The sequence below is a fragment of the Schistocerca nitens genome, chromosome 9 (genome assembly GCF_023898315.1).
Source record: "Schistocerca nitens isolate TAMUIC-IGC-003100 chromosome 9, iqSchNite1.1, whole genome shotgun sequence".
NCBI classification, from domain to species: Eukaryota; Metazoa; Arthropoda; class Insecta; order Orthoptera; family Acrididae; genus Schistocerca; species Schistocerca nitens.
Window position 1 is genome coordinate 136,907,849 of NC_064622.1, and position 144,179 is coordinate 137,052,027.

Sequence of the window (144,179 nt, forward strand, 5' to 3'; positions counted from 1 at the left end):
GGAGACGGTTGCGAATGGTCCTCGCCGATACCCCAGGAGCAACAGTGTCCCTAATTTGCTGGGAAGTGGCAGTGCGGTCCCCTACGGCACTGCGTAGGATCCTACGGTCTTGGCGTGCATCCGTGCGTCGCTGCGGTCCGGTCCCAGGTCGACGGGCACGTGCACCTTCCGCCGACCACTGGCGACAACATCGATGTACTGTGGAGACCTCACGCCCCACGTGTTGAGCAATTCGGCGGTACGTCCACACGGCCTCCCGCATGCCCACTATACGCCCTCGCTCAAAGTCCGTCAACTGCACATACGGTTCACGTCCACTCTGTCGCGGCATGCTACCAATGTTAAAGACTGCGATGGAGCTCCGTATGCCACGGCAAACTGGCTGACACTGACGGCGGCGGTGCACAAATGCTGCGCAGCTAGCGCCATTCGACGGCCAACACCGCGGTTCCTGGTGTGTCCGCTGTGCCGTGCGTGTGATCATTGCTTGTACAGCCCTCTCGCAGTGTCCGGAGCAAGTATGGTGGGTCTGACACACCGGTGTCAATGTGTTCTTTTTTCCATTTCCAGGAGTGTACATAGATCAGAAAGAAACAATAAGCGTTCCTGAGAATTATATAGATGTTTCGAACCTCTAAGTCTAAAAGTTCCTGATGCACGAGAAGCGTTTGACAAGTCCGTGCAAAAATAAAAACTATTTACGTGTTTGGGGTAAACCGTTTTTATTTTTCGACATAGTCTCCGTTTAGATTTATACACTTCGTCTAGTGCTGTTCTAATTTGTTGATCCCTTCCGAATAATAGGAATTGTCCAAGTATGCAAAACAGCTATTAGTTGCTATTGCTGCAATCACCTCCTCATTTGAATAAAATCTTTCTCGCGTCAGCCATTTCTTCAAATTGGGGAACAAATAGTAGTCTGAGGGAGCCAAGTCTGGAGAATAGGGGGGGGGGGTTGTGAAACGAATTGGAATCCTATTTCCATTAATTTTGTGACCACAACTGCTGAGGTGCGTGCTGGTGCATTGTCGTGATGGAAAATGACTTTTTTGCGGCCCAATCGACGGCGTTTTTCTTGCAGCTCGGTTTTCAAACGGTCCAATAACGATGAATAATATTCACCTGTAATAGTTTTACCCTTTCCCAGATAGTCGATGAGGATTATCCCTTACCAATTCCAAAAGCACTATAACCGTTCCGGCCGAAGGAATTGTCTTCGCCTTTTTCGGTGCAGATTCTACCTTGGTAACCCATTGTTTAGATTGTTGCTTGGTCTCAGGAGTATAGTAATGTATCCATGTTTCATTTTCATCCACAGTGACGAAACGAAGCTTAAAGTCCTGGGGATTCTACCTGAACAGCTGTAAACCATCCTTGCAACATTTCACATGATTCCGTTTTTGCTCAAGCATGAGCAATCGCAGAACCCATCTTGCGGAAAGCTTTCTCATGTCCAAATGTTTATGCAAAATATTATGTACCCCTTCATTCGAGATGCCCACAGCACTAGCAATCTAACACACCTTAACTCTTCCGTCATCCATCACCGTATCATGGATTTTATCAACGATTTCTGGAGTTGTAACCTCCACAGGGCGTCCAGAACGTTCAGCATCACTTGTGCCCATATGGCCACTCCGAAAATTTTGAAACCACTTATAAACTGTTCTAATCGAAGGTGCAGAGTCACCGTAATGTTTATCATGCTTCTCTTTAGTCTCCTGAGGCGTTTTTGACAATCACTCGACTTCCTTGATTCACACGAATGTCAAACACAAAGAAATAGACCAATATGGCTGAAATTTGGTGTGCGTTCTTTCCAAAGATGCTACTAACTAAACATGACCTCGATACGCGCCGGTGGTGCCATCTCTCGGAGTTTGCACGGACTTTTCAAACGCCCCTCGTAATGGGTTAGGAGTGCTGTATTTTTCATTCCCCTTAAGCTCTTGTTACGTGGAGCAAGTTTCTCTCCATATTTCCTGGATGGCGCGGATGACTGTCTACAACGCAGCGGGGACGATCAGCTTGCCTGTCAAAGCTGTCTCACTGCGTGAGATCCGTGTTTCACGTCCTAGCATTCAAAAGAAATTAGCCGTGTTAAACACTGTTGTTGAACGATGAGCAGACGGAGGCTAACGAGCAAAGGAAAAGGATCAAATCATGTTGGAGAACTTGTGAGTTAAACCCTGCACCAATGCAGATATCAATGAATATACCTGCGGATATCAGCAATAATAATTACTTTGTGGTTATAAGTTTAAGGACAATCCAGTTTTACGATTTTCGTTGTAATGTGTGATAGATAACAATAACTGTTACTGATTTTACTCATTGTTGTTACCTATTTCGCAACACAGAACCACTAAATTGACTTCAATGCACAGTGTCCTGGAGGGCATTGATGCGTTGTTCACATCCGCAAAGGCTATAGTAGGCGTTATGTCCTTCTTCGTGGTTATCCGTACAATTACACGTGCATCATTGGTTCTCGTCCCAGCAGTTGCCTTACGTCTGCGTCATTGCAGTTTCGCCATTTTTTATGTATTTCGACGATCCTTAATTGCTGCTATATTTTTGGAAGTGTGGTCTATCTACGCAAGTAACTGACAGTCTTTCTGCATTGTGCTATACACGTTTGACTTCTTTTTATTCATGAAGTGGCCTTAGCACATCTTTGTATGAATGAACATTAATAAAACAGACAAACGGCAGGGACGGATTCTGACTGGAACTGAAGCAAAAAACGTACTATTAATTTGTCCGAAAAAGCTTCGTTGCCACGTTAGATGGCGCTGACAAATGATAGTTCTTTTGATCACGTGTCGTGTGTTCCTTGTGTGTTACAAGCTGTGTAGTTGACGCAGCATACTGTAAGCGGCATAACGGTCCCGTAATCATGTCGGGAACAAGCCGAGATGGTGTTTATGAATGACCAAGCAGGTGGAAACGGTGGAGAGGCAGCACGGCTACACCAAAACAAGTTCCCTCTTAGACGCCGACCAAATCACACAACATTTGAAGCCCTTTCATGGCGTTTGTGTGACAATAGGTGCTTTCAGACAGACGAACGTGCTGAGAGGCGGCGGAAGGTGCGTACACCAGATTTGGAGGACCGAGTTCTACAGGATATTGAGACGAACCCTAGTACAACTCTTGGTAAGCCGAAGTATGTTTCCTGCACGACACTGCATCCTTTTTTTTCTTTTTTTTCCACTTTTCATTCTCTGCTCTGTGGGGGCAGAGCGGGCTGTTTTAGGGCTTGCTATTTGCCCTTTCCAGCCATAGGTTTTAACAATTTTATTTTTAACATTTATTACATTTTTCTTGCTACATAGAGCAAGTTTTCTTTAGATCGTTAACAATTAACAATGATATTTTTAGGTAATATTACAATACAGTTTGTTCTTTTTAACTAATTTTACAATGTAATTTGTTCTTTACCATTGATAGTTCATATTTATACATAGTTTAACAATACAGGTAATATCTTAATGTTACTATACATACATTTTACAGACTTAATTATTACATAGGAAGCTAGGTGGGGAACATAACATAGGAAACTGGGGTCATCAAGAGGAATAGTAAGAACAATAATAGTAATAAGAAAATTTTCTTCATTGTTGTTAATTAGAGTGCAGAGCGAGGGAGGGGGAGTGGAAGGGAGTCGGGATTTTATTTGGTATGTCTTGGTGGTTCCTTTTTGTGGGCCATGTTCTTGTGTGTATGGTAGTGTTTGTGTTACTCGTGTGTTCTTTCGTCTAGGTGCGGGAGGATGGTGGTATTTGTTGTGAGTGGTGACAGGATGGGAGCGAGATCGGGGTATGTCTTTGCTGTGTTGTGTGGGATTGTGTTGGAGGGTGTTGTGTATTTAAATTTAGGTTTTCTGTGTGTTTTTGGTTGACTGTGACAATATCTCCCATGTCTGATCTTTCGTTTAGGATATGATTTCCGTACCTGGCACTCAGTGTGGCTAGTCTGATGTGTAGTGGCTCCATTCTGGTTGCATCATAGACTTCGTTGCTGGGTGTTATATATGGTAGCCTTGCGATACTGCGTAGGAGTCTGCGTTCTGTGCTAAACAGTCTTTTCGCGATCGGTGCATGTATGCCTCCCAGGGGGGCTGCTGCATACTCTAAAACTGGACGAATGAACGTTTTGTACACTCCTGGAAATGGAAAAAAGAACACATTGACACCGGTGTGTCAGACCCACCATACTTGCTCCGGACACTGCGAGAGGGCTGTACAAGCAATGATCACACGCACGGCACAGCGGACACACCAGGACCCGCGGTGTTGGCCGTCGAATGGCGCTAGCTGCGCAGCATTTGTGCACCGCCGCCGTCAGTGTCAGCCAGTTTGCCGTGGCATACGGAGCTCCATCGCAGTCTTTAACACTGCGTGGACGTGAACCTTATGTGCAGTTGACGGACTTTGAGCGAGGGCGTATAGTGGGCATGCGGGAGGCCGTGTGGACGTACCGCCGAATTGCTCAACACGTGGGGCGTGAGGTCTCCACAGTACATCGATGTTGTCGCCAGTGGTCGGCGGAAGGTGCACGTGCCCGTCGACCTGGGACCGGACCGCAGCGACGCACGGATGCACGCCAAGACCGTAGGATCCTACGCAGTGCCGTAGGGGACCGCACCGCCACTTCCCAGCAAATTAGGGACACTGTTGCTCCTGGGGTATCGGCGAGGACCATTCGCAACCGTCTCCATGAAGCTGGGCTACGGTCCCGCACACCGTTAGGCCGTCTTCCGCTCACGCCCCAACATCGTGCAGCCCGCCTCCAGTGGTGTCGCGACAGGCGTGAATGGAGGGACGAATGGAGACGTGTCGTCTTCAGCGATGACAGTCGCTTCTGCCTTGGTGCCAATGATGGTCGTATGCGTGTTTGGCGCCGTGCAGGTGAGCGCCACAATCAGGACTGCATACGACCGAGGCACACAGGGCCAACACCCGGCATCATGGTGTGGGGAGCGATCTCCTACACTGGCCGTACACCACTGGTGATCGTCGAGGGGACACTGAATAGTGCACGGTACATCCAAACCGTCATCGAACCCATCGTTCTACCATTCCTAGACCGGCAAGGGAACTTGCTGTTCCAACAGGACAATGCACGTCCGCATGTATCCCGTGCCACCCAACGTGCTCTAGAAGGTGTAAGTCAACTACTCTGGCCAGCAAGATCTCCGGATCTGTCCCCCATTGAGCATGTTTGGGACTGGATGAAGCGTCGTCTCACGCGGTCTGCACGTCCAGCACGAACGCTGGTCCAACTGAGGCGCCAGGTGGAAATGGCATGGCAAGCCGTTCCACAGGACTACATCCAGCATCTCTACGATCGTCTCCATGGGAGAATAGCAGCCTGCATTGCTGCGAAAGGTGGATATACACTGTACTAGTGCCGACATTGTGCATGCTCTGTTGCCTGTGTCTATGTGCCTGTGGTTCTGTCAGTGTGATCATGTGATGTATCTGACCCCAGGAATGTGTCAATAAAGTTTCCCCTTCCTGGGACAATGAATTCACGGTGTTCTTATTTCAATTTCCAGGAGTGTATGTGTGTAGTGCGGTTTGAGTGTTGCCGCCATGGAAGCGTCCCGGCACCCGTCGTATTAGGTTTTGTCTGAGTCGGATTTTGTTAAGGAGGTGCGTCAGGGTGAAGGCCACTTTGGACATCTGTTGTGACGTGAATGCGATGCAGCTCTGTATTGTGTTCCAGTAAGATTTGTTGTAGTTGCACCCACACTGTCCATTTCCAGACACATGTCCATATGACTTTTTTCCTCCATTTACCGTCAGGATTCCGTCCCCACAGTCTGTCAGTTTTAGTAACGTTCACCTTGTATATAAAGGGCACTGAAATGAAAACGAGGCAGACTGAAAAACAGTAAGTAAACTGTTTATGATTTAAAAAGTAATGTCCATAGCAGTTACTACACTTACCCTACAGTAAGACAAGACGGTCAGTGCCTTCCTAGAAAACTGTTTGCGGTTGCCTGCGGAACCATGATTGTACCGAGGCGAGCAGCTCTTAGTCCGAAGCAAAAGGACGGCCACGAATGTCTTTCTTTAGGACTCCAAAAACATGGAAATCGCGTGGGGAGAGATCCAGATTGTATGGAGGACGCGTAAAGGATTTCCAGCGAAACTTCTGTAGCTTAGTGGAAATAACAGGCAAGCCCTGGGAATGTCATGATGACCTTTTTCTTCGACTGTAAAGGCCCGCTACTCATTGACGTTCTTGATCACGGAGCCACAATTAGCGCACAGCGGTACGGGGTTCTTTGCAAAACTGTAAGTGCGCCATCAATTCCAAACGCCCAGGAATGTTGACGGACGGCATCGTTCTGTTGCAGGATAATCCTCGTGCACACATGTTGCCAGGGTTGTTTCGACTACGCTGCACAAGTTTCGCTTGGAAGCCGTTACACATCCTCTATACAGTTCCGATCTCTCCCTATGCGTTTCCCATATTTTTGGATCACCGAAGAAAGACATTCACGTGCGTCGCTTTGCTTCAGGTGAAGAGGTGCACGCTTGGTTACGATCATAGTTCCAAAGACAACCACAAACATGAAACATCCAGGCAGATTAAAACCGTGTGCAGGACCGAGACTCGAACTCGGGACCTTTGCCTTTCACGGGCAAGTGCTCTACCATCTGAGCTACCCAAGCACGACTCACGCTCTGTCCTCACAGCTTTACTTCTGCCAGTACCTCGTCTCCTACCATATCAGCACACACTCCGCTGCACAGTGAAAATCTCATTCTGGAAACATCCCCCAAGACTGTGTCTAAGCCATGTCTCCGCAATAGCCTTTCTTTCAGGAGTACTAGTTCTGCAAGGTTAGCAGGAGAGCTTCTGTAAAGTTTTCAAAGTAGGAGACGAGGTACTGGCAGAAGTAAAGCTGTGAGGACGGGGCGTGAGTCGTGCTTCGGTAGCTCAGATGGATGCCGGCACGGTAGCTCAGCGTGTTCGCTGCTCTCTGTAATAAAAAAAAAATGAGTTAATCGATCAACAACGAACTAAAACGGATGTCTTACGACGTCCGCCCCGAGCAGATGCACCGAACAAAATCGAACAAAATGACATAAAAAAAAGATGGTAGAGCACTTGCCCGCGAAAGGCAAAGGTCTCGAGTTCGAGTCTCGGTCCGGGACACAGTTTTAATCTGCCATGAAGTTTCATATCAGCGCACACTCCGCTGCAGAGTGAAAATCTCATTCTGGAACCGCAAACATTTTCCCATGAAGCCATTCACCGTCTTGTCTCAGAGTGGGCTAAATGTATGTTATGGCAATTACTTCTGAAATAACTAATAGTTTACTTATTTTTTCCATCTGCCTCGTTTCCATTTGACTGCCTCTTATGAAAATTGCGCTATATTTTGATTCCAGATAAGTTACAATATTTTTCTTTCATTATTCTCCTAGTGTTAAGAAGAAAACAACTTTCTGGAGCCCCAGTTTCATAATGTTCAATCACTACACTGAAGTGCCAAAGAAACTGGTATGTTTCTTGTGGTCTTCAGTCCTGAGACTGGTTTGATGCAGCTCTCCATGCTACTCTATCCTGTGCAAGCTTCTTCACCTCCCAGTACCTACTGCAACCTACATCCTTCTGAATCTGCTTAGTGTATTGATCTCTTGATCTCCCTCTACGATTTTTACCCTCCACACTGCCCTCCAATGCTAAATTTGTGATCCCTTGATGCCTCAAAACATGTCCTACCAACCGATCCCTTCTTCTAGTCAAGTTGTGCCACAAACTTCTCTTCTCCCCAATCCTATTCAATACCTCCTCATTAGTTACGTGATCTACCCACCTTATCTTCAGCATTCTTCTGTAGCAACACATTTCGAAAGCTTCTATTCTCTTCTTGTCCAAACTGGTTATCGTCCATGTTTCACTTCCATACATGGCTACACTCCATACAAATACTTTCAGAAACGACGTCCTGACACTTAAATCTATACTCGATGTTAACAAATTTCTCTTCTTCAGAAACGCTTTCCTTGCCATTGCCAGTCTACATTTTATATCCTCTCTACTTCGACCATCATCAGTTATTTTACTCCCTAAATAGCAAAACTCCTTTACTACTTTAAGTGTCTCATTTCCTAATCTAATCCCCTCAGCATCACCCGATTTAATTTGACTACATTCCATTATCCTCGTTTTGCTTTTGTTGATGTTCATCTTATATCCTCCTTTCAAGACACTGTCCATTCCGTTCAACTGCTCTTCCAAGTCCTTTGCTGTCTCTGACAGAATTACAATGTCATCGGCGAACCTCAAAGTTTTTACTTCTTCTCCATGAATTTTAATACCTACTCCGAATTTTTCTTTTGTTTCCTTTACTGCTTGCTCAATATACAGATTGAATAACATCGGGGAGAGGCTACAACACTGTCTCACTCCTTTCCCAACCACTGCTTCCCTTTCAAGCCCCTCGACTCTTATAACTGCCATCTGGTTTCTGTACAAATTGTAAATAGCCTTTCGCTCCCTGTATTTTACCCCTGCCACCTTCAGAATTTGAAAGAGAGTATTCCAGTTAACGTTGTCAAAAGCTTTCTCTAAGTCTACAAATGCTAGAAACGTAGGTTTGCCTTTTCTTAATCTTTCTTCTAAGATAAGTCGTAAGGTTAGTATTGCCTCACGTGTTCCAACATTTCTACGGAATCCAAACTGATCTTCCCCGAGGTCCGCTTCTACCAGTTTTTCCATTCGTCTGTAAAGAATTCGCGTTAGTATTTTGCAGCTGTGACTTATTAAACTGATAGTTCGGTAATTTTCACATCTGTCAACACCTGCTTTCTTTGGGATTGGAATTATTATATTCTTCTTGAAGTCTGTGGGTATTTCGCCTGTCTCATACATCTTGCTCACCAGATGGTAGAGTTTTGTCATGACTAGCTCTCCCAAGGCCATCAGTAGTTCTAATGGAATGTTGTCTACTCCCGGGGCCTTGTTTCGACTCAGGTCTTTCAGTGCTCTGTCAAACTCTTCACGCAGTATCATATCTCCCATTTCATCTTCATCTACATCCTCTTCCATTTCCATAATACTGTCCTCAAGTACATCGCCGTTGTATAAACCCTCTATATACTCCTTCCACCTTTCTGCCTTCCCTTCTTTGCTTAGAACTGGGTTGCCATCTGAGCTCTTGATATTCATACAAGTGGTTCTCTTCTCTCCAAAGGTCTCTTTAATTTTCCTGTAGGCAGTATCTATCTTACCCCTAGCGAGACAAGCCTCTACATCCTTACATTTGTCCTCTAGCCATCCCTGCTTAGCCATTTTGCACTTTCTGTCGATCTCATTTTTGAGACGTTTGTATTCCCTTTTGCCTGCTTCATTTACTGCATTTTTATATTTTCTCCTTTCATCAATTAAATTCAATATTTCTTCTGTTACCCAAGGATTTCTATTAGCCCTCGTCTTTTTACCTACTTGATCCTCTGCTGCCTTCACTACTTCATCCCTCAGAGCTACCCATTCTTCTTCTACTGTATTTCTTTCCCCCATTCCTGTCAATTGTTTCCTTATGCTCTCCCTGAAACTCTCTACAACCTCTGGTTCTTTCAGTTTATCCAGGTCCCATCTCCTTAAATTCCCACCTTTTTGCAGTTTCTTCAGTTTCAATCTGCAATTCATAACCAATAGATTGTGGTCAGAATCCACATCTGCCCCTGGAAATGTCTTACAATTTAAAACCTGGTTCCTAAATCTCTGTCTTACCATTATATAATCTATCTGATACCTATTAGTATCTCCAGGATTCTTCCAGGTATACAACCTTCTTTTATGATTCTTGAACCAAGTGTTAGCTATGATTAAGTTATGCTCTGTGCAAAATTCTACAAGGCGGCTTCCTCTTTCATTTCTTCCCCCCAATCCATATTCACCTACTATGTTTCCTTCTCTCCCTTTTCCTACTGACGAATTCCAGTCACCCATGACTATTAAATTTTCGTCTCCCTTCACTACCTGAATAATTTCTTTTATCTCGTCATACATTTCATCAATTTCTTCATCATCTGCAGAGCTAGTTGGCATATAAACTTGTACTACTGTAGTAGGCATGGGCTTTGTGTCTATCTTGGCCACAATAATGCGTTCACTATGCTGTTTGTAGTAGCTTACCCGCACTCCTATTTTTTTATTCATTATTAAACCTACTCCTGCATTACCCCTATTTGATTTTGTATTTATAACCCTGTAATCACCTAACCAAAAGTCTTGTTCCTCCTGCCACCGAACTTCACTAATTCCCACTATATCTAACTTTAACCTATCCATTTCCCTTTTTAAATTTTCTAACCTACCTGCCCGATTAAGGGATCTGACATTCCACGCTCCGATCCGTAGAATGTCAGTTTTCTTTCTCCTGATAACGACGTCCTCTTGAGTAGTCCCCGCCCGGAGATCCGAATGGGGGACTATTTTACCTCCGGAATATTTTACCCAAGAGGACGCCATCATCATTTAATCATACAGTAAAGCTGCATGTCCTCGGGAAAAATTACGGCTGTAGTTTCCCCTTGCTTTCAGCCGTTCGCAGTACCAGCACAGCAAGGCCGTTTTGGTTAATGTTACAAGGCCAGATCAGTCAATCATCCAGACTGTTGCCCCTGCAACTACTGAAAAGGCTGCTGCCCCTCTTCAGGAACCACATGTTTGTCTGGCCTCTCAACAGATACCCCTCCGTTGTGGTTGCACCTACGGTACGGCCATCTGTATCGCTGAGGCACGCAAGCCTCCCCACCAACGGCAAGGTCCATGGTTCATGGGGGAAGGAAACTGGTATAGGCATGCATATTCAAATACAGAGATATGTAAACAGGCAGTATAGGGCACTTTCGTCGACAACACGTATATAAAATAACAAGTGTATGGCGCAGTTGTTAGATCGGTTACTGCTGCTACAATAGCAGGTTATCAAGATTTAAGTGAGTTTCAGCGCGGTATTATAGTCGGCGGACGAGCGATGGGAGACAGCCTCTCCAAGGTAGCGATGAAATAGGGATTTTCCCGTACAGCCATTTCACGAGTGTACCGTGAATATCAGGAATCCGGTAAAACATCAGATCTCCAACATTGTTGTCGCCGGAGAAATTCCTGCAAGAACGGGAACAACGACGACTGAAGAGAATCGTTCAACGGGACGGAAGTGCAATCCTTCCGCAATTTACTGCGGATTTCAGTGCTGGGCCATCAACACGTGTTAACGTGCGAATCATTCGACGAATCATCATCGATATGGGCTTTCGGAGCCGAAAGCCCACTCTTGTACCCTTGATGACCGCGCGGCACCATGCTTTACGTCTCGCCTGGGCCCGTCAACACCGACATTGCGCTGTTGATGACTGGAAACGTGTTGCCTGGTCGGATGAGTCTCGTTTCAAATTTTATCGAGCGCATGGACGTGTGCGGGTATGGAGACAACCTTACGAATCCATGGACTCTACATGTCAGCAGGGAATTGTTGAAGCTGGTGGAGGCTTTGTAGTGGTGTGGGGCGTGTGCAGTTGGAGTGATATGGGGCAATCTCCATGATCCCGTGCCCACAGGAACCGCAACTGACGATGTCATTGGGTCAGCATTAGAACACGTAAGGTTCGTCTCTGTGGAGGCCTCTGTTCAACAATTTTCACTGAACGGTGTGCTCCGAAATACTTGTGCCTCCACCACCATTGTATTTTGTCATCAGATCTGCCACAGACCGCCTAGTCTGCCTTACAAAGGAAGCAAGCCTCCGATGTCCGTGTTCTCTGAGTATCCAACACACTGAATCATGCTCGAGATTTTACTATCCTTCAGTCGCTTTGCATACACGTTCAGGACAGTAGAATGCGAACAGCCTATCAGCTTTACCACTTCCGAGATGCTAATTTTTATACGCCAAGCCATAACAATCTACCCTTTGTAAAAGTCGGTTATGTCAATGGATTTTCCCAATTTATGCTCTGTACCGTCACTAGGATAGTTCCTCATTCATTTCTGCTTCGCGTACACACTTTCCTTACCGTGTCGTACGTCTGCAACGTCATCAAGTGGCAGGCAGTCTCGCGGTGGGCAGTGGTCGTGGTGTTTTGGTTCATCCGTGTAGTTCTGAGGCCTAGAGCCGCATTAGAGGCTCCCAATACAAGGAACGTGAATATCTATCCAATGACCGCGACGCCTCAGCGGAAGTAAATCCACATCAACGTCGCAGTGCACGTGAGGACGTGACACTCGACCACAACGTCAGAATTCACCAAAGGAAGAACCATTGACTAGATGCATATGCAGAAAGCCAGTCTTTCCTGAAACAGCAGCTCGCTGCCTTGCGAAGAGGTTGAGCAATGCCTTGTGGTTAGAGTACCGCTCTACGAAGGCTATGGTTTGGTAATTTTGGTACAGTAAGTAAATGAAGTAGTAAATGGTACTATTACCGATAACACTGGTAGCATTTATAGGGAAAGAAAAATAACAATGTGTTAGAGGGAAACTCGGAGCCATCGACATCTCTTTGTTGTATTGCTTGTTTTGCATATAATTAGAACCGCACATCGTTCATTGTTAGCCCATTCGTATTATATTTTCTTAACTGTGCTGTGTCTACTATCGCCAGAACGAATACTCTTGAAGAAAATTGGTTCTGGTGTCGTGACGGTGAAATTAATCACTTGGTATCCGGACACATCTATCCATCAATCGGCAACAGCATTTGAGCATTCAATCTCATTTATGACAACAGTGTGAACACGTTGATATTTAGCATTGAACAACGTGGTACCCTTAGCATGGTGGTTAGAAGGCTCTTAGCCAGCGTCCGCAGCTGGTGGTTTTGCGATCGCGTTCTCGCTTCCCGAGCACGGGGTCCCGGGTTCGCTTCCTGGCGGGGTCAGGGATTTTCACCTGCCTCGAAATGACGGGGCGTTTGTGTTCTACTCAACATTTCATCATCATTCATGTAAGTGGCGCGATTGGACTGAGCAAAGGTTGGGAATTTGTACGGGCGCTGATAACCGTGCAGTTGAGCGCCCAACAAACCAAAAATTATCATCATCATCTTAGCCAGGACAAAATAAATGAAAAGCTCTCCACCAGTACTGGGGCGCTGCCACCAATAACAAGGCTCTTGAACATAAACCGATCTACTGACGACTATCAGAAATTGTTGAAAGAGTACCTGATGAAACTGATGATATTGCGGCAGAGAGACTATATTACTCATTAGGTGAGGTGGCAGACACTTTAGACTTCGACGTCTCATTAGTTATTCCAGAAGTGGCGCCGGCCGCTGTGGCCGAGCGGTTCTAGGCGCTTCAGCCCGCAACCGCGCTGCTGCTACAGGCGCTGGTTCGAATCCTGCCTCAGGCATGGATGTGTGTGATGTCCTTAGGTTAGTTAGCTTTAAGTAGTTCTAATTCTAGGGGACTGATGACCTCAGATGTTAAGTCCCATAGTGCTTAGAGCCATTTGAAGCAGAAGCGGTCCTCGAAAGTTTTCCTGAACTATGTAAAGGTCGGTGAGCCACACGTTTGATAGATTCTGGGCAGCATCTACTCTTCTGGAGGTTATCTAATAGGCAGTTAGCCACTCGATCATGATATACAAATGGTTTCACAGCACTCACAAGTGGCTTCTGTCTTCTTTCGATGGTCCTTGTGCTATAAAATTCCCAAACGATGATGCATGCTGAAGAATATTGGTCGCTTACTAATATTTCACATGTTTCGTGGCCGTTCACATATCCTCACTCAGTTTCTAGACCAATGTTTCCCAGCCGTTCTTAGACCATTACCTCTGAGTGCAATCAGACTTAAGCTAGTACTTCCGCCCTCCCACTCTCCCCTCTGCCATCTGTTGCCCTCCTTCCTCCACATTATCACGAACTTAAGCATCTAACTAGAACAATTTTATTTTTAAAATGATGAAAGATGAATGATATTTAGGTTGTGTGTGTGTGTGTGTGTGTGTGTGTGTTAGAATGAATGATGTAAGAATTCATGGTACATCAAAAGTGCTAACCACAACTCCTCCTCAGAAAAGAAAGTTAACTATCCACAGTGAGGGTACACACTTGTTACAAAACATGCTAATCCTGAATCACTCCTCTACATTGTGACACTTCCTTGACCTGCACACTAGAACGTCATTTAAAATGCAACAAGTTCAGATGTGTGCACTCCACTCACTTGATTGCTTCACTCCTTACTGGCAGAAATTGGAAGCTCTCAGGCTGTTCATGATTTGTGTCTGACCACAACCACTAACAGAAATAATAATAATAATAATAATAATACTGTGTATGGCACTACCGTAGCCCAAAATTGTTAAGGCTTTCGTGGCCACTTGTTGACAAACTGCCTATTGGCTTCTGTCTCGGGTTCTTCGGCCGACGTTCATCTAATGATTTTTCTGACGTTTCGCCAGCACGAGTGGCTGGCACTGTCAAAGCTTCACCACCGGCAATGGAGGGTGAAGCTTTGACAATGCCAGCCACTCGTGCTGGCGAAACGTCAGAAAAATCATTAGATGAACGTCGGCCGAAGAACCCGAGACAGAAGCCAATAGGCAGTTTGACTACCGTAGCCCTTACATAGTTACTGCTGTGTTGTGCTATCCATTTAATTCATTTATCTGTTTCGAAGCGAGTAATGAAATAATTTATGGATTACTGCAGGTACCGTCAGCTATGAGTCAAAGGCGATTCCAGCACAATTTGTTGGTGCGAGGTGCTTACATTCAGGGGAAAACCTATTGTTCTCTTTTGATTGACAGTTCCTCAACCTATAGTTCTGCTAAGTGGATTATGACGGCCCCCCCCCCCCCCCCCAGGTATAATGTGTCCTTTTGATTGACAGAGCTTATTGTTCGATTAAATGGTTTTTCCAAGAAACCCCCACCTATACTCTTGCCCACCCTCTTCCCCCATCCCTCTGGGAACTCACCTCCCTGATACAAGCATGCATTTGATGTCCATCTATACTCTTGCCCACCCTCTTCCCCCATCCCTCTGGGAACTCACCTCCCTGATACAAGCATGCATTTGATGTCAATTTGATTGACTGATTAATCAAATCGATCAATTAATTTTCCCCTCCCCCTCTGCGAAATCTCCAGTCCTTCCCTTCACCACCCCCACCTGGAAATTGGCGGGAGAAAGAGTTGATTGCCCATTTGGCGGGAAATCGATTGCAGTGGATGGAATATTGTTTAAAGAATTTAGACAATGTTTGGAATATCGTTTATTTAAATAATTTATTTGATACAAGGTGGATTTGGCGCATAGTTTATTTATTTAGTTAAGAGAATTTGTCAGGAAATTGACTGCAGTGTATGGAATAATGTTTATTTAAACAATTTGTCAGGGAGTCGATTGCAGTATGGAATATTTAAACAACTGTGGCGCTATTTTATTCTGATCGCTCATGGAAAAGCTGAGCAGGGTTAGTTTATCCTGGAGTCAGGGATGTTAAGGTTCTTATTTTTTACTTTCCCTACCTTTCGAAGCACACTGCTGTTTAAGCACAAATGGGAAAACCAGAATAATTACATATCTAAAAGTGCATGACATATTTCGAAACCCAACGCCACTTTCTGCAGATAGACGAATTACTAGAATCGCAGCAGAAAACTATTTTGTACAGATTGAGAAACATATTGCACCGAAAGTTAAACCCTGTAAAAGGGGTCTACAGATCAAGAATGGAATTAAGTGCCACCGTTTGGGGTCTCCCGTGCGTGTGTCTATCGTCAGGGCACCAGCACGAAGGACAAAACCCCATCCACAATGTCCTGACTACAGATCACATTACTAAATTCCACCGACCGCATACTGGCCTCCTCTGATCTCGCGGACCCCAAACAAAGCATTCTGTTGATCGGGAAATTCCAGACTTGCTTCCTGTCTCTGTCTGTCTCAAGAGGCCACTCGCTGTTTCTGTGTGAACAAACATCCCGAAACGAGCAGACAGGGGTTTACATCTATTCTCAGAATACAGTGTTCCTATTGGCTAATGTTGGAAACAAAGGGAGAGCTGACGCCATTTCTATATCAAAGTAGAGTGAAATAAGCCATTTGCACTACCATATCAGGTTAATTGTTCAACAATTTACAGGAGTCTTATAGATTGCTTAGAACACTTACCTGCGCCTTAGGATGCTGCTTCTTAATAAAACATTTCTTCGACGTTTGAGTGTCACACATAAACATTATTCAAAGCAAGTAATGAAATTTGGACCACAAATAGATCGCAGTGCTAAATATATCCGACGTCTTGTAAGCACCAACGTTTTATAGCACAAATACCATCCTCCACCACAACGTTCCACAAAACATATCTCGTGACAAAAAATCTTACCGATCACACAAACTAACAATCGCGAGACGCCTGCCTGTATCGAATGCATGCGTCCACACAATATAACTATTGGAAACAATAAATTGATCAATCGGGAATTTGACTCCGCGACTCAGTTTTTAAAAGCTTCTGTATGCTACATTCGGAAGGAAGGGGAGGAGGAAGGTCCTACTATGTGATACAATAGAGACAACAGCAAATACCACTCAAGACAGAGTCCACTGCGATGTACTGAGAAGCACTGAACATGACACAGTTAAACGATGATACAGTCTGTAGCCGTAGTTGTCATGGCTAGATGTCGGAGATTGCTGAAACACTCTAACATCCCGTGCGCTCATGTCCCGAGGTCCATTGCAGTTCGTTAATCATCTCATACGCCACCAGCGTCAACACTCAGACGTCAACAAAAACTGCCGCTGCGATTGTAGAAGTCGTGAGTGCATGTGTATGCCAGAGTACACCATCCCCGGCCATGGCGGGCATCCGTGTATGATTGGAGTGGTAGGAACTCCAATGTTATCAATACGTCCAGTGCAAACATCTCCTCTCATGCAACACACGCATGTCTGCTTCTGTGGCGTTCACCCAGCACACTGGTCACTTCGGGAGGTCGGCGCACTCTTTGTACACCTCACACCTCACACCTCACAAGCTAAGCTAATCCGTTACTTCCGGTTGCCGTCTCCTAGTGACCCCCTCTGCAGCCAGTCACAGTGCATTGCAAAACAAGCAGCTGCAGCTTGTATGTATGTAGTAGTTCTAATCAATTCCGCTCCATCAGACCCCGCAGTTTAAAAAATCCACTTTACCCAATCCAAGGCAGCAAAGTTGTTGATCATACAGCTCGAATTTCTCACGTGAAATGTAGATTTCCCCCTTTTATAAAAGTCATTTTCGACGACAGAAAAAATCGAGGCATACACGCTTTATCACATCGCTGAAGTATCAGTACTTGTGAAAATTATGTAACAGTATGGTATAGGCTACATTTCCTCTACATATTTTCTCATCAGTTAGGAACAAAAAATTTCTTATCTGTCACGTCACGCATCACAGGACTAGAATATTAAACTCATTTTTGGCTCATTACGTAGTGCTAAAACTACCACTGTCTCTGGACGTATCCTCACTTTCGGTCTCTCTCTTAAGGTAATCAAATGTCTTGTAACATAGAAAGTCTCTAAGGTAACAGCACAGAGGAGCTGTAAATGTAAGGTCTATTCTACGTATCACTTTATAAATTCGGTAATAGATCTGATTTTACTACGATGGTCGTCTCTTCCTGTGTAGCTGAGAGATTCAAATATCGTTAAAACATATTGCTGTGACGAAAAAAAAAAAAAGACAAGTCAAGAATCATATCCTTGGTGCCCTAGCTATCGCCTCCCCCCGCCAGGCGAAATGTCACTGATATTAAATTGATAGGCTAATTAATGGAATTGATCGTGATGTGTCACTTTCATGGCAAATAATTTTTCTTTTTCAGTCGTATGAGATTCACCAGGTAGTTCAAATGGGAATCCCCGGAGGGATGACGTTCTTTTCGAGGAACTGACATTTAAAGATGGCCACAGAAGGATTCTATCGTCAGCAACATACATTTCACATAAGGACCACGCTATTCAAAACATGATCACAACGACTATGTTACCATCACCTTGCTTAAAAAGCAGTCTTGGTTCTACAGGCACACACAAGAGTCACTAATAGCGTTACACTTTCTCGTAGAAATGCTGTCTGCGATTTGTAATCAAGTCTCTGCATTTAACCACATACTAGCTTCAGATCCTATGGAAAAGTCTTTTAATCATTACAGCCACTGGTGAATCATATTCGTGCCACACTCGTATCTCGAAACGTGTCACCTCTTTAGAACCTGTCTGCTACTGCTAAACTCCAATGTCGCTTTAGACAGTCCATCTGCAACTGTTCTTCAGTCTCTGTCCCGCCCTCCCTGCAGCTTCCTCCATGTGATCATCCCAATTTAAGTCGGAACTGAACACAAGACGGATAGTGCTATATCTACCACCTTCTGTACTCTGTGGAGAAACAGGTTGAGCTGAGTTAATGCGACAGGACCGTCTCTTTTGACCACTGGTGTAAATGGGGACATTTTTTCATAGCTCTGCCAACTCTGAGCGATGTGTAAGGCCGGTGCCAAAATGAAGCTCTCTCCTGCAACACGAGGTAGTACAAAAGACACTAGGAACAGAAAGAAGAAAAAGGATTTTGCTACTGCATTCTGTGTATCACCAAACTACTTGCAGGTACTACAGTCCGAAGGAGATCTGTGTATCTCAGAGTGCCATCACACCTGTCACCCAAACATTCTCTCTACCATCGTTATTTTGTACTATCCAACAGAGAAAAACTATGAACAATAAAAGCTCCACTAACTTCATCTGATAGAGAACTTGATAAGATTTTACCACTTCTGTCTTTGCCAATATATCAAAAACAAATAATGTCTGTGTGCTGCCAATGAGCATATCTGGTGATCCTATTAAATATACAGGTATAGATTCATTGGAGCAGGTGGCTACTGATCACAGTCGCTTACACAGACCAGAGTAAAATTCCATCACCTGTACTGCAGGTGGACTAGATCATACAGACTATCAGTCGCAAAAGACAGTCCTGTTTTGTTGGCTCATTTATTGTTCTTTTGCTGTAACACGTCCAACCGGTGTATTACTACACCTTTGTACACCGCCATACATTTTGTTTTTTCCACCATAACTTCGAGGTCTGTGTCAGGTTCTAAACTGACATTAACATGTTTCGATCCATTGGCTCTGACTGAAAGCTGGACATCACATGGTGTAAATCATGTTGCTGCTGCTCCCACAAAACACAGACAGAATGATTTTAAATAAAAAACAGTAATAACGTACGGAAGCTACCAAGCAAGGTGGCACAGTGGTTAGCACAATGGACCCGCATTTCGGAGGACGACGGTTCAATCCCGCGTCCGGCAATCCTGATTTAGGTTTTCCGTGATTTCCCTAAATCGCTCCAGGCAAATGCCGGGATGGTTCCTTTGAAAGGGCATGGCCGACTTCCTTCCCCATCCTTCCCAAATCTGATGAGACCGATAGCCTCGCTGTTTGATCTCCTTCCCCAAACAACTCAAGCCGTAAGGATACTGGAAGAGATTTGTGGCATTGTGGAGTGTTTCCAAACACCTTTTCAAAGGTGAATGAGAGCCTCTACATTTAAACTCATCTTTCACAGAGAAGGGTAGCAGATGGCTTGGTGTAACAGTTCGATTGATCCCTCATATTTTAATCATGCACGCGATCACTGTTTCGGTGCTGGCCATCCCCGGGAGTTGTTGCCTCTCCACCAAGATTCTTTCTCCACCTTAAACAAGTGATGTCAGTCAGTCATTACTGTTAATCTACAGTGTACTAGTGTACGGATGTGGTGGAAAAGACACCGTCAATGTACTGTAATAAGCACCACAGTTGATAGTGCAATCAGTTTTACCAAGCGATGACACGGCAGCATGCTTCCCAATTCCTGTATCATCGATAAACTGCCCCTCCACTACTTTGCGAGTACCATATACTACATTGCGAATGTAGATAGATGATTGTGCAGTACATCCATTCATTGTTGATGCTCGAACATGTACACCGAAGTATACCAGTCAGTGATCTACATATTATAGCACTTTGATCATTGGGCGTAATTTAAGATGGGCACTCGTAAGTGCCCATCTTACCCTATTTGGGTGGGAGTCACAGAGGACTCTTGCATACTTAAGATAAAGTTACGGATTGAAAGGTCTCCTAGCATTGTCTTTTACCAACGATTAATGCAACGCTGTAGCCAATTTAATTTGCAGCTGACCAGAAGCAGACCGTTACATTCCATGTCTCGTGAAGGAACACAGTGAGTTCAGTCCATAACTGCCCTTCAGCGAAAATTGTTTCGCACCAACCTTACTCATGGCACCGATCAAAGTGCACATGATCTCTCCAGATGCGTACATGTCGAGGTGGTTGCCAGTGTATAGTAGACATGACAGTGTTGTGGCGATGTAGCAGACGGTTATGAGGAAGAAACGTGTGGTTTATGCATGATGGAACTACAGACGGACGTAATTTGAAGCATATAACGTAAATCACCTGTGCTATCAATTCAGATGTATTCTTCTAGTGTCTGTGGTCAGTGCCACGAACGTACTGGCGACAGAAAAATGATATTCGAACATAATCAAATGCATTCCCAAGGCTACGCGGTTCTGCGTTTAAAACACGATATAACTAGAGCGGTGCGGCTTCCAACCTATTATTAACTTGGAATGCAACGCTGTTAATATTCCAATGTAAGAAATATATCCTCAGGGCATGACATACACTCTTCATGCAACTTTATGTACTGTAAACTATGGTGACAAACTGTAAAGTAATAAAAACTACTACCTTGCACATCAAAGAAAACATCAATTCTATGTGACACAAACACTGCATAGGGTTCCAGAGGTGTATGGCACCTGCTGTTAATGAAGTTTGTGCCCGATTACCGTTTGGAAATAATATTATGCTCACAACACCCCTATAAAACGATCGTCGATAGCCGAAAATGCATATGAAGAAACAGTGATCTTACAACGACGATCAGTAGCCAGAGGAGATGTAACAATTTTACCGCAGTTTACCACCGATGCTGGTAACTTTCCTCTTGCACACAGAAGTCATGGTCCTATGTTAGGCTGTTTTGCTCATGTATCCTCTCTCCACTATTAAGGTGTGTATATGTAGCATTAGTCTACTCCACTCCTCTAATTTTGTGCATTCTCAGTCAGTTTCTGTAATTTTACTAGGTTTTCGCGATTTTACAGATTTCATGCTATATCTGTCAGTTTTTACGTATCCGTCATTATTTTTCGTGGTTGCACCAGGTTTTCGTCTACTTTTACCCATCTTCCGTATGTTTTCCACAGTTTTTCATATGTATAAGGTCATGTTGCTGACATACCCATGTGCTGTTTGATTTTCTACAGGAATATCTGCGCTTCTTACACACCAACCTACTAAAAAATCCTAAGACTTGCCCTCTCCCCGAGGATCCACTTGGCCGGCCGGAGTGGCCGTGCGGTCCTAGGCGCTACAGTCTGGAGCCGAGGGACCGCTACGGTCGCAGGTTCGAATCCTGCCTCGGGCATGGATGTGTGTGATGTCCTTAGGTCAGTTAGGTTTAATTCGTTCTAAGTTCTAGGCGACTGATCACCTCAGAAGTTAAGTCGCATAGTGCTCAGAGCCATTTGAACCATTTGAGGATCCACTTGCATGCATGTACGATAGAATGAACATGAAAAGTATAGTAACAGTCGTTTCGTACTTATATGAAAGTCTCGATTTACGTCCAAGACGTGGCAGAGAAATGGGATACTTCACATACATCTTAGTTTGTCTAGAGGAGGGTGCCGAAACAGGTTTTCCATCGATAGACATATTTCATCACACTTGAGATAGATAGTGCTCCAAGTAATTTGCTAAAAAATTTTGTGTATGTATATTATAGCAGCGTTCTCTGCTGAAGCAGACACATGAGTTGTATATATACTTTCATGTCTGCTTAACACACTGACTGCGACGAAGCCGCCGGTGAGAGCAGCAGGGCCATAAATCTTGTTAATAAACATACGCCCTGTGTGAATTGTTACATTTTGTTGACAAAACTGCTATTGGAACTGATACTTGCTTCTCGTTTTTGCGTGACATTATTAACGTTTTGTCACCTCAGAATCTTCAACTTCCTCGAGTCGTGGACCTGATGAGTAACATAAATCTCAGATTTCCACAGTGATTAGAAATACAGATTTAAAAAATTTTGTTACTGACATCCATTATGAATATAATTTTTTACAACTCTTGCATGCACCCTATAGTGATTTTCAAGGTACAGTTGTTAATACATACAAATATTTCACTAATGTTCCAAATGCCTGAACTAAGTTTCCAGCTTGTGCCACTGTGTGAAGGTATTTCTCTCTACAGTTCATACGTCTACATGTATTTTGATCTCCAAGACAGTGAAGCAACTGTTCAGCCACTAATGAAAACGGCATTCCCTGATGAAGACACTTTTTTGTTGCTGGAACGTTTGGTCACATTGCTATTAGAATTTTATAACAAAAAAATGTAATTTATGTGGCCAGTGTAAGATAATGCTATAAAAGCAATAGAGATGGATTCCACTTGTACTGCTCATACAGTGTTTTCATTGTCAAGATAAATTTTCGTATTTTTGTGCAAATGTTGTTCCCAATGGCAACATCAAGAAAGATCTGACAAGAAGCGGAAGATAGAGGTGCACTTGAAAAGGGCGTCTACTAAAGTAACTGTGGAATATGAAGTATGATTTGTGGTAACCGACTCCGGCCCGGAAACCCTACAAACACAGTTCCTTCTAAGTTTTAAAGTGTTAGTTATCATTTGGAGCTTGTCTCCCAAAATTAAATCAAACGTGAAGGCTAAGGAAGTACAGTGATGGCAGAATTCTGTTGTTAACGAACTTCACTTTCTAGGCACTTTTGCTTCCATTTCCTGATGATTTTGGCCATACTCTCAAACTGCTTGCAGAACAAAATTAATTCTGTCCAGAAACAACGCGAAATCGCTGTTTGAACATTTATTGTTTTTAATTAGTGTAATTAGCTTCATACATTTACATTGCACTACAAGATTTGCTTAAGCACACATGTATAAAAACCAAAAACAAACACCATCTGAAGAGCTATGATAGCCCAACAGGACACCGACTGCCGTGTCATCTCCAGCTATGAGGCATCACTGGATGTGGATACAGAGGTATGTGTGTTCACCACACCCATCTCACAGACACTGTCAGTTTTTGTGACCATTGTCGCTACTTCTCAATCAAGTAGCTCCTCAATTGGTCTCACAGAACTGGGTACACCCCACTTCCCAACAGCATTCGGCAGACCCATCCAAGTGCTAGACAAGCCTGACAGCATTTAACTTCAGTGATCTGATGGGAACCGGTGTTACCACTGTGGTAAGGCCACTGGTGCATGTATATAAAGCTACAACAAAATGTACTAACATGATAACAATCTATATCTTTAAATGACACGTGATAAAAAGTTTGAGATCATTTTATTGCAACTTTAATACATTACAGTCTATATCAATGTACAGATAATAACCAACATACATATAACAACATTTTCAGTCTTTTTCATCTATAAAACAATTATTTTTCATATAATTTATGAAACTCAGGAACTAAAAGCAGTGTGCAAAATGTAAATGCATAAGAATCATCATTTTAGCCAATATGGCGAAAGGATACACAATTTGAGATTTCTAGTAGCTGTTACATTTTCAAAATACACTTTCAAAAAAGATAACATAATGCATTACTAAATAAATTTTTCACTTAGTTTCATTAAAAACTCATATTTTATGCATGATCGATTTCACACTTTATCCATCCTCTGAAATTATCTGATAGAAAGTAGTCAACAGTCACCTAAAAGAGATTGGGAATTAGAACTTCAGATAGAGGGGGGGGGGGGGGGGCTGTCGCATAATTTAATAACCTATAGTAGTAAATCTTCTATTTCATAAATTGAAAATAATACTTCATAACATAGTGGAGATGAACTTCCCTGATGTGAGTGGACAGATGTAGCGGAAAATCTGATATTTGGATGAATGCAGCTCTGTGTCACTACTAAGATTGATCGTTTAACTTCATCTTCATTTCAAAGAGAAGATTGTCGATTCTGTTCATTGCAATGTCTCTGCTCCTTTCGTCCATCTTTTTTAACTTTGTTGCAATCAGTTGGCCATACAAGTCGCATTCATCTGCCTCACCAACATACCTTTCATACTGTGTGGTATATGCAGCATCGTTTCTCTCTTTGCATTCCTCTGTTTCATATTTTCTTTTCTTCGCTTGTGGTACATAGTCAGAAGTGCTAACTCGTGATGTGTACCAATGATCTGTTTAGAGAAAAACGAAATTTATTGTCAACCTTATCAGTTTTCTTACTTTAGTAGTCTCTTTCGCTCAAAACATAACCCAATTAAAACATCTTACCTCTGTTCTCATTTCCTATAAACACAGTGTTTCCTTCCTCAATGACATCATCTTCACTAACGGTTTCTTGGACACTTTCAACACTTTGCTCAGTTATAAATTCCTGAAACAAGCACAGACCAGTTCATCATAAATTAAATTCACTACCTGTTGCAGGTTCCACACAGTGGACATCACAAAAGCAGTTCAGAATTCTGGAAGTGTGTAAAATAGTCAATCAAAACATCTACCAATGGAAAAGATGTTACTACACTTCGACATCTTCCTACAAATACAGTTGGGAACTTGGACCATATGCACATAGCAGCAGTCAATTTTTCTATGTGACAAAGAGGAAATCCCTTCTTAAACAAATAATTAACAGTGTAGCACTCGCACAGACATGACTGTTCCCAAATGTTTATAAGAATGCTCTTGGAGACTGGTATGTGTTATTCCTATGTATTTTGACTTCTAACCATCCTGAGCACAATCTCTGCATCTAGTTAGGCACATCTCTGGTGTAATATACAGGCAGTACAGCACAAAGCCTATCTTGTACAAAAGCTTTTGATGAAGTTTTGCATTGAACTATCACAATTAGATGTTGGTAATTTTATTTGAAGTTTTTGGATTGGAGGCGTATTGTGTAGATAATTCACCACACCATTATGGTTTGACAACCATTCACCCATATTCAGATGGTCAACTGAAATATATGGCTAGATGTAGGCATCATCGAGTTGATCCTGAAAGCTTGAAATACTTCTTACACCAGAAAAACTTCAATAATCATTATTAATACTTTTAATTCGTTTATATTGGGGAACTGATGCATAATAGTGGCAAACATAACAGCACAATGAATTTGAAGGTGCTTGGGTTTTATGAGGCTTAGTGCAAGACATTACATTATATATATTTTGCATGAAAAAATTCCAAAGTCAGCCTGTGGGGAACTGATAAGGCTGAACAGTTAATGGATTGCAATTGATAAATAGGAAGCTGCTTTAATATAGTCATAAGAAATCAAAATTAATACTGGAAAAATTTTTGGTGTTGTTTTGTTCTCTAAATCGAGAACCCTCAGGTTCCAATTGATCATTATCTCTTCTTTGATTAATTTATATGATGCTTGTATTTTCAAAAAATCTGTGGTTGTTTCTAATTGCAAGAACAGTAATGAAGAGTAGATACTTTTTAATCACATAAATCCAAAATGATGAGACCTCCTGAATGAGGAACATTAAGAATAACGAAATATAGAATACATATTTCACAAAAGAATTAAAATACTTCAGTATCAGATTACTGTACTTAAGATGTACAAAAATCAAATATACTGAACTCAGATTATCCCTAATATTAATAATGTATGTGTTACTTAGTTATTTTAAAAATCCACTGATTTATTTCATTATCACTTTGTCACCCATAAATATTCCACTCGTTGTAATCTGTACTTTATTAGTGGATAAACTTTTACAACTTCTTGTAAGTTACAGAAAATGTGTGTTGCTGAATACGAGATGCCATTCTGAACAACTGTAAATTACTTCAAGTCCATATGTAGAAAGTCTCTATTTTATTCAGCATCAAGATGCATGTTTTGCATCCATCATGACTGACTTATTGTCGGTATACAACGAATAATTTGTTCACAGGCACCTTCAGTAACAAATTTTTATTTTCTAGTGCAGTGTATTACAAATTACGAGATCAAATCATTATCATATTCAACATAATCCATATGATAAATGAGCAGAATAACTAAAACTCATCAGTTATTACAAGCCATTGGATAGTCTTCTGTCGGACTTCTTAATTCACTCCATATGTTATCTATATTACACGCTTTTGAATCCAGACAGTGGTAGCTTAGCTTGAGATGATGTCCCAAAATATGATACAGCACAATATCACATGATAAAAGTCTTTGAAGTATGATATATTTTCTAGTTTTATTCTCTGAATGTCTGACAACATAACAACATTCAGATTTGGGAATTCAGTAGTTCTGTAGTATGCTCTTCCCATACGAATTTATTATTACTCTGTAATCTTAAGAAGCTTGTCTTCATATAAAGAAGAACGAGAAAGAAACAAACATTTACAATTTGCATAGTTTTTAAATTAGTTGATTTCTGTTATTTCACAAATGCTCTTTTCGCCAATGGCACATTTTTATGTTCATTTTTATATGTATGTATTAAGTAATTCGATAGAGGAAGACAGTATTTGAAGTATAAAAAATTTTCTCTTTAAACTTCGATAGCTAGTAGAAGCCACTAAACACTCTTAGACCTGACTGCACCAATGTCGATCAAAAGTTAATCATGGCTAAGTCAACATTTAATCCTGGTCAACGCAAAATTCGACTGCACCCGCCACAGTTAAAATTACACAAGGGAGCTGATCACAATTACAACTGACTGAGGTCAGAGGATCGTTTATCTTCAACTGATCATGGTCAGAATAAAGAAAACCCATACTGCACCAAGCTGGCGATGCGTTTTGATGTTTTAGATGGCACTGAAGTTGAAAAGTTTAATCTTGATCATATAAGTTGTCGCAGAAACTATATTGGTGGACTTGTGAAAAGGGGAAATCATTTTGAAGAATATGGGGACAGGACATTTGAATAAAGATTTTGCTGTTCAGGAGAAACAATGTGGTGATTATTAGACCAAATCAACGAGAGCTTAGAATTTCCTGCTTACCGTAATAACCCCATATCACCAATGAACAGACATCTAATGACATTACGGGCATATGCAAATGGTGCATCTAATATAGTTTTGATACAGTTTGTCATAGTTAAATATCGAACAGCGACATTTGAAGATACGGTCTTTACACAATGTGTAACAAAATGCAGATGTAACTGGTTTGTTGAAACCATACTGTAACTGAAAGCGTCGAGTGCTGGGAAGAGAGAACCAGCAGGTTTGCATCCATCTTCTTTCATTTTTGTTTCACCTTCTTCTTTCTAAAAGATTTTGAGTCTTTCTTCTTTATTTAATAGAAGCATTACACGCAATAGTCGATATTATTTATTATAAGTAATGCATTTGCTACAATTCTTGTTGCAAAGGCCATCCTCAGGAATGTTACGCCAGTGCATAGAAATCTTAACGTAGCTGTGAATCTATGTTAGAAAATAAACAATTTACAGATTAGAAGTTTTTGTTATGACACTTCGTTTAAAATGTATATCCGAATCTCTTAGGTTTAAGAACCACCTCACGTTTTTATCTTGTTAGTAAATATCTTTTTCAGTGATGATGAGGAGCTTCGAAAAAAAGTCTTCCATTCTAAATAAATTACGAAACTAATCTCGATCTAGAAATTATATGACGAAGCACGTTTCTTCAAAGTTGTGGTAGTCAATATCACATACACGAGTATTATTCATGTGCAAAATTGTATTAGTCACTATACTTTAACTATATTCAATTTAAACCCGAAAATGGGATGAAGATTCAACTAATTTAATACCAGAAATGGGATGAAGATTCAACTGAGTGAACGAGTAACTTGCACTAGTATGAACGTCAGATCTTTGTACAGCTTTATCCTCTGTTCCAGCCATCGACAAGTCCAGAATCTTCTGAACACTACACCTACCTTCTTTTGGCAATATAAAATTTTCGCCTCACAGCCGACCAACTCTAAAAGGATATCATTTTCATATTTTGAGAAATGATTCTTTAAACTTCCGAGCATGGAAATCCCATTACATGCAGCACCTGACACCAGATGGCTGGCACAAAGGTCGGCCTCAAATGTTTTACAACATCCTCAAATCATGAGGCCGTATTCCATGTGGAAGGTTTCGTCAATCGGCACAACTGCCATTACTGGGCGGCACAAGAGCCCGGAGTTACGGTGAAGATGCATTCTCATCCAAAAGTGACCGTGGAATAACGGCTACAAATATTGGCGCACATATTCTCCGTGACTCAATAAACAGGGATCGCTACCTTCAAGTGCTTCAGGATTAAGTTTGGCGAAAATGTCGACGAAATTATCTTCATGCAAGACGGTGCACCGCTTCACAATCCAAACTTCGTGTGGAACTGGTTGATTGTGAAGATTCCAGGACATTGGCTACAGAGACATGGACCTCATGAATGGCCTGAAAGATGCCCAGATCGGAAACGCTGTGACCTTTTTTATGGGGCTGAGCAAAAGAGGAGATGTACCAGACGAAAGCTCGCACAGTGAACGAATTGGAAGCACGGATTCGGGAAGTTCTTATCAACATCCAACACAACTTCCTCCAGAAACCTGCATTTCATTCCAGATCGTTTTTCGAGACTGGTCGACCAACAGGTTCCTACATCGAAATTTAATGGACTTTTAACGTATGCAGTCATATTCCCATATGAAGGGCTTATTTCAATAGTGGTACAAGTCCATTTATGCTCATTTTGAGATACAGAGTCCTAAAGTTAAATGAGCGCTGAAAAATCTGCAGTTGAGATACCAGAAATATTCAAGCATATGGCTTCTTGCTAGAGATGAACCTTTCTTTCTGTTTGTTTGGATCATTAATTTCAGAAGTATTATAGGCAGAAAAGTGGAGGTAATGGACTTGTACCACTATTGAAATAAGCCCTTCATATAACAGTGTACATACTGTATTAATTTCAAATAAATAGCTCTGCGAGGATAAAAGTTATATGTCACTTTCAATGCCTAATTACTTCCCGTCCACCCTGTATTAACAGAGACATTAAAAACAAGAAGAATCTGCAATATATGTATATCTGTCTGTTCCACGATTCAGTCCGATAGTCGTTTGAAGATATTCGTATGTAAACCTTGGTGCGGCTCCACATTTCTTCAGCAAAAACATTCTGATGTATTTTTGCGAGCGACACTAAATGTCCTCGACCAGGAAGTATATGGTGGTTTGCAGAGTGTGTGTGTTCTAAAAATTTAGGGAGAGATGTCATGATCACGTGATCAACTTATAAGCACACAGCAACCTAGAGTTCGAGCCGGCATTAACCTTTTCGCTGCTACAAATGTGCTCTCTGCATTCAGTGCTGAGGATGGCCTTTGTTATGACTGTACTGCTCGTGAAATTCTGGTGCCTTTCCTGGAAAACGGCGTCCGGCTAATACGAAATACTTATCATCCGATTTTTCGAAAAATATTGCGTGAAAAATTTTGATTTTTGCACAGCGTACAGTCTGATATCTTCACTCGATAAAGAACTGAATTTCTTTTCATTATCTGTCATACTTACCGCACACCATCAAATTAAGTAAAACATTGCATGTAATTTTAAACTGCATAAACTATTTGTATGGTTAATTTTAGCTCATACATTGCGGTGAATGAAATGTAGAGAAGATATAGAAACTTCATTTAAAATTGAGAGCAGAATGATACCTCATGTTCTCGAGCTATTGGGTTTTACACCCGACAGACTGTCGTGTCTAATATACCCATTCACGTCCTTGTCGTATTGCGAGGCATGTGGTCATAACAATTGTCATATCTTATCAACGATTCAAGATATCAAAACAAGGTTTTTTACAAATGATAACAAGCAACGAGGCACATATGCTGTATAATAAAGACTCGAAACTTTTTTATTTATCAAGATATGGAAGTAACTCATCCGCAGCAATGAGAAGTTGGCGGCGCAGGACGCATACAGACGTCCACAGTGCTGTAGGGAAACCCAAGCGGTGCGTGTACACACGTGTACAGAAGCGAAGAGTGTTTAAAAAAGTATAAAAAAAATCTGTGACGTGCGCAGAATTACCGAGCGTTTCTGTCTTGCGGAACATATGTTTAAGGTAGCTTGCGTACTAATTATATACTGTGTCTATTAATCCAACCTGGTAATGGTCTCAGGTCTCAGGCACACTAGCAAACCTCGTAACCCAATGTTTTCATGCAACACAACACCAAAATCCTAATCATTTCCTGAGACATGGTGTGTAAGCGATAAATAATTGTACATAAGATCGATCGTGATGGGGCTTTGACGCACTTCCAGGTATAATGTTATCAGCTGTTAAAGTTAGAGCAGCGACTAACACAAATTGAAAACAACATAAACCAACTAATCATGTTACGTGATTTTTTTACCCTTACAGTCAATATGTATTCTCATTTTTTGGAGTCATGACCGGAAATGACATCATGATCACATGATCAACTTATAAGCTTCTGTTACTCGCCAGCAGACAAACTGCAGAACTACATATACAGCGTGTCTCTCCTATGAGTCATCTGGTGCATTTTCTCTGGTGTTTCGGCAGATATTTTGAATTTCGTTCTTGTAACGAGTAACTGGAGTCATCCCAAACAAACACTGCTCATTATGTCTTTCATGCGATGCCCAGTGTCGACGGAAAGCGACGGTTTGTTTCCCTTTTCAAACAAAATGATTTTTAAACAGCAATTTTAGGAGCCCATTTTGATCACTTAGCCAGTGATATAAGATGTCTGACAGACGGCAAAGTAAAATTTGGTAACAAGCTGAGAAAGTTTGTCCTTGACAACTCCTCCTATTCTGTACAGGAATTTCTATTAGTGTAATAAGTAAAAGGTGGTGGGTAGGGATTACTAACTCACATCTTTATCTTCTTTCCTTTTCGTAAAAAAATGTAAGTCTTCAAAATGTAGCCGTACGTACATATTATTTTGCGATGTGAATGTAAAATGACTTGTTCCACAACATTACGATCTACCATGCAAAATGATCCATGGAAGACGTAACTAACATACTGATTTTGAAATGTAATTTGCTTAAAAAAACCGTCATCCAGATGAACAATATAGAATTCTGCCAAGATATAGTCTACAATAGAACTATCAGTAACGCTGCTTGGTAGTTTGTGTAATCGATTTCCCCACAAAATAATTAAAACTATAGACATACACAGTATAGTTTTATAACCCACAATCGGCCCTGATTAGCTGGTATGTGTGTACTTCCCATAAGTCAGCCATTCTTACTTTAGTTCTCCAGAAGATGCTAGGTTAGAATCCACGACAGTCTGTCTTTGTATATGTTTAGGACAAACAGTGGAATGCGTTTTAGCATAGGAATGTGATCAGAACAGCTACTAACAGCAAATGCCTTTGCTGGTGATTATTCGTGTCAGTAGAAAGAAAACCTCCGTGTACAGGCCACGATGATAACAAGTCAAGCCGTGTGATTCTCCGGTCATACTTTCTAAATCTGATTGGACTTGCAATATAATTACACTATTTGATGTGCTGCGACGTGGATACCCGACAACCATGGGGTAGGGTGTGAGAGTTGATCCAGCAACTACAAGCAACAAGAATTTCTTTCTTTTTTTGTGTACCGTGTGTTATTCTGGCCAACAAAAATGCATATTCCGCGATATGTATTTATTAATGTACCAAGCCCCATGCCCAAAAGACATATGACATGTCGCTCCCAAGCAAACATAACAGTCCAGCTCTGAGAACTGTATGGAAAAATGTGATAAAGTTACCCTAACATGAAGGGTTGTCATAATGAACTGATGACTTTTATATCACTTTAAGTAGAACTGAGACGTGTATATTAACAAAATAATATGGACAATCTAGACTTGAGCCTTCCAAATGCTTATACAATCTCTGTAGCAGTTAATGACAGAATACATTATTTTATATGAGTACATTAACAACACGAGTTTGTGTAATCGACTTCCACGTCATATAATTAAAACTGTAGACAGTCAGATAATAGTTTGCATTGGATCCCCATCTCTCAAAGACAGTCTAGTCATGTGCAGTAACCGCACTACAAACTGTAGAGTGTGTTATAGACGGAACCTAAAATGTGTTTAAGGAACATTTTTAATAATAATATCACACTTATTGCTAATACATCTATCGCCTACGCCAGTTATCGTCAGAATGTTTTGCTCAAAAGTCAGTACTGACGTGATTGGGCGGCAACTAGGCCGCATATGTACCGATCTTACTTTTAATTGGTAACCTATATAAATTAGTACGTAATGAGTCCCCACCAGACGAGCTATAGCAAATGAGCGAAAAGTTGGCCACTGGCCAATTACTGGTAGTTAAAAGTCGACACGATTCGAAACATTTCGTGTCGCCTATTCTCCGTTTAACGTTGCTGCCATCCTCCACAACACCTAAGTTGTGACACTGTAATTCCTTGACGAAGTGCTGCTGTCTATGTGAGCAGATGATTAACTGATTTATAACAGTAGCTGTACTTATATTTGAATGAGTTACACAATATGAGACACGATCACAAATGTTTACTAAATATTTTGAATGTCATTTTTCTTCTACTAATTGCTTCGGATTACGGCAGCCTTAATTTAATTTCATATTCCTTGCTACAAATACACTATGTGATCAAAAGTATCCGGACACCCGGCTGAAAATGACTTACAAGTTCTTCGCGTCCTCCGCCGGCAATGCTGGAATTCAGTATGGTGTTGCCCCACTCTTAGCCTTGATGACAGCTTCCACTCTCGCAGGCATACTTTCAATCAGGTGTTGGAAGGTTTCTTGAGGAATGGCAGCCCATTCTTCACGGAGTGCTGCACTGAGGAGAGGTATCGATGTCGGTCGGTGAGACCTGGCACGAAATGGGCGTTCCAAAACATCCCAAAGGTGTTCTATAGCATTCAGGTCAGGACTCTGTGCAGGCCAATCCATTACAGGAAGCTATCGTCGTGTAACTACTCCGCCACAGGCCGTACATTATGAACAGGTGCTCGATCGTGTTGAAATATGCAATCGCCATCCCCGAATTTCTCTTCAACAGTGGGAAGCAAGAAGGTGCTTAAAACATCAATGTAGGCCCGTGCTGTGATAGTGCCACGCAAAACAACAAGGAGTGCAAGCCTCCTCCATGAAAAACACGGTTCTAGGCGCTTCAGTCCGGAACCGAGCTGCTGCTACGGTCGCAGGTTCGAATGCTGCCTCGGGCATGGATGTGTATGATGTCCTTAGGTTAGTTGGGTGTAAGTAGTTCTAAGGCTAGGGGACTGATGACGTCAGATGTTAAGTCCCATAGTGTTTAGAGCCATTTTTTTTAAAAAAAGACACGACGACACCATAACACTACCGCCTCCGAATTTTATTGTTGGCACTAGACACGCTGGCAGATGACGTTCACCGGGCATTTGCCATACCCACATCCTGCCATCGGATAGCCACATTGTGTACCGTGATTCGTCACTCCATACAACGTTTTTCCCCTGTTCAATAGTCCAATGTTTACGCTCCTTACACCAAGCGAGGCGTTATTTGGCATTTACCGGCGTGACGTGTGGCTTACGAGCAGTCGCTCGACCAGGAAATCCACGTTTTCTCACATCCCGCCTAACTGTCATAGTTCGTGCATTGGATCGTGATGCAGTTTGGAATTCCTGTGTGATGGTCTGGATAGATGTCTGTCTATTACACATTGCGACCCTCTTCAACTGTCGGCGGTCTCTGTCAGTCAACACACGAGCTCGGCCTGTACGCTTTTGTGCTGTACGCGTCCCTTCACTTTTCCACTTCACATCGGAAACAGTGGACCTAGGGATGTTTAGGAGAGTGGAAATTTCGCGTACAGTCGTATGACACAAGTGACACCCAATCACCTGACCACATTCGAAGTCCGTGAGTTCCGCGGAGCGCCCCATTCTGCTCTCTCGCGATGTTTAATGACTACTGAGGTCGCTGATATGGAGTACCTGGCAGTAGGTGGCGGCACATTGCACCTAATATGAAAACGTATGTTCTTGAGGGTGTCCGGATACTTTTGAACATATAGTGTATGTACCGCCTTAGAAGATGACCGTCTCCATAATGTATTGACAAATCCATGTCACTTCTGTGCGAAAAGTATCATAGTAGCTGATCAGATGAGTCGGGCATGCCTGTGAGTTGTCAGCACTGAAAAACAAACAATAACTCATTCCCCTACTCACATCCTCTAACCTCACATTCACCACTGAACATATCCATGAGGTAAGCGGCCAACTTTACTTGGCTCACAGCCGAAATCACCAACGTCAATTAAAATTAGGAACATCTTAAAGTATTAGTGGCTCTGTATTTATGTTTGTTACTGAGCAGGAAAACTTCAGTCTTAAGAAATTCTTCACGTTAGTTGGCATCTTTGGATTCGGCTGTTAGTTGCTAGGTGGACTTTATTAGAAAAAAAGAATGAGAAGCGCGGGCTTCCGGAATACTTGATTCGGGTCACAGAGTCGCAGTATGGCGACCACTGCCTTACCAGGGTTGCTTTGTTGTCCGCCCGACTTTGAAAAACTCTTTTTAACTCAGGAACGGGTAGCCGTATGAAGTTGAAATATGTGTCGCATATTAAGGTGTATGTTTCCTGGGCTTCTAAGTCAACGCAGTTAAAAGATACGGCAATTTATATGAAGCATCTCTATAGTCGTTTCATTAACTATCAGGGCTGGTATCCACTTTTATATTTCTGAACAACACCACTTGGGTGTCGGTGCTCCTATAAATTAAAACAGAGCGCATGAGGGCTACACCTGGCAGACATGCAGCTATAGTGATATTTCAATATTAAATTACCATATCTGATTTGTATGTCATATTCAAATCATTTTAACATTAGCTAGGTACATATTAAGAGTTTAATTTGCTGTAGAAAAGCAATCGTCATAGCCTAAACAGTGTGTTTCAAAAAAATGGCTCTGAGCACTATGGGACTTAACATCTATGGTCATCAGTCCCCTAGAACTTAGAACTACTTAAACCTAACTAACCTAAGGACAGCACACTACACCCAGCCATCACGAGGCAGAGAAAATCCCTGACCCCGCCGGGAATCGAACCCGGGAACCCGGGCGTGGGAAGCGAGAACGCTACCGCACGACCACGAGATGCGGGCAGTGTGTTTCACATTTCATGTCGACTTAGTAGATCAAGTTTTACATAGGAACACATCTCTGGAAGTTCGACACATTCGTTTCGAAATCAGGGCCCCTAGCTCAAATTAATACATTTATCCGTCTCCATCATCCTAGAAAGTTTATAACATCATCACGGAATCGCCTTGTATACAGGGTGGTCCGTTGATAGTGACCGGGCCAAATATCTCATGAAATAAGACGAAACTCGTCTAGCTTGAAGGGGGAAACCAATGGCGCTATGGTTGGCCCGCTAGATAGCGCTGCCATAGCTCAAACGGATGTCAACTGCGCTTTTTAAATAGGAACCCCCTTTTTGATTACATATTCGTGTAGTACGTAAAGAAATATGAATGTTTTAGTTGGACCACTTTTTTCGCTTTGTGATAGATGGCGCTGTAATAGTTACAAACGTATAAGTACGTGCTATCACGTAACATTCCGCCAGTCCGGACGGTATTTGCTTCGTGATACATTATCCGTGTTAAAATGGACCGTTTACCAACTGGGGAAAAGGTCGATATCGTGTTGATGTATGGGTATTGTGATAAAAATGCCCAACGGGCGGGCGTGTGCTATGTATGCTGCTCGGTATCCTGGACGACATCATCCAAGTGTCCGGACCGTTCGCCGGATAGTTACGTTATTTAAGGAAACAGGAAGTGTTCAGCCACATGTAAAGCGTCAACCACGACCTGCAACAAATTATGATGCCCAAGTAGGTGTTTTAGCTTCTGTCGCGGCTAATCCGTACATCAGTAGCAGAAAAATTGCGCGAGAATCGGGAATCTCAAAAACGTCGGTGTTGAGAATGCGACATCAACATCGATTGCACCCGTACCATATTTCTATGCACCAGGAATTGCATGGCGACGACTTTGAACGTCGTGTACAGTTCCGCCACTTGGCACAAGAGAAATTACGGGACGATGACAGATTTTTTGCACTCATTTTATTTAGCGACGCGGCTTCATTCACCAACAGCGGTAACGTAAACCGGCATAGTATGCACTATCGGGCAACGGAAAATCCACGATGGCTGCGACAAGTGGAACATCAGCGACCTTGGCGGGATAATGTATAGTGCGGCATTATGGGAGGACGGATAATTGGCCCCCATTTTATCGATGACAATCTGAATGGTGCAATGTATGCTGATTTGCTACGTATTGTTTCTACGGATGCTACTACAAGATGTTTCACTGCATGACAGAATGGCGATGTACTTCCAACATGGTGGATGTCCGGCACATAGCTCGCGTGCGGTTGAAGCGGTATTGAACAGCATATATCATGACAGGTGGATTGGTCGTCGAAGCACCATACCATTGCCCGTACGTTCACCGGATCTGACGTCCCCGCAGGTTTCTTTCTGTGGGGGAAGTTGAAGGATATTTGCTATCGTGATCCACCGACAACGCCTGACAACTTGCGTCAGCGCATTGTTAATGCATGTGCGAACATTACGGAAGGCGAACTACTCGCTGTTGTGAGGGATGTCGTTACACGTATTGCCAAATGCATTGAGGTTGACGGACATCATTTTGAACATTTATTGCATTAATACGGTATTTACAGGTAATCATGCTGTAACAGCATGCGTTCTCAGAAATAAGTTCACAAAGGCACATGTATCACATTGGAACAACCGAAATAAAATGTTCAAACGTACCTACGTTCTGTATTTTAATTTAAAAAACCTACCTGTTACCAACTGTTCGTCTAAAATTGTGAGCCATGTGTTTGTGACTATTACCGCGCCATCTATCACAAAGCGAAAAAAGTGGTCCAACTAAAACATTCATATTTCTTTACGTACTACAGGAATATGTAATAAAAAATGGGGGTTCCTATTTTAAAAAAAAACGCTGTTTGTATCCGTTTGACCTATGGCAGCGCCATCTAGCGGGCCAACCATAGCGCCATCTGGTTTCCCCCTTCAAGCTAGACAAGTTTTTTCGTTTGTCGCTTATTGCGTGAGATATTTGGCCCAGTGACGATCAATTGACCGCCCTGTATACACACATTTACAGGTACCAGTGCCCGTAACTTTGACGCTCTGTAGCGTGGTTGTGTGACGTTTCCGGACATGTATTCCAACGTAGAACGTGATCTACTAAAAGTCCCCTCTACAACCTCTATCGGATCTAATAGCTATAAATATTTTGTGTTTATATTCACAGTAATGTCCCAGCCACGCGGAAGGCAGATCTGATAAAAAGAGAACTTTTGTCATATGGAGAGGAGAATCAACAAGCCACGGCCCTATATTAAATTCTCCAAGTCGCGGCACTTTCTGAAATTATGAACCAACAAACGATGACTGCGGCAACTGCAAGATCACCAAAAGGAAAATGCTTCACGTGCCCACGTTTATAAGACAGAAGAGCGGTCAATCCTTTTCCAAATACTACACATGTGAAGAAGATAGTGACACTATTTGGGAAGAGTATTCATTTAATAAGCAAATATTCTTGTGTGAATCAGTAAAATTGACAGTTAAGTTATTTGACTCCGGAAAATCCTGACATAATTCATAATATCGTATTCCATATTCTACTGAGATATATTCACAACATCATAATAAATACCTTGTCATTCATTCTGCGTCAAAAACCGCTCAAATCTATACAATATTTGATGACTAACTGACAACCTCAGCTGCCGACAGGTGTTGTTGTTATACCTCGATGTGGACAGCTGAAAATGTGTTCCCCGACCGGGACTTGAACCCGGGATCTCCTGCTTACATGGCAGACGCTCTATCCCTCTGAGCCACCGAGGACACAGATGAATAGCGCGACTGCAGGGACTTACCCCTTGCACAACAACACCTGTCGGCAGCTGAGGTTGTCAGTTAGTCATCATTTATTCCAGGGAAAAGCTGCACGGTCATCAGCAGTAACTGTTCTTTCGAGAACAAGTTACTGTCTAAAAAAAAAAAAAAAAAAAAAAAAAAAAAAAAAAAACTATACAATATTTCTTTAATACCAGCTTATAGCAGTTGTTTTGAGCCAGACGTCTCTCAGATACTTATCATCCTATGCTTGTCCAACACCTCATGCATCCATGGGCTAATTCAATTCTTAGTAGGTTCAGCTATTATAGAATAACTCGGCATACCTTGCGTAGAAAGGGATTGAGAATAATTTCGTGATTTTTGGAATTTATAGCAGTGTTTTCATGTGCTCTATAACTTTGGGATTCTGGGGCATGAGCCCACGTGGCTCTATTGCTGTGACTAGAGTCCTGAATAAATCGTGTACCTGATTACGAGCAGTGCATATGGCTTTAACAATCCGTAGTTATATTAATAAAAGGCCAGTTTGTTTTGTGCAGATTTGAGTAAGTTGTCTTTGTGCATGGTTGGTAACCGATACCATGTGCTTTGTTCGAAAGATGGTGCTTTACTAATATATGCATGCAAATGAACCAGTTTCCCTGCTTAAATAAATTCTCGTGCTTTATTGTTTGATTTCATGGTCTTTCTTGTTATGAATCTTTTTATATATTTTATCGCTTTTTCTTTGCAGTGGGTAGCCACGTGGCTACTAGTGAATTTCGGTATCTCCTAACTTTTGGAAGAACTGTTCACATTCATTGTTCCATTCATTGTTCTTCATTGCAATGCTGCATAATATTTTTATAAATAGGAAATGAATTTCTGTTAAAGTATCCGACCATCGAAGCTAGTCTCTCTCTAACAGAATATAGATCTTATTCCCTTTACTAAATTATAGAACAACTTCTTTCTCTGTGATCAATGGTTAGTCAATGTGAGCATGGATAATCCATCTCTCCCAACGCACTACCGATTTCAAAGGACCATGTTATTCTCGTATCGATTTCAGTTCATTTTACCAGCAATATTCAGTACCAACACTATAGTAGGTCAAGTTTTTTCTGTTAAATATACGTTTATTCGTGCGTTTCTATTTTTAAATATTTAACCTTGAAATAAATGTATAGTAAAACGCATTGCTAATGTTCTATAACTCACCCGCTATTTATCCAATTACCTATCGAGAGTCTTCCAAGCCATCTCAGCTCATACATGTATGAATGTTTGTGTATCTAAGAGCATTTCCCAAGCTGATTCTCGTACAGAATTAATCAAGAATTATCAAGGTACATCAAGATTACATTAAGTTGTCCTGAATTGAGGCCTATTCACGAACTTTTTTTTAAGCATATGCTCACTAGTTCCATATGCTCACTGTTAGTAAGTAGTTGATCAATTCAGGTGGCGACCCGAGATATGTTCTCTTATAAATTCCCAACTGAAATTCGCATAATAATGTACCATGCTACGTAACAGAATAATTTTCCCTTAGCCAAGCTAATTACATAATTAAACAAGTACGTTACACTCAGCGAGCCTGTGTTCAGAGAAGTAATATTCCCATTCGTTACCCGATAGCCTAGTACCTCTATTATCGTTGGAATTTTCTAGTGTAGTAGTTAGATCGTACGTTAGATCGAGAGAAAATTACTGTACAAATCCAAATCGTCCTGGCTGCACATGATTTCCGTATCGTGTTGAGCAACGGGCTTCTGTACGTTGATATTCTGCCGGTAGCTGTTGCGTGTGAAGAGTTAAGTTAATGTGTGCTTACAACTGGGCAGGGAAAGGAGATTTGTTTTTGTCTGAAATACGTTAGAAGTCGTGTCCCTTTTTCTCTCGCTCGTCTAAAAGCCTGAGATATGGATACCCGTAGTCGATCCAAAAGCGGTGCAAGAAGGAACAACAATGAGAACAGTGGAACAATAATGGACATGGCGTGTACGGAGGAAGCTATTTCAGAAAGTATGATGACGAAAGAGACCAACAATGACGGAAGCGCTCTTAGTGGAACACAATATCCGATATAAGATAACGAAAGATAACGAAACTGAGGCGCAAACAGCAACAACAGTCCCTAGTGAGGCAGCTATTTCAGAGAGTACGGTGATGAAAGAAATTTCAACATCTTCAGTATCGGAAGCGCAGATAGCGGAGTAAAATACCCGATAAATGATAACGAAACTTAGGCGCAAACGGGGATAAATGTCCCTAGTGAGACGACAAGCTCGCTAAATTTTAAATATGCTCTGCATACACCATCCACGGGAGGGTATAATTCGAGCCGAATTACACCCGCTCCACGGGCGAGTGTCGACGGGTGCACACGAGTAAGAAATGGGCAAAGCTCGACAGTAACTGAGAATCTGAACCTTTAATTCTTACAGGCTGTCCGTATGATGACAAAATACGACTCAAAGGCAAGGCAAGCAGAATTAGAAGAGAGGAGAACAGCAAGATAAGCGGAATCAGAGAGCAGGGCAAAGGCAAAAAGTAATAAAAACCGGTAACGTACAGTTAGTGAAGCAAGACTTCAAAATTTAAATAACGTAATTACATTGAAGCACCAACGAAACTGGTATAGGCATGCGTATTCAATACAGACATATGGAAACAGGCAGAATACGGCGCTGCTCTCGGCGACGGCTGCAACGGCAGGTTATCAGTATTTAAATGAGTTTGAACGTGGTGTTACGCCGCTTTCACACTATACGGTTTTGACCGTACGGCAAAAAGCCGTACGGCTGTAGGTGTGAAGAAATGTATGGCGCCTTTCACATTATACGGCGACGGCAAAATGCCGCTGCCGTGCCGTGCTGCAGCCGTGTCTTGCCACTACAACAGACGGTCGCCGTACGGCAAGTTCGACAACAGTGGCCTACGTGACTAAGTGCATGCTTTCACACTGGACGGTTTTGAGCCGTACGGCGTCGACTAGTTCGTTGTAGTGTCGTTTTATTCATTTGTGTTTATTCTTGTTTACTGAAAAGTGTAGAAGAATGGATGAAATTGATACTGAACTTTTGATAACCTTGGTGGAAGTAAGACCTGTTCTGTGGGACAAAACTCTAGATGCGTATAGAGATCGTATTGCTACAAAGAATGCTTGGCGGGAAGTTTGCGTAGCACTGAAGCAAGATTTTGATGAGATGGAAGACAAAGATAAAAATGCGTTTGGTAAGTATTTATTTAATATATTAATATTACATTTAATACGTTTTAAACAGTTTTTATTTAACGTTATAAATTTTATTCTAAAAGTAAATCGTTTGTTTATAAGTAAATTACTGCTACCAGTCACGTTTTTTTTGTTTTGTTTATATTTTGCACGACGCGTTTCGGGAAATAATTCCCATCCTTAAGTGCGTTTTTCTCTAAGTTTTCATCATGTGTGGTGTCTTTTTATGTGTCAGGTCTTGCATTCTGTTTTCTTTACTGTAATTTATAAGAGAAACACGCACAAGACCTCACAAATAAAAAAACACTACACATAATGAAAACTTAGAGAAAAAAACGCACTTGAAGATCGGAATTATTTCCCGAAACGCGTCGTACAAAATATAAACAAAACGATTAAAAACGTGAGTGGTAGCAGTAATTTATTTATAAAGAAAACTATTTACTATACAGTCGCAGGCTTTCACAAACAATCTACAAAAAGGAAAAGGCTTGTTAATTTATATCTTTGACATCTGCCATGACACGCTTCCAGCATTTGTCATAAAATATTTACAAAGAGTGTTCCTTATGGCGTTGGCTGTCAGTCCTCCTCTTATGTTGGCATCTTGGGCTAAGTCTTCCAAACCAGTGAAGGATGTGGTGTCTTCAATTATAAATCCATCTCTCTGACGTACAAAATTGTGTAAAACAATGCAAGCTTTAACCATTTTTACTGCAAAATCTGGATGAACATTTAAAGGTCGGTGAAACAACCGCCACTTATTGGTGAGGATGCCAAAAGCACATTCCACATACCTCCTTGCTCTGCACAAACGGTAATTAAATACACGTTTCTCAACTGTCAAGTTTGTTCCCCCAAAAGGCCGGAGCAAATGCGTGTGTAGGCCAAATGCTGCGTCTCCCACGAAGAAGTAGGGTACTTTTGGACCTTCCGTACCAGGCAGACATTGGACGTCTGGAAATTCCAGGGAATTACTTTCTATTGACTTCCATAAACTGGACCGTCTGAACACTGAAGAGTCACAGTCTTTGCCATAACTTCCTACGTCGACATAAATGAACCTGTAGTTGGAATCCGCTACAGCCATCAGAACCACAGAAAAGTATTCTTTGTAATTGAAGTACATTGATCCGCTATTAAATGGGGCAGTAAGACGGATATGTTTTCCATCCACCGCTCCTAAGCAGTGGGGGAAATTAGCAGTACGTTCAAATCCAGCCGCTATTGATTCCCATACCTCTTTGGTCGGTCTTTGTATACATTCTTCCCGCAGTGATGACCAAATTGCTGTGCATACATCATTAACCACTTTACTTGCTGTAGAAATCCCAATTCTGTACTGGAAATGTAAGTCAGTGAAGGAACAACCGCTTGCCAGATACCTGAACAAAACGAAAAAAAATCAGTGACATTTAGTTTGCAGTGGACATTTTTTGTTACAGTTTTGCTTTTTTCTATACAAAATTAAAATGTTTTCATACAGTTTTGTTTTCTTTTGATGTAGGTATAGAAGTAATACGGAGGTGGACCAATCTACGAGACTCCTTTGTGAAGTCAAACATAAAAATTCAAGCTGCGAAAAAAAGTGGCTCAGCAGCAAAGAAAATGAAAAAGTATGTATATTCTGATCAGCTGCAGTTTCTAAAAAAGCTGTATGATGCTCGAGAGACGGAGGACAGTTTTCAATCGGAACGCACCGCCAGACTGGAAGAAGATATAGAAACGCAGGGCTCCGTCGAAAATACTGAGAATGTTTCTGGGCCATTTGATACAGCACCCACACAACAAACATCCAAAAGCGAGTGCCATACAAACAGAAAACATAGAAAACCTGATGCAATCGAAATGAAAATATTACGAGCTCTGGAAGAAGACAAACCTTGCAGCAAAATGTCATTTTTACTTAGTCTGAAGCCTCATCTGGAAAAATTTGATGAACAGGATTATCTTCAGTTTCAGATGGGAGTCCTCAAAGTTATAGAAAATATATATGAAAGGAGAAATATATTGACAGCTCAACCTCCTCCATTTACCCATTACACACCTCCCATGCCCTATAATAATAGATTTCAAGCTTATTCTTATTCACCTATGGAAAATGCTGCTCCAATATCCTCTTACCATACGCATCAGATTCGTCCTCCTCCAGCTGCACCAAACCCAACTACTTTTCTCGAACAACCATTACAGACTTCTCAAGGTCGCAGTTCTTATCAACGAATTAATAAAGTGCCACCACCATACCCTTCGCCTTCCACAAGTAGCCATGAAGGCCCACCATCAACAACGCAGTTCTACAACGTTTTTGCAGAGAGCCTGTCGCCACAAAGTGACAGTACAGTCAGTCCTGCTACAAACTCTTTGGTTTCAACTGCTGATATTGATATTGACTTTTCTACTTCATAATCTGAGCGTAATAAAAATGTAAAACACAAATAAATAAGTAAATAAACAGAACTAGTTTTTATGTATTAAATTACCTTAACGTGATAGCCAGCATTTGAACAGGTTGGATGCAATTGCGGAATTGTGTGTTTTGTCGTTGTAACACATCCTTTAGTTTTCTATGTAATTCGTCAAACGAGGTAATAGACATTCGGAAATAGTTAAAGAATTTATTTCCGTCGTTCCTCAAATCTTCAAAGAGTGTATAAAATAAACCCACTTCGTCTCTTCTCTGGTTAATGGGGTGTACCCACAAAAGACGACCTTTTCTTTTGCGGCGACGATGAAGCAACCACAAAGCAACAACTCGTTTACGGTTCATCTTGATACACACATTAAGCAAACTGAATAGACACCAACAACTGGTCACGTCAAAAAGCCGTGTAATGTGAAAGCAACACAGGCACGGCTAAAACTCGTACGGCTTTTTGCCGTACGGTCAAAACCGTATAGTGTGAAAGCGGCCTTAGAGTCAGCTCACGAGACCAACGACGACTGAAGAGAATCGTTCAACGTGGCAGAAGTGCAACCCTTCCGCAAATTGCTGCAGATTTCAATGCTGGGCAATCAACAAGTGTCAGTGTGCGAAACATTCAACGAAATATCATCGATATGCGCTTTCGGAGCCGAAGACACCCCCCCCCCCCCGCCCCTGTATCCTTGATGACTCACTACACAAATCTTTACGCCTCGCCTGGGCCAGTCAACTAGAGATGGGTCGAACTCGTTCATTCCCGTGAACTACTTCATTCATTTCACTCTTTGCCGTGGAGCGTTCAAATGAAGTAGTTCATTCATAAAGAACGGGAGCCTAGCGAAGTTGTCCAGTTCGTCGCTCAGCCGCGGCAACGCTCGCTTCGCCTCGCTCGTACAATAAAGCTTCGTAATACTCCATAATTTTACCAACAGATGGCCGAACTATGCAGTAACGTGCAAGCAATGTTTTACGTTCTTACAGCGCCGAGTTAACTTAAATAAAGAGCATGGCCGAAGGGGACAAAGGAAAGATAAACAGAGAAGCCTGTCACACATAAAGAAGGTATTACATTTAATCTTGCTCGTCATTTTCTCATGAAGCACCCAAAAAAGTCTTTCTCTGCCAAATGAAACATTATTTGTTGTATTCATGGACTGAAAACTAGGGCTACCAACGAAATGCAGTCCAATTTTATGTTCCTTTTAAAATTTAATACAAAATAGAATAGGTATGTTTACCACTGTCACAAAGTCTATACAGCTACGTTAAGTAATTATTCAGAAGTTTTCCTGTAGATTTTATTTTTGTTGAGAATAATAACCCTCCAGATTCATAACGTAAACTGTCATTGGTACGATTTCAGGTAAAAATCCCTCTTTCAGTGTCATTAATAAACCTTTTATTTTCATGTTGGCTGTGCGTGCTCACACAGCCAGCCTCTTCGTTTGTATCTTAAAAATATTCAGTTGTCTGTAAGCGCTGCCAACGGTAGGCTACCCGTAGACGCGAAGTTTAAATGCCCAAATAGTCACGGGTAATGATGTCAGCACTGCAGGAAGCAGCTGACGCTGCCTTCCTCTCGCCCCTCACCTCCCCAACCCCTCCTAAACTTATCGTTCCCCACAAACACCGCGCGATTCGTCGACAGGCAGTAGAGGGTGGACTGAAGGGAAGGGAGAATGAGTGACGTAGCGACGATGCAGTGGGAGAGGCAGAGGGGAAGAGAGTGAGTGAACTAGAAAAAAGTGTGGAGTTTGAAGAGTTTGAAGTACCAGTTCATTGAAATTGAGTGGTTAGTTCACACTTCACTGGAGTGAAGCGTTCATTTGAACGACTCATTCACGAGCTCCCCGTCACTACAGTCAACACCGACATTGGACTGTTGACTGGAAATATGTTGCCTGGTCGGGCGAGTCTGGTTTCAAACTGTATCGAGCGGGTTGACGTGTACGGGTATGAAGATAATCTTATGAATCCATGGACCCTGCATGCCAGCAGTGGACTGATCAAGCTCGTGGAGGCTCTGTAATGGTGTGGGGCGTGTACAGTTGGAGTGATATGGGACCCCTGGTGCGTCTAGATATGACTCTGACAGGTTACACGTACGTAAGCATCCTGTCTGATCACCTGCATCCATTCGTGTCCATTGTGCATTCCAAAGGACTTGAGCAATTCCAGCAGGGCTACAGAGTGTCTCCAGAAAGTCTTCTGAGTTTAAACACTTCCTCGGGCCACAAAATTCCGCAGACATGTATTGAGCACATCTGGGACGCCTTGCAACGTGCTGTTCAGAAGAGATCTCCACCACCTCGTACTCTTACGGATTTATGGGCAGCCGTGCAGGATTCATGGTGTCAGTTCCCTACAGCACTACTTCAGACATTAGTCGAGTGCACGCCAGGTCGCGTTGCGGCACTTTGCGTGCTCGCGGGGACTATGCACGATATTAGGCAGGAGTACTATTTTCTTTGTCCCTTCATTGTAAAACTGAGGTAGATGCAGCTATTGAACAGGAGGGAGCAGGGCTAGACTGAAGACTCGATGCGCTCGAAAGAGAGCAGACGAGGATGAGTGAGGCCATTAAATTGAAAAGTGACAATCTGGAAGCGGAATTTTACGCCCTGAGGACGAAGTCTGAGGTCTCTGTGGCTCAAAATGAGTGCACAGAGTCCGTAACGGACAAGATAGACAAGAATATTGCGGCCATCCTCTAATAACAGGAAGCATGTCAAGTCTCGCAAATCGAAAACAAGAACGAAAATAAAAAACGTAAAGACGCGATAGCAACGGTCACAGAGTGTATGGAGGAATTAACGGCTCCAGCTAAAAGAAATACTGGGCGCGCACGAAAATGTGCAAGTAGAGAAAATAATGAGAGTGTCGGGTGTTACGGAAGAGAGAGGTATTAGGGCTGTTCGAAGAAATACCGACAGTAGATGGGAGTGAATCACGGAACCCTACGAGCTTGCGCCCCGCCAGGAAGTGCTTAGTTTCGATTACACTTTCAGTGCGGAAGGTCGAGGTTATCAAAAATTTGGTAAATGTGCTTCACCTGCGTGGCTGTACAGAACAGTTCCAATGTCCACTTCCATCTACTTGGTCAAATACCTACAAAATCGAATTCGTATGTGGATTTCTGGAACGCAAAACTGTAAGGTGTCAGGCAAATCCAACACCTTCCATGAAAACCCTGACATGATAGCAAATCCGACAGTATGCCACATAGTTCCAAATAAATTCTGACATTAAATTAACCAAAGTAATACGATCAACGAGTGGGCAAATGGAATACCACAGATTAACACAAGAACGCCTAAATGCATGTCATACTTTCCCACCGTGAAACAGACACAGTTCCGAGGGGAGAAACGAGAACAGAAGCCGATAGCAGAGTCGTGTAGGCTAGGAGGCCCTACGATAAGGGACAGACACCCACGTCGCCAGCCCACCGCCAAGACCACCCCCAGCCCATGTTAAAACATAGAGCCCTCCAGAAGAACAGTATAGATCTTACGATAACACTAAAAGGGCCACACCAGCTGCAACTTTTAGCGTGAGACTATACGCATCACTGTTACGTAGCAAACATTAAAAACTTTGCCCCACCATGAAAAGTATAACGTTTCTCATTGGACAGACAATTTTTGTAGGCGGAGCTTAAGGTTAACATTGAGACCCTGATTGGTCAGTTGAAAACACAGCCAGATAGCTTTTCTTAAACCAACTTCGGTAAATTGTAGTAAGGAGAAGTTAGAGAGGAGTTGCTTCCGAGACGGCGAGGTGTGTGGAGATGCGCCGCCCGCCGCCCCCTGACGCTGACTAACCACCGACAAGGTAATGAACGCACGCGATGCCGCATAAGAGCGCATAAGGCTTCACTCAGAACTGCAGAAGTCTCATATGTTACACCTCTTTTTACGTAATACTAGTGTCGATCGTCAATTAAACTTCGTGGTATTCACATTTGCTATTAGAAGTTAAAATCTGAAACACGATGATTTTTCTGTTATATAATTATTGAGAAGCCACATCAGCCACTGTAATTTACGACAAGTTAAATAAGTAATTAAAGATAATTGAGGGTCACTGTAGACCATTTTGATAGTTTTCTCTTTTATGAAACTTAAACCTAGATTATAGATGTGATATGGCATAGGTCATCCTTCGATCCGTTATAGAACTTGGAAACCCATTCAGGGAATATTCGTTCACATTTTTGTTGGACACAGTTGGTTTTTATCATCCTGTATTAAAATACTTCCTTTTATCAATAGCGCAATTTATAAACAATGTTTTGTGAGTAGAATAAAAATTCCAATGGTAAACTTAACTACTTTCTCGACGTTATTTTACCAGCTAACTAAAAATAAGAAAGCCTTGAACCCCTTCCACTAAATTTAATTAGTATTAAGATTCTCTTTTAGCCGGCCGAAGTGGCCGCGCGGTTCTGGCGCTGCAGTCTGGAACCGCGAGACCGCTACGGTCGCAGGTTCGAATCCTGCCTCGGGCATGGATGTGTGTGATGTCCTTAGGTTAGTTAGGTTTAACTAGTTCTAAGTTCTAGGGGACTAATGACCTCAGCAGTTGAGTCCCATAGTGCTCAGAGCCATTTGAACCATTTTTTTAAGATTCTTTTACAGGGAGTGCAGTGGAGTTGACGCTGAAATCATTAAGTATTTGATTATATCATCGCTAGTCTCACTGAACTCTTATGAATTCTACATGTCATGTGTGGTCTGGCGTCTCCTTACCAGCATCAGGTCCCAGGTTCAAACTAGTCAATTCCCTAAAAAACACGCTCAGAGCGTCGTTGCGCGAAAGTGGTAGGGAGACACTAGTTAGAACAAACAAACACCACGCAGAATGTTAGAAAACATTAATCCAATGAGGTCCGCGGAACGTGCGCCACAGTGCGGGAATTTCATGGCGTGTTCCTCGCGGAAGCGGCGCAAGACTCGGTAAAACATAGGATAATCAGCCTGCCTAATCTGAACCAATTATAAACCAGTGTCTTTACCACCCGTTCAGCCCCGCGGAAATGATGCGAATTTGGTTGACAAACCTGTCCACACATCTTCGTCACATGATTCTTGCTGGTCGCTGTAAGGACGACATAGATTCGCTTAAATCATTATTACAAAATGATTCAGGCGAATGTGGACAAGCCGAAGTACAGGCACCACAGAATACCAACGGAGCACAACCACGAGATTCCAGTCGCGTTAGGAGCAGAACCAGCCAAGGCAACCGCGCGAGGTGAGATGAGAGGCCCACCCTGTCAGCATAACTGGGGGAACGCAGGTCCTTGGAACGAGGGAGAAGCGAAAGGAGGAACGATGGGAACCGATCGAACTGCCAGGGGAACGAAGACAACAGATCGATTTAGCAGAGGAACGAAGGCAACAGGTCGAACTGGCAAAGCAGCAATAATGAGAACCAGAATTCGAAGGGGAACGAAAGAGATGACCGAAGTGATCGCGTAGTCATAGAGCCGCTATTGAGATTAGGTCGGCAAATCCTCGAAATAAGCAATACCATAAGCAAAAAAATATTTTTTTGCCAACCGTTAGCCGACTGCATGTCTGTTCGTCTGTTAAAACTCCTTTTTTTTTTTTTTTTCAGGAACAGCTTGACGTATCCAGCTGAAATCTATGTCACATACTAAGGTCAATGGTCCCCCACCGTTATAATGAACGTTAGCTCCTAAGTCCATGCAGTCACATGATAAGGCCATTTATATCACACATTTTGACTCTCGCAAACTCACTCATCAAAACCTGCAGGATACGTTCCGTTGATCTAGAATTATTAAATTCGTTCAACAGTCTAACGGGTCAAGAATCAAGGTTTCACAGTACAAGCAAAAGAAAAAATCCAAAATTGTTAATTTGCAATTATATCACATAAAGCGTATTTTTGTGCCGTTAGAACTTACTCTGCAATCATCATCCGTCAAAAGACTAATCGAAAAATATTGCTGCACGGAAATATAAAATATAAGTTCTAGTCAAGATTTAATACGTAAGTAACAAATATTTTATTACATCTTCTCTCTCTACTCCGCGCTCGCTTCTTTTTGTATAGAATATTAGGGCTAGTCTCAGGAACTATTATAGAGAGATTTTGGTACTGTCTTGGAATTCCCGGGACCGATGCCGCGTCAGCATCGATATCGATAACAAACAAAAATCGTCGGGTTCGCGGAGATGTATGAAGAATCTACTACATAATAAAGATTGTACAGAACCCTTAGTGCGCGAGTCCTGTTCACACTTGGCGCTTTTTTTCCCTACTAGAAACACTTTTAGTCTCATCAGTGTTCTGACCTGACATTTTGGAGAATTTATGATCAAACTGTAAAACGGCTGCGCGTTTTCGCCTGGCCTGTCGCGTCCAAGTTGCATCTGGAGCATCCCCAGAACCGTTCTGCAGGACTCTGCCAAAATAGCAGGACTCCACTTCCACACTTATCTCTCCTCCATGACGGCAATATGCTGATGATATCGCTTGCTGAAAGCAAGGGGAAACTACAGTCGTACAGTTCTAAGCAAAGAAGGGAAAGCAGAAAGGTGGAAGGAGTGTATAGAGGGTCTATACAACGGCGATGTACTTGAGGACAATATTATGGAAATGGAAGAGGATGTAGATGAAGATGAAATGGGAGATATGATACTGCGTGAAGAGTTTGACAGAGCACTGGAAGACCTGAGTCGAAACAAGGCCCCGGGAGTAGACAACATTCCATTAAAACTACTGACAGCCTCGGGAGAGCCAGTCCTGACAAAACTCTACCATCTGTTCAGCAAGATGTATGAGACAGGCGAAGTTCCCTCAGACTTCAAGAAGAATATAATAATTCCAATCCCAAAGAAAGCAGGTGTTGGCAGATGTGAAAATTACCGAACTATCAGTTTAATAAGTCACAGCTGCAAAATACTAACGCGAATTCTTTACAGACGAATGGAAAAACTGGTAGAAGCCGACCTCGGGGAAGGTCAGTTTGGATTCCGCAAAAATGTTGGAACACGTGAGGCAATACTGACCCTACGACTTATCTTAGCAAATAGATTAAGGAAAGGCAAACCTACGTTTCTAGCATTTGTAGACTTGGAGAAAGCTTTCGACAATGTTGACTGGAATACTCTCTTTCAAATTCTAAAGGTGGCAGGGGTAAAATACAGGGAGAGAAAGGCTATTCACAATTTGTACAGAAACCAGATGGCAGTTATAACAGTTGAGGGGCATAAAAGGGAAGAAGCGGTAGGGAAGGGATGGATACAGGGTTGTAGCCTCTCCCCAATGTTATTCAATCTGTATATTGGGCAAGCAGTAAAGGGAACAAAAGAAAAATTCGGAGTAGGTATTAAAACCCATGGAGAAGAAATAAAAACGTTGAGGTTCGCCGATGACATTGTAATTCTGTCAGAGACAGCAAAGGACTTGGAAGAGCAGTTGAACGGAATGGACAGTGTCTTGAAAGGAGGATATAAGATGAACATCAACAAAAGCAAAACGAGGATAATGGAATGTAGTCGAACTAAGTCGGGTGATGCTGAGGGAATTAGATTAGGAAATGAGACACTTGAAGTAGTAAAGGAGTTTTGCTATTTGGGGAGCAAAATAACTGATGATGGTCGAAGTAGAGAGGATATAAAATGTAGACTGGCAATGGCAAGGAAAGCGTTTCTGAAGAACAGAAATTTGTTAACATCGAGTATAGATTTAAGTGTCAGGAAGTCGTTTCTGAAAGTATTTGTATGGAGTGTAGCCATGTATGGAAGTGAAACGTGGACGATAAATAGTTTGGACAAGAAGAGAATAGAAGCTTTCGAAATGTGGTGCTACAGAAGAATGCTGAAGATTAGATGGGTAGATCACATAACTAATGAGGAGGTACTGAACAGAATTGGGGAGAAGAGGAGTTTGTGGCACAACTTGACAAGAAGAAGGGACTGGTTGGTAGGACATGTTCTGGGGCATCAAGGGATCACAAATTTAGCATTGGAGGGCAGCGTGGGGGGTAAAAATCGTAGAGGGAGACCAAGAGACGAATACACTAAGCAGATTCAGAAGGATGTAGGTTGTAGTAAGTACTGGGAGATGAAGAAGCTTGCACAGGATAGAGTAGCATGGAGAGCTGCATCAAACCAGTCTCAGGACTGAAGACAATAACAACAACATCGCTTGCCATGATCCATCATAAACTGTTCCGCAGTGTTCAGGGAAGAAAGCACAGGTCACACCATTTCTACGGGTAGTAGAAGTGATCCACAAAACTACCGCGCAATATCCTTGACATCAACTTCTTGCACCATACTAGAGTATATTCCAAGATCAAACGTAATGAGTTATCTTGAACAGAATGACCTCCTCGATGCCAACAGGCATGGATTCCGAGCACATAGATCACGTGAAACTCAACTTGTTCATTTCTTACAAGGCATTTAGGGTAGATGCAGTAGTTCTTGATTTCCGAAAACCATTTGACTCAGTATCACATCGTTGCTTATTATGAAATGCACGATCGTATGGTACGTCAACAGAAATTTGTGACTGGAGTGAGGATTTTTTTGGTAGAGAGGACGTAGAACGTTATCTTGCAGTGTCATCGAGAGATGTAGAAGTGACTTCGAATGTGTCGCAGGGAAATGTGTTGAGATCCTTGCTATTCATGTTATATATTATTGACGTTGCGGAAAAGATTAATAGTAACATCGGACGTTTTACAGATGATTCACCTATCTATAATGACGTACCGTCTGAAGGAAGCTGCATAAATACTCAATCAGATCTTGCTAAAATTTCAAAGTGGTACAAAGATTGGCAACTTCCATAAAATGTTCATAAATGTAAAATGGTGCACTTATCAAAACGAAACACCGTAGGATCGTATGACAATAATATAAATGAGTCATAACTGGACTTGATCAACGCATATAAATACTTGGGTATAGCACTTTGTAAGGATGTGAACTGAAATGATCACATAGTTTCAGTCGTGGGTAAATTAGGTGACAGATTTCGGTTTATTGGTAGAATAATGGAGAAGTGCAATCAGTCTATAAAAGAGGTGGCTTAAAAATCACTCGTGCGACCCATCCTAGAATTTTGCTCAAGTTTTTGGGACCCACACAACATAGAACTAACATAGAATAATGAATGTATACATAGAAAGGCGGCGCGAATAGACACAGATTTGTTCGGCCAGTGAGAGTGTGTCGTAGAGATAGATGCTGAAGAAACTTTTCTGGAAGACTCTTGAAGATAGACGTAAACTATCCCGAGGAAGACTACTTACAAAGTTTCACGAACCGGATTTAACAGATGGTTCTAGGAATATACTATAATCCCCTGCATATCGCCCCATTGGCATCGTGATGACACGATTAGAATAATTACAGCACCATGTAAACAATCATTCTTCCGGCGCACCATAGATGGAAGGGGCGGGAAAAAACCACAGTAAATGGTACAGTGGGACGTACCCTCTGCCCTGCACTTCACAGTGATTTGCAGAGTATAGATGTAGAAGTCGAGGAAATGTACTTCAGAGGCACGTTCTAGCCACGGTTTCCGTAACAAGTTTACCGAAACACTCCTTATGATGTTGTGGTCTTTTATTTTCTATTAAATTGAAACAATCGTATTTAAAGCTTTCCCAAGCGGCATTCTCATCGCCACGTAAGATTTCATCAAATTATTTGTCTGTGACAGGCTCTCTGATTATCCTCTTTGCCTTTTAATTCACTCAATTGCGCAAATTTTTATCTAAATTGCTTATAGGCCTCGCCTTTACGATTCATTTTCTTTACATATTTTTTCATGGGTTACATAAAAATCACTGTATTAACTGAAGGAAGGTGCTGAACTGGTATGATCTGATCGTTGAACATTATTTTTACCACTTTATTACATTCTTGTCATACGTAACAATTATGCGTACGTTCCGTGATGAGGACTGGGCTCACTTACTTTGAGTAATTACTGAGTAACGTCATCCCGCATATGGCTGTTAAAATATTTTATTTCGATTGCAGTTTCAACATATTGTCATTGCCAAGCATCGAGGAATGTGAAAGCCCACTCTACGGCTTTTAAGTTGTATTTCGTTAAACTCGTAACTCACGAAGTGTGATCTGCCAGACAAATTTTTGAATTCGCTCTCCAGGGTTAGTTCTGGCGCCGGCCCCTCCAATGTTGTTAGGAAGAAGCTGGAAGGCACTGCAAATGGGGCAAACAACCCACTACAAAATTATCATACTAACATCGAAAATATACATTTTTATTTTTCAGTCTCTGCCCTCCCTTCTACCAACTTGTCCTACGATGGCCTATGTCCCATTGTTACAAAGAAACATTAAAACTATTCAACAAAATATCATTTTTATCCGAAGGTACAATAGCCCTTTCGGTAACAGTCTTGCTTTTGTTTCTTTTCATAACAACACTTTGTGCTATCTTAGAATCAGGAAACGTTGTCAAAAGGTCAACTGCATTAAAATGAAGCTCTTGAGCTGCTAGGAATCCAGCAGTTTTAAGCTCGGCTTCCGTAGTTAGTTTGTTGTGCGTTGTTTCGTGTCTTTAGACAAAACTTCGCAGAAGTTGCTTATGATTTTTGATTGGTACCACACACAGCAAAGGACTTGGAAGAGCATTTGAACGAAATGGACAGTGTCGAAAGGAGGATATAAGATGTTCAATGGACAGTGTCGAAAGGAGGATATAAGATGAACATCAACAAAAGCTAAACGAGGATAATGGATTGTAGTCGAATTAAATCAGGTGATGCTGAGGGAATTAGGTTAGGTAATGAGACATTTAAAGTAGTAGATGAGTATTGCTATTTGCGAAGCACAAAAAACTCATGATGTTCGATTTAGGGAGGATATAAAATGTAGACTGGCAATGACAAGAAAAGCGTTTCTGAAGAAGAGAAATTTTTTAACATCGAGTATAGATTTAAGTGTCAGGAAGTCATTTCTGAAAGTATTTGCTTGGAGTGTAGCCATGTACGGAAGTGAAACATGGACGATCAACAGTTTGGACAAGAAGAGAATAGAAGCTTTTGAGATGTGGTCCTACAGAAGAATGCTGAAGATTAGATGGGTAGATCATGTAACTAGTGAGGAGGTACTGAACAGAATCGGGGAAAAGAGAAATTTATGATACAACCTGACTATCCCCTAGCTCACGAGGTGACTTTTTGTAACGTATACTATTAGGTGTGTTCTCTGCGACCCCTATCTTTAAACCAAGATTTAAGCTGTAAATCATTTCAAAATTTAATTTATATTGTATAACATTTATGGTTACAACTATATAAGTGTTGTTTAAATATTTTTTGTTGATTTTGTTGCACTAAATGAAGCCCACAGAATTTTATTTTTGCATCAAGCAAAAATCACTTTTGTGAAGCTTTTTCAATAGTACACAAAACGAACTGTTAGAGTACTGAATTTTACGTTCTGAAAAATTATGGTATCTCTGTAGAAAGCAAATTTTTGCACAAACCTAATTTCCGGTGTTTAAACTTGCATATAAAAACTGAACTCGATAGCCGAAAACGGAAAGGCTGAAAAATTAATATTCAGTACTGAAATCTACATGTTTCTTCACCACCACTCAGAATACATTTAATTTTAACTAACACTAAGTATTTGTTGGAGAAACAGAATGGTCCTCTTGTTTGCTAGAAGAACGGTGATCACTAGCTGTTGAAAAATAGTTGACTTCTTAGTCTACTTCTTGTTCTATATCATTGACATCATTCTCCATCCACTGACTAAAAATTTCATCGAACTTAGAGGTGTAGAATTGTCATACTGTTGCTAACACATTTTGTACTGAACTGACGAAAGCAGGTGCGTATTTCACGAAGTGTGGTCTAGGAGACCCGATCATATGTCAACGACACATGTCAGCAAAAACCAAACAAGGCGATAAAGCAACTGACAATAATAATTTGTAGGGTTTGTGATTAAAAGAGGGTAGGAGGGAGGCGTTAGGGCCGGCCGGAGTGGCCGCGCGGTCTTGGGCGCTACAGTCTGGAACCGAGCGACCGCTGCGGTCGCAGGTTCCAATCCTGCCTCGGGCATGGATGTGTGTGATGTCCTTAGGTTAGTTAGGTGTAATTAGTTCTAAGTTCTAGGCGACTGATGACCTCAGAAGTTAAGTCGCATAGTGCTCAGAGCCATTTTTGAGGCTTTAGGAAAAGTAAAGGGACGAGAGAGGCAATTCTGACGTTACGGCTAATAATGGAAGCAACGCTAAAGAAAGATCAAGACACTTTCATAGGATTTGTTGACCTGGAAAAAGCGTTCGACAATATAAAATGGTGCAAGCTGTTCGAGATTCTGAAAAAAGTAGGGGTAAGCTATAGGGAGAGACGGGTCATATACAATATGTACAAGAACCAAGAGGGAATAATAAGAGTGGACGGTCAAGAACGAAGTGCTCGTATTAAGAAGGGTGTAAGACAAGGCTGTAGCCTTTCGCCGCTACTCTTCAATCTGTACATCGAGGAAGCAATGATGGAAATAAAAGAAAGGTTCAGGAGTGGAATTAAAATACAAGGTGAAAGGGTATCAATGATACGATTCGCTGATGACATTGTTATCCTGAGTGAAAGTGAAGAGGAATTAAATGATCTGCTGAACGGAATGAACAGTCTAATGAGTACACAGTATGGTTTGAGAGTGAATCGGAGAAAGACGAAGGTAATGAGAAGTAGTAGAAATGAGAACAGCGAGAAACTTAACATCAAGATTGATGGTCACGAAGTCAATGAAGTTAAGGAATTCTGCTACCTAGGCAGTAAAATAACCAATGACGGACGGAGCAGGGAGGACATCAAAAGCAGACTCGCTATGGCAAAAAAAGCATTTCTGGCCATGAGAAGTCTACTAATATCAAATACCGGCCTTAATTTGAGGAAGAAATTTCTGAGGATGTACGTCTGGAGTACAGCATGGACTGTGGGAAAACCGGAACAGAAGAGAATCGAAGCATTTGAGATGTGGTGCTATAAACGAATGTTGAAAATTAGGTGGACTGATAAGGTAAGGAATGAGGAGGTTCTACGCAGAATCGGGGAGGAAAGGAATATGTGGAAAACACTGATAAGGAGAAGGGACAGGATGATACGACATCTGCTAAGACATGAGGGAATGACTTCCATGGTACTAGAGGGAGCTGTAGCGGGCAAAAACTGTAGAGGAAGACAGAGATTGGAATACGTCAAGCAAATAATTGAGGACGTAGGTTGCAAGTGCTACTCTGAGATGAAGAGGTTAGCACAGGAAAGGAATTCGTGGCGGGCCGCATCAAACCAGTCGGTAGACTGATGACAAAAAAAAAAAAGATTGTTTAAACAGTTCACAGCTCAGCTGCCGGTGTAACCACGTGTAATGAGAAATCCCGCACTACAGGAAGCACCAAGCCGAAATCCATTGTTAGTATTAAGCCAAACTGCAATGGTCACACAGAAGTATAATTAACTTTACTGCACAACAAGGTATCTCCGTGGCGCGTATATCGTCCTTAAAGTCAGAGTGGTTGATCGTTGTGCATGTGCTTCGTAATCCCTTCATAGTAGCCTACCCCTATAGGATGCAGAGTTGATTTGTTTCCCAACGGTTTCTCGCTCAGAATTATCATGTTTTAGCGTATAATCCTTCACTTAGGATTATACATCATACAGAACTTAAAATTAATGGTTTGCGTATGATCTTCATCACCAACCTAACAATCCTGACCCCCCACCCAATTACCTTCCAAAAATCGGCACCCCTATAATATTTTGCTGTCCGTTGCATTACAGCTTTCTTTCTTTATTGCTGACACGTGCTACTCACGCGTGTTGGTCTCCTACACCGCGCCTAATGAACTACCTATCTATTTTCTTCAGTGTTGTATAAAATGAGCTCGAAGGAACGTGTCGGTTTTAACGATCTTAAGATTGATGAAACACTTAGTCCGTGAATGGAAGATGATGTCAGGGTTATACATTAAGAAAGAGTAGAAAACTACGACGAGTTTACAATAGCCTCGTACATATCGAGGGTCAGTTTTACATGCAAGTTTAAAACCATGCGAAAATTTACTAGCTGCAGACATACTATAATTCCTCAGAATGTCAAATTCGGTTCTCCAACAGTTCTTTTTGTGTACACTTTAAAAAATTACTCAAAACGTATGATTTTATGTGATAAAAAGTAAAATTCTGCAGCGCATTTATGTAATGCAATAGAGTCAACCAGGTGTATTTAAACAACAATTAAAAAATTGTAAAGATCAATCTCATATAACTCAAATTTAAAAAAATTTCCCACGGAATTTGTTCCCACAGAACTTAACACAAATTTCCAAAAATTTCGTTTGGATGGGTTCGTCCATAAGCAAAATTGGCGCATTTGGGGACTGAGAAACCGCATTTCGTGATCGAAAAGTCTCTTCATCCTCAACGGGTGACTGTGTGTTGTGCAATGTCGTCACGGAAAATCGGTGCGATACTCCTTGATGGCATGGTGACTACCGAACGGTATGTGAAGGTTTTGGAAGATCATTTCATTCTCATTATCCAAAATGACCCCAATTTCGAGAAGATGTGGTTCGTGAAAGAAAGAGCCCCACCCCATCGAAGCAGAAGATCGTTTAATGTTCTGGAGGAACACTTTGAGGACCGCATTCTGGCTCTGGGGTACCCAGAGGCCACTGGCATGGGCCTCGATTGGCCGTCATATTCTCCGGATCTGAACGCATGCGACTCCTTTTTCTGGGGCTATATTAAAGAGAAGATGTACAACAATAACCCCAAAACCATTGCTGAGCTCAAGACAACCATTCAGGAGGTCATCAAAGGCATCGATGTTCCGACAGCTCCGCAGATCATGCAGAACTTCGCTATTCGTCTGTGCCACATCATCGCCAATGATGGTAGGCATATCGTACATGTCATAACCAAAATCTGAATATCTGTAATGACGTTTACATGTTGAATAAAGCGTATGCAGGCCGTAATTTTTAATTAATTTACGTTTTTTCATATAGTTCAATAATTGTTACCCTGTAATATAACTAACTAGCATGTAGCTTCATTAACAAACTGTTTGTACTCACTGTGTTCCGAAACACATGCAAATCTACAAATTATTATTTGCATGAGGCTCATCTCCTACATCATGTGCCTTGCCTTCGGTGGGAAGGCTTGCGTGCCTCAGCGATACAGATGGTCGTACCACAGGTTCAACCACAACGGACGGGGGGGGGGGGGGAGGTGTATCTGTTTTGAGGCCAGACTGATGAGAGGCAGCAGCCTTTTCAGTACTTGTAAGGGCAACAGTTTGGATGATTGACTGATCTTGCCTTGTAACATCAACGAAATCGGCCTTCCTGTGCTGGTACTGCGAACGGCTGAAAGCAAGGAGAAACTACAGTCGTAATTTTCCCAAGAGCATGCAGCTCTACTGTATGGTTAAATGATGACAGCATTCTCTTGCGTCAATTATTCCGGAGGTAAAATAGTCACCCATTCGGATGGATAGGTTTAAGTTATAGTGGGAATTAGTGAAGTTCGGTGGCAGGAGGAACAGGACTTCTGGTCAAGTGAATGCAGGGTTATATGTATAAAATCAAATATGGGTAATGCAGGAGTAGGTTTAACAACGAATAACTAAATAGGAACACGAGCCAGGCTACTATGAACAGAATAATGAAGGCATTATTGTAGCCAAGATGGACACGAAGCCCATACCCACCACAGTAGTATAAGTTTACATGCCATCTAGCTCCGCAGAGGCGATTCTGACATTGTGGTTGATAATGGAAGCAAAACTAAAGAAAAGTCAAGACACGTTCACAGGATTTGTCGTCATGGAAAAAGCGTTCGACAGTGTAAGATAGTGCAAGATGTTCGGAATTCTGAGAAAATAGGGTTGGATATAGAGAGAGATGGATGTATACAAAATATACAAGAGCCAAGAGGAATAATAAGAGTGGACGACTAAGAACGAAGTGCTCGGATTAAAAACGGCCGGCCGTGGTGGCCAAGCGGTTAAAGGCGCTACAGTCTGGAACCGCGCGGCCGCTACGGTCGCAGGTTCGAATCCTGCCTCGGGCATGGATGTGTGTGATGTCCTTAGGTTAGTTAGGTTTAAGTAGTTCTAAGTTCTAGGGGACTGATGACCTTAGAAGTTAAGTCCCTTAGTGCTCAGAGCCATTTTTTTGAACCATTTGATTCAAAACGGTGTAAGACGGGGATGTAGTCTTTCACCCCTAATGTGCAATCTGTATATCGAAGAAGCAATGATGGAAATAAAAGAAAGGTTCTGGAGTGAGATTAAAACTCAAGGTGAAAGGATATCAATGATACAATTCGTTAATGATGTATACTGAGCGAAAGTGAAGAAGAATTACAGGATCTACTGAATGTAATGGTCTAACGAGTACAAATACGGACTGAGAGTAAATCGAAGAAAGACGAAAGTAATCAGTAGTAGCAGAAATAAGAAGAGCGAGAAACTTAACATCAGGATTGACAGTCACAAAGTAGATGAAGCTAAGGAATTTTTCTACTTGGGCAGTAAAATAACCAATTAACGGGCGGAGTAAGGACATGAAAAGCAGACTAGCACTGGCAGAAAGGGCATTCCTGGCCAAGATAAGTCTACTAGTATCAAACATAGACCCTAATTTGAGAAAGAAACTTCTGAGAATGTACGTTTGGAACACAGCAATGTATGGTAGTGAAATGAAATATCGTGTGGCGAGGGCCTCCCAACGGGTAGACCTGATCGCCAGGTCAAGTCTTTTGAGGTGACCCCACTTCGGCGACTTGCGCGTCGGTGAAGATGAAGTCGACACAAACACCCAGTCCCTGAGCGGAGAAAACCTCCAACCCAGCCAGGAATCGAACCCGGGCCCTCCAGCATGACAAGCCGGCGCACTGTCCACTCAGCTACGGTGTCGGACTAGTGAAACATGGACTGTGGGAAAACCGGAACAGAAGAATGGCTCTGAGCACAATGGGACTTAACTGCTGAGGTCATCAGTCCCCTAGAACTTAGAACTACTTAAACCGAACTAACCTAAGGACATCACACACATCCGTGCCCGAGGCAGGATTCGAACCTGCGACCGTAGCGGTCGCGCGGTTCCAGACTGAAGCGCCTAGAACCGCTCGGCCACACCGGTCGGCCCGGAACAGAAGATCATCGAAGCATTTGAGATGCGGTGCTACAGACGAATATTGAAAATTACGTGGATTGATAAGGTAAGGAATGAGGAGCTTCTGCGCAAAATTGGGAAGGAAAGGAATATATGGGAAACACTGACAAGAAGGGACAGTGTGAGAGGACATCTGTTAAGACATCAGGGAATGACATCCAAAGTACTAGAGGGAGCTGTAGAGGGCAAAAACTGTAGAGGAAGACAGAGATTAGAATACATTCAGCAAATAATTGAGGACGCGGGTCGGAAGTGCTACGCTGAGATGAAGAGGTCGGCACAGGAGAGGAATTCGAGCCGTCAGTATCAAACCAGTCAGAAGAATGGAGGAGATTGAGGAAATGTATGATGAGAGAGATTATTGAGATAGTTAAGAGAGACAAAACTCTAATTTGTGATCAGGGAATGATAGTAGTAAAAGGAAGAGAAGGAAAAATTGTAGGTGAATATTTTGCACAGAGCCAAATTTAATCATAGCTAACACTTGTTTTAAGGATCTTGAAAGAAGGTTGTATACGTGGAAAAGACCTGGAGACAACGGAAGGTTTCTGATTGATTAGGCCTATGTAATGATAAGAAAGATTTGGGAACCAGGTTTTAAATTGTACGACATTTCCAGGGACAGATGTGGACTCCGAGCACAATTTATTAATTATGAACTGTAGATTCAAACTGAAGAAGCTGCAAAAACGCAGGAATATAAGGGGACAAACTGAAAGAACCAGAGGAATACAGTAGAAGAAGAACAGGTAGCTTTGAGACATGTAATAGTGAAGGCAGAAGAGGCCCAAGCAGGTAAAGAGACGAGGGCTAGTAGAAATCCTTGGGTAACAAAAGAGATAATGAATTTAATCGATGAAAGGAGAAAATATAAAAATGCAGTAGGTGAGGCAGGCGAAATGGAATACAAACATATAAAGAGAGATCGACAGGAAATGCAAAATGGCTGGAGGACAAATGTAAGGATACAGAAGCATAAACCACTTGTGGTAAGATAAATGCTGCCTACAGGAAAATTAAAAAGACCTCTGGAGAAGAGAGAACCACTTGTATGAATATCTAGAGCTCAGATGGAAACCCAGTTCCAAGAAAAAAAAAGGGAAGCAGAAAGGTGGAAGGAGTATATAGAGGGTCTATACAAGGGCGATGTACTTGATGGCAATATTATGGAAATGGAAGAGGATGTAGATGAAGATGAAATGGGGGATATGATACTGCGTGAAGAGTTTGACAGAGCACTGAAAGACCTAAGTGGAAACAAGGTCCTGGGAGTAGACAACATTCCATTAGAACTACTGACAGCCTTGGGAGAGCCAGTCCTGACAAAACTGTACCATCTGGTGAGCAAGATGTATGATATGGGCGAAATACCCTCAGACTTCAAGAAGAATATAATAATTCCAATCCCAAAGAAAGCAGGTGTTGACAGATGTGAAGATTACCGAACTATCAGTTTAATAAGCCATGGCTGCAACAAACTAACACGAATCGTTTAAAGAAGTATGTAAAAACTGTTAGAAGCCGACCTCGGGGAAGATCAGTTTGGATTTCGGGGAAATGTAGGAAAACGAGAAGCAATACTGAACCTACGACTTCTCATGGAAGATAGGTTAGGGAAAGGCAAACCTACGTTTATTGGATTTGTAGATTTTGAGAAAGCTTTTGACTACGTTGACGGAATATTATCTTTTAAATTCTAAAGGTGGCAGGGGTAAAATGCAGGAAACGAAAGGCTATTTACAATTTGTGCAGAAAACAGATGGCAGTTATAAGAGTCGAGGGATACGAAAGGGAAGCAGTGGTTGGGAAGGGAGTGAGACAGGGTTGTAGCCTTTCCCCGATGTTATTCAATCTGTATATTGAGCAAGCAATAACGGAAACAAAAGAAAAATTTGAAGACGGAATAGAATTCCAGGGAAAAGAAATAAAAACTTTGAAGTTTGCCGATGACATCGTAATTCTGTCAGAAACAGTAAAGGACTGGGAAGAGCGGTTGAACGGAATGGACGGTATCTTGAAACGAGGATATAAGATAAACATCAATAAAAGCAAAACGAGAATAACAGAATATAGCTGAATTAACTCAGATGATACTGAAGGAACGTGATTAGGAAATGAGACACTTAAAGTAGTAGACGTGTTTTGCTATTTGGGCACCAAAATAACTCGTGCTAGTCGAAGCACGGAGGATATAAAATGTAGACTGGCAATGACAAGAAAAGTGTTTCTGAAGAAGAGAAATTTGTTAACATCAAGTATAGATTTAAGTGTCAGGAAGCCCTTTCTGAAAGTATTTGCATGGAGTGTAGCCATGTATGGAAGTGAAACGTGGGCTTGAACAGTTAGACGAAAAGAGAATAGAAGTTTTTCAGATGTGGTGCTACGGAAGAATGCTGAAGATTAGGTGCGTAGATCATGTGAGGAACGAGGAGCTACTGAATAGAATCGGCGAGACGAGGAATTTGTGATACAACCAACTAGGAGAAGGGATCGGTTGGTAGGACACATACTGAGGCATCAAGAGATCACCAATTTAGTATTGGAGGGAAGCGTGGAGGGTAAAAGTCGTTGAGGGAGACCAAGAGATGAATAAAGTAAGCAGATTCAGAAGGATGTAGGTTGCAGTAGTTACTCGGAGATGAAGAGGTTTGCACAGGATTGAGTAGCGTGGAGAGCTGCATCAAACCAGTCTTTAGACTGAAGACCACAACAACAAAAAATTATTTATCAATCGTATTTCCACTGACTGAATGAATTGAGACCGTTGATGGGAGTTTTGTTCACACTTAAATGCCACCGTGGCGTAGCCGTAATAAAGCAACAATGGAAGTCATGCGACTGTTTTCAAGCAGTACAGTTCGAGAATACACTGGGAAGTCCGTTTAGTTCGTCGACTTTAGAAGCAAAAGATTGCAGTGTAATAAATAAAATAAATAATTAGAAAAAATTATCGTTACTTGCTGAAGTAGAGCCCAAAATTCTGTTGAAAGTAAGAATTTGCGCAAGAATGAATATAGACTGTGTATAAATTTTAGGTAATGGGTGACAACGGAGTACACAAATAGTTCATCTACTGATTGCTACCTAACAGCGCACCGTAGTGTGGCTTTCTTGGTTACTGAACTATCATTTTTCAATTAAATAAGCTTGAGTTGTTAAAGCGCCTTGAAGTCGGGATACTTGACTTCCTGCGTTAACTTAGCTGAGACATCCAAAAATCGGGACATGCGAAGAAAACAGGGACATATGGCAACATTTAGTTCCTACGGAGGTATTCGTCGTTTCCTGTATGCAGCGCAGAATACATTCTTTACTTTTTTAATGCTGGGGTAAACAGTTCCCCCCTGGAACTGATACTGAGGTAGCTGAGGAACCGAGATCCAGAAAACTTAACAGTTTTCTCGGTAGGGAGTAAGCAGCATGTTATCTTGGAGAGAAGGGCATCCAGAGATGCAGTTTCAGGTATCCGCCAGTGATATCTGTTGGGGCCCTTCCCGTTCATGGCGTATATTAATGATCTTGCAAGATAATATTAATAGTTTTAGCACATTTTTCGCAGATGATGCAGTTATAATAAACTACATAAATATATAGCCTGTGGTCTTGTTAAGATTTCGAAGTGGTGCGGAGATTGGCAACTTGTTTGCAATGTTCAGAAATGAAAAAAAGTTTTCATTTCACAAAGCGAGATCACGTAGTATCTTATAGCTACAATACCAATGGCTCACAATCCAATCGACAAACTCGTACAAATACATGGGTGTAAATTTGTAAGGATGTGAAATGGAACTATAACATGGCCTCAGTCGTAGATAAAGCAGGCGGCAGACATCTTTACGTTGGTAGAATGCTAGGGAACTGCAGTCCAATCTACGAAGGTGACTGCATACATAACAATCGTGCAGCCCATTCCGGAATATTGCTCAAGTGTGTGGGACCTGCACCAAACAGGACTTAACAATGAACAGGTGATATTGAACGTATACGAAGAAGGGTAGCACGAATGGTCACAGCTTTGTCTGGTCCATGTGAGAAAAAAAAAAAGATGACACGTGCTTTAAGACGTAGAGAAAGCTCACAAAGTGTAAAGAACAAGCGTAAGGGAAGAAACTACGAGTATACTATAACCCTACACGTATTTTCCCCGCTTGCGTCGTGAGGGAAAGATTAGATCAGCTACAACAGGCACAGATGCTTTTAAGCAATTCTTCTTTCCTTGTTGCACACGTGAATGGAACGGGAAGAGGCCCTGGTTCGATGGGAAATACCCTCTGCCATACACTTCACAGTGGTTTGCAGAGTACGTATGTTGATGTACTTTTATGCAAAACAGCCAGATTTCAATTTCTGCAGCGTGTATCAGAGGAGTGACAGTAAAACAATGTGATTCACTTCCTTTATGCGTTCACCCGCGCATAATGCCCACTCGAAACCCACCATTTTCCAAAAAACTACTTTGAAATTATCGGTTTCACGTTGTAGAAAATACATTTGCCATTTTAGCATACATCTTCTGAACCTTAAAGGTGAATGTTTTATTGCTATTAAATGTTTGTATCATAATTTTTAAAATAAAGTTTTCATCTGCCTACACGTCAAATGGATATTTGTATATCGAAGAAACTTCAGGGGGCACACTATCAATACTGAATACAACAAAAGAGGGAGATGCTCACTTTACAATAATATGGTACAGTGCACACTCCCAGCTTTTTGTTAAAAACTCATTTTGTTCGACATATATATATCCCTGTCATCTGATCTGTTCGAAAAATGTAAGACCAGCTAAGCACAGCAGTTTTCAACATTAGATACGAGGTTCTATCTGCTCGGGCAGTAAGCTCACCGCAAGCAACAATTCTGAGATTTCAGAAACGAAAACTAAAGCGATGGTAATCTATTGCAAACGTAATATACGCTCAACAATATCTTTAAATAACGTTACACCATATCTCATTTTACGTATCTCACAATGTTGCACAAGGTTGTAGAGATCTTGAAAATAAAACCAGCCAACGTTTCAAGAATGTGCGGAACAATTACACGAGCTCTGTGGCCAACACTAGTGACAAGATACAAAAATTAAATTTCGTAAAGTTGTGACGTATTCGAATTTTTTATGCAACAGAACAGATAAGAAGAAAATAAAATAAGCCAAGAGCAAATGTAGCCTCCACACGACTGAAATGAAATTTCTCATAGCAGTTCACGGATGTACCGGACTGGACTGCACAATAAACGACTCAGTCCGAGAAAGTATTTGCAGCGAATAATAAAATTGGTGACTACAGAGCATGTGGTCATTAAATGAATGGAATACAAGCCCTTGCTAAAACTGGCTCTCGTGTACCAACTAGAAATAAGCAGCAGAACGAAAATACCAAACTGGTTCAAATGGCTCTGAGCACTATGGGACTTAACATCTGAGGCCATCAGCCCTCCAGAACTTAGAACTACTTAAACCTAACTAACCTAAGGACATCACACACATCCATGCCCGAGGCAGGATTCGAACCTGTGGCCGTAGCGGTCGCGAGGTTCCAGACTGAAGGGCCTAGAACCGCTCGGCCACGGAAATACCAAGATAAAAAAAATCCACTGGAATACGCAGAAGTATCTGTGACGGAGATGGTTATAATCGTCATAATCGTCACAATCACCAAGTTTACTAACAAAGTGTTTTGATTTAAGTTAAGATATTGAAAAAGATCAACATTGTTTTACTTTCTAAATCACGTGAAGAAAAAGTCTGCTGATTTTTGTGTTGATTTCCTGACTGTCCTAGCCGTTCTCAACAAGCAGCTCTTCATTTATCTAAGCTAGACAAACAGTACAAAGTCATCTGCAAAATGATGGTGGTTCACTATGTTCCATTTACATGTATTCCTTCTGCAGCTTTGAAGTTTAGCTACCTGGAAACTCGCGCTAGGCCTGCTCAAAATAGTGTTGGCGGTAATGGGTTTTCCTTGTTTGATATATTTGTTTTATATCACTCGCTATCCAGACGAAATCTAAAGGCCACTAACAATGACGAAGATACATTCATTATAATAATTAATGCCTCTTTCCTCGCGGGCTGACTGACGAATTGTTGAAATCGTATCAAAAGCTTTCTCAGTAATATATATATATAGCTCCGTTTCTATAATTTAGTTCGCGACTTGCAAATAATTAGTTGTGTGATGCCCACAACGGCGTATTATACCCACGATTTAGCTTGGCACTTTTCGCAAGGGTTGCTGGGAGGGTAAGCACGATATCGCCGCCTAGCACGTGCACTGCAGAGGGCACGAGGGGGGGGGGGCACGTGAGGGGCAGAGCAGGGAGGGGGAGCGCAACCCTACCCCTCTCTCACTCCACCATCGCCCGGTATGCACCACAGTGGATTCTATTATTCGCGCCAACAAAATTGCCACTTGGCGCGGCGGCTGATGGGAACGACCGTAAATGGAAAGTGCCTTTATGGTCTTTCCCATCAGCCGTAGCGCTGCCTCAAGTTAGTGTACCCGTATATTACATTCCATTGACAAAATAAAAAAAAAAAAAACTGCCAAGTTACATTGCCCTGTGAATAAATACTATAACTTAAAACCCTTTACGTTACATACCTGTGACACTGATTCCTCGTAATTTGATACTGTCATTCCATGCTGCGTTTCTTCGCCATCTAGGAATTGAAGTAGATGGTAGTACCAAAGCCTGGGAATGTGCACGTCATCTTCGCCTGCGCCAGACATCATCGACTCGTTTGTTTTCCTCTTTTCCTTGCGATAAGAACTCCGGAGTGAGTTGATTTTCTTTATTACTGAATCCCTGTCTGCGCTAGGATCCATCTGCAATAGTTTATGCGGGAAACCTTGTTATTAGTACACGTCACAAGATGCATAATAATTCTTAAGTACAATAAACACCAACAATGAAACAAAAATTCCAACACTTACTAACCTCCTTCAATTTGGCAACCATTTTACGATATGCCAAGTTTTTCTTATTTCGGTCGTTGTATTCTTTCGATTTTACCTTCCAAAGGCAAGGTAGAGATTTGTACAGTTCAATAAATTCTGTTATAAATGCCTTAGGATAACAACGCACGTCCGTCATTTTTAAACATACGCAAAAAAGTCTTCCGTAACTACAATGGTAATAGAACCAACTTCGCTAACGTTATCACCTTCACATTCGAGATCTTCACCGTGCAAACTGAATTTGTGCAGTTAAGGCTTTCACCAGGCCGACGGTTCCACAAGCGACACTTATCGACCTGCGCCAGCTGGGCTATTCTCGTCGGTGCGCGCGCAGCTTTTCCGTTACAAACCGGTTTGCACAGGCTAGCACGCGGCGCAGTACGCGTCTCTCGGCGCACACTGAAGCGCGGCGAACTGCTGCGCAGGCAAGTTGGCCCGCGAGGCAACGCAGCATAGCGTGGGCAGGGGTGTACACGAGGGCAGAGGAAGCTGCCGCAGGCATCCACGTGCGGGAATCTACTCTTTTCGAGGAGGCTGTATTACAGTCCAAGGCAACGCAGCAGTGTGCAAGCTTGGGATGTACACACGGACACAGGCAGTTGAAGCAGATAGTCTTATTCTTCGTAGGAGACTCGGCCCCTGGATAAGGCCATGCATAATATGGACCGCGCGTGATGCTTCTGTATGAAACCAACATTCATGTCAGCTGATGGCTGGAATTAGTCTGCAGGCGGCTTATTAAACAAACATTAACGCACCGGCCTTATTGCGGTTTGAAGCCAGTACCTAAGTCGCGTTGCGTAGGGTTGCTAGAATTTGTTGCTAGCAAACCGGGACGTTTCTCTAAAATTAACTAACACCGGCCATTATTTGTGTATCATAAACCGGGACATTTTGGGTCACTTTTCTTAACGTTAAAAAAGTGAAATATTTGTGCAAATTACTGTTGTATTCAACTGATTTAGTAGAATAAATAAATAAATAAATGAACACTTTATACTGTAATTTAATAAAACCCAAGAGATGGCATTCAGATGGTAATAACATTTAACAATATTAGTACTGGTAACAAAAGAATTTATTTTGAAACATTAATACCAGATACAAAATTATCTACTGAAACACTGTATGTTGAAGTGAAAAGTTCACATAATTTGTTGTCTTAACGCCTCATATTTATCTGAATATTGAGCTTTGGAGGAAAGATCCTTCCGCGGCATGATGTATTCATAAAACTTAGAGCAATTCACTTGATAATTAAAAACATTTAATTATTGCTTCGACCGTTGGTAGTTGCAATTTGTTTCGTTCCTCAGTCCATTGCGCATTAATGAGAAAATATTCGCTCCACGTTTGCATTATGCCCTGGAATACTGAAGGCGAATTCACACAGATTAAGCAACTGAGAATACTGTTCTTCGCATCCAATCTGTCGAAAGAAATAGGTCCATTTCTTCTGACATGATTTGCTACCCCAGTTAATTATTGATTTCTGACTCAGTGAACTGCTTGAGTAAAGAAAACTGGTCAAACAATAAACTGCAACCTACTGACAACCCTCTACCTTCTACAAACGTTAATGTCCTTGTCACGTTGTGGGTGTTTCATGATCGTGGAAAACCGGACCGATGGCCTTTGTAGTCTGGTCCATTCAGCCCCCACAAACCAATCAAACTTATCACATTGCTCCACTCAGGTTCTGCGTCCAGCAACATCTATTTGAAAACAAAGAACTCATTGACATTTCTTAACCATTTTTCTAAATAAGCTGTACACTTTTCATAAAACTGTTCTATATCTACATGAAATTTTTGATTTTCAATAGTTAATGCGACCTCGCTGTTCCACTTTGAGTGGAACAAAACTTTCTTCTTTAAGACGTTCTATGATTCTGCTAGTAATTTCCAAAATCGCAGCTACTTCTATAACACTGCTGGCTGCTTTCTCGGGTTGAAGTATTTGTCTCTGAAACGCTCAACTGGCTATGCAGGAACCACGCAGATACGCTTCCGTTTCGATTCTGGAAAAGGGATGTCAGAAATTTAGGTCCCTTTTATTCTACGACGAAGAATGATTTAAGAGCATCATACAACTTCAGTACTCTCTCTACAGTAACAAAGATAGCCACCTTGTTTTTGTATGTGACAACAATGCATGATACTCTATGTCCGGAAACTCAAAAAACTCTTTTAGACGCTCCTTTCGTACAGTGTATATGGAGAAGTAATTGAAAAGTTTAATTATAAAGATTTCTCCGTCAACACTCATCCCGTGAGCGACTGTCTTGGCAGCAGTGTGTAGCATCTGAGCAGGGTAGCCAACTCCTAAAAGATTTTCGTTTACTTCACTTTTCATTCTAGCAAATACATTGTATCTGCTCGTCGCACTCCTCCAAAATTAGTATTAGCGCTGACACTGCAATACTCTTCCTCTTATCAATTTTATTTTCTTCTAATGCAGTAGGCGGTTTCATTTGGCAACGAAACTAATTTCAGCAATTTCACATTAATGCCATTCTGAGGTGTAAAATATTGAACAATCAATGGAAATATTTTTTTACCCTTGTGCTTACTCGCATCTGTAGCCATTGAGTAATAGCGGAGCAGTGAAAAGTCGTCGCATATTTGTTTGACAGTGTGGTAAAAATCTGCTTTCAAACTGCTGTTGTTTTGGTTCTGCCCAACGTCACACTCTTCGATTGAAGCTTAGCCTAAAAGTACATCTACAGATTTCAAAGACATTTGATGTTTAACGGTACGATAACACATCGTTAATTACGCTGAAGCTACTGACTGGCTCTGTTTTCATGACTTTGAAATAAAAAAGCTGTCAATTTTTTTAAGTGCTAGCAGAGCACATGTTTGATTTATGCTTTTGGCTGCCTAAATGATCTGTAATATCTGCCCTTCCTCCACGTAAATGGAAACATATGAATTACATATTCCACGTCAAGAAAATGTCATCCTCGATTGATGAAAAACCATTCTTCTGTACATTTGTCTCGAAAGCAACACTTTCGCTTTGGCATTTTGAGTTCACTTCCCACACACGCGAACATGAGCTAAGCACAATAAGCCTCGGACAGAGAAACGAGTAGCTGCAACGTCTTGACTGAATTGAATCCCAACACGAGAGTTAATAACAGAAAGAAGCGTTACGCGCAATAAAAGTCCTGGATAGACGCTGGCAGGTGCAACAATGAAACACGTCATTATTGTGCTTAATAGTTAAAACACAAATTCACGCCAGCATTTGGGAAGAAATAGACGGTACGAGAGTATTTCTTTAGCATCACAAAACTGGTACTAAACTGGTGTCCCCGAAAATAATTTTCGTGACGCTCATTTTTTTAATCCGAAACCAGACTGTCCAGCAAAATCGGGACGTCTGGCAACCCTAGCGCTTCGTGAGAGCTAACAGCTACAATTTTTCTCATTGTTAACTGAAACCAAACATTGATTTTTAACACCTGAATCACAAGCTGTATAGTACTCCATGCGAAGCACTACAATTAACGTAATTTCTGCGGAATTTCCAATTTTATTGCGATGTTTCCGACTGGTGATATAGTAACAAATAAAGTTTCAAACATTATATTTACATTTATCACATTATACACTTTCCATCCTGGATTTTCCGCTATTTACAGTTCTAATAGTTTTTCCTTTGCACAATTTTTACAAGCCTCGGAATTACAAGTTGCTCAGTGAACTCCGCTTTGCGCTACAATGTGTGTCATTTGGTTTACCGCTAACGTAGGACGGGGAGACAAAACGTGAGCCTCGTAGGAAGCAGATTCCTCAAATATACAAGTGAAATGTTTTTTATGCTGTTAACATGGCAGTGCATGCGCCTGAAATTTGGACGCGGCTGGTCTCACAGACCCTTACAATTTCCATCGCCTTTAATTTACATTGTTATATAAGTTATGGAGGGACGTGTTAGTAAATTAAGTAGTATCATTACTAATCACTTTAATGTTGTTGTTGTGGTCTTCAGTCCTGAGACTGGTTTGATTCAGCTCTCCATGCTACTCTATCCTGTGCAAGCTTCTTCATCTCCCAGTACGTACTGCAGCCTACATTCTTCTGATTTTTATCCTCCACGCTGTCCTCCAATACTAAATTAGTGATCCATTGATGCCTCAGAACATGTCCTACCAACCGATCCCTTCTTCTAGTCAACTTGTGCCACAAACTCCTCTTCCCCCCAATCCTATTCAATACCTCCTCATTAGTTATGTGATCTACCCATCTCATCTTCAGCATTCTTCTGCTGCACCACATTTCGAAAGCTTCTATTCTCTTCTTGTCCAAACCATTTATCGTCCATGTTTCACTTTCATGCATGGCTACACTCCATACAAATACTTTCAGAAACGACTTCCTGACACTTAACAAATTTCTCTTCTTCAGAAACGCTTTCCTTGTCATTGCCAGTCTACATTTTATATCCTCTCTACTTCGACCATCATCGATTATTTTGCTCCCCAAATAGCAAAACTCCTTTACTACTCTAAGTGTCTCATTTCCTAATCAAATTCCCTCAGCATCACCTAATTCGACTGCATTCCATTATCTTTGTTTTGCTTTTGTTGATGGTCATCTTAGCCGGCCGGTGTGGCCGTGCGGTTAAAGGCGCTTCAGCTGGAACCGCGTGACCGCTACGGTCGCAGGTTCGAATCCTGCCTCGGGCATGGATGTGTGTGATGTCCTTAGGTTAGTTAGGTTTAAGTAGTTCTAAGTTCTAGGGGACTGATGACCACAGATGTTAAGTCCCATAGTGCTCAGAGCCATTTGAACCATTTGATGGTCATCTTACATCCTCCCTTCAAGACACCGTCCGTTCAACTGCTCTTCCAAGTCCTCTGCTGTCTCTGACAGAATTACAATGTCATCGACAAACCTTGAAAGTTTTTATTTCTTCTCCATGGATTTTAATACCTACTCCGAATTTTTCTTTTGTTTCCTTTACTGCTTGCACAATATACAGATTGAATAACATGGGGGACAGGCTACAACCCTGTCTCACTCCCTTCCCAACCACTGCTTCACTTTCATGCCCCTCAACTGTTACAACTGCCATCTGGTTTCAGTACAAATTGTAAATAGCATTTCGCTCCCTGTATTTTACCCCTGCCACCTTCAGAATTTGAAAGAGAGTATTCCCGTCAACATTGTCAAAAGCTTTCTCCAAGTCTACAAATGCAAGAAACGTTGGTTTGCCTTTCCTTAATCTAGCTTCTAAGATAAGTCGTAGGGCCAGTATTGCCTCACGTGTTCCCATATTTCTACGGAATCCAAACTGATCTTCGCCTAGGTCGGCTTCTACCAGTTTTTCCATTCGTCTGCAAAGAATTCGCGTTAGTATTTTGCAGCCGTGACTTATTAAACTGATAGTTCGGTATATCTGTTTAAATTAAAATATATTTTTATCAAAAGCATTTACACAAAGTGAAGAAACAAAAAAATTGAGCTGCTATCAAAATATACATATACTGTACGGAATATTTTTGTCGATACGGTCTTGGTACACTGTGATAGAATGAGCATGGCAAATTTATGTCTCGCAGTTTTTACAAACATATCTAGTTTTTCTGGTTTTGCTTTTGCAGTTGACACGTCCTCATGCACTTGATTCCACTTCAGAGCTTTTCAGACTACAAAGCTCTCCAATTACCTCAGTTACCTTTCTTTGTCAAAGTTTTTGGCATTGCCCTTTGCTGAAGATGGTCTTGCAGAAGCGGAAAAGAAAGCAGCCTCAAGAATGCTCTTCCCAATTGCTCCTTTTTATTTGTTTTGAAAATAATAGTAGCATCTAATTTTCTCCTCTACTGCCTCGTAAGAACATTCCATGATGCTGTTACAATACTTACAAGATACTAAAATAAGGTACCAAGCAAGAAAACGTCTGTTCTAATACTAAACAAATCCAACACTGCATACATGTGCGCGGGGGAATAAAGTAAGCAGACTAACAAGAAACTGGCACTAATGCACGCGGCTGGTCCGTGGTAACCTAGAGCTAGTCGTTGAAAGCTAACCGAAAGTGTTATTGTTAACGTAGCATACTAAACGACGCGTATTATTGACACTTAAAAGGTGCTGTGAAGATAGCTGCTTGGAAGCTATTGTCTGACATAGATATAATATGAAAATACACTCCTGGAAATGGAAAAAAGAACACATTGACACCGGTGTGTCAGACCCACCATACTTGCTCCTGACACTGCGAGAGGGCTGTACAAGCAATGATCACACGCACGACACAGCGGACACACCAGGAACCGCGGTGTTGGCCGTCGAATGGCGCTAGCTGCGCAGCATTTGTGCACCGCCGCCGTCAGTGTCAGCCAGTTTGCCGTGGCATACGGAGCTCCATCGCAGTCTTTAACACTGGTAGCATGCCGCGACAGCGTGGACGTGAACCGTATGTGCAGTTGACGGACTTTGAGCGAGGGCGTATAGTGGGCATGCGGGAGGCTGGGTGGACGTACCGCCGAATTGCTCAACACGTGGGGCGTGAGGTCTCCACAGTACATCGATGTTGTCGCCAGTGGTCGGCGGAAGGTGCACGTGCCCGTCGACCTGGGACCGGACCGCAGCGACGCACGGATGCACGCCAAGACCGTAGGATCCTACGCAGTGCCGTAGGGAACTGCACCGCCACTTCCCAGCAAATTAGGGACACTGTTGCTCCTGGGGTATCGGCGAGGACCATTCGCAACCGTCTCCATGAAGCTGGGCTACGGTCCCGCACACCGTTAGGCCGTCTTCCGCTCACGCCGCAACATCGTGCAGCCCGCCTCCAGTGGTGTCGCGACAGGCGTGAATGGAGGGACGAATGGAGACGTGTCGTCTTCAGCGATGAGAGTCGCTTCTGCCTTGGTGCCAATGATGGTCGTATGCGTGTTTGGCGCCGTGCAGGTGAGCGCCACAATCAGGACTGCATACGACCGAGGCACACAGGGCCAACACCCGGCATCATGGTGTGGGGAGCGATCTCCTACACTGGCCGTACACCACTGGTGATCGTCGAGGGGACACAGAATAGTGCACGGTACTTCCAAACCGTCATCGAACCCATCGTTCTACCATTCCCAGACCGGCAAGGGAACTTGCTGTTCCAAAAGGACAATGCACGTCCGCATGTATCCCGTGCCACCCAACGTGCTCTAGAAGGTGTAAGTCAACTACCCTGGCCAGCAAGATCTCCGGATCTGTCCCCCATTGAGCATGTTTGGGACTGGATGAAGCGTCGTCTCACGCGGTCTGCACGTCCAGCACGAACGCTGGTCCAACTGAGGCGCCAGGTGGAAATGGCATGGCAAGCCGTTCCACAGGACTACATCCAGCATCTCTACGATCGTCTCCATGGGAGAATAGCAGCCTGCATTGCTGCGAAAGGTGGATATACACTGTACTAGTGCCGACATAGTGCATGCTCTGTTGCCTGTGTCTATGTGCCTGTGGTTCTGTCAGTGTGATCATGTGATGTATCTGACCCCAGGAATGTGTCAATAAAGTTTCCCCTTCCTGGGATAATGAGTTCACGGTGTTCTTATTTCAATTTCCAGGAGTGTATTCCCTGTGGCCTCACGGATCCCCTGCGTGTACTTACAGGCTAAAAGAAATGGCACACGATTTTATCCATCACCTGAAACCGATAAAAGTGCGAACAAACGCAGCTTATACTTCATTTCACGATGCAGAATGCTCTTCGAGGGTATTTCTCTGGACTAATAGTTCTCAGGTTTGTTTATTCCTCGGTTGATAGCTACAGAGAAAATATTAAAGGAAAATTTGTGGCATAACATACGGCTTAATTATCCTTCCGATATCAAATGTCTCAAATACATAATTGTCGGGCGAAATATGTTAGCTGTGAGAGTTTTTTGCTTAAAAATTCTTTCTTTTCAAGGCAAGAGTCCAAACATTCTTTCTTAATTACCAGTGTGGAAATTATCAATATTGGGGTCATATAAAATACTACAGCGAATTTCCACACATATACTTAGTAGAAACGTGTGTAAAGAATGTAGTGGTTAAGTGTGTAATGCCCTCAAATAGACTTTAGCATCTGCTCAGCAAATATCACCTTTCGCTTCAGCCTATAGGTCATTGGCTTGCTCTCTAAAAATATCCTTAAACGCCTGGGTGCGCTGTACTTAGCTTGACCTTGTTTTCGGGATTACTGCGGAAGCGATACATAAGGGCTTGTAGTACGTTCCTAGATCTATCGCTCAAAGATGGTTCGAGAAATTTTGTAAGTAGGCTTTCACGGGATAGTTTGCTTCTATTTTCAAGGGTCCGCTAGCTCAGTTAATCTTCGCTACGCTCTCCCATGGGACAAAGAAACTTGTGGCAGTTTGTGCTGTGCTTTTTTTTATCTATTCGGTAACCGTTCATAGTGCTGTTTGTTACACGCCCCGCACTCATGGGCAATATTCAACGATAGGTCACAAGAGCATTTTGTAAGCAATCTCCGTTGTAGACTGATTGCATTTCTCTAGTCATTTACCAATGAAGAGCATTCTGCCACGTGCTTCACCTACGACAGAAACTATGTGATCGTTTCATTTCACATCCCTACAAAGTATTAACACTCTGGCATTTGTATGAGTTGACTGATTTCAACTGTGACTCACTGAAATTGTGGTCATAGCATGCTACGTTTTTTCGTTTATGAAAAGTACAATTATACATTATTGAATATTTAATGCGAGTTAGCAATCTCTGTCACTTATCAAGATCTAACTGAATATCTGTGCAGCTTTTTTCAGGCAGTAAGAGCTGCATCAATCCAGTCTCAGGACTGAAGACAACAACAACAATTACGCTACTGGACAATAAAATTGCTACACCACGAAGACGACGTGCTACAGACGCGAAATTTAACCGACGGGAAGAAGATGCTGGGATATGCAAATGATTAGCTTTTCAGAGCATTCACACAAGGTTGGCACCGGTGGCGACACCTTCGACGTGCTGAAATGAGGAAAGTTTCAAACCGATTTCTCATACACAAACAGCAGTTGACCGGCGTTGCCTGGTGAAACATTGTTGTGCTGCCTCGTGTAAGGAGGAGAAATGCGTACCATCACGTTGCCGACTTTGATAAAGGTCGGATTTTAGCCTATCGCGATTGCGGTTTATCGTATCGGCCTCGTATCACTGGCAGTCGAGGCGACAGGCATCTTATCCGCTTGGCTGTAACGGATCGTGCAGCCACGTTGCGATCGCTGATTCAACAGATGGGAACGTTTGCAAGACAACAATCATCTACACGAACAGTTCGACGACGTTTGCAGCAGAATGGACTATCAGCTCGGAGACCATGGCTGCGGTTACCCTTGACGCTACATCACAGACAGGAGCGCCTGCGATGTTGTACTCAACACGATTGCGATTGGAAAATCTTCATTATTTCGGATGAATCCAGGTTCTGTTTACAGCATCGTGATGGTCGTATACGCGTTTGGCGACATCGCGGTGAACGCACATTGGAAGCGTGTATTCGTCATCGCCATACTGGCGTATCACCCGGCGTCATGGTATGGGGTGCCATTGGTTACACGTACCGGTCACCTCTTGTACGCATTGGCGGCACTTCGAACAGTGGACGTTACATTTCAGATGTGTTACAACCCGTGGCTCTACCCTTCGTTCGATCCCTGTAAAACCCTACACATCAGCAGGATAATGCACGACCGCATTTTTTAGGTCCTGTACGGGCCTTTCTGGATACAGAAAATGTTCGACTGCTGCCCTGGCCAACACATTCTCCAGATCTCTCACCAACTGAAAACGTCTGGTCAATGGTGGCCGAACAACTGGCTCGTCACAATACGCCAGTCACTGCGAATTAGCAATCTCTGTCACTTATCAAGATCTAACTGAATATCTGTGCAGCTTTTTTCAGGCAGTAAGAGCTGCATCAAACCAGTCTCAGGACTGAAGACAACAACAACAATTACGCTACTGGACAATAAAATTGCTACACCACGAAGACGACGTGCTACAGACGCGAAATTTAACCGACGGGAAGAAGATGCTGGGATATGCAAATGATTAGCTTTTCAGAGCATTCACACAAGGTTGGCACCGGTGGCGACACCTTCGACGTGCTGAAATTGAGGATCTAAGTGCCACTGTCAACATTTTGCACGAATAGCGTTTTTTCTTTGGTTTAAAAAAATGGCTCTGATCACTATGGGACGCACCTGCTGAGGTCATTAGTCCCCTAGAACTTAGAACTAGTTAAACCTAACTAACCTAAGGACATCAAAAACATCCATGCCCGAGGCAGAATTGGAACCTGCGACCGTAGCGGTCTTGCGGTTCCAGACTGCAGCGCCTTTAACCGCACGGCCACTTCGGCCGGCTTTTTCTTTGGTTAGTACTTTTAATATCCTGATTCAAAATAGGTTTGCATATTTACGTCATATTACACTGTGCTCAGTCATTAAAATATAGAAATTAACCAAGAACAGTTTTTAAAAAATGCGGAAGTCAGAACAAGTGGTCAGTCCAAAATCCACAGTACTTAACCTAAAATAGGCTGTAAGTGCCTGAGGCACTCACATCCGTTTTTACGAATGCTTCATAGGATAATACCAGATCATAGAATAAGTATTCGTTACTTATTCTTACTTATGACGATAACAAAATGAATCAGTAAATACAAAAACCTAAATTTTTTTAAGTAAAATCCAAAACTGTTAATGCAACTCTGTTGAAATACGTTAATACAATACCAGACGGTGTTGTGATTTGACAACTAATAAATCACATGTTATAAGCGATTCTGTTCTAGGTCGCTTGAAGGATAATTTGCTTTTGAAATGCTTATTCAATACCGGACAATAAACACGATAGTCACAGTGCTGTCAGGATACTGTTTCTTAATACAATCATACAACCTGTATACGTTCAAATCCTGCAGAAGATGTTCCCTCCCTGAATCCTATCTCCCATACAACCCTTGGAAATGATTGCACACGTTAACAAACAATAGCCTTGTCATCATGGGTGTATTTTCTATAAATTTTCTTGTTATCCCTGATCTATCATACACTGGGTTACCAGTCTGATTGATGAAACTTCCTGGCAGATTAAAACTTTGTGCCAGACCGAGACTCGAACTCGGGACCTTCGCCTTTCGTGGGCAAGTGCTCTACCATCTGAGCTACTCAAGCACGACTCACGACCCGTCCTTAAAGCTTCAATTCTGCCAGTATCTCGTCTCCTACATTCAAAACTTCGCAGAAGCTCTTCTGCGAATCTTGCACAATTGAACCTGTGAGGACGGGTAGTGAGTTGTGCTTGGGTAGCTCAGATGGTAGAGCACCTGCCTGCGAAAGGCAAAAGTCCCGAGTTCGAGTCTCGGTCCGGCACACAGTTTTAATCTGCCAGGAAGTTTCATATCAGCGTACACTCCGCTGTAGAGTGAAAATCCCATTCTGGAGTCTGCTTCATGTTTACTGAATGCTGACTCCTTTAACCGGAAACAGCAAAATACTGCAAAAAATATTCTTACAAACTTGTACAATTTCTGCTTAGATATTTGGAACAGTGTACATCATAGTTTAACGCCTACTTTTTGCAGCATCTCCATATATATCATGTCTATGTCTTACAACATGCTTAACGTGCGTAAAGCTCAGAAAATAGTTCTGTTGTTTACAATGGTCTGACTTACGGACATCACCAAAGAGCATTGGTGTATCCGGGCACGGGCGGGGAGGGGGGGCTGACCTAGTGCAGTCCCTCCCCCCTCCTCCACCAGAGCCGTATTTCTCGCTCTCCCCTCCTCTACCTCGGAAAAAAATAGAGAGAGAGAGAGAGAGAGGGAGAGAGAGGTGTAAACTGGCTAGGTTCTTACTGAGTCGATAGTTTTCGTGACTTCGATTGCTACCAATCAAGCAGTCGAACAGTAAAAGTATTACATCAGACTTCATTTAATTTCGTATACTGTACCAAATTACAAATTTTTCTAATCACATTGTTAAAAGCTTCAACTATGTATACTTTTATTTCAAATACCACTGTACATTTTCATTTAAAAGTCCTCAGATTTCGAAGCAACTATCGCTACTGACAACATTAGCCATCAAATGAGTTTTTATCACGGTGACAATAGGCTTAATTTAACTTCATTGCTGGAAATAAATATTAAATCTGAAAATGAACGTATTAATATTGTTCAATTCCTACCATAACAGCTGAAAGATACGTGGCGCATGAACTGGCAGCTTTGCACTATGACAAATTAACCCACACATCGGCCATGAAAGAGCATTTAAATTGTGTCTTTACTCTTCTGCTCGTCTCCTTACCCGACAGTTCGACTAGGAAAGACTGTGGTTATTCCGTTGTCGTTTTAGTGAAGTATCGAATGTATTTTGGCATTCTTTGTGATTCTTGCCGGAAGGTCAGGAAAGTGTGTACAATTTAAGCGTTGTACGTGTTTTCTTATACCGCCGCTCTTTCTTTTCAAGTTGCTGCTATGAAAACACTGAGTGGTCACACTGAACTACATAGTGTGGTATTCTACAACCGGTATGACATTTGTGTACATAATAAATACTTACTAGTGTGCAGGGTACACAGGAATGAGACACTGAAATGTTTTTGAGAATTACGAGGGGCGTTCAACGAGTAATGCAACATTTTTTTCTCGGTCGATTTCGTTCGAAAAAAATACGAAATTTTTTTGTGGGACATCATGGAGTATTTCCGCATCAGCTCCTATAGTTTCGTGAACCACGATAGCTGCGGCTCTATACATAGCCATCAAAATGGCGTCTTTAACGGAGGTGGGTTCCGAGCAGAGAGCTGTCATTGAGTTACTTTTGACGGAAAATCGGAGCATCGCTGATATTTCTGCGTGCTTGCAGAATTTCTGCGGAGACGTGTCAGTGAGCAAAAGCACGGTGGGTCGTTGGGCGAGCCGTCTGCCATCGCAACAAGGTCGCGCAGACCTGTCCGACCTTCCGCGTGCCGGCCAGCCGCACAAAACTCAGACTCCTACAGTGCTGGAACGTGCGGACACTCTCAATCGATGTGACCGACGGCTCACAATGTGTGTGTGTGTGTGTGGTTTGAGGTTTTCGGGCGCTAAACAGCACGGTCACCAGCGCCCAAACGCATAGAAACAGGGACGAAGACGGAGGACAGCGAAGAAGGAGGATGGCTAAAAGACACAGACCTGACGCAGTTCCAAATCCTCACATACAGAGGCAAAACAAGAGGAGAAGAAACGCACTAAAAAGGAAAGGAAACACAAGGAAAAGAGAACAGAAATCGAAGTGAAACAAGTAGGCAACCGTGACTGGCGGACCTCTTACCTAAAACCTGGGTGAGCCAGTCACCCAGCATCACATTAAAATCCTCTCCCTAAAATCCGAGGCAACAAATTGGACAGGACACAAAACCGTAAGACCTTAACCACAGTCGTTGCGTCCACTTGCAAAATAGAGGGCAAATCCGGTGGCAAGGAAACCACCGCCCTCTGGTCAGAGAATAAAGGACAGTCAAGTAAAATGTGGCGGACAGTAATCTGGACGCCACAAGCACTGCAGGTTGGGGGGTCCTCCCGCCGGAGTAAAAACCATGCGTTAAGGGACTGTGCCCGATGCGGAGGCGAGTGAGGAGAACCTCATCCCGCCTGCATGACTGGTAGGACGTACGCCATGGACGCGTGGTGGCCTTGATCAGACGCAGCTTATTTTCACCGACTGCCAGCCACTCCTCTTCCCACTGACGCATAACACCAAAACGCAAAAGGGAGGTAACAGCATGGAGGGGGACGGCACATTAAACAACGTGAGGGAGGGAACATGCATCTTTGGCAGCCACATCCGCCAGTTCGTTTCCCCTAATACCCACGTGCCCCGGCACCCAGCAGAAAGAAATCTCCTTCCCCTGCCGTTGCAGGTGGAGTAGGGCATCATGGATGTTCTGGACGACCGTATCCGCTGGGTACAAGTGTTGCATGGTCTGAAGGGCACTAAGGGAGTCAGAACAGATGAAAAACTTAAAGACTGCGAACACATCTCATCTGCTCCAAAGCCCGCAAGATCGGAAACAATTCGGCATCAAAGATAGTAAACGCCGCAGGAAGCCGTAACTTGACGACTCGATGAGGGAAAACAACAGCACAACCAACAGAGTCCTCCTGTTTAGAGCCATCCGTAAATACTGGTACATGATCGGCATGCTGGTTTAAAATATCGTAAAATAAGGAGGTAAAAACAAACGCAGGAGTGCAGCTCCTCTGGTACTCTGACAAGTCTAAAAGGACGCTGGGCCTCTGGAGCAACCAGGGAGGCAGGCGGGTAAAACCCTGGAGTTGGGGTGCCACACGCTCCACACCAAGGGACTCAAGCAAATGCTTGCCACGAATTCCAAATGGTCTCGTTGCCCTGAGACGACTGGAAAAGAGACGTTCCATAGGCGGTTGGGCAACGTTAGGGTACGCAGGGGAAGTAGGACAGGCAAGGAATTGACACACCCGTCGCACCAAGAGTTTCCGCCGGATGGCGAGCGGCGGTTCCCCTGCCTCAGCACACAGGCTGGGGATGGGACTGGTACGGATGGCACTAGTGTCCAGCCTGATACCCTCATGGTGTATTGCGCCAAGAATCTTCAGATACGAAGGCCTCACAATCAAACACCTCGTTGCATGACTGACCGTCTCTGTTGGTAGTGCTGACACACTTGTCCACCAGTTGGGGTACTCACAGGGCTGTGTCCGCTGGGTTCCTCACCGCCCAACAAGATCATGAAGGGTAACGAAGGACCATCTGTGCGGAATTGTTCGCGCGTTACGAGACTGGTCGTGACAATTTTTTTTATCGAACATCGTCACAGGCGATGAAACATGAATCCTTCACTTCGAAGCGGAAATAAAACGTCCATGGAATGGCGCCACACCACCTCTCCTCTGAAGAAAATGTTCAAAACCACACCTTCAGCCGGTAATGTCTTGACGACGGTCTTCTGGGACTCTGAAGGGGTTATTCTGTTTGATGTCCTCCCTCATGGCGCAACGACCAACTCTGAAGTGTATCGCGTTACCCGCACGAAAGTGAAGAAACGACCCCAGTGCATTCTACATCTACATCCATACTCCGCAAGCCACCTGACGGTGTGTGGCGGAGGTTACCCTGAGTACTGTAAGTAGGCTGTTTGGGTCTTTATGTTGGTAACGCCACGTAGTGCTCTGTATGAAAATCACTGACTGTGCTCAGTGCTGAGTGCAGTCTGTGGCTGGTTTGCTTTGTTGGAATATTTGCTATTGTAGTGTTGGGAAGTTGGATTAGAACAGTGCATAGCGTTGCGCAGTCAGATGTTTAGGACGGGTGGTAGGGACAGAGCATCGAGTGACATTATACTGAGTGCACTATCCGAAAATTACCTCGAGCAATTAAACAGAGAACCGACTCGTGGAGATAACATCTTGGACCTACTGATAACAAACAGACCCGAACTTTTCGACTCTGTATGTGCAGAACAGGGAATCAGTGATCATAAGGCCGTTGCAGCATCCCTGAATATGGAAGTTAATACGAATATAGAAAAAGGGAGGAAGGTTTATCTGTTTAGCAAGAGTAATAGAAGGCAAATTTCAGACTACCTAACAGATCAAAACGAAAATTTATGTTCCGACACTGACAATGTTGAGTGTTTATGGAAAAAGTTCAAGGCAATCGTAAAATGCGTTTTAGACAGGTACGTGCCGAGTAAAACTGTGAGGGACGGGAAAAACCCACCGTGGTACAACAACAAAGTTAGGAAACTACTGCGAAAGCAAAGAGAGCTTCACTCCAAGTTTAAACGCAGCCAAAACCTCTCAGACAAACAGAAGCTAAACGATGTCAAAGTTAGCGTAAGGAGGGCTATGCGTGAAGCGTTCAGTGAATTCGAAAGTAAAATTCTATGTACCGACTTGACAGAAAATCCTAGGAAGTTCTGGTCTTACGTTAAATCAGTAAGTGGCTCGAAACAGCATATCCAGACACTCTGGGATGATGATGGCACTGAAATAGAGGATGACACGCGTAAAGCTGAAATACTAAACACCTTTTTCCAAAGCTGTTTCACAGAGGAAGACCGCACTGCAGTTCCTTCTCTAAATCCTCGCACAAACGAAAAAATGGCTGGCATCGAAATAAGTGTCCAAAGAATAGAAAAGCAACTGGAATCACTCAAAAGAGGAAAGTCCACTGGACCTGACGGGATACCAATTCGATTCTACACAGAGTACGCGAAAGAACTTGCCCCCCTTCTAACAGCCGTGTACCGCAAGTCTCTAGAGGAACGGAGGGTTCCAAATGATGGGAAAAGAGCACAGTTAGTCCCAGTCTTCAAGAAGGGTCGTCGAACAGATGCGCAAAACTATAGACCTATATCTCTGATGTCGATCTGTTGTAGAATTTTAGAACATGTTTTTTGCTCGAGTATCATGTCGTTTTTGGAAACCCAGAATCTACTATGTAGGAATCAATATGGATTCTGGAAACAGCGATCGTGTGAGACCCAACTCGCTTTATTTGTTCATGAGACCCAGAAAATATTAGATACAGGCTCCCAGGTAGATGCTATTTTTCTTGACTTCCGGAAGGCGTTCGATACAGTTCCGCACTGTCGCATGATAAACAAAGTAAGAGCCTACGGAAAATCAGACCAGCTGTATGGCTGGATTGAAGAGTTTTTAGCAAGCAGAACACAGCATGTTGTTATCAATGGAGAGACGTCTACAGACGTTAAAGTAACCTCTGGCGTGCCACAGGGGAGTGTTATGGGATCATTGCTTTTCACAATATATATAAATGACCTAGTAGATAGTGTCGGAAGTTCCATGCGGCTTTTCGCGGATGATGCCGTAGTATACAGAGAAGTTGCTGCATTAGAAAATTGTAGCGAAATGCAGGAAGATCTGCAGCGGATAGGCACTTGGTGCAGGGAGTGGCAACTGTCCCTTAACATAGACAAATGTAATGTATTGCGAATACTTAGAAAGAAGGATCCTTTATTGTATGATTATATGATAGCGGAACAAACACTGGTAGCAGTTACTTCTGTAAAATATCTGGGAGTATGCGTGCGGAACGATTTGAAGTGGAATGATCATCTAAAATTAATTGTTGGTAAGGTGGGTACCAGGTTGAGATTCACTGGGAGAGGGCTTAGAAAATGTAGTCCATCAACAAAGGAGGTGGCTTACAAAACACTCGTTCGACCTATACTTGAATATTGCTCATCAGTGTGGGATCCGTACCAGATCGGGTTGACGGAGGAGATAGAGAAGATCCAAAGAAGAGCGGCGCGTTTCGTCACAGGGTTATTTGGTAAGCGTTATAGCGTTATGGAGATGTTTAGCAAACTCAAGTGGCAGACTCTGCAAGAGAGGCGCTCTGCATCGCGGTGTAGCTTGCTCGCCAGGTTTCGAGAGGGTGCGTTTCTGGATGAGGTATCGAATATATTGCTTCCCCCTACTTATACCTCCCGAGGAGATCACGAATGTAAAATTAGAGAGATTAGAGCGCGCACGGAGGCTTTCAGACAGTCGTTCTTCCCGCGAACCATACGCGACTGGAACAGGAAAGGGAGGTAATGACAGTGGCACGTAAAGTGCCCTCCGCCACACACCGTTGGGTGGCTTGCGGAGTATAAATGTAGATGTAGATGTAGGTGAGCCGCCAGCAGTAGGGGATGTGGGGAGAGAGATGGCAGAATTTTGAGAGCGGACGATCTGGACGTGTGTCCATCAGAAAGAGTATATATATATATATATATATATATATATATATATATATATATATATATATGACGACTTTTGAATATTATTAAGGTAAATACATTGTTTGTTCTCTACCAAAATCTTTCATTTGCTAACTATGCCTATCAGTAGTTAGTTCCTTCAGTAGCTAGAATCTTTCATTTAGCTTGCAGTATTGGCGCTCGCTCTATTGCAGTAGTTCGAGTAACGAAGATTTTTGTGAGGTAAGTGATTCGTGAAAGGTATAGGTTATTGTCAGTCAGGGCCATTCTCTTGTAGGGATGATCGAAAGGCGACAGACTATTGGCAAGTTCATTACCTGGGATACCCATATACCCATGTGGCTGGGGACCCAAAAGAAATCAATTGGACAAGTAGCATTGCCAAGATTGGAAGATTGGAGAGTAGTTAGTGGATGGCATGGACCAAGGGATTCGAGGAAATACATTGAGCGACTATCTGAGGACCACTTATTGAGTCCATATGTAACAAAAACTCTGGTCAGGGAGGACTGTTTAATAAAACAGTGGGCCCAATAGATGTCCAACAGTTCTGCAATAAACATCCCACAGGTGGCATGCAAGAGATGGTGTTCCATGCCAACAGAAGACGAGAAGGCATATCCCACATGACTTGCAAATTTAGAACCACTGGTGTAAAAAACAATAGCATCCTGAAACTCCTGTAAGAACAGGCAGAACAAACAACAGAACACTGGAGTGATGGAATCTTCTGGACCCCAGAAGAGATACATCAGAATCTTGGCCTGAGAAAATAACAATGGGGAGGGTAGGGTCAGGAGAGAACATGAGGAAGAGGACAAGGGGGGGAGATGGAAAGCATGGTGGAGAGAAGTGAGGCAGAGCCCAACTACTAAACCCTGTCGAGGGCAGGCAGGGGGTGGGTGGCATCCCAAAGCTGTGAAACGAATAGAATAAGAAGCATGAGTAGTGGAGAAGCAGATATTGATGGCATAGAAAACCAAGAGCTGAGACCGCCAAATCGAAAGGGGTGGGATCCCAGTGTCAACCAGAAGACTATTGACAGGGCTAGTGTGAAAGGCGCTGGTGGCTAAATGCATGCCAAGATGGTGAACCAGGTCCAAGAGGAGTTGCGTGGAAGGGGCAGCTGATGCATAAACTAGACAACCACAGTCCAGACCGCCTGATAGCGGTGAGAAAGAGTCGAATGGCTCACATCCCAAGAGGCATGGGCAAGGAAGCAAAGGACTAGGAGTTTACTAAAATGGCCAACATTCAGAAGGCAGGTATGGGGCAACCAAGAAAGCTTGTTGTCAAAAATTGAAATTTGAAATTTGTGGTAAGGTTCTATGGCGCTACAGTCCGGAACCGCGCGACCGCTGCGGTCGCAGGTTCGAATCCTGCCTCAGGCATGGATGTGTGTGATGTCCTTAGATTAGTTAGGTTTAAGTAGTTCTAAGTTCTAGGAGACTGATGACCTCAGAAGTTAAATCCCATAGTGCTCAGAGCCATTTTTTGCTGAGATCATCGTCCCCTAGGCTTACACACTACTTAATGTAACTATGCTAACTACTACTACTACTACTACTACACACACACACACCCACTGCATGGGGGCTTAATTAAAAAAAAAAGAATGCAAATAATTTTAATTTTTTGCTTCAGTAGCTGTCTGTCCGTTTACGCAAGTCTCGTAAACGGTTGGCCCTGACTAGTATTATTACGCAATCTGACTGCATAGAACAACAACAAAGAATGAAATGGAAATTTTCATTAACACAATTAATTAATTAAGTCCCCAGCAACTATAAAACCTACGAAACCAAAGCACAAGTGTAACTGTTCTGTGTGTGGAAGTATGACTCAACGTACGCATCTGGCACGGTTCTTCTTCAACAACACAAGAAATTTTAAATATCATTTATACTGAATTAATTAAAGAAAATAGAAATACCATAATTACTCAAGAAAACCAGAATTACACTCTAATACAAGAACACAAGCCAGATGCTTTGTTGACTGAACCTGTAATGACGCGTTATTCAGGACATTGAAATAATGAGAAAGAAAAGAAAAGTAGTTTGTTACCTTAATTTATATTGATAAAAAGCACTCTAGACATTACAATCTCTCCACACCGACTCGCTACTATCACATCTCAACAAGAACTTTTCAGTATCACATCTCAGCAAGCACTGCCTACTAGCTCATCTCAACAAACACTCCTCACTACGACATCTCAGCACTGACTACCACGAGTTCTCCCAAAGCACTGCCCACTACGAGTTCTCAATAATCACTGCCAGTGGAGGCGACGGAACAATACTCTCTAGCGCGATCTCTGGCGCTGTGGCTCAGTGTAGCCGCCTTTCATATGCCCTTCCTCCACAGGCCAGAATTTGATGGTATTTTTGCCAGCATTGGTGGTGAAAATACCACCAAATTCGTCAAAAAAAATACAGACAAAAATAAAAGATAATATTAATGCGTAAATATCATATAACTAGATAAAATTTTGGCTTTGCACTGACCTTTCAATAACCTAATATATAAAATACAGTAAGCAATACAAATTCTTTCATACATGTGACTTTACATAACAGTTTACACAAGTATTATGTGGTTAAACAGTTCAATCAATAGCGTCAGCAATGACGAATATGTGCAGGTAAGAGTCTCATAACTTTTCACAAACAGTAATACACAAAAAATCAGTTTATACAAATATTCACATAAACGCTTTCCATAGCTCAAGAATAAGCAGTTGACAGTTCCAGCAGTAGCACCCTGCAATGGTCAACAGGTGCAAAAACCAACAAGTGACATTTTTTCAGTAGAAACAGTCCATCAGTGTCACCCAGTAATGTTGAATAGGTGCAGACACCAACAAGTAACACCATTTCAGTATAAGCAGTCCCATTAGTGGCACCAGCAATGTTGAACAGGTGCAGACACCCACAAGTAACATCTTTTCAGTAGAAGCAGTCCATCAGTGGCACCCAGTAATGTTGAATAGGTGCAGACACCAACAAGTAACACCATTTCAGTATAAGCAGTTCCATTAGTGGCACCAGCAATGTTGAACAGGTGCAGATATCAACAGGTGACATCTTTTCAGTAGAAGCAGTCCATCAGTGGCACCCAGCAATGTTGAGCAGGTGCCGACCCCAACAAGTGACATCATTTCGGTAGAAGCAGTCCATCAGTGGCACCCAGTAATGTTGAATAGGTGCAGACACCAACAAGTAACACCATTTCAGTATAAGCAAGTCCATTAGTGGCACCAGCAATGTTGAACAGGTGCAGACACCAACAAGTAACACCATTCCAGTTTAAGCAGTTCCATCAGTGGCACCAGCAATGTTGAACAGGTGCAGATATCAACAGGTGACATCTTTCCAGTAGAAGCAGTCCATCAGTGGCACCCAGTAATGTAACCGAACAGACAGCTACTGAAGCAAAAAATTAAAATTATTTCATTTTTTTTATATGTAAATAAGCCCCAATGCACGTGGCGACCGCTGCTTCGGATCGTCCCTCGGAATTCTTCTGATTGTAAAAATAGTAGACAGTAGTATTGTTGAAGTAATTTGTAGTTTAGTAATTGTAGTCTATTTTGCATGTGTAGATGTGGTAATTGGCATTCTTGTAATGGTATTTTTTCAAAATTTATTTTTTTTGTTGTCTTGTCTACGGGTTTGACAATTTAGTGCAATTTTTTCAATTGTTCGATTAATCATGTTTGAGGGAAACATTTCGTGTGAATGGTATTGTTGGAGATATAGTGTCATTGTGTGTAATTTTCATATAGTGACGAGTTTTGTACGTTTTGTAAATGATTACGCGATCGATGAAAAAGGCAAAAATGATGGACAGTGAGAATGACGAAATTGTTAACATGGCGAACTCGCCAACAGAGGAAAACAGTATCATGAATAATGAAGTTGAAAACAATTTAATAAGTCGGGAAAATAGTCCGGAACCAATTCAAAACTTTTCACAATTAGAAAATTTTCAGAATTCGAGATTAACGACAGAAGATTCTGGAACAGTATCGAACACAGATAGCTTTACAGCGATGACGAAGGAACCTGGTTTTGCGGGAAATGTTAGGGGCGAAAAGAATTTCGAACAAGTTAATATGGAGCAGTTGATGAGTGCAATATTAAATTTTCGATCTGAATTTAAAACAGAGATAGGAACAATTAAAACTGAGATGGGAACAATTAAAACTGAGATGGGAACAATTAAAACTGAGATGGGAAGAATGGAAACACGGTTAGACTCACAAATAGGAACAAAACTGAGATGGGAGCAATGGAAACACGGTTAGACTCACGAATAGGGACATGTTTCAAAAATATGAAAGATGAGTTAAAGAAAGAAATCAGAGAAGAAGTACAACCGATTTTGAATTCTCACAATAATAGATTAATTGCAGTAGAGATTAGACAAAGGGAACAGGATAGAGAACAGGAAGAAAGAGATCGCGTGATAGTACAGAAATTTTCAGAGTTAAATTTACAACGTGCACACGATAAAGAAGAAATATTTGAAAGAATCGAGGAATCCGTATCAAATAACAGCATAAATAACTTAACGCAACAGTGTGAACAATCAACTACTAAATGTGACAATACCGAAACCCGAGTTGCGACACTTACGGAAGACGTAAACTTATCGGAAAGAGTTGAGATTTCAGATAAACTGACAAATCTTAGTTTAAATGGGGATAGAGATTCAGATGATACAGCTCCATTACCATTTGCAGAAACCGAAGAGTACCAGAACATAAGTAAGCATGTTGAAAATCAGGGAAAATTTAATGAACGTGTTAAAAGGGAAGTTGAGGCATTACGAAAGCAAGTCAAACAAATTGAAGGGGAAATTGTAGGAAAAGACAGCAAAAGAAATTTGGAATCACAGATAGCAGAGGGGTTTGAAGAAAATAATTTGTTTCATTTACGGGATGCAACAAGAGAGCGCCAGGCGCGCGAACTTGACAATAATCGACATTCAAACTGGGACAGACGCGGTAGGTCTTTGTCGCCACGAGGCGAAAACTTTGATTATAAACACTTTTTGACTGTTCGGAAATTTAAGATCTTCCGCAATTCTAAGAATGGCATACATCCATGTGCATGGTTAGATCAATTTATGTATGCACTCCCACCAAATTGGCCACTAAGTCACAAACTGGAATTTATGTGTGGATATTTAGAAAACGAACCGGCGACGCGGATGCGCGCACTCATTAGAGATTGTAATAATCTGAATGATTTTTATCATGCATTTCTATCGGCATATTGGTCCGAAAACACACAAGACAGAGTCAAACATAGTCTGATCATGCAGCGTAATTTTAAACAGTCTGAGTTCCGCACGCCGGCAGAATACTTTGAAGACATGATTCGAAAGAATCAGTTCCTGTCCAACCCTTATAGCCCGACTGAATTAATTCGCATTTGTTTAACTAAGCTGCCACAATCCATAAGACAAATTGCTTTAGCTGGAAGATGTAAAGACGACATTGAGACTTTTAAGACTTTGTTACAAGAACTTGAGTATGACAACGACGACGGGACTTCTTGTAACTTTTTCAGTAACAGTAATTACGATAGATTTTCAGAGAAAAGGGATAGTGATCGGAACGGGCGTTATATGGGTAATTTTGAGAATGACAGACGTAACAGACAGGACAATAGATACCAGCCTTATGACAGTAACAGACGTTCTAACAGAAATTACAGACAATTATAATAACGGTAATTCTTACCGGAATGATCAATCATACGGAAACAGTAATCGGTATCATCAAGACAGAAAGTATTCATACAATAATAGAAACTCTTACTACAGAAATAACCAGGGTAGTAGGTCTAACAATAATTTCAGAATTGACAGTCGAAATTATACAAGAAGTAGTTATGCAGACAGACAGGAAAACAGAAATTTTAATAACAGACACAACCAAGAATTTGCATCTAACAGACAGGAAGGACCTAATTGGCATCCTCCGCGTGACAGAAATTCAGAGAGACAAGTGGAAATAGTAGAAACTGATCCGCGAAATGACGGGAATAATCAAAGACGTGACGCAAACAATCGACCATGACTTGCAGCTTCGGCTTCTGGCAGCAATATAGACGGTTCAGAAAGTAATGACACTACAACTTTACACTACGTACGCCTGGAAGATATGAGAGACATTTTGCTAGACGAAAAGGAAAATAATGTAGACGCATTTTTACATCCTGTTATTGAAGTATGTGTGGGTAAGAATAAGTTCACTGCAGTTTTAGATTCTGGGAGCCCATTGAACGTCATTAGTGAATCAGTTTTTCGTATATGTGAAAGAACTATTGCCTGTCCTGTGTTACCTATTTCTAAAACTACAATTCGAGGAGCGATTTCTGGAAAAAGCGTGGAAGTTAAACAACAGACCAACCTAAATTTCATTTGTCAAGGATACGAATTGTCTGCTAATTTCATTATTGTTCCATTACTCAGTACACAGATTATATTAGTTATGGAGTTTCTTAACACACATAAGGCAATTTTGAACTTTAAAGAAGGAAGTGTGAATTTGACTGTTGCCGGAATGCCGAAATGTTTGAAATTTTTCGAGTGTTTAGCAAGATCTGAATCAGATACAAAATGTTTAAGGTTTCTTACTTCTGATGTTTTCGTTGAGCATTATGACGACAGTGTGTTTATTCATGACAATGACAATAGATACAGGGACGCGATGGAGGATATAATTAATAGCGAAGAATTAATTAATGAAAAGGTTAAAAAAGCGGAAGTGCCAGATGACGTTGCAAGAGAAGAGCTGCACCATATTTTGACTTCACATGCTACAGTGTTTAGTCATCACACAGGAACTATACAAGGCTTACAATATTTATTTAAAGTAAAAGAACACACACCATTTCGCGGGAAAACGTACGCTATTCCTTTGGCTTACAGAGACAAGGTTAAGAATGAACTTCAATACATGTTAGATCAGGGCATTATTGAGCCAGCAGTCAGTCCTTATACCAGCCCATTACACGTTGTTCTTAAAAAGGATGGATCAATTCGTTTGGTTCTGGATTCCAGACAGATAAATAATATTATTATTCCTGAAACTGACCGTCCACAAAATTTAGATGAACTTTTTCAACATTTCCATGGAATTAAAGTTTTATCCACGATTGATAAGCGCGCAAGTTTTTGGCAAATAGAACTCCACCCTGATTGTAGAAAATACACTGCCTTTTTAGCCTTTGGTAACTGTTACCAGTTTCGGAAATTACCGTTTGGACTTACTGTATCTTCAGCAGCATTCATTCGTAGCTTAAATGAAATTTTACCTGTTTATCTTCGTGACAATATTACTTCATATGTTGACGATATTCTTATTGCTAAACATTCTTGGAGTGAGCATAACAAAATTTTGGATTCATTATTAGGTATTTTTGCACGAGTTGGCATGACAGTGAACTTGGAAAAATCTGAATTTGGTCGTTCTCAGGTGAAATTTCTCGGTCACATTATTTCTACAGAAGGTATTCTCCCTGATCCAGAGAAACTAGACGCTATTCGTAATTATGCTGTTCCTACCACAAAACGTGATGTTCGTAGTTTCCTTGGTGTCTGTAATTTTCTTAGACGCTTTGTTAGATTGGACAATTTGGCCACACCTCGTTTATGTGAACTATCTGGAAAAAATTCTAATTGGTGTTGGGATGAGGAAGCTCAGTCAGAATTTGAACAACTTCGTGATGCTTTAGTTGCTGCTCCACTTCTTTCACATCCGGATTTATCCAAAGATTTTTGTTTGGCGACGGACTCATCATACAAAGGCCTAGGTGCACATTTATTTCAAGAGATAGAAGAAAACGGCGTTGTAGTACAGAAGACTATTGCATTTGGAAGTCGTGTTCTCTCTAAATCCGAAAAGAATTATTCGATTACGGAACTTGAAGCTTTGGCTGTTGTTTGGGCTTTCACAAAATTTCGCACATTTTTGTTCGGTAGACATACTAAGGTTTACACTGATCATCGAGCTTTGGAATTTCTTATGTCGACAAAATTAACTCTTGGCAGATTGTCACGATGGGCGTTGTACCTACAGGAATTTGATTTTAGTATTGTTTACATACAGGGATCTTCAAATATTGTTGCTGATGCTTTATCACGTGCACCTATGGGTTTGAAACAAAGTGCTGAAGAGGACTGCAAAGAAAACCATTATTGTTTGATGTACATTCAAGGTGTTGCGTTTGAGAATTTTATTTCTTCTTCGCTCCAGGACATCGCTAAGGAGCAAAATAAGGATCCCATCTGGAAGGACATTAAGGAGAAGTGGAGGAGAAAGGAAAGCGTAGCGATCAGACAATATTATTTAGTTCGCAATGACATTCTTTTCAAACGAAAATCGGTCGACAACTCTGTTTGGTTAGTTTGTATTCCTGATGAGTGGATCAATAAATTGATTTGGTACACACATTTCAGTTATGCGCACTTTGGTCCCAGAAAATGCTTTCATAAATTACGAGAAAATTGTTACTTCAGTAATATGGAAAAACGTATTCGATCTGTTCTTGCCAAATGCAAATTATGTCAAAAGGCTAAGCCGCCAACTGTTTCTCACAGAGCACCGTTGTTTCCTATCATTCCAGCGAAATTAAAGGACATGGCTGCAGTCGATTTGTTCGGTCCAGTGGTTCGTTCTACTAATGGTTTTGCGTACATTTTCGTAGCAGTGGAATTGACATCAAAATATGTGTGTTTTACACCTTTACGCAAAGCGACAGCTCGTTCAGTATCTAACGCTCTCATCAAACATTTTCTTAAAGAACTTGGTCATGTTGATAAGGTTATATCAGATAATGGATCACAGTTTCGCTCTAAAATTTGGCTTCGTACTCTACGGCGTCGTAAGATTAAACCAATTTTTATTTCACTTTTTCACCCTCAATCTAATGCTTCAGAGAGATGGATGAAGGAAATCAATAAATTGTGCCGTCTTTATTGTCATCAGAATCACAGAACTTGGGATCAGTATCTTCATATTTTTCAAAACATTCTGAATGAACTTCCTAATGACTCAACTTCTTTACCGCCTCTATTGATATTAAAAAATAAAGTACCAACAAATCGCATTTCTGAAATCGTTCCTTTTCCGCCTTCACGGAAACTGCGGCATTCTGAAGTGGTCAACCTGGCTCTACGAAATATTGCGTCTGCGGCCGCTAGAAGAGAGAAATCAGCTAAACATCCTGGTCGTTTAAAAATTTTGTCAGTTGGTCAAAAGGTATTAATTAAGTCCCACCGTTTGTCTCACAAAGGAAAGGGATTGTGTCGCAAATTTTTTCTGCTTTATAACGGTCCATATAGAGTTCGCAAAATCATTCATGATAACACTGTTGGAGTAGAAACTCTTAAATCTCGGCGCTCTAAAGGAATACATCATATATCAAACGTTAAAATTTTTGTGGAATGACATACTTTAGAGAAACTAACAGCTACATGTAAACATGCGGAGAGTACAAGGATACCGCGCTGTGTTTTGGCGGCGGCACATACTCAAAGCAACAGTCAGTCTGCGCGCCGCATAAGGCAGTCGTTGACCGTAAACAATCACCTTCTACGTCACGCATCTACAGCTGATCGAGCGCTCAGTGCGAATGCACTGACAGCCGTAAACAAATACACAGTCTAATTTCTCCGACTAAATTCAGTATAAAGCTATGGTGACTTTATAAATTATGTTATTAACGTTCAGTATTTTTCAGGATACGGTTGTATAAAATATTTAAGACCTTCAGGTAAATTCTGTGCATGTCCGACGTTAAGACGACTTACTATGGAGAAAATTTCAGGAAGAATGTAATTTCGAAGAAAAAAAGTAATAAACTAAAAAAGGTAACTGTTAATTGAGTTTATTTTTCAGGTAACATAATTCCACCTAGGTACGTACTTTAGACGTAATTTGCTGCTCGCGATTACGTGATTCAGACTTTGTGCTAAATTTCATGTTCCATGAATTTACTTGTGAAGCGACGTGCTTGTGTACATTTGCTGATTTTGACAATTATTGATTAATGAATAGGGTTGTTACTTGTGTATATTATGCATCGATTGGCTGCACTGCTTTTTCACTGATGTTATATTTTTTTATTATGTGCCTGCTGTGCTTATTTATTTAAATTGTAATTGTCAACTGATTAATTGTGCTGGCTGTGGTTATGTATGTAAGATATACTTTGTGATTTATCTGCTTGCGCCTTCATGTTTACTTATTAAGATTACATATAAACATTTATTTGCTTATGCTGATATGATGCTAATGACTTATTTATTACGTAAGATACATGTTTGCTGCTGTGCGTATGGATTGCATATTTACACACTTCTGTTTTGTTGTCATAACTACTCTTTAATTTAGAATATAGAAATGCTGATATACTGTGTACGAACATAGAGTTTAGGTTACACTGTGGTATTAATTATAGATTGTTTGCTGGCAGAGCCCCGTTGTAGGGATTGTGCTGCATCCACTTGTTGACATTCTGTTCTCTACTGGTATATTTACTCGCTATTGCATGTTTTGCTTACGCTCAGTGCTTTATATTTTTAAGATAAGAAAATGAACTGCTATAATTCGACGAACGACATTAGTACGAGAAACTTCATAGAAGTCACATGAGCTGGAGGTTTTATGGAAGCTGTATAAATTTATGCTAATAGGAAGGAAGATAACGACATTACATACCAACACTAGGTTTAGACCATCGACAGTTATTACACTGCATTTTTCGTGAGTAATTGAAATAGGAAGTGACACTTGACACAAGAAATACTCCACATGTTTGCTTCTGCCATGATTCTTGAAGTGGTGTACACACTGTGAAATATTATGATCATTCACACTCCGTAATCGTAATTAATTACTGAGAGTTATTCGAACTAAGTCTGTTAGAGGTCATGTACGCATTTCTTTTATTTAATGATGGACAAGGTAAACAAAATGTATCTTATAATTTATAATGAGTAGCAGATTTGGATCAGATGGATTACACGAGAGGTTGTGTGTTGACATTGTGTCTTCGGATTGTATGAGATGATGAATTGAGGTTTGCATTAGGATTTTGTCTGCACTTGTTCGAGGAGACTGACTAGAGGAAAGAGTTGTTATGGAAGTGAAATGATATTGGTGCTGAGGTTTATATGTATCGACGTATTATTGAGGTATTGAGATTATGTGAAGTTGATGATTATTGGAGTTTCGTGGACAAGAGGTAAGGTAAATGAGGTATTATTGAAGTATTGAGATTATGTAATGCTGATGATTATTGGAGTTTGGTGGATAAGAGGTGAAGTAAGTGAGGAGCATATTTTTTTTGTTGGTCTATATGGAACAAGGAGGATGAAGATGGCAGACTAGAACACTCAAGTAGAAAGAAGATTGTCTACACACACACTTTGTTAAATCACTAAGCAGTATATACCTTTTTTTTGAAGAGAGGAAGTATTTGCATATCTTGGCTCACTGACAGTTGTTCAGCAACCGTACATTTTGATCTGGCTTGGCAAACATTGGTCTTGACATGATGACTATGACGTTGACTAACTATTATTGACTGTTATACGTTGCTGCCACTACTACTTGATACACATGGTGAACATAAAATTTTGACAGAATTGCATTTACACAGTTAACACTATTCAATTACACAGTAGCACTAATGTGGATGAAAGATGAGTGAGTGTGTTTTGTGTGTTTTCCTTTTATAATCCCAGAGAAGTGATCCCAACCTATCTCCTAAATATTATTTTACTTGTTTGTTGTGGCTTGCACTGACACCCATAAATATTATAGGTTTACTGGTATTTGTGTATTGTAATAGTTAATAGGACAATTATCTGATATCATTTGTGTGTTTGTTATGATTTGCATGTTTAGTGTAAAAGCATTGTATGTGTATGCAAACTATTGTTCATGCCTGAACTGTCTGATTAGTGATGGTGCTGCACTTTTCAACATGATGTGTGACATTTAGTCATGTTTAATTTCTGCTGATGAACAGTGTGATTAGTGAAAGTGAATATTATGGACTGCGGTCTGCACCTGTTCAACATTGCTGGTGCCACTAATGGAACTGCTTATACTGAAATGGGGTTACTTGTTGGTGTCTGCACCTATTCAACGTTACTGGGTGCCACTGATGGACTACTGCTACTGAAAAGATGTCACCTGTTGATATCTGCACCTGTTCAACATTGCTGGTGCCACTGATGGAACTGCTTATACTGAAACGGTTTTACTTGTTGATGTCTGCACCTGCTCAACATTGCTGGGTGCCACTGATGGACTACTTCTAACGAAATGATGTCACTTGTTGGTGTCGGCACCTGCTCAACATTGCTGGGTGCCACTGGTGGACTGCTTCTACTGAAAAGATGTCACCTGTTGCTGTGTGCACCTGCTCAACATTGCTGGTGCAACTAATGGAACTGCTTATACTGAAATGGTGTTACTTGTTGGTGTCTGCACCTATTCAACATTACTGGGTGCCACTGATGGACTGTTTCTACTGAAAAAATGTCACTTGTTGGTTTTTGCACCTGTTGACCATTGCTGGGTGCTACTGCTGGAACTGTCAACTGCTTATTCTTGAGCTATGGAAAGCGTTTATGTGAATATTTGTATAAAGTGATTTTTTTGTGTATTACTGTTTGTGAAAAGTTATGAGACTCTTACCTGCACATATTCGTCATTGCTGACGCTATTGATTGAACTGTTTAACCACATAATACTTGTGTAAACTGTTATGTAAAGTCACATGTATGAAGGAATTTGTATTGCTTACTGTATTTTATATATTAGGTTATTGAAAGGTCAGTGCAAAGCCAAAATTTTATCTAGTTATATGATATTTACGCATTAATATTATCTTTTACTTTTGTGTGTATTTTTTTTGACGAATTTGGTGGTATTTTCACCACCAATGCTGGCAAAAATACCATCAAATTCTAGCCTGTGGAGGAAGGGCATATGAAAGGTGGCTACACTGAGCCACAGCGCCAGAGATCGCGCTAGAGAGTATTGTTCCGCCGCCTCCACTGGCAGTGATTATTGAGAACTCGTAGTGGGCAGTGCTTTGGGAGAACTCGTGGTAGTCAGTGCTGAGATGTCGTAGTGAGGAGTGTTTGTTGAGATGAGCTAGTAGGCAGTGCTTGCTGAGATGTGATACTGAAAAGTTCTTGTTGAGATGTGATAGTAGCGAGTCGGTGTGGAGAGATTGTAATGTCTAGAGTGCTTTTCATCAATATAAATTAAGGTAACAAACTACTTTTCTTTTCTTTCTCATTATTTCAATGTCCTGAATAATGCGTCATTACAGGTTCAGTCAACAAAGCATCTGGCTTGTGTTCTTGTATTAGAGTGTAATTCTGGTTTTCTTGAGTAATTATGGTATTTCTATTTTCTTTAATTAATTCAGTATAAATGATATTTAAAATTTCTTGTGTTGTTGAAGAAGAACCGTGCCAGATGCGTACGTTGAGTCATACTTCCATACACAGAACAGTTACACTTGTGCTTTGGTTTCGTAGGTTTTATAGTTGCTGGGGACTTAATTAATTAATTGTGTTAATGAAAATTTCCTTTTCATTCTTTGTTGTTGTTCTATGCAGTCAGATTGCGTAATAATACTAGTCAGGGCCAACCGTTACGAGACTTCGTAATCGGACAGACAGCTACTAAATCAAAAATTTAAATTATTTACTTTTTATTTTAATTAAGCCCCCATGCACGTGGCGACCCAGGGTCGCCACGTGCATGGGGGCTTAATTAAAAAAAAAAGAATGCAAATAATTTTAATTTTTCTTCAGTAGCTGTCTGTCCGTTTACGCAAGTCTCGTAAACGGTTGGCCCTGACTAGTATTATTACGCAATCTGACTGCATAGAACAACAACAAAGAATGAAATGGAAATTTTCATTAACACAATTAATTAATTAAGTCCCCAGCAACTATAAAACCTTCGAAACCAAAGCACAAGTGTAACTGTTCTGTGTATGGAAGTATGACTCAACGTACGCATCTGGCACGGTTCTTCTTCAACAACACAAGAAATTTTAAATATCATTTATACTGAATTAATTAAAGAAAATAGAAATACCATAATTACTCAAGAAAACCAGAATTACACTCTAATACAAGAACACAAGCCAGATGCTTTGTTGACTGAACCTGTAATGATGCGTTATTCAGGACATTGAAATAATGAGAAAGAAAAGAAAAGTAGTTTGTTACCTTAATTTATATTGATAAAAAGCACTCTAGACATTACAATCTCTCCACACCGACTCGCTACTATCACATCTCAACAAGAACTTTTCAGTATCACATCTCAGCAAGCACTGCCTACTAGCTCATCTCAACAAACACTCCTCACTATGACATCTCAGCACTGACTACCACGAGTTCTCCCAAAGCACTGCCCACTACGAGTTCTCAATAATCACTGCCAGTGGAGGCGGCGGAACAATACTCTCTAGCGCGATCTCTGGCGCTGTGGCTCAGTGTAGCCACCTTTCACCATGCCAGAGGGAGGACTCAAACCTTCGACAGGGGCAGCTGCACAAACCATGACAAGGTTCCCCTGACTGTGTGGCGTTGTCAAAAATGCGACTGTAGAAATTGCAACTGGAGGACTACAGTCACTGAGGTGGAGGTGGAGCTCCAGATCAGAACAGGCCATAGCACAGCGACACAAATGCACCACCCTCGACTTAATGAGAGGGAATTGAAAACTGTGCGAGAGTGCCCATGCAGATATGTGCCAAATGGCACCCTCGTGCTGTTCCACAAAGGCCACCAAGTAGGAGCTTGCCCAAATACAGAAATCAACCAGGGCAGTGGTAACCAATGGTTCAGGAGATGCCACTAGTTCATTAACAGTGATGAGAGATGACACTTAATAGGAACCCTGTGGACTGTCACTCTCCTGGGCCTGTGGAGAGATAAGAATAGCACCAACCCAAACTCTGAATTATCGGTGGGACAGGAACAGGCAAATAAAAATCGGGAGGGGTCTCTGAAGTCCCCACTTATGGAGCCTAATTAGGATATAATGGTGGCAAGCGGTGTCACAGGCCTTACAAAGATTGAAGAAAACTGCGACAAGATGACGGTGCTGGGAAAAGACCTACTGAGCTGCAGTTCCCAATTAAAACAGATGATCGAAGACTCTTTCCCAAAAGCTGCATTGGTAAGGAGATAAAAGGTCCTGAGATCTGAGGACACAACTGAGCTAATAAGCCACCATATATTCAAATAACCTATAGGGGACACTGATCAGACTGACTGACCAGTAATTTTCAGGGGACTACAGATCCTTGCCAGGCTTAGGGACAGGAACCATAATACTGTCTCTTTATTGAGAGGGGTAAGTGCCTTGGATGCAAATATGATTAAACTATTGGACGAGATATCGTCGTTGTGGAGGATTGAGGTGTTGAAGCAATTGGTATTGTATGGAATCAGCATCAGGGGCTAAATTTTCGGAAGAAGAGAGGACCAGAAGAAATTCCTATTCAGTAAAAGGATTGGGCCCAACAAGAGGTGTGTCCTGAGGAGATAGATGGGCGGATAGGAGGCTGACGCCAATGCTGACGCAAAATGGGTCATGAGGTGATCCTTAAGAACTGATTGATCCATATAAAGGCCACTTGTAAGGGCAAGATCTGGAATGGAAGACTGCTGCTGACAACCTTGGAGGGTGTGGAGCCCATGCTCATGACGAAGAGACTGAAGAACCTAGTGAGGAGACAATGTATTCCCAACACAGTGCTTGCTCTGTTTTACTAAGTAACGGGCTTTTGTGCGAAGATGTTTAAAGGCAGTAACACCAATGGAGGACAGGTGCGACTTAAGATGTTGCAAGTGTGACAGAAATCATGGCTGGCGGTGGCATTGGTCATGCCCTATGACAGAACTGACTGGCAGTGAAGAGGGTCTGTTGAGCAGAGAACAGCTATGCCAGTGGCACGATTTGTCTTATCGGAGGATCATGAACTACTTCATCAGTACAACGTAGCAAAGGAGGTGTAAACATGACGTGGGAGGTTTGTAGAGGCCAATGAGCATGATAGAAAGCCCATGGGGGTAACCTAGCCATTGGAACGTTGGAAGGGAGTGAGAGAATAAGAGAGAAGTGGTCACTATTGCAGAGGTTATCGCATGGCGACCAGTGTAAGGAAGGAAGAAATGGAGGGGAAGTGACCGAAAGAACAATGGCAGATAAAGTGCCATAGATGGCTTTTAAATGATTAGGGGAACCATCATTGAGAAGGCACAGGTTGCAGTCCACGAGAATCTGACCAATGAGGAGCCCCCAACTAAATGAAAACGCGCTGCCCCGCAAAGAGTGATGGCCATTAAAGTCCCAATGGGTGGGGAAAGGGGGGGGGGGGAGATTTGCTGAAGGATGGCAATTAGGGCAGCAGGTGTAGGTGAACGATTAGGAAGGAGAGATTACAAACCATGACTGCAGTGTCAGATGGACCCAGATGGTGACTGCTTCAGAAGGAACTAAGGGATTGCATCTCTGGGAAGTGACAGTAGTATCCACTACAGTTCCAGTGAACAAGCGTGGAACGAAGACCCAAATGGGAGGCAAATGGGCTGAAGCCAATTATTTTTTTGAAGGCATAATTTAGGCCTAAACTTTCCGACAAAGATTTGCCCTACATGTGATTTTCAACGAACCTACGATTTCACTCAGTAGTTTCCAAAGTACACTTATCAAAAAAGTTTTGAATCACCCTGGTTTCCATAACTGAAGTTAGATGTTGACTGTGGATATTGTATCACAGACACAGTCCTTTTGACTGTTCAGAGATGTCACTAAACCTGCCCCAAGATATAAACAACCATGCATGAGGAGCGCCTATTAGACGGAGGCGGTCCGACAGCCGATCAGTTCCAGTCATTCCACCAGGAAGGAGGTACACGGCTCATGTTGTCTGTAGTTCAACCATGCCTAGACTATCAATACCGCGGTTCGATCGCGTCCGCATTGTTACTTTGTGTTAGGAAGGGCTCTCAACAAGGGAAGTGTCCGGGTGTCTTGGAGTGAACCAAAGCGATGTTGTTCGGACATGGAGGGGATACAGAGAGACAGTAACTGTCACTAAGGGCTACTACTCTAGCGGATGAACGCTACCTACGGATTATGGGGCTTAGAGGAACCCTGACAGCAACGCCACCATTTTGAATAACGCTTTTCGTGCAGCCATAGGACGTCGTTTTACGACTCAAACTGTGCGCAGCAGGCTGTATGATGTGTAATTTCACTCCCGACGTCCATGACGAGGTCCATCTTTGCAACCACGACACCATGCAGCGCGGTACAGATGGGCCCAACAACATTCCGAATGGACCGCTCAGGGCTGGCATCAAATTATCTTCACCCTTGAGTGTCGCATATGCCTTCAAACAATCGCCGGAGACGTGTTGGTGGCCGGCCGAAGTGGCCGTGCGGTTAAAGGCGCTGCAGTCTGGAACCGCAAGACCACTACGGTCGCAGGTTCGAATCCTGCCTCGGGCATGGATGTTTGTGATGTCCTTAGGTTAGTTAGGTTTAACTAGTTCTAAGTTCTAGGGGACTAATGACCTCAGCAGTTGAGTCCCATAGTGCTCAGAGCCATTTGAACGTGTTGGAGGCAACCCGGTCAGGCTGAACGCCTTAGACGCACTGCCCAGCGAGTGCAGCAAGGTGGAGGTTCCCTGCTGTTTTGGGGTGGCATTATGTGGAGCCGACGTATGCCGCTGGTGGCCATGGAAGGCGCCGTAACGGCTATACGATACGTGAATGCCATCCTCCGACCGATAGTGCAACCATGTCGGCAGCATATTGGTGAGGCATTCGTCTTCATGGACGACAATTCGCGCCCCCATTGTGCACATCTTGTGAATCCTTCAGAATAACATCGCTTGGCTAGATTGGGCAGCATGTTCTCCAGACATGAACCCTATCGAACATGCGTGGGATAGATTGAAAATTGCTGTTTATGGACGACGTGACCCACCAACCATTCTGAGGGATCTACGCCGAATCGCCGTTGAGGAGTAGGACAATCTGGACCAACAGTGCCTTGATGAACTTGTGGATAGCATGCCACGACGAATACAGGAATGCCTCAATGCAAAGGACGTGCTACTGGGTATTAGAGGTACGGGTGTGTACAGCAATCTAGACCACCACCTCTGAAGGTCTCGCTGTATGAAGGTACAACATGCAATATGTGGTTTTCATGAGCAATAAAAAGGGCGGAATTGATGTTAATTTTGATCTCTATTGAAATTTTCTGTACAGGTTTCGGAACTCTCGGACCCGAGGTGATGCAAAACTTTTTTTGATGTGTGTATATCCCTGTTATGATATTTTGATATGTTTCATCCTCAGGACGTCACAGCTTCTTCTTGGACTAAACTTATCAGTTTCTCACAGTCTATATTTCGTGTAAGAGAACGTTGGTCGATTTGAAGGAAGTAAAACTGATTTGAATTTCGACTGTCGCCCGAACTCTGTGCGTTAGGGCGATGAAATCGGCTACAGCTTGGCCGCGCACGTAATGACGTGCTGGTTTGAAAAGCTCGGCTGTCTTCAGCCGATGTCGGTCGTCGGTGGAATATACCGATATCGATGCCGCTGTGATCGTAGCTTTAGGCTGATGAAAGGGAAACAGTAGTTGAGAAGGGGATGAGACAAGATTGTATCCTCTCCTCGATGTTATTCAGTGTGTACATCGAGGAAGCAGTAAAGCAAACCAAGGAGTAATTTGGGAAGTGAATTAAAGTTCAGGGAGAAGAATTAAGACTTTAATGTTTGCCGACGACACTGTAATATTGTAGCAGAGAGGAACAGGAAAAGACCTGGAATAGCAGTCGGCTGGAATCGATGTTACGATAGTGCAGTACCTGTGTTATTCCGAATGGTGATGCATTGATCTTTGGACATGCATGACCAAACAATGAGGCACTGTGGCGACTACAGTCGTTATGAAATACATTAAATGGATTCGCAATTGCGAATAATGACAACCATCAGCTGTAGAACGGAATGACGACACTGAAAATTTGTGGTGGACTGGGACTCGAAACCGGATTCTCCGCTTATCATGAGCGGGCGCCTTACAATTTTTTTTGTTTTTTATATTTTTAATCTCATTTTGTTCCATATTGTTCGTTGAATTTGTTCGTGGCGGACGTCCGATGACACCTGTTAAGGTTGTTAGTTGATCCGTTCACTCAGTTCTTTATTATAGAGGGTAGCTAACCCCTCTGACCGAACACGCTGAGCTACCGTGAAGGCACATAGATATTTCTTCCATAATGATGATGTTTGGTTTTTGGGGCGTTCAACTGCGCGGTTATCAGCGCCAGTACAAATTCCCAACCTTTACTCAGTCCAATCTCGCCACTTTCATGAATGATGATGAAACGATGAGGACAACACAAACACGCAGTCATCTCGAGGCAAGTGAAAAATCCCTGACCCCGCCGTGAATCGAACCCGGGACCCCGTGCTCGAGAAGCGAGAACGCGACCGCGAGACCACGAACTGCGGACATTGAATTTGAATAGTGGGGAGTTTCGAACCAAGGACGGAGCAGGTTTTGATTATGAACCAAAGAAGCTACCCCTAGATCAAGGATGCAGCATGATTTGGCTATCCGTGCAAAAATACATTGCCTCGTAATTCGGAATAAGACATGCCCTGCAATGTGGTATTTATCTGCCGACATCCGGCAAACGACTCAAGTAAAATAGTCACCTGAACAGGAATATAGATAATTGATATACAATTGCAGGTTGCTGACATGTAGTTTACCACATAAATTATGGAAATTTGGGTCTGGATGTGAGTGGTGCACGGATAACCAAATGGTAAGGCGACCGCTCGCAGCAAGCGGGAAAACGAGGTTCGAATCCCCGTCCGACACAAATTTTCACTGTCGTCATTCCATTCTACGACTGTTGGTTGCCCTTATTCGAAATTGCGAATATGTTTAATGGAATAGATAGTATCTTGAAAAGACATTATAAGATGAGCATAAACAAAAGCAAAATAAGGGTACCGGAATGTAGTTGAACTAAATAAAGTGATGCTGAGGGAGTTAGATTAGGAAATGAGACATTGAAAGTAGCAGAAAAACTGTCTAGGGACCACTTACGAATTTTCCTGAGTGACCTCTTAAATGAATGAAACAGAAACAAACGTTATCGTGAGTCACAATGAAAAGGAACCTTAGCTTTCTGACAAGCACTTAATACTGAGTTGCAGAGAATAGATTTAGGTGCAGGTAAGATTCGCTCCGGGTGTTTGCCTTTAGAAAAATGGGGCTCAGTTTGACGAGTTTAAAATTCGCACTTTCTTGCAGCCAGGCAGAGCAAAACGAGCCCGTCATCCGAAATGATCGCGTAGGTAGCTGAAGAAGAAAGGAAAGCTGTTTTGCAAGCAAGGAGGGCTTACCGGAAACTCAATATGAGTGAAAGAGACGGCGGGAGAAAGGCGCCTGGGCTGACTTCTATGAGAGGGGACAATTGGGAGCAGGAAACGTCGCACCGGGCGGCCCGCCCACTTGAGTGTATCACTGCGCGGCCAGTCAGGCTTGCCAACGTACCGAATAAGGGGCGAAGGAGTCCACTTCATGCGCCAGTGAAATGAGGATAGCACGGAAGCGTGACATTTACGCACCAACAGTCGCTATTCAAATTTCACGCTCAGTATTAGATTATGGGCCGATTTCTCACGTGGATGAGTGAATTCTAACCAGATGGCAGCTTTAGCCCAGGGAAACTGTCTCGTAAAAAGGCTGCGCTGACCGATAAATGAGTACAAACTAGAAATATTTTTAATCGACGTTGGACATCCCAAATAAGAATTTAATGAGCCTGCAACTATTTCCGGCTTGTGAGTACTTTTCGAGGGCCAAAAAAAAAAAAAAAAAAAAAAAAACGTATTCAGTTTTTCGTTTATAACTCTAAAACAACGAGTCCTACAGAAAATTCCCAAAATACCAGAATGAAAGAGCATAAAATTTCGCTTAGAATAACCTACTTAGAAGCTAAAATCGGTACATCCTTTTAGCCCCATCGTTCGTCAAAGACCAACTTGGCGGAGAGGTGTTATGAATACGTTCCAACGCCTGTAACTCAAAACACGACTACTCTAAATGAAATGTGTCATGTATGAAAGTTGTATAGCATGACGTTCTGCGTAAAAAGAGCTCCAACATATTAAAATTCACTGACTCGTTTGCAAAGATACAAATAAAAACGTGAAAGTATACGTAGCGCAAAATTCCTGCTAAGACCTTTTTGTGAAGTCAAAATACATTTGAACTTCAAATCACCCACAATCGTCCAAATATTTCGTTAGGTACCTATTTTCCTAGGTAGATAGCTCTTTGTATTAACATTAATTATTTAGCATGCCAGTCCAAGATGATGATAAACGGGTTTGAAAACGAAAAAAAAAACGTATCAAATGAAAGGTTTTACTAGTGGGTGAAAACTGTCCAAATTTTGAAAAAAAAAACACGAAACAAAGAATGGAATCGAGGACTTCTTTCAAATAATCAACGAAATGAACTTGACTAAGTGATACTGAAATACTAGCTTTCCATATGCCTGATAGAGCAATAATTACACGAGAACAGGCACTTGTTTTGGCCATGTTTCACAGAACTTTGTTTTACTCGATCAGGTATTCGGGACAAGTCCAAATTTTTTGTGTTACTGTTTCGAAGATGTTATTCGCAATTTCTGTTGCATTATAGAAGGAAAAAATCTGCAATTAACAAAGTCTGTGTTGATTTGTAATACGTCAAAGATCTTACCTAATGCTGTTGTTGTTGTCTTCAGTCCTGAGACTGGTTTGATGCAGCTCTCCATACTACTCTATCCTGTGCAAGCTTCTTCATCTCCCAGTACTTACAGAAAACCTACATCCTTCTGAATCTGCTTAGGGTATTCATCTCTTGGTCTCCCTCTACGATTTTTGCCCTCCACGCTGCCCTCCAATGCTAAATTTGTGATCCCTTGATGCCTCAGAACATCCTCTACCAACTGGTCCCTTCTTCTTGTCAAGTTGTGCCACAAACTCCTCTTCTCCCCTATTCTATTCAATTCCTTCTCATTAGTTACGTGATCTACCCACCTAATCTTCAGCATTCTTCTGTAGCACCACATTTCGAAAGCTTCTGTTCTCTTCTTGTCCAAACTATTTATCGTCCATGTTTCACTTCAATACATGGCTACACTCCATACAAATACTTTCAGAAACGACCTCCTGACACTTAAATCTATACTCGATGTTAACAAATTTCTCTTCTTCAGAAACGCTATCCATGCCATTGCCAGTCTACATTTTATATTCTCTCTACTTCGACCATCATCAGTTATTTTGCTCCCCAAATAGCAAAACTCCTTTACTACTTTAAGTGTCTCATTTCCTAATCTAATTCCCTCAGCATCACCCGACTTAATTCGACTACATTCCATGATCCTCGTTTTGCTTTTGTTGATGTTCATCTTATATCCTCCCTTCAAGACACAATCCATTCCATTCGACTGCTCTTCCAAGTCCTTTGCTGTCTCTTACAGAATTACAATGTCATCGGCAAACCTCAACGTTTTTATTTCTTCTCCATGGATTTTAATATCTACTCAGAACTTTTCTTTTGTTTCCTTTACTGCTTGCTCAATATACAGATTGAATAACGTCGGGGAGAGGCTACAACCCTGTCTCACTCCCTTCCCAACCACTGCTTCCCTTTCATGTCCCTCGACTCTTATAACTGCCATCTGGCTTCTGTAGAAATTGTAAATAGCCTTTCGCTCCCTGTATTTTACCCTCGCCACCTTCAGAATTTGAAAGAGAGTATTCCAGTCAACATTGTCAAAAGCTTTCTCTAAGTCTACAAATGCTAGAAACGTAGGTTTGCCTTTCCTTAATCTATTTTCTAAGATAAGTCGTAGGGTCAGTATTGCCTCACGCGTTCCAATATTTTTACGGAATCCAAAGTGATCTTCCCCGAGGTAGGCTTCTACTAGTTTTTCCATTCGTCTGTAAAGAATTCGCGTTAGTATTTTGCAGCAGTGACTTATTAAACTGATAGTTCGGTAATTTTCACATCTGTCAACACTTGCTTTCTTTGGGATTGGAATTATTACATTCTTCTTGAAGTCTGAGGGTATTTCACCGGTCTCATACATCTTGCTCTCCAGATGGTGGAGGTTTATCAGGACTGGCTCGCGCAAGGCTGTCAGTAGTTCTAAGGAAATGTTGTCTACTCCCGGGGCCTTGTTTTGCCTCAGGTCTTTCAGTGCTGTGTCAAACTCTTCACGCGGAATCATATCTCCCATTTCATCCTCATCTACATCCTCTTCCATTTCCATAATATTGTCCTCAAGTACATCGCCCTTGAACTCACGTTGATGTCCAGGCGACAAAAATCGCCAGATAGAAAAATCCTACGGAACCCAACTGGGTCGATATCTAGCACCATCATTGCGTAAGTAGATCAGCAACTCGTTATTTGCGCTAATTAAATGACCTTTTCGTTAACGTCTCATACCACATACTTGCACAAACCTAACAACAAAGTGATACACAGAATCACTCATGTATTTCATTCCAAACACAAGCAAACAAGTTACTGAGCAGATGGTCAAAATGTTTTGGCTCATCGGTGTAAGTGATAATTTGAGTCATTCATGAAATACGAGTTAACAATAGTGTTTCTCGCTAATCAATACTGCAAGTGGGTTAAGCAAATTACAGCATAAACAGACAATCTTTCAACAATTCATAATGTCGGGTCACAGATGTTCCAGTAATGATCACTGTATTTGAGGATAGACTTTTCAGAGCAACTTATTTAATTGAACAACACAGATGCTCTTTCTCTGTCTGCGCATGTGTCTGTCTGTGTGTGTGTCTGTCTGTCTGTGCGTGTGTCTGTCTGTGGGTGTGTCTGTCTGTGTGTGTGTGCGTGTCTGTCTGTCTGTGCGTGTGTCTGTCTGTCTGTCTGTGCGTGTGTCTGTCTGTCAGTCTGTGAGTTTGTCTGTCTGTGCAGGTATCTGCCTGTCTACCTGTGCGTGTGCCTGTCTGTCTGTCTGTGCGTGTGTCTGTCTGCCTGTCTGTGTGTCTGTCTGTCCATCGGTCTGTGTGTGTGTCTCTCTGTCTGTGCGTGTGTCTGTCTGTCTGTATGTGCGTATTTCTGTCTGTGTGTCTCTCTGTCTGTCTGTGTGTCTGTCTGTCTGTCTGTGCGTGTATCTGTCTGTCTCTCTGTGCGTGTGTCTGTCTGTCAATCTGTGTGTGGGTGTGTCTGTCTGTCTGGGCGTGTGTATGTCTGTCTGGGCGTGTGTATGTCTGTCTGTCTGTGCCTGTGTCTGTCTGTCTGTGCGTGTGTCTGTCTGTCTCTCTGTGAGTGTGTCTGTCTCTCTGTGCAGGTGTCTGTCTGTGCGTGTGTCTGCCTGCCTGTCTGCGAGTGTGTCTGTCTGTCTGTCTGTGCAGATCTCTGTCTGTCAGCCTGTGCGTGTGTCTGTCTGTCTGTCTGCCTGTGCGTGTGTCTCTCTGTCTGTCTGTCTGTCTGTGCAGGTGTCTGCCTGTCTGCCTGTGCGTGTGTCTGTCTGTCTGTCTGTGCGTGTGTCTGTCTGCCTGTCTGCGTGTGTGTCTGTCTGTGTGTCTGTGCGTGTGACTGTCTGTCTGTGCGTGTGTCTGTTGTCTGTGCGTGTGTCTGTCTGTCTGTCTGTGCATGTGTCTGTCTGTCTGTGCGTGTGTCTGTCTGTCAGTCTGTGAGTGTGTCTGTCTGTGCAGGTATCTGCCTCTCTGCCTGTGCGTGTGCCTGTCTGTCTGTCTGTGCGTGTGTCTGTCTGCCTGTCTGTGTGTCTGTCTGTCCATCTGTCTGTGTGTGTGTCTGTCTGTGCGTGTGTCTCTCTGTCTGTATGTGCGTATTTCTGTCTGTGTGTCTCTCTGTCTGTCTGTGTGTCTGTCTGTCTGTGTGTGTGTCTGTCTGTCTGGGCGTGTGTATGTCTGTCTGTGCGTGTGTCTGTCTGCCTGTGCGTGTGTCTGTCTGTCTGTCTGTGCGTGTGTCTGTCTGCCTGTCTGCGTGTGTGTCTGTCTGTGCGTGTGACTGTCTGTCTGTGCGTGTGTCTGTTGTCTGTCTGTCTGTCTGTATGTGCGAGTGTCTGTCTGTCCGTCTGTCTGTGCGTGTGTCTGTCTGTCTGTGCGTGTGTCTGTCTGTCTGTCTGTGCGTATTTCTGCCTGTGTGTCTCTCTGTCTGTCTGTGTGTCTGTCTGTCTGTCTGTCTGTGTGCGTGTGTGTCTGTCTGTCTGAGCGTGTGTCTGTCTGTCTGTCTGTGCGTGTGTCTGTCTGTCTCTCTGTGAGTGTGTCTGTTTGTCTGTCTGTGCAGGTGTCTGTCTGTCTGTCTTTGCATGTGTCTGTCTGTCTGTCTGTCAGTGTATCTGTCTGTCTGTCTATGCAGGTCTCTGTCCGTCAGCCTGTGCGTGTGTCTGTCTGTCTGTCTGTGCGTGTGTCTCCCTGTCTGTCTGTCTGTCTGTGCATGTGTCTGTCTGTCTGTCTCTCTGTGAGTGTGTCTGTCTGTCTGTCTGTGCAGGTGTCTGTCTGTGCGTGTGTCTGTCTGTGTGTGTGTGTGTGTGTGTGTGTCTGTCTGTCTGTCCGTGCGTGTGTCTGTCTGTCTGTCTGTGCGTGTGTCTATCTGTCTGAGCGTGTGTCAGTCTGTCTGTTTGTGCATGTGTCTGCCTGTCTGCCTGTCTGTGTGTGTGTCTGTCTGTCTGTCTGTGTGTGTGTCTGTCTGTCTGTGCGTGTGTCTGACTGTGCGTGTGTCTGTCTGTCTGTCTGTGCGTGTGTCTGTCTGTCTATCTTTGCATGTGTGTCTCTGTCTGTCTGTGCATGTGTCTGTCTGTCTGTGCATGTGTCTGTCTGTCTGTGCGTGTGTCTGTCTGTCTGTCTGTGCATGTGTCTGTCTGTCTGTCTGTGCGTGTGTCTGTTTGTGTGTCTGTCTCTCTGTCTGTGTGTGTGTCTGTCTGTGTGTCTGTCTGTCTGACTGCGCATGTGTCTGTCTGTCTGTCTGTGTGTGTGTCTGTCTGTGTGTGTGCCTGTCTCTCTGTCTGCCTGTGTGTGTGTGTGTGTGTGTGTTGTGTGTCTGTGCGTGTGTCTGTCTGTCTGTGCATGTGTCTGTGTGTCTCTCTGTCTGTGGATGTGTCTGTCTGTCTTTCTGTCTGTCTGTGCGTCTGTCTGTCTGTCTGTCTGTGCATCTGTCACTCTGTCTGTCCGTCTGTCTGTCTGTGCGTCTGTCTGTCTGTGGTTACTTATTCTGACAGTATCCAAAAGTGATCAGAAAGCAAAACTACATTTGGTCTTAGCAATTGTCCGTGGCTTTTCTAATTTTCATTGGTTTCTAATACCCCATGAAAAACCCATTTGTTCTGCTCACCACTGTTCTCCCCTCCCACTTCCCCCTCCATTTCCACACAAACCTCGTAATCTGTACCGAAAACTCCATCTTTAAACGCCGTGAAAATTGCTGTTACATCTGTGATCCTACATTAGATAATAAAGAAAACCAAATTTTCAATATTCTTTTGTGAGATACTGTCTAGTTATCGCCTATGATTTTTGTAACTCACAATCAATATGGTTTACTGACAGACAGTATAAATAACCATGAAACATGTAATCTATTAGATAGTGTGCTATCAGTGTCTTAAATCATTACTTAATTTCTTTGTTGTATGTTGTAATGTACTTGTATTCTGAATTACCACTGAATTTTTGTGCTGTTTGTAGATTCTTTGGTTCAAAAAAAGGTTCAAATGGATCTGAGCACTATGGCACTTAACTGCTAAGGTCATCAGTCCCCCAGAACTTAGAACTACTTAAACCTAACTAACCTAAGGACATCACACACATCCATGCCCGAGGCAGGATTCGAACCTGTGACCATAGCGGTCGCGCGGTTCCAGACTGTAGCGCCTAGAATTGCTCGGCCACTCTGGTCGGCGTAGATTCTTTCTCTCACAGTATACCAGAGGACGTGAATAATATGTTTAGGATTGTAACACACGGTATGCAACGCACTGTAGCCAACTAGTGGAATTACTAATAGTTTCATAAGCCAGTGGTGTGCCGTAAGGTGGTTATTGTTTATATGTTTGGATCTGGATCAAACACGGACTACGAATCGTCTCTCGCTGACGCAGTTATCTGTTAGCGTAAAACGAGGGACCTCGGAAGGGATCATCTTGTTTACGCGCATCATATTTCTCACAGGAAACATACAGAATTCAGTACATTTGCTGACGCCTTCTAGAATCAAGAAGTCTTCGTCCCGAGCGTGTTGAATGAAGAAAACTTCAAGCGACAAGAAGCGGTCTGAAGAGTGCCGGGGCGCAGAGGTTCATGCAAGCACCCCATGGTGTCCGCAGTACGATTAATTAATGCAAGAGCGCAAGATTCTGTATGTTTCCATTTTTTATGTAAGTGGTTCGGCTGTAGTACGCTTGCAGTGTACCAGGCTCTTCCACTGCGCGCACGATTTACTTTCCTCGGGTGTAGCCAAATGGGTGATAGAATACGGTAGCCAATGAAAAAAGCAGAATCTGAAAATTTCTTTTTGTGGAATATGCGAATTGACTTGTTTCCCGTAAGGACAGCAGGAAGGAAACTAGATGTTCTGCCAGACTGACCTGTAGCGAAGCCCGAGGTCTAAGTTAGGTTGGATTGTCAGTATTTCGTTGTGAGTCAGCGAAGCCAACGAATCTCAAGACGAAAACAGAATTTGTGCGATGAACGGATGTGCAGCGTAGTCCGATATATACGAGGGAGTACAGAAAAGCAAATGCTTCGAAGTTTTTTATGTGAAAACTCAAAGTTTTTTAAACAACACAAACATTATTAACATTCTAACATTCTGCGTGGTGTCTGTTTGTTCTAGGTCGTGTCTCCCTACCACTTTCGCGCAACGACGCTCTGAGCGTGTATTTTAGGGAATTGACTAGTTTGAACCTGGGACCTGTTGCTGGTAAGGAGACGCCAGACCACACATGACATGAGACTAGCGATGATATAATCAAATACTTAAGGATTTCACCGTCAGCTCCACTGCACTCCCTGTAAAAGAATCTTAATACTAACTAAATTTAGTGGAAGGGGTTCAAGGCTTTCCTATTTTTAGTTAGCTGATAAAATAACGTCGAAAAAGCAGTTAAGTTTACCATTAGAGTTTTTATTCTACTCACAAAACATTGTTTATAAATTTCACTATTGATAAAAGGAAACATTTTAATACAGGATGATAAAAACCAACTGCGTTCAACAAAAATGTTAATGAATATTCCCTGAATGGGTTTCCAAGTTCTATAATGGATCGAAGGATGACCTATGCCATATCACATCAATAATCTAGGTTTAAATTAAGTTTCATAAAAGAGAAAACTATCAAAAATGGTCTACAGTGACCCTCAATTATCATTAATTATTTATTTAACTCATCGTAAATTACAGTGGCTGATGTGGCTTCTCAATAATTATATAACAGAAAAATCATCGCGTTTCAGATTTTAACTTCCAGTAGCAAATGTGAATACCATGAGCTTTAATTGACGACCGACACTAGTATTACGTTAAAAGGGGGTGTAACAGATGAGACTTCTGCAGTTCTGAGTGAAGCCTTATGACTCTTATCGCGTGCGTTAATTACCTTGTCGGTGGTTAGTCAGCGTCAGAGGGCGGCGCAGCTCCACACATTCGCCGTCTCGGAATCAACTCTTTCTAATCTCTTCTTACTACCATTTACCGAAGCTGGTTTAAGAAAAAGGTATATGGCTGTGTTTTCAACTGACCAATCAGGGTCTCAATGTTAACCTTAAGCTCCGCCTACAAAAATTCTGTCTATCCAATGAGAAACGTTATACTTTTCGTGGTGCGGCAATGTTTTTAACGTTTGCAACGTAACAGAGATGCGTATAGCCTCACGCTAAAACTTGCAGCTGGTGTGGCCCTTTTAGTGTTATCGTAAGATCTATACTGTTCTTCTGGAGGGCTCTATCTTTTAACATGGGCTGGGGGATGGTTTTGGCGGTCGGCTGGCGACGTGGGTGTCCGTCCCTTATCGCAGGGCCTCCTAGCCTACACGATTCTGCTCTCGGCTTCTGTTCTCGTTTCTCCCCTCGGAACTGCGTCTGTTTCACGGTGGGAAGGTATGACATGCATTTAGGCGTTCTTGTGTTATTCTGTGGTATTCCATTTGCTCACTCGTTGATCGTATTACTTTGGTTAATTTAATGTCAGGATTTATTCGGAGCTATGTGACATACTGCCGGATTTGCTATCATGTCAGGGTTTTCATGGAAGGTGTTGGATTTGCCTGACACCTTACAACATTCTACATCTTTATTCATCATGACTACGTATTTATTTCTCAACAAAGTAACCCTGGCGAGCGCGGAGTGGCCGCGTGGTCTCAGGAGCCTTGTCATGGAGTGCGCGGCCCCTCCCGCCGGAGGTTCGAGTCCTCCTTCGGGCATGGGTGTATGTGTGAACAATAGCATAAGTTAGTTTAAGTAAAGTCTAGGGACCGATGACCTCAGCAGTTTGGTCCCTTAGGAATTCACACACATTTGAACATTTTGAACCCTATTATATTAACAGAATCTTCCATCGGTTCTTGGTAGAACAACATTATAATAATAAATGAAAAGCACCAGTTTGCTTTTGTTCTACAATATTATTTTTATTGCTAACCGGTTTTCGGCTTAGCTTTGGTCGCTCTGGAGAGCTGAACGGATAACCGAAGCGGTTAAGGCGACCGTTCGCGATAAGTAGGAAATCCGGGCTCGAACCTGGCCCAGCAGAAATTTTCACATGTCACTATTGGTAAGAATATTATACCTAATACAGCTGATGCCAAGCAATTGGCAGTCAGCGAATTAATTTCGAAGTGTTCTGTACAGCGGTGTTTATTCTTTCAGAGATGCAATTATGAATTAAGATAGTCTTCGTCCCCCCCCCCCCCCCCCCAGTTAGACATGTTATGTAGGTATGCCATATGCCAACTGGATAACAGAATTCCTGTTAAACTAGAATCTTGTTTATCAGGACTAGGTAATACCAGATGCAATCCAGACAATCCGGAAATGTACTAAATGCGAGAACCTCCTAATATGTATTACAATGTATAAATCTTTCATTTTGACAGTAACAAGAAACATTTTTTTCCTCTTACATTCTGTAGTTACTGCAGTTCACTCACGTTTATTTACTGAGATAGTGAGTGAGTTTCTTTTGTTTGAGAATTGTGTGGACTTTGAGAGCAGTATGACTTCGCAGACGAGAGGTCTTCAAATTAGTTTTTGAATTTTTTGGCTGTCGCTGTATCTTCCGAAAAATTTGCACCCCTCACTGAAAGTTGGCGTATGCCACGACGAGCTTTCCATCTTTGCAACTAACTTCGGCTGGCTGTGGAGTTAGGACCGTCATCAGATATCCAGCTGTTTAAGCTTAGCGTCTTTTCCTGCAGGATTGGACCAAATGTCGGAATGCCATTCTCTCTCCTCTCAGTGAACCAAATGAATAATGCTTCATCCAAGGTTTCGTTTCTCGCTTTATTTATTGTACCACGGCTCTGTAACCTGTCTGTAGTCACCCTTTTGAAGCAGAAAGCTAGAATTTTTTTTTTACTTCTTCCAGTCCGACACAGTTGATGGCCCTACATCATGTTCCGCAGCCATGTTCTTCAGCAGTTCACCTTTATCTCTTCCGTTTGGTACTTCCAACATTTTGTCCATCAAAACAATCACTTTCTTGCGCTTTGATGACATTTCATAGATGCACACTCAAAAAAACGAGAACGAAAGAACTATTGTATTGTACTGTATTATACAGGGTGATTCAAAAAGAATACCACAACTTTAGGAATTTAAAACTCTGCAACGACAAAAGGCAGAGCTAAGCACTATCTGTTGGCGAATTAAGGGAGCTATAAAGTTTCATTTAGTTGTACATTTGTTCGCTTGAGGCGCTGTTGACTAGGCGTCAGCGTCAGTTGATGCTAAGATGGCGACCGCTCAACAGAAAGCTTTTTGTGTTATTGAGTACGGCAGAAGTGAATCGACGACAGTTGTTCAGCGTGCATTTCGAACGAAGTATGGTGTTAAACCTCCTGATAGGTGGTGTATTAAACGTTGGTATAAACAGTTTACAGAGAATGGGTGTTTGTGCAAAGGGAAAAGTTCTGGACGGCCGAGAACGAGTGATGAAAATGTAGCACGCATCCAGCAAGCATTTGTTCGCAGCCCAGGAAAATCGACTCGCAGAGCTAGCAGAGAGCTGCAAATTCCACAATCAACTGTATGGAGAGTCCTACGAAAAAGGTTAGTTATGAAACCTTATCGTCTGAAATTGGTTCAAGCACTGTCTGCAGCTGATAAGATTAAAAGAATCGATTTCTGTGATTTTATCCTTGCTCAAATGGAAACAGATGAATCTTTCGTTTCAAAGATTGTGTTTAGTGATGAAGCAACTTTCCACACTAACGGGAAAGTCAACCGTCACAATGTCTGTATATGGGGCACTGAGAATCCGCGGGAAACAACTCAGTATGAACGTGACTCGCCTAAGGTGAACGTTTTCTGTGTCATTTCAGCCAATAAAGTTTTTGGTCCCTTTTTCTTCGAAGGTGCTATTGTAACTGGACTACAGTATCTGGAGATGTTAGAGAATTGGCTGTTCCCTCAGCTCGAACAAGAAGCACAACAATTCATATTTCAGCAGGATGGAGCGCCACCACATTGGCACTTATCTGTCCGTAACTACCTGAACGTCAACTATCCGAGGCGATGGATCGGCCACCTGGCAGCCCGTGACAGAGCACTTCATCACTGGCCTCCAAGAAGCCCTGATCTTACCCCCTGCGATTTTTTCTTATGGGGGTATGTTAAGGATATGGTGTTTTGGCCACCTCTCCCAGCCACCATTGATGATTTGAAACGAGAAATAACAGCAGCTATCCAAACTGTTACGCCTGATATGCTACAGAGAGTGTGGAACGAGTTGGAGTATCGGGTTGATATTGCTCGTGTGTCTGGAGGGGGCCATATTGAACATCTCTGAACTTGTTTTTGAGTGAAAAAAAACCTTTTTAAATACTCTTTGTAATGATGTATAACAGAAGGTTATATTATGTTTCTTTCATTAAATACACATTTTTAAAGTTGTGGTATTCTTTTTGAATCATCCTGTATTGTATTGTATGGAACTGGGGACCTACAAGCGATGGAGAGGCTTCGTTCCCGCCGTCGCCCTGAGTGCTTCACAAGCCCACAATATTGGCTACAGCAGTCCACTCACCCCACCGCCGCTCCACACTGAACCCAAGGTTGTTGTGCAGTTCGGCCCCCAGTGGACCCCCCCCCCCCCCCCCCCAACGTCAGACGAGTGTAACTGAGGCGGAATAAAGGGAACCAGCTCGAAATTGCCGAGGCAGATGGAAAACCGCCTTAAAAACCATCCACAGGCTGGCCGGCATACCGGACCTCGACACTAATCCTGCGAGTTGGATTCGTGCCGGGGACCGACATGCCTTCCCGCCCGGAAAGCAGTGCGTTAGACCGCACGGCTAACTGGCTTACAGCTTCTTAACAGTAAGACACAGATCCACATTGACGGCAGTAATGATAGTGGAAGCATGGGATCGGCGATTGTCTGTGGTGTTAACATAATAACTGTGCATATAACGCACCAACTATATACCACACATTTTTGCATTTTAAAAAAGAAGGAAACAAAAAATGAATCAGGATAAACCGTAAATTCGGATTAATGAGGACCGGAAAACGAAGTACTTGTGTAATGTATGCTGCACCAGTAGGCGAGCTTCTGCAGTTTCAGTTCTAGAAGCATGAGTGATGGAAAACCTACAGTTAACTGGGACTGACAGAGTTAATATCTGAGAAGGTTTATCTTGGCTCAAACATGAAAAAAAAAATTGTGTGCATTTGTATTTATACTCTGCAAGCGACCTTACGATGTATGGTACCATTATACTTCAAAAATTCAAATGGCTCTGGACTTAACTTCTCAGGTCATCAGTCCCCTAGAACTTAGAACTAATTAAACCTAACTAACCTAAGGACATCACACACAGCCATGCCCGAGGCAGGATTCGAACCTGCGACCGTAGCGGCTAGAACCGCTCGGCCACTCCGGCCGGCCATTATCCTTCACGTCCATTTTCCATTCACTGACGGAGCGCGGGAATGATGGTTGCTGGTAAAGCTTCGTAAGTGCTCTAATTTGTCTGATTTTCACGTCGAGGTCATTTCGCGATTTACAACGGCTGTCTTCTAACGCGTGCAATTGGAATTCGTTGAGCACCGCCGTAGCGCGCAGTAAAGGGTCATACGTACGGATCCGATCGATCGATCAACAGAGAAATATGACTTGTGTAGACGCTTTGGCCAACCGATCGACCGACCAACCTTTGTTGTCTGTCGGTCGGGTATGACCGCCCAACAGGTGACCCCTCCCACCCCCCCCCCCACCCCCATTTCACCTAATAAACTGTGACCGGGTATAGTGCTGTCGTGCCAACCTTCCGACTAACTTTCGTCGCAGAAAAAGCAAACTACTCGTAATAGTAAACGGTGCAGTAATTTACTCAGTTCGTTTCCACGGTGAAAGTGTGGCGCTGTAACCGCTGAGTGAAATCCGTCGGGACGTGTGTACTCTGCATACGAAATTGGCCAGTCGGTCGATCTATCGGTCGGTTGGTGTATGTTGTGGGGCCCTTAAACGATCCCGTGACGAAACGCGCATCTCTTCGTTGGATCTTTTCTATTTACCCATACACTTCATGCTCTCAGGCTGATTAACAATAAGACTTATTTAAGCTTCACTCAATGAATCTCGGCCTGCCATCTGCTTTTTCTACAATTTGTTTTATTTGATCGTTCTACTTTATTTAGCTCCAGGTGGTTATTACTTGGTACTTTATATGATAGTTACTGTTTCCGGTGATCTGTTACCAATGGCGTAAACGCTAATTCATGCATACTACGTTACATATATTTACATTTAGCTTAAACTGTCAGTTCCTGCACGGATCGTCGATCCTTTGCAAATGTTCCTGCGTTTCTGTACGCTCTTCTGGGACTGCAAACTTCCTATAAGTAGTGTCATCCGCTAATAGCCCAACAAAACTTCCAACGTGATCCGTTAGAGCATTTGTATTTCTGGTAAGGAGTAACAATTCGACTGCACTTCGTTGCGGTACTCTTATCCATGTCAATATTGTTCCGTTAAGAGCGACGTGTTGTGTTTCGTGTGCAAGGAAGTCCTGAATCCAGTCCAGTGTTGGAATGCTCTATTTTAAAAAGGCGTGAACTGATCCCTAAAGGACCCTGTCGATATTGAAGACAGTAAGTTTCGTATTTGTGTTGAAACATTTAGGTCACTATTTTACATCCGCCGTTGGTGCAATGAAAAGTGGTATCTAAGCTGACAGAGAAATTGAGATGCATTAGTTTCCTCGACCGCCCAGTGACCGACGAAGATAATATCCATTTATAGAGTTTAGAAAACTGACGAGCACATTACTATCAAAAAGGCCGCCTCTAGTCGCCTATAAATATAAAAAAGGTCCATTTTAGCTTAGCGACAAATAACATCTCAAAAGTTAAAAACTTTGAAACTGGAAGAGGGTTTGGTTAACTATGCAAATGGCGACGGCGAACGGTTACAAGACCAGCTGAAGCGGAAACGAAAAATGTTAGGAAATGGGCAGTCGCGTTAAAAATGTTGCGATGACTATAGTCGTGCACACTTAGACCAAATCATTTGAGAGTTTCAAACACGCTGAAGTTGATAGACTTCTGTATTACAGGAAACTTGGGAGCAAGATTGCGTTAAACTGACGAGAAGTGTTATAAATTAATGATCTTGGGTGTTTACAAAATTAATTGTAAAGACTGTGATAAAATTTATGTTTAAAATACGGACAGAAATATCGTAATTCTGTTTAGGAAGCACACGTACAAGAGACAGAAAAATGCCTTAATTTATCACCTACACGACCAGAAACACAAAATAAACCTTATAAATATATAAAAAAAGATCTCAGATTGCCGAGAGTAAGAGGAAACCATAATGCTTGCTTAATAAGCAAAATTACCTCAAATCAGACTGGTATTCACAAGCGGAATCCACCATAGGTTGCTCTTTGACAATGTCAAATCTTCGCTTGATGAAAGAAGGGTGAAAATAAAGATACTTAACTCAATAGTTTCCTCGAAAATGACAAGGTTTTGATGCTCCTTCGTCAGCTAGTGCACGCAGCATTAAACCAATCGAGTCGGTAGCACAGTGGTTAAGAACAGTTTCGATTATTTGTGCTCCACGTTCAAATAGTCTCACGCTGCTTTTTTCTTTGTTGTCACAGAAGTATGTGACATCAATGAAAATATCTTTTGTGACGTCGAGAAATGCAATGGAATTGCTGAGAAAAGAAATAACTATTTGAAATCTCATTAAAATTAGATTTTTTCATCACATACCTTATACAGCCTTATATGAGAAACTTCATGTTATTGCAGTTTTTATTATTTTTACCTTTAAGAGAACCATTACATTCCCCAGGGCGGTATGTATCATAGAAGCGTTCAAATCATAAAAAGTGGAAGCACCACCAGCAAAGTGTTAAGCCACATGTCACCTTCATACTTTTTTGTGTTAATATCATTTGAAAAACAACCCCGTTAACGTTGCTCAATACCTCGCCATAATTTCCTGGCAAACGAAGCATATCAAGTTGGGGCCTGCAACTGATTCCGTGTATTTTATTAACTTTCAATGGTTCAAATGGCTCTGAGCACTATGGAACTTAACATCTGAGGTCATCAGTCCCATTGAACTTAGAACTACTTAAACCTAACTAACCTAAGGACATCACACACGTCCATGCCCGAGGCAGTGTAATATCCCCACGGAAAATTACCCTCTACCACGCACTAATTAACAGTGATCAATCAAATCATCCACATTTATTTACATTTGAAAAGTATCGGATTACATTTTTCTAGTAAAATATGCGCCGACAGCTAGTCGACGCCAAGGTATTTTTCTAGTACGTTTATTCTTTGGAACAACAGAGGTACTGATATGTATGCTCCATGGTTATTATAGTTTGGAGAGAGAGAGAGAAGGGAACAGTTTTCGGAAATATCGGTGGGAGGATTTTTTGGATTGCTAAAGAAGCTTTAGGTACTCTTCTTCGCACTAAAGCGAACAAGGGAAATTTGTGCCGCTAGCGGGATAGATAAAGAAATGATAAACCTGTAAAAAAGTAACTTTCCTGAGACTTAAAATACACGGAAACGGAACCTGTAATTAACAAGGATTCAATATACATCTTTCATCAGAAATAAGGTTTGTGACCATTTTATTACAGAGTGAATGAAGAATGAGTTCTCTGTATGAATCATTGATGATTGTCTAGGCCTGTAATTAATTGGGAAGTTTCAGCTGTGACGAAGAGAACCTGCAATCTATGAGTTTTATAAATCGTCCAAAAAGGCTTCGTCCACATCTGAAATATTAGATCTGTCGTAAACTGAACGAATGGTTCAAACGATCGATTTTCCCAACTGAATGCAGCGCTTAATAATAATAACAAATGTAAAGATTTTTTCTAGCAAGACAGCCGCTGAATAGTAAGACTGAGGGCTCTACCAGAGATTCGACCAGGCTGATCTCAAGTAATTTATATTTGCATTGTACACAGATAAATTAGAGAGAGAGAGAGAGAGAGAGTGAATGTAATTCTAGAAATTACTTAGAATCCTCCAGTAGTATAATTGTTTGTCTGTCCTTTTACGGATCAGCCAATCATAATACACGAAGCCCTTACTTTACTGTACTGATTCAAGTGTGAGAGTGAAGGAACGATAAAGACGACAGATACACTTCTGTACAGACAAACATTACACCAAGTTAGCGGCAAGCTGCATTCACACACAAAGACTTTCATCAGCAACAAAACCACAAAACAAAGTAGTAATCAGAGAATTCATTAGAATGGCCAATCCGTGACAGGACACGTTTTTGGACGTTGTTAAAATAATTTTGTTCTTTGTTTCATGTGAACGACGACGAGACAACCTAACTTGAAAAAAAAGAGAAGAAATACTCGCAGTCGAATTACTTGGATCCACAGATATACAGCACGCAGGGCGCAGACAAAAGGCCAGATCTATAATATTTTAATTAAAGCTTGCTAGTATTCTGGAAGTAGACGTAGATTTGAACATTTACTAATTGTGTTCATACAAGACGTAGTTTGATTGAACTGCCCTAGTTGCATTTAACCGTATAAGTACTATACAAAAGTATTCTTGTGTGAAGGGAGATATATATAAATCTTGACTGTAGAACATTTATATGGTTTTAACTAGGGCAATGTTTAAGATGAGTCAAGCAGAGCAGAGCAACACGCAACAGCCTTCAGCTGTGAGCACCGATGATAATGAGGTAGTAAGAAGTGTTGTAGAACCGATAGCTACAGATAGCGCAATAGAACGCCCGGTAGACACGGCTGGAGATGTAACAGCAGGGATGCAACATGGATTAGATCCATTAGTAATTATAATGAGACAGATGCAAATGATAAATGAGAAATTAGCCGCAGTTACTAAAGGGCAAAACCATTTGAATACAAAATTAGCCTCAGTTACTGAAGGGCAGGAAAAGTTGAAAACCGACATTAACGCGAAATTAGCCTCAGTTACTGAAGGGCAGGAAAATTTGAAAACCGACATTAACGCGAAATTAGCCTCAGTTACTGAAGGGCAAGACCATTTGAATACAAAATTAGCCTCAGTTACTGAAGGGCAGGAAAATTTGAAAGCTGAGATTAAGCAGCAGTTACATGATAGTTTTTCCGAATTAGAGCAGCGGATAGAGGAAAAGACAAAGGAACTAAAAGAGCAGGCCGAAGAGACGGAACGAAAATTAACTGCACAAATCGAATTGGTTAAAGCTCAATGTGAGGAATCTACTCAACGCGTTCGTGTAGAAATGAAGGAGTATGTGGCTATTAAGATAGATACAGTACGCGAACAGGTGGAAATGGTTCCGCAGTTAATACAAAAGCAAGATGCCATGTCATGTGCAATTGCGCAACTCCCTGAATTGGCACGTACGCAGATGAACCTAAAGGAAAGTGTGGAACATCTGACAGAACGTCAAGACGTTATTGACCACCAGATGAATGTATTAACGGGTAAATTATCCGAAATCACATTAGAAAACAAAAGGCTAATGTGTGAAAACGTTGAGCAAAATGTTAAAGCAGCATTCCAGAGTCTATGCGGCAAACAGGAAGAGAATTTGTTTGCGAAAGGACTTGAGGAAGTGCGACAGCAGTTAGGTGCTGATCTCGAGCATTGGAAACAAACGATCGAAGAGTCGATACGCGTTTCACAACAAGGCTCAGAACAAATGAATACAGGCCAACAGCAGAAGTTGTCAGCGACTATAGACCCCGTTACTGCACATTCGCACACAATACCGACATGTGTAAGTAACTCGAATATCAAATTGCCACGAGCTAGTTGTTCGCGTGACGTTTTAGCGGATGGAGATTATGAAAGCCTTTGTCATGCCGAAGAAAAAATGATAAAGCATCGGCAATTTCAGATTTTTAACACTGACAAAAGGGGGGTACACCCGATTGTTTTTATTCGAAGTTTTAGAGGAGTGCTACCCAGAAATTGGTCAGAGTGGCAGAAGATCAGTTTCGTTACTGGGTATATACAAGGTTCGGGGGCGATCTGGGCCTCGGACATGACTTCTGTTTGCTCGACCTATGAAGATTTTGAAAAGGCGTTTTTAGCAAAATTCTGGTCAGAAGGGGTACAGGAACGCCTAAGGCAGGAGGTGCTCTACCCAGAGCCTTTCTCTTTTTCGAAAGGAAGCCTTAGGAAGTATTTTGAAAAATATATAAATAAAACAAGATATTGGGACAGACCTATGCCTTTGCCAGACATAATAAACATACTTAAGGCAAGATTACCAACTAGCATCCGGAATCAATTAATTTACGGCAACGATAAAGACCTGGAGTCGTTCCTCACGACGTTAGATCACATAGACATTATAGAAGAGAACAGCCAGAAAGCACGTAATAACAGATTCCAGTATAGGGAGATAGAACTTCCGGCAAATGGTAGGCAAGGGAACGCACAGAGATCGATAAATAGTGGAGAAACCCCTCAAAATCTTAACAATAATACCGGCAATAGTCTTGCGAGGGGCTGTCCAAGGAATAACAGGAATGGGAAAAGATACAATCCCGTATGGGGAAACGAAAGGAATTTTAGACCGCAAGCTTGGACTAATAACGGTAATAGAAAGTGGAATCAACCGGGGGGAAAAAACTCCAACAACCAACATCAGTGGGGACGGACATCTACGAATCAACCGGTAATTACCGAAGTAACGGACGATGTCAACCACCAGGCAAATCAAAATCCAACAAACTTGTAAGGACCCACTCGTGCCCCGGAGGAGCGGTCAACAATAGGTTGAGGGGCAACAGGATATGTGTACCAATGCTAACGTACAATGATGGACGATTACTGGCAGATGAATTGACCGAAGACTTAGAACCCAAAGATGAGGATAAGGAACAGGTGGCAGTAGCCGAAGTGCAAGTAATTTTGGAGACTGTACCTATAACGGCGGTTTTAGACACAGCTGCAACCACGAATGTTATTTCGGAGGCTCTATTCAACAAGATCAGAAATATAAGACGATCAGTCATAGAAAATCTGTTAAAGCGTTTGGACTTATAAGTACCAGTGGGGAGGCAAAGTAAAAAGGAGTATTCAAACGAGAGGAAATCGGATGATGCTTTTGGCAACATCATTAATTAAGAGTTGAATTCATTGAAATACGTCGTAACAAAAAGGATCCATGAAGCCATAAGGATTTTGCTTTCAAAAAGGAGAATCTTGGATGGTGCAACCTAATCAGTTCTCTTACAGGAAGAGTCTTCCTTTTGGTCACTGCTAATTCTTTTGGAATGAATGTTGCATGTGAATTCGAGTATCCCTGTTCCTTCTACTCTTCCCATTGTGGGCCGCGTAGAAGATCAACTACAAAGGGGGCCGCGTAGAAGACCGACTACAAATGTGGACGTCGGGGACATGCAAGACCCGGGGGAGTTTAGCACCGCAAGATATTGTACTAGGAGCAAGATTGTAAAACGCAAATTCACGTTATTTATTGTAAAAAGTTTTTTTTTGCTAGAGGCACAAACTACCCTTCTCCAAATCGTGATACAAATTGATCCCTATCTTTTCTTTAGAGATAAATTTCAAAATTATTTTTGTTCTTCTATAGGCTTTCCTATCTTCTATGTACCGTAGGCTGGGGGTCTAAGCTTAAGAGGTTTTCCAAGGTTTCCCTGCTTAAGAAAGTTCCCGAATGGGTAGACCCTGACAACAGTTCATGAAAGATCATCTTCCTTGGTTGTGCACAGCAAACATAACACCGAGATGCACGTAAAAGCAATACAGTCGCGGTACCTGTCTATTCATTTCTTCTGTTTTCCACATTTCTTTTCTTCGTCTGTCTCAAACAGAATATTCTTTTTCAGTCGGAGGACTGACAATCATCACTTTCGGGTTATCCACGCTAATAGATAGCTCGCGAAGTGTGTTCGGTGAATCAAAATTGAGCTCACAAACTTCGCTCGCTGCGAGGGGCATTGTAATATCCCCACGGAAAATTACCCTCTACCACGCACTAATTAACAGTGATCAATCAAATCATCCACATTTATTTACATTTGAAAAGTATCGGATTACATTTTTCTAGTAAAATATGCGCCGACAGCTAGTCGACGCCAAGGTATTTTTCTAGTACGTTTATTCTTTGGAACAACAGAGGTACTGATATGTATGCTCCATGGTTATTATAGTTTGGAGAGAGAGAGAGAAGGGAACAGTTTTCGGAAATATCGGTGGGAGGATTTTTTGGATTGCTAAAGAAGCTTTAGGTACTCTTCTTCGCACTAAAGCGAACAAGGGAAATTTGTGCCGCTAGCGGGATAGATAAAGAAATGATAAACCTGTAAAAAAGTAACTTTCCTGAGACTTAAAATACACGGAAACGGAACCTGTAATTAACAAGGATTCAATATACATCTTTCATCAGAAATAAGGTTTGTGACCATTTTATTACAGAGTGAATGAAGAATGAGTTCTCTGTATGAATCATTGATGATTGTCTAGGCCTGTAATTAATTGGGAAGTTTCAGCTGTGACGAAGAGAACCTGCAATCTATGAGTTTTATAAATCGTCCAAAAAGGCTTCGTCCACATCTGAAATATTAGATCTGTCGTAAACTGAACGAATGGTTCAAACGATCGATTTTCCCAACTGAATGCAGCGCTTAATAATAATAACAAATGTAAAGATTTTTTCTAGCAAGACAGCCGCTGAATAGTAAGACTGAGGGCTCTACCAGAGATTCGACCAGGCTGATCTCAAGTAATTTATATTTGCATTGTACACAGATAAATTAGAGAGAGAGAGAGAGAGAGAGTGAATGTAATTCTAGAAATTACTTAGAATCCTCCAGTAGTATAATTGTTTGTCTGTCCTTTTACGGATCAGCCAATCATAATACACGAAGCCCTTACTTTACTGTACTGATTCAAGTGTGAGAGTGAAGGAACGATAAAGACGACAGATACACTTCTGTACAGACAAACATTACACCAAGTTAGCGGCAAGCTGCATTCACACACAAAGACTTTCATCAGCAACAAAACCACAAAACAAAGTAGTAATCAGAGAATTCATTAGAGCAGGATTCGAACCTGAGACCGTAGCGGTCACGTGGTTCCAGATTGAAGCGCCTAGAACCGCTCGGCCACACCGGCCGGCTTTTATTAACTGCATTGCTTCGATGCAGTTAATAAAATAAACGCCGGGGTCCACAATCAGTTTCAGGCCCCAGCTTGATATGCTTCATTTGTTAGGAAATTATCGCGAGGTATTTAGCAACGTTAACGAGGTTTCTTTTTCTAATGATATTAACACAAAAAAATGTGAAGGTGACATGTGGCTTCACACTTTGCTGGTGGTGCTTCCATTGTCATTTTCGTTTGCTGTGCAATGAGAATAGGGCTCTTCTGTAATAACCAAATAGAATTTTTTCACCTGTCAGTAAAAGTGTACGTCGCAGGCTGACAGAACGGCGTTCACTTTGGCGGAACTACACTACTGGCCATTAAAACTGCTACACCAAGAAGAAATACAGATGATAAACGGGTATTCATTGGACAAATATATTATACTAGAACTGACATGGGACAACATTTTCACGCAATTTGGGTGCATAGATCCTGAGAAATCAGTACCCAGAACAACCACCTCTGGCCGTAATAACGGCCTTGATACGCCTGGGCATTGAGTCAAACAGAGCTTGGATGGCGTGTACAGGTACAGCTGCTCATGCAGCCTCAACACTATGCCATAGTTGATCAAGAGTAGTGGCTCGCGTATTGTGACGAGCCAGTTGCTCGACCACCATTGACCAGACGTTTTCAGTTGGTGAGAGATCTGGAGAATGTGCTGGCCAGGGCAGCAGTCGAAAATTTTCTGTATCCAGAAAGGCCCGTACGGGACCTGTAACATGCGGTCGTGCATTATCCTGCTGAAATGTAGGGTTTCGCAGGGATCGAATGAAGGGTAGAGCCACGGGTCGTAACACACCTAAAATGTAACTTCCACTGTTCAAAGTACCGTCAATGCGAACAAGGTGACCGAGACGTTGAAAGGTGGCTACACTGAGCCACAGCGCCAGAGATCGCTAGAGAGCATTGTTCCGCCGCCTCCACGGGAAGTCATTATTGAGATGTGCTAGAGGTCACTGCTTGGGGAGAGCTCGTGGTAGTCAGTTGGTGTTCAGATGTGCTAGTAGGGAGTGCTTGCTGAGATGTGATACTGAAAGGTTCTTGTTCAGATGTGGTAATAGCGAGGCGGTGTGGAGATATATTGTAATTATGAGAGTGATTTTGGTCAATATATGAAGGTAACGAAACTTGATTTATTTTTCATTATTTCCATGTTTTAAATAATGTGTCATTACAGGTTCAGTCAACAAAGCATCTGGCTTGGGTTCTTGGATTAGAGTGTAATTGTGGTTCTCTTGAGTAATTATGGTATTTGTATTTTCTTTAATTAATTCAGTATAATGTTATTTAAAAATTGTTGTGTTGTTGAAGAAGAACCGTGCCAGATGCGTACGTTGAGTCACACTCCCACACACAGAACAGTTACTCTTGTGCTTGTTGTTGCGTTGGTTTTATAGTTGCTGGGGGCTTAATTAATTAACTGTGTTAATGAAAATTTCCATTTCATTCTTTGTTATTGTTCTAAGCAGTCAGATTGCGTAACAATAACAGTCAGGGCCAACCGTTACGAGACTTCGTAATCGGACAGACAGCTACTAAAGCAAAAAAAAAAAAAAATTAAAATTATTTGCATTAATATTTTTATTAAGCCCACATGCACGTGGCGTCCACTGCTTCGGATCGTCCCTTGGAATTCTTCTGATTGTAGAAATAGTAGACAGTAGGATTGTTGTAGTAATTTGTAGTTAGTAATTGTAGTCTATATTGCATGTGTAGATTTGGTAATTAGCATTCTTCTAATGGTATTTTTCAAAATTTAATTTTTATTGCCTTGTATACGCGTTTGACAATTTAATGCAATTATTTCAATTGTTCGTTAATCGTGTTTGAGGGAAGCATTTCGTGTGAAGGGTATTGTTGGAGATAAAGAGTCATTGTGTGTAATTTTCATATAGTGACGAGTTTTGTATATTTTGTAAATGATTACGCGATCAATGAAAAAGGCAAAAATGATGAATAGTGAGAATGACGAAATTGTTGACATGGCGAACTCGCCAACACAGGAGAACAGTATGTTGAATAATGAAGTGGAAATCAATTTAATAAGTCGGGAAAGTAGTCCGGAACCATTTCAAAATTTTTCTCAATCAGAAAATTCACAGAATACGAGATTAACGATAGAAAATTCTGGAATAGCATCAAACACAGATAGCTTTACAGCTATGACGAATGAAACTGGTTTTGCGGGAAATGTTAGGGGCGAAAGGAATTGCGAACAAGCTAATATGGAGCAGTTGATGGGTGCAATATTAAATTTGGGATCACAAATAGGAACAATTAAAACACAGATGGGAACAATGGAAACACGGTTAGACTCACTGGGATCACAGTTACGATCTGAATTAAAAACAGATAGGGGAACAATGGAAACACGGTTAGACTCACTGGGATCACAGTTGGGATCACAAATAGGCACAATTAAAACAGAGATGGAAACAATGGAAACACGGTTAGATTCACGAATAGGGACATGTTTCAAAAATATGAAAGATGAATTAAAGAAAGAAATCAGAGAAGAAGTACAACCGATTTTGAATGCTCACAATAATAGATTAATTGCAGTAGAAATCAGACAAGAGGAACAGGACAGAGAACGGGAAGAAAAAGATCGCGTGATAGTACAAAAATTTTCAGAGATGAATTTACAACGCGCAAACGATAAGGAAGAAATAATTGAAAGAATCAAGGAATCCGTACCAAACGACTTAACGCAACAGTGTGAACAGTTAACTACTAAATGTGACAATACCGAAAACCGAGTCGCGACACTTACGGAAGACGTAAATAATCAGAAGGAACAATTAGGTGACTCATCGGAAAGAGTTGAGGAGATTTCAGATAAACTGACAAGTCTTAGTCTAAATGGGGACAGAGATTCAGATGATACAGTACCATTGCCATTTGCGGAAACTGAAGAGTACCAGAACATAAATAAGCATGTTGAAAATCAGGGAAAATTTAATGAACGCGTTAAAAGGGAAGTTGAGGCATTACGAAAGCAAGTCAAACAAACTGAAGGCGAAATCGTAGGAAAAGACAGCAAAAGAAATTTAGAATCACAGATAGCAGAGGGCTTTGAAGAAGGTAATTTGTTTCATTTACGGGATGCAACAAGAGAGCGCCAGGCGCGCGAACTTGACAATAATCAACACTGGGACTGGGACAGACGCGGTAGGTCTTTGTCGCCACGAGGCGAAAACTTTGACTATAAACACTTTTTGACTGTTCGGAAATTTAAGATCTTTTGCAATTCTAGGAATGACATACGTCCATATTCATGGTTGGATCGATTTACGTGCGCACTTCCGCCAGATTTGCCACTGAGTCACAAACTGAAATTTATGTGCAGCTATTAATGTCCTCAGGGGATTCACTACACTAAGTGAATATGTGCCGTAGCGATCACAGGGCCCCGAGCTGTAGTGGTGCTATTTCCCTTTTAGTTTTCTGCACCGCTGCCTACTCTTTCACTATTCTTTGCATCTATAAAAACAATTCTTCTACTATCCATCTATCTAGACAGTAGGTAAAGAATAACTGTTTTACCCAAAAGTGACTTTGGAAATTACCGTTTGGATTTACTATATTTTCTGCAGCATTCATTCGTAGCTTAAATGAAATTTTACCTGTTTATCTTCGTGACAATATTACTTCTTATGTTGACGACATTCTTATTGCTAAACGTTCTTGGAGTGAGCATAACAAAATTTTGGATTCATTATTACGTATTTTTGCACGAGTTGGCATGACAGTGAACTTGGAAAAATCTGAATTTGGTCGTTCTCAGGTGAAATTTCTTGGTCACATTATTTCTACAGAAGGTATTCTCCCTGATCCAGAGAAACTAGACGCTATTCGTAATTATGCTGTTCCTACCACAAAACGTGATATTCGTAGTTTCCTTGGTGTCTGTAATTTTCTTAGACGCTTTGTTAGATTGGATGATTTGGCCACACCTCGTTTACACATTTCTGTTATGCGCACTTTAGTTCCAGAAAATGCTTTCATAAATTACGAGAAAATTGCTACTTCGGTAATATGGAAAAACGTATTCGATCTGTTCTTGCCAAATGCAAATTATGTCAAAAGGCTAAGCCGCCAACAGTTTCTCACAGAGCACCGTTGTTTCCTACCATTCCAGCGAAATTAAAGGACATGGCTGCAGTCGATTTGTTCGGTCCAGTGGTTCGTTCTACTAATGGTTTTGCGTACATTTTCGTAGCAGTGGAGTTGACATCAAAATATGTGTGTTTTACACCTTTACGCAAAGCAACAGCTCGTTCAGTATCTAATGCTTTCATCAAACATTTTCTTAAAGAAGTGGGTCATGTTGATTAGGTTATATCAGATAATGGATCACAGTTTCGCTCTAAAATTTGGCTTCGTACTCTACGGCGTCGGAAGATTAAACCAATTTTCATTTCACTTTTTCACCCTCAATCTAATGCTTCAGAGAGATGGATGAAGGAAATCAATAAATTGTGCCGTCTTTATTGTCATCAGAATCACAGAACTTGGGATCAGTATCTTCATATTTTTCAAAACATTCTGAATGAACTTCCTAATGAGTCAACTTCTTTACCGCCTCTATTGATATTAAAAAATAAAGTACCAACAAATCGCATTTCTGAAATCGTTCCTTTTCCGCCTTCACGAAAACTGCGGCATTCTGAAGTTGTGAACCTGGCCCTACGAAATATTGCGTCTGCGGCTGCAAGAAGAGAGAAATCAGCTAAACGTCCTGGTCGTTTAAAAACTTTGTCAGTTGGTCAGAAGGTATTAATTAAGTCCCACCGTTTGTCTCATAAAGGAAAAGGCTTGTGTCGCAAATTTTTTCTGCTTTATAACGGTCCATTTAGGGTTCGCAAAATCATTCATGATAATACTGTTGAAGTAGAAACTCTTAAATCTCGGCGCTCTAAGGGAATACATCATATATCGAACGTAAAAATTTTTGTGGAATGACATACTTTTGAGAAACCAACAGCTACATGTAAACACGAAGAGAGTACAAGGATACCGCGCTGTGTTTTGGCGGCGGCACATACTCAAAGCAACAGTCAAGTCGGCGCGCCGCACAAGGCAGTCGTTAACCGCAAACAATCGCTTCCTACGTCACGCGCCTACAGCTGATCGAGCGCTCAGTGCGAATGCACTGACAGACGTAAACAAATACACAGTCTAATTTCTCCGAATAAATTCTGTATAAAGCTATGATGACTTCATAAATTATGTTATTAACGTTCAGTATTTTTCAGGATACGGTTGTGTAAAATATTTAAGACCTTCAGGTAAATTCTGTGCGTGTCCGACGTTAAGACGACTTGCTTTGGAGAAAATTTCAGGAAGAATGTAATTTCGAAAAAAAAAAGTAATAAACTAAAAAGGGTAACTATTGATTGAGTTTATTTTTCAGGTAACATAATTCCACTTAGGTACGTACTTTAGACGTAATTTGCTGCTTGCGATTACGTGATTCATACTTTGTGCTAAATTTCATGTTCTATGAATTTACTTGTGAAGCGACGTGCTTGTGTACATTTGCTGATTTTGACAATTATTGATTAATGAACAGTGTTATTACTTGTGTATATTATGCATCGCTTGGCTGCTATGCTTTTTCACTGATGTCATATTTTTCTATTATGTGCCTGCTGTGCTTATTTATTTAAATTATAATTGTCACCTGATTAATTGTGCTGATGTGGTTAGATATGTAAGTTATACTTTGTGATTTATCTGCTTGCGCCTTCATGTTTACTTATTAAGATTACATATAAACATTTATTTGCTTATGCTGATATGATGCTAATGACCTGTTTATTATGATAGATAACATATTTGCTGCCTTGCTTATGGATTGCATATTTACACATTTCTGTTTTGTTGTCATAACTACTCTTCAATTTAGTATATAGAAATGCTGATATACTGTGTACAAACATAGAGACTAGGTTACACTATGGTATTAATTGTAGATTGTTCGCTTGGCAGAGCCTTGTTATAGGGATTGTGCTGCATCCACTTGTTGACATTCTGTTCTCTACTGGTATATTTACTCGCTATTGCTTGTTTTGCTTACGCTCAGTGCCTTATATTTTTAAGATAAGAAAATGAACTGCTATAATTCGACGAACGACATTAGTACAAGAAAGTCATAGAAGTCACATGAGCTGAGGTTTTATGGAATCTGTATAAATTTATGCTAATAGGAAGGAAGCTAACGACATGACAGACCAAAACTAGGTTTAGACCATTGACAGTATTACACTGCATTTTCGTGAGCAATTGAAATAGGAACTGACACTTGACACAAAAAATACTCCACATGTTTGCTCCTGCTATGATTCTTGAAGTGGTGTACACACTGTGAAATATTATGATCATTCACACTCCGTAATCGTACTTAATTACTGAGAGTTATTCGAACTAAGTCTGTTAGAGGTCATGTATGCATTTCTTTTATTTAATGATGGACAAGGAACCAAAATGTATCTTATAATTTATAATGAGTAGAAAATTTGTGTCAGATGGATTACACAGAGGTTGTGTGTGGACACTGTGTCTTCGGATTGTATGGGATGATGAGGTTTGCATTAGGTTTTTATCTGTACTTGTTCGAGGAGACTGACTAGAGGAAAGTGTTGCTATGGAAGCGAAATTATATTGGTGCTGAGGTTTATATGTATCGACGTATTATTGAGGTATTGAGATTAGGTGAAGTAGATGATTATTGGAGTTTTCGTGGACAAAAGGTAAGGTAAATGATATTGATGATCGACGTATTGAAAAGGTATTAGTGAAGTATTGAGATGTTGTGATGCTAATGATTATTGGAGTTTTGGTGGATAAGAGGTAAAGTAAATGAGGAGCATATTGTTTTTGTTGGTTTATATGGAACAAGGAGGATGAAGATGGCAGACTAGAACACTAAAGTAGAAGGAAGATTGTCTATACACACACTTGTTAAATCACTAAGCAGTATATACTTTTTTTTTTGAGAGAAGAAGCATTTGCATATCTTGGTACACTGACAGTTGTTCAGCAACCGTACATTTTGATCTGGCTTGGCAAACATTGGTCTTAACATGATGACTATGACGTTGACTTAACTATTATTGACTGTTATACATTGCTGCCACTAGTACTTGGTACACATGATGAACATCAAATCTTGGACAGAGTTACATTTACACAGTTAACACTATTCAATTACACAGTAGTACTTAATGTGGATGAAAGATGAGTGGATGTGTTTTGTGTGTTTTCCTTTTCTAATCCTACCCACCTATCTCCTAAATATTATTTTATTTGTTGGTAGTGGCTTGCACTGACACCCATAAATGTTATAGGTTTACTGGTATTTGTGTATTGTAATAGTTAATAGGACAATTATCTGATATCATTTGTGTGTTTGTTATGATTTGTATGTTTAATGTAAAAGCATTGTATGTGTATTCAAACTATTGTTCATGCCTGAACTGTGTGATTAGTGATGGTGCTGCACTTTTCAACATGATGTGTGACATTTAGTCATGTTTAATTTCTGCTGATGAACTGTGTGATCAGTGATTGTAAAAATTATGGACTGTTACTTATACCTTCTCTACATGATTGGTGCCACTAGGACATGTTTAATTTCTGCTTATAAACTCTGATGAACAGTGTGATCAGTGATACTGAATTTTATGGAACTGCTTCTGCTGAGAAATGTGACTTGTTGCTGTGTGTACCTGCTCAACATTGCTGGGTACCGCTGATGGACTGCTTCTACTGAAATGGTGTTACTTGTTGATGTCTGCACCTGCTCAACATTGCTGGGTGCCACTGATGGACTGTTTCTACTGAAAAGATGTCACCTGTTGCTGTGTGTACCTACTCAACATTGCTGGGTACCACTGATGGACTGTTTCTACTGAAAAGATGTCACCTGTTGCTGTGTGTACCTGCTCAACATTGCTGGGTGCCACTGATGGACTGCTTCTACTGAAAAGATGTCACCTGTTGATGTCTGCACCTACTCAACATTGCTGGGTGCCACTGATGGATTGCTTCTACTGAAATGAAGTCACCTGTTGCTGTGTGCACCTGATCAACATTGCTGGTGCCACTAATGGACTGATTCTACTGAAATGGTGTTACTTGTTGGTGTCTGCACCTGATCAACATTACTGGGTGCCACTGATGGACTGCTTCTATTGAAAAAATGTTACTTATTGGTATTTGCACCTGTTGACCATTGCTGGGTGCTACTGCTGGAACTGTCAACTTCTTATTCTTGGGCTATGGAAAGCGTTTATGTGAATATTTGTATAAACTGATTTTTGTGTATTACTGTTTGTGAAAAGTTAAGAGACTCTTACCTGCACATATTCGTCATTGCTGACGCTATTGATTGAACTGTTTAACCACATAATACTTGTATAAACTGTTATGTAAAGTCAGATGTATGAAAGAATTTGTATTGCTTACTGTATTCTATATAATAGGTTATTGAAAGGTCAGTGCAAAGCCAAAATTTTATCTAGTTATATGATATTTACGTATTAATATTATCTTTTATTTTTGTCTATATTTTTTTTGACGAATTTGGTGGTATTTTCACCACCAATGCTGGCAAAAATACCATCAAATTCTAGCCGTGGAGGAAGGGCATATGAAAGGTGGCTACACTGAGCCACAGCGCCAGAGATCGCTAGAGAGCATTGTTCCGCCGCCTCCACGGGAAGTCATTATTGAGATGTGCTAGAGGTCACTGCTTGGGGAGAGCTCGTGGTAGTCAGTTGGTGTTCAGATGTGCTAGTAGGGAGTGCTTGCTGAGATGTGATACTGAAAGGTTCTTGTTCAGATGTGGTAATAGCGAGGCGGTGTGGAGATATATTGTAATTATGAGAGTGATTTTGGTCAATATATGAAGGTAACGAAACTTGATTTATTTTTCATTATTTCCATGTTTTAAATAATGTGTCATTACAGGTTCAGTCAACAAAGCATCTGGCTTGGGTTCTTGGATTAGAGTGTAATTGTGGTTCTCTTGAGTAATTATGGTATTTGTATTTTCTTTAATTAATTCAGTATAATGTTATTTAAAAATTGTTGTGTTGTTGAAGAAGAACCGTGCCAGATGCGTACGTTGAGTCACACTCCCACACACAGAACAGTTACTCTTGTGCTTGTTGTTGCGTTGGTTTTATAGTTGCTGGGGGCTTAATTAATTAACTGTGTTAATGAAAATTTCCATTTCATTCTTTGTTATTGTTCTAAGCAGTCAGATTGCGTAACAATAACAGTCAGGGCCAACCGTTACGAGACTTCGTAATCGGACAGACAGCTACTAAAGCAAAAAAAAAAATTAAAATTATTTGCATTAATATTTTTATTAAGCCCCCATGCAACGTGTAACCAATGGCACCCCATACCATCACACTGGGTGATACGCCACTATGGCGATGACGAATACACCCTTCCAATGTGCGTTCACCACGATGTCGCCAAACACGGATGCGACCATCATGATGCTGTAAACAGAACCTGGATTCATCCGAATAAATGACGTTTTGCCATTCGTGCACCCAGGTTCGTCGTCGAGTACACCATCACAGGCGCTCCTGTCTGTGATGCAGCGTCAAGGGTAACCGCAGCCATGGTCTCCGAGCTGATAGTCCATGCTGCTGCAAACGTCGTCGAACTGTTCGTGCAGATGGTTGCTGTCTTGCAAACGTCCCCATCTGTTGATCCAGGGATCGAGACGTGGCTGCACGATCCGTTACAGCCAAGCGGATAAGATGACTGTCATCTCGACTGCTAGTGATACGAGGCCGTTGGGATCCAGCACGGCGTTCCGTATTATTCTCCTGAACCCACCGATTCCATATTCTGCGAACAGTCATTGGATCTCGACCAACGCGAGCAGCAATGTCGCGATACGATAAACCGCAATCGCGATAGGCTAGAATCCGACCTTTATCAAAGTCGGAAACTAGACAGTACGCAATTCTCCTCCTGACACGAGGCATCACAACAACGTTTCACCAGGCAACGCCGGTCAACTGCTGTTTGTGTATGAGAAATTTGTTGGAAACTTTCCTCATGTCAGCACGTTGTAGGTGTCGCCACCAGCGCTAACCTTGTGTGAATGCTGTGAAAAGCTACACATTTGCATATCACAGCATCTTATTCGTGTCGGTTGAATTTCGCGTCTTTAGGACGTCATCTTCGTGGTGTAGCAATTTTAATGGCCAGTAGTGAACTTTTAATGAGCGTGTCGATATTCATATTTTACCCGACAAACAGACTATCGTATAAGGGACGAGAGCTTTCTAGACCCCACGAATCCACGTACAGAAACAGCTCCATTTTACCTAACGTCGCAAAACTTTGTTCATAAGCTGACGATAGATTTCTTTGTTTCAATTGGCCAATAGCTATTTCCGTAACTTTCTCACCTCAAAATGATAAGATTTTCTTACTAGAGATTGAAGTATTCTGATCCATCCGTACTTACGACAAAATCAGGGTATAACTAAGGATTTATAGCGGTTTGAAGTTGAAAAAACTTTACTGTTTCCAATGATTCATCAAACATAAGCTTGTCATTGGTGCTAATGTATTTGGCGACACGACGCTGCCGAATTCTGTTTTTCCCCTTGAATGAATCGCAGTAGATATCTGAGGCTTTGAATTCAAAAACTCTGACAAAAATCAGACTGCTGCAGCCATTGCGCTTTGTGACCATGTTCGTGTAGTAAGCACACGTCCGCTGTTTCTAGCATTTGTAAAACACTCGAACACCCACGAATGTCACATTTTATATTTATCAAGAATCGATCCTACACTTGTCGTTTGGGTCCTCCATCGCGATAGCTGTTTTGTACTTGCGAGAGCGTGTACTGATACACAGTCTACTACAGATTCAAACTTTCCGCTAAACAGTTATCAGTTTTTGTTTGGCCCCAAGAAGCCAATGCCAAATTTGGTCTATAGAGTCGAACATGTCGTAAACCAGACAACGGAACGGCATCATCATGTGACCGCAACTCTTTTTGGACTAAGTTTTGCGACCTTTTTGAAAAATAGATCATTTTCCCTACATTACTGACTGGTGGGATGTGCAAAGCTATTTCTGCTTGAACGATGGTCTGGTTGTCAATGAAATGGGAATATCGACATGTTCACTGAAAGTAATTCCGCCAAAGTATATGCCATTCTGTCAACACTACGACGTATACTTTTACTGACGGGTGAAGAATTACAGTCGCCTATTATGGAAGTGCCAAATTCTCAACGCACAGCAAACGGAAATCATATGTAGAGGCGATGTAATTAGCAAAATACACAGCTGTATTGGTAATCAGCTGCATGCTCCAGCTTTGTTATACTTGGTTCTATACGAAATTATCGCCAGATCGCGAGGTACTTAGCAACCTTAACGAGGCTGCTTTTTCGAATTACATTCACATAAAAAAAGATGTGAAGATGAAATGTTCCTTCACGCGCTACTGGTTGTTTCGGTTTTTATGCTTTGAACGTTTTTATGATATGTCACCCCGGGAGTGCACTGGTTCTGTTGAAGTAAAAAAAGAAAGCTAAAACTGAAGAAATAGAATCTTATGTGTTTTTGATATAAGGTTGTATCAGATCTGAGATGAAAAAAAGGGTTTCTTTACTGTAATTTTCTCAGAAAACATTGAGTGTTGGCACTTAAAATAAGTGCCCCTGTATTTTCACCCTTCATAAAGGGAAGTTCAGACTTTGTCAGAGAGCGACCTATAGCGAGCTGTTAAATGTCTTTAAAGAGCTATCAGTGTAGAAACGCAGCACGGTGGGGTGGAGGGGACGAAGAAGCAACACTCGCAGTCGATGCTTACTGCGCTCCAGCGCGCGTTCGTCGGGCGGAGGCCGTGGCGGATGTGGCCACGACTTGAATGTCAACACCGCAAGTAAACACGACAGCCGCGAGATGGCGACCATGTCAATGTCCACCAATAAGGTTTAAGGGCCCTACACATCCACCAACCGGCCGACCGACCGAAAGACAAATTGGAAGTATGTAGGTGTTTGGTCGACCGACCGACGAACTTTGCTTGTCGGGATGTCGGGTAGATTGGACCATCCGACAGCCGACACCTCCACCACTCCACCCAACATACGTGCCGTGTGTAGCGCTGTCGTGTCAACTTCCCGACAAAAGTTCGTCTTTTGTCACTGCGCGTGAGATTAAATGCTGTTCTAATATACATAACAGTGTGAGATGCGAAAAGAAATTTCAGGGACAGAGTTTCTGGAGAAATTTAAAGACTGAAAATGTTGGTGGGACACGTATTGCGTGGAGTACAACAATACAGCTGCAAGAAACGAAGCACTTTTTTCCATTTTTTTGACGAATCTATAATGGCTTCGTATGGCACATAGAGAAAATATAAGTCCGTCAAACTTCTGTATTTCTGTTTTTAGGCTTTATCCCGATACTTACGGGAAATGAAATATAAAAACCGAAATATCTACATTCAGTGGACGTTAATTCCTAAAATATACTTTCTTCATTGTTATTAAGTATTAAGAAAGCTCAGTCTGTAACTAAGCCCCGTGCTATGAAGAGCTAGTGTGGGATTTCTTCCTGACATTTTTAACGGTTGGCATATGCTGCCTTCGTGCTTGACAATCCCTACCTTGATCAGCAAGGTCACCAGATCTCTCCCTAATTGAGAATGTTTGGAGCATTATAGGCAGAGCCCTCCAATCAGCTCGGGATTTTGACGATCTAACGCGCCAATTGAACAGAATTTGACACTATATTCCTCAGCTGGACATCTAACAACTCTGTGAATCAATGCCAAGCTGAATAATTGGTTACGCGAGGGACAGAGGTGAACCATCGCGTTATTGACTTGTTCAGTTTGTGAAGGTCTTTCTTTTGAATAAATACTCCTATTTTTCTGAAATTGTCATCGTTTATCTGTACATGCACGCCAAATCTACCTATTTCCGCCCCATTCAGATTATTTCCCCGTGGTGGCATTTTTTTTTTTTTTTTGCTTTTTCGCCGCCAACCTTATTAATGGTTACAGCTGTTTTATGTAATTTACCCAGTTGTGTATATCAAATACAGAACTAGGATTCGCGTAAGCCTACTACTTCAAGTCTAGTAGCAAAGGAAAAGAAAGAAAGAATGCCAATGCAGAGTCTTCGTCACTGCTTCACCTCATCTGCTTCCTTTAAAGGACTCTTCAAATGGTTTAAATGGCTCTGAGCACTATGGGACTTAACTTCTGAGGTCATCAGTCCCCTAGAACTACTTAAACCTAACTAACCTAACGACGTCACACACATCCATGCCCGAGGCAGGATTCGAACGTGTGACCGTAGCAGCAGCACGGTTGTGGACTGTAGCACCTAGAACCGCTCAGTCACCCCGGCCGGCGTAAAGGACTCTGAGACACTCTTTCCGTCCGTGCCTCGGAGCTTCCGGTGCGTAACGGAAATTCATACTGTCACCGCCAGCATATGCGCGCTTCTTAGCGATGCGCAACGTGCGAGACAAGGTAAGCATGTACTGCTCCGCGGACTTAACTGGAAATGCTCCTTGACGGATCCGGATTAAGTCTGTGGTCTGTTACTCTATAAACTCAGTCTATGTAAGGGTCGCCAGCCTCGCTTCGAATAGCGATTCTGGGTTATACTTCTCAATGCTGCAATATCTAGAACCAAAATCCCTGCAGCAATACAACTACTTTCAGGACTATGGACTAGCACATGTTCACCGCTGACAGTTCATACAACATCCCAATTGGCTGCTAGAAACTCTCACCGATAATCACAACAACAAAATTGGAATGTACACTGATGAGAAAAAAAAAAAAAAAAAAAAAAAAAAAAAAAAAAAACCTGGTATACATGCCTAATATCGTGCAGCGTGCAGGGCCACCGCGAGCACGCAGCACGCAGGAGTGCCGCAAATTGACGTCGCGTAGACTCGACTAATGTGTGAAGTAGTGCTAGAGGGAACTGATACCATGAATCCTGGAGCGCTGTCCATAAATCCGTAAGACTAGAGGGTGTGGAGATCTCTTCTGAACTGCACGTTGCAAGGCATCCCAGATATGCTCAATAATGTTCATGTCTGGGGAGTTTGGTGGCCAGCGGAACTGTTTAAACTCAGAAGTGTGTTCCTGGAGCCACTCTGTAGCAATTCTGGACGTGTGGGGTGTCGCATCGTCCTGCTGGAATTGCCCGTCGGAAAACATAATGGACCTGAATGGATACAGGTGGTCAGTAAGTGTCATCTGTCAGTGTCGTATCTAGACATATCAGGGGTCCCATATAAATCCAACTGCACACGCCTCACACCATTACAGAGCCTCCACCAGCTTGAACAGTCGCTTGCTGACATGCAGGATCCATGGATTCATGAGGTTGTCTCCATACCCGTACAAGTCCATCCGCACGATACAATTTGAAACGTGACTCGTCCGTCCAGGCAACATGTTTACAGTCATCAACAGTGCCATGCCGGTTTTGACGGGCCTAGGCAGCCATCCAGGGTACACGAGTGGGCCTTCGGCTCCGAAAGCCCATATTGGTGATGTTTCGTTGAATGGTTTACACGCTGACACTTGTTGATGGTCCAGCATTGCAATCTGCAACAATATGCTGAAGGTTTGCACTTCTGTCACGCTGAATGATTCTCTTCACTCGTCGTTGGTCCCGTTCTTGCAGAATCTTTTTCCGGCAACAGAGATGTCGGAGATTTGATGTTTCAGCGGATTCCTGATATTCACGGTTGTTGTTGTTGTTGTGGTCTTCAGTCCAGAAACTGGTTTGATGCAGCTCTCCATGCTACTCTACCCTGTGCAAGCTTCTTCATCTCCCAGTACCTACTGCAACCTACATCCTTCTGTATCTGCTTAGTGTATTCAGCTCTTGGTCTCCCTTTACGATTTTTACCCTCCACGCTGCCCTCCAGTACTGATGACCATAGACGTTAAGTCCCATAGTGCTCAGAGCCAAATTGGTGATCCCTTGATGTCTCAGAACATGTCCTACCAACCAATCCCTTCTTCTGGTCAAGTTGTGCCACAAACTTCTCTTCTCCCCAATCCTATTCAATACTTCCTCATTAGTTATGTGATCTACCCATCTAATCTTCAGCATTCTTCTGTAGCACCACATTTCGAAAGCTTCTATTCTCTTCTTGTCTAAACTATTTATCGTCCATGTTTCATTTCCATACATGGCTACACTCCATACAAATACTTTCAGAAATGACTTCCTGACACTTCAATCTATACTCGATGTTAACAAATTTCTCTTCTTAAGAAACGCTTTCCTTGCCATTGCCAGTCTACATTTTATATCCTCTCTGCTTCGACCATCATCAGTTATTTTGCTACCCAAATAGCAAAACTCCTTTACTACTTTAAGTGTCTCATTTCCTAATCTAATACCCTCAGCATCACCCGACTTAATTCGACAACATTCCATTATCCTCGTTTTGCTTTTGTTGATGTTCATCTTATATCCTCCTTTCAAGACGCTATCCATTCCATTCAACTGCTCTTGCAAGTCCTTTGCTGTCTCTGACAGAATTACAATGTCATCGGCGAACCTCAAAGTTTTTATTTCTTCTCCATGGATTTTAATACCTACTCCGAATTTTTCTTTTGTTTCCTTCACTGCTTCCTCAATATACAGATTGAATAACATCGGGGAGAGACTACAACCCTGTCTTACTCCCTTCCCAACAACTGCTTCCCTTTCATGTCCCTCGACTCTTATAACTGCCATGTGGTTTCTGTACAAATTGTAAATAGCCTTTCGCTCCCCGTATTTTACCCCTGCCACCTTTAGAATTTGAAAGAGAGTATTCCAGTCAACATTGTCAAAAGCTTTCTCTATGTCTACAAATGCAAGAAACGTAGGTTTGCCTTTCCTTAATCTTTCTTCTAAGATAAGTCGTAAGGTCAGTATTGCCTCACGTGTTCCAGTATTTCTACGGAATCCAAACAGATCTTCCCCGAGATCGGCTTCTACTAGTTTTTCCATTCGTCTGTAAAGAATTCGTGTTAGTATTTTGCAGCTGTGGCTTATTAAACTGATTGTTCGGTAATTTTCACATCTGTCAACACCTGCTTTCTTTGGGATTGGAATTATTATATTCTTCTTGAAGTCTGAGGGTATTTCGCCTGTTTCATACATCTTGCTGATCAGATGGTAGAGTTTTGTCAGGACTGGCTCTCCCAAGGCCGTCAGTAGTTCCAATGGAATGTTGTCTACTCCGGGGGCCTTGTTTCGACTCAGGTCGGTACAGTCGTGAAATAGTCGTACGGGAAAATCCCCACTTCATCGCTACCTTGGAGATGCTATGTCCCACCG

The 144,179-nt window shown here is 42.0% G+C and overlaps 1 protein-coding gene and 1 non-coding gene across 2 annotated transcripts; both read right to left on the minus strand.

The window, feature by feature from the left end:
- Positions 1–23,621: 23,621 nt before the first annotated feature.
- On the minus strand, positions 23,622–68,362 carry LOC126203409 (uncharacterized). The gene is made up of 4 exons (XM_049937715.1): positions 67,955–68,362; positions 67,618–67,842; positions 24,459–24,561; positions 23,622–24,361 (listed from the first exon to the last, which is right to left on the minus strand). The coding sequence occupies exons 1-4, from the start codon at positions 68,108–68,110 to the stop codon at positions 24,090–24,092; spliced, it is 756 nt and encodes a 251-aa protein (XP_049793672.1). The 5' UTR covers positions 68,111–68,362; the 3' UTR covers positions 23,622–24,089.
- Trnat-ugu (transfer RNA threonine (anticodon UGU)) lies at positions 38,053–38,126 on the minus strand. Its single transcript has one exon. It is a non-coding gene; the product is annotated as a tRNA-Thr (tRNA).
- Positions 68,363–144,179: the final 75,817 nt, after the last annotated feature.

Excerpts from the sequence above, each read along its gene's own strand:
- LOC126203409 (XM_049937715.1), bottom strand. The coding sequence starts at position 68,110 with ATGACGGACGTGCGTTGTTATCCTAAGGCATTTATAACAGAATTTATT. Across the intron at positions 67,843-67,954 it reads TGGTTGCCAAATTGAAGGAG|ATGGATCCTAGCGCAGACAG; the intron begins GTTAGTAAGTGT and ends AAACTATTGCAG. Across the intron at positions 24,362-24,458 it reads TATAGGAAATGAGAACAGAG|ATCATTGGTACACATCACGA; the intron begins GTAAGATGTTTT and ends TTCTCTAAACAG.